This window comes from Seriola dumerili, unplaced genomic scaffold (assembly GCF_002260705.1).
Source record: "Seriola dumerili isolate Sdu_G_001 unplaced genomic scaffold, Sdu_1.0 BDQW01000874.1, whole genome shotgun sequence".
NCBI lineage: Eukaryota > Metazoa > Chordata > Actinopteri > Carangiformes > Carangidae > Seriola > Seriola dumerili.
The window spans coordinates 478,074-605,282 of record NW_019175129.1 but is presented as its reverse complement, the minus strand read 5'-3'; the positions used below and the strand labels follow the sequence as shown (position 1 = coordinate 605,282).

Sequence of the window (127,209 nt, the reverse complement as noted above, 5' to 3'; positions counted from 1 at the left end):
TCACTACTTCTCTCCACATCAGTTCAGATACCCAGCAGCTGAGTGCAGGTGCAGCAAACTGCAATCACACTTTTAAAAGTTTCTCTTTTATTCAAGTGAGACTTGGGATTGAGTCGTGGATTCAGCTGTTTGAGTATTTGACCTCATAGCATTCTCATTTTGTCACGGCAGCGCCCACGCAAGGAAGGATGCATTTCTTGGCCACATTTGAAGGAGCCTTCGAAATGGGACGGCCTTGTCTCACCACTGTGACGCGATCTGTCTTCAAATGCGTCTTTCCGAAGATGCAGCAGTGCTGGTGACGGTGATAGCCAGCGGACGACTGCAGGCAAAACTGGGTTTACTAGAAACTTTTTGAATCTTTTTGGATCAACTAACTCCAGCAGTAGGTACAAGGTAAAAACTTGCTTGCTACAAACAACCCATAATGCAAGTCTCTCTTAAAGCAATAGAAGCAGTCTGTAACACCTGATCTGATACTTGCTCCAAGGAGGAATCTGGTGTTAAGAGGATGTAGAAAGAACTCACAAGTGTTAACTTAAGGCCAGAATGGTATTAAATGTCATTACAATATACCTCTTTGGGAAGCACTGCTGACAGATTTATTCTAAATATAAGGGTATTTTTCTTATTTTCCTGTATTTTTATATATAAGTATATATATATATATATATATATATATTGTTTTTTTTTCCTTCTTCTTTTGTACCTTTTGAATTTATAATAATCTTTGCCTGGAACTGCAGCTGAAGGGTCAGATTGATTTGAAAAATCTGCTGATATGGTGCATTTCTATTTCTTGTGGGAAGCAACATCAAAGACTTGACAGTTGGTATCTCATCAGCAAAATTTTTTTCAACCAGCTTCGAAAGTGACTCCTTTCTTAACACATTTCCATTGATTTTACTGATACTTGTCTTACTGTAAATACTGTAAAAATATAAAGTCTTTTTAAGGCTTTCACCAAGTCAGCTTTAATTTCATTATCTCTCTCTCTCTCTCTCACACACACACTCACATATATATATATAAACAGACACACAGACACAAATCATACACAGGAGGAAGGGGTCTGCAGCATGGCGGACTGTGCTAACACACAGAGCCTGGATCAAGCCTGCAGCCTTCACACTGACTATGCAAAAACATGCCACATTACACTCGCATATGCACAACACACAGGCACACGTACACACACACGTGCACGCACATGCACATTCAGACATAGTGTATGTACCATGGTTCAGGACAGGACTGATTTTTATAAAAAAAAAAAAAAAAAAAGACCAGAAGAAGACACAGAGAAAGACAGTCATAGAAAGAGGAAAATAGAGCGGGAGAGTAAAGCCATGACGGGATGATATGCGGTGAGGGGAGAGCTTTGCAGAGGGAGCGTGAGGGTGAGTAAAGAGAAGAGAGACAGAGAAGAGGAGAGGAGAAGAGAGGAGAGGGAGGAGTGTACATGGTGTACCGCGTGTCTCCTCTCCAGTCATGACTGAGCAGCAGCCTCACCATGACGGAGCTCCGGTTCCCATGGCAACCCAGCCTGTCAGATGGAGAGGAGAAAGCTGGAGGGATGCAGGCAAGGAGAGGAGCGATGGAGGGAAAGATAGATAGAAATGAAGATAAAGAAACATCTACTTACGGCGCTGTTGCTGTGCCGTTCCTCTGCAAAGGTGTGTCTGACATGACTGCAACACCCGTCTCCACTGCTCTCCTTCCCCTTGTCCTCGCCCTCCTCTTCTTCTCCTGTCCTCTGGTGTCCTTTTGACAGAGTTGTGTCCTCCGCTTCCTCCTCTCCTCCCTCCCCTCCTCCTTTTCTCCTCCTCCTTCTCCTGCTTTCCTCCTGCCTTTTTGGTGTGAGTTCGTCACGCCAGGATGTGTCAGAGCAGCTGCTGCCACCGCTCCTGCATCGCCCTGCTCTGCCAGCAGGAGGGGCTGGGTGTAAGCATGTTTGTGTGTGAGTGTGTGTGTGTGTGAGAGAGAGGGAGAGAGAGAGAGAGAGAGTGGTCACTTGTGAATTTGTATGTTCGATGTGCAGGTTTCTTGTCTATGAGAAAGAGAAAAAGGAAGGATTTTTATTAGGAAAAAGCTAGTGAGAGGAATGAGGTAAAAAAAAAAAACAGCAATGAGAGAGGGAAGGATGATTAGATAGGAGAGATGAGAGAGCGGGATAGAGAGCAGAGGATGGCAAAGAGACAGCAGAGGGATAGAGAGAAAGACAGCCTTAGGGGAGTTACAGTATAATGAAAGGAGTGGCCAACCTGCCTCACTCAGGCTGCAACCTTTCTCCTCTGAGACTAAGAAGGGATTAATTTAAAGAGGCAGGTAGGATAGAAAAACCCCTCCACTGTTTAAAATATACCCTCCAGAAGTAAGCTCCATTATGAAAAAATGGGCCCATGGGCACAGACAAATAAAGGCCCCCCACCCCTCTTATACAGGACCCACAGACTGAAAGTTTGTGTGTGTTTATGTTCTTTTTACATACCTTTTTTGCCGTTTTGTCTCTTTGTTGTCAGTCTGTCATCTCTTTGTAGTCCGTTTTATGGTCATGTTGCACATTTTGTGGTCATTTTGCATCTCGCTGTTGTCATAAATACAGAGGCTCTGACCCAGGGACCCCCTGACCTCTCGAGCCCCTCAGCCCGAGCCCAGCAGGCCAGTAATCCATCCATGCTTGCAACATTTAAAGGAAATGGATTGATGGACAAAACTGAGGGATTCTAAGCAGCACTCATCTGGTACAGAACAGACGCCTGACAGTTGTGACACCATGATGACTGATGTCCTGATAGTGGAAAGTCTGGGCTTGTCTGCCATAATTGAAGGTTCAGCACAGGCGAGATTAAACAACAATATAGCAGCAAACAACTATTTTCTATGTATATATATATAAGAGAGTTGAAAGAGTACAGCTAGTTAAGTCTAGACGACAAAGGGAAATGGAGAAATTAGTTAAGGAAAGAAGACAATTAAGAAAGCAGTGGAAAAGGGCAACAGAGGAAGAGAGGGGGGGAATCGACGTGTTGCAAGAAGATTTGAGAGGCAGGCTAGCAGTACTTAGAAGGGCTGAATATCTTAGGAAAAAGAGAAAGAAGAAAGAATATGTAAGGACAGCGTTTTACAGGGACCCCTTCAAGTTTGTTAAAGGATTGTTTAACCAGGAAAAGGGAGGGCAGCTTAAAGCAACAAAGTTAGAAGTGCAAAAGTATTTATGAAACACGTATTCAGACTTGGAGCAGAATAAAGTAGTAGGCCTCCCACCTGACATGCCACCATTAGGACAGATAGTTCATGAGATGGATGTTAGACCACCCAGGTGGAAGGAGGTTGAGGAGGTAGTCAGGCGTGCAAAGGCTTCTTCGGCCCCAGGGCCAAATGGAGTCCCCTACCGGGTTTATAAAAGCGCACCTGATATCCTAAAGTTTTTGTGGAGGCAATTAAGAATAGTTTGGGAGAAACAGGTTATTCCTAGAGCATGGCGTAGGGCAGGAGGTGTTTTTATTCCTAAGGAGAAGGAATCCTCAGACCTGAGTCAGTTTCGCATGATCTCGCTACTTAATGTGGAGGGGAAGATCTTCTTTAGCATAGTCGCACGGAGATTAGCTAGTTATTTAGAAAGGAATAGCCTAATAGATACTGCAGTACAGAAGGCAGGAATACCAGGTTTCGCAGGGTGTATAGAGCACACTAGCATGATTTGGCATCAGATTCAGGCAGCCAAGACAGAGAAAAGAGACTTGCATGTCATATTTTTGGATCTAGCAAATGCGTTTGGTTCAGTGCCACATAGCCTTATTTGGGAGGCGTTTGATTATTTTAGAGTGCCTGGAGTAGTGGTTAATTTAGTAAGGTCGTATTTCCAAGACATTAAACTATGCGTAAGTACAGCAGGCTTTACGACAGGGTGGCAGAGGCTAGAAATAGGCATTATGGCAGGGTGCACGATTTCTCCATTGGCATTCACAATGGCGATGGAGGTAATCATTAGGGCTTCTAAGTGGGTTGTAGGTGGAGAGAGGCGGCAGGATGGGATGCGCCTTACACCAATTAGGGCCTACATGGATGACATGACGTTGATAACTACAACGGTGCCATGTATGAAAAGAGTACTTGAGAGACTTAATAAAAACTTAAAGTGGGCTAGTATGAAAATTAAGCCTAGTAAGTCTAGAAGTATCTCATTAAGTAGAGGGAAGCTAAGTGATAGGAAGTTTGTAATAGACGAAGAGGAAATTCCAATAATTAGGGAAAAATCAGTAAAGAGTCTAGGTAGGTGGTACAAGGCAGACTTGAAGGACAGAGAACAGGTAGTGCAGTTTCGGAAAGATGTTGCAGAGGGACTGGATAGAATAGATATCTCAGGGCTTCCAGGAAAATTGAAGTTGTGGTGTTTGCAGTTCGGATTATTTCCCGGATTGATGTGGCCAATGTCTGTTTATGAGATTCCATTATCTGCTGCAGAAAAAATGGAAAGATTAGTTAGCTTTTACATTAGGAAGTGGCTAGGTGTTCCTAGATGCTTAAGTACGGTGGCACTGTATGGGAAAGGCATACTTCAGCTCCCAGTCACTAGTCTGGTGGAGGAGTTTAAATGTACTAAGGTTAGGACAGAGCTCCTGTTATCTGGGAGTAAAGATGTGGTAGTCAGTAAGGTGGTTCCAAACCCAATCAAGGGGAGAAAGTGGAATCCAAGAATGGCAGTGCAGGAGGCAGAAGCAACGCTCAGGCATACAGAGATTGTGGGTAATGTCCAAATAGGCCGGGGAGGCTTGGGGCTTGGCCCAGGCAAACCGGTGTGGAGTAGAGCAGGTCCCAAGGAAAAGAGAAAGCTAGTGGTGGAACAGGTTCGTAGACAGGAGGAGATATTAAGGGGTGCAAAGGCAGTGGCTCAGGCTAAGCAGGGACAGTGGTTAAATTGGGAAGGTGTAGATAAGAAAAAGCTTAGCTGGAAAGAGCTGTGGAGTATGGAGGAAAGTAGCATTAGATTCTTGATAGGGGCAACATATGATGTATTGCCAACTCCCCAGAACCTAAAACTCTGGGTAAATGGAGACCCGCTATGTGCATTGTGTTCAGGTACGGCAACTCTAAAGCACATTTTGTCAGGCTGTAAGGTTAGTCTGTCGCAAGGCCGGTACACGTGGCGACATAACCAGGTTTTAAAAAGCTTAGCTGCAGGAATAGAAGACCTACGGAGGCAGGCAAATTTAGGAGGGTCTAAAACAAAGAGAGTTGCAATAAAGTTTGTTCAAGAGGGAGAGAAAGTTGGTAAGACAGCAAGGAGGCAAGGCAGCTTAGAGGATGCTTGTGATTGGGAAATGCAGGTAGATTTAGGAGGAAAGCTTGTTGTTCCCCAGGAAATAGCCAGTACAAAGTTAAGGCCTGACATAGTCTTGTGGTCTAGGAGTAGAATGAAAGTATATTTCATAGAGCTGACTGTTCCATGGGAGGCTTCAGTTGAAGAAGCATATGAAAGGAAAAAGCTCAGGTATGCAGAGTTAGGGGCAGAAGCAGAGCAGCGAGGATGGAAAGTTAGGATTTGTCCAGTAGAAGTAGGATGTAGAGGATTTGTAGCAAGGTCTGTTGTCTCTTTGGTAAGGGAGCTAGGAGCAAGTGGACAGAGTGTGAGGAAAATAGTAAAAGACATGTCAGATGAGGCAGCAAGATCCAGTCAGTGGATTTGGATTAGAAGAAGTAATGGTAGCTGGGGGCCCAGCAGGGGGAGCACTTAGGATAGACAGACTCTTAGGAGAAGCAAGGAAGAAAATCCAGGAAGAGGAAGTGTTTTTAAGTGGAGGGTGTGGCCTGTGTGAGCCTCTTTGAGACCATGCGGTTAGTTCAGGTGAGTTGGTTTGTTTGTATTGCTCTGAATTGGTCTGTAGTGTGTCTCTGACTGTCTAGGCGAGTTTGTTTGTTTTAGGTGAGTTGTTGGAGAGTGGGGGAGTAGGGGGAGGTAGAGCACAGCCTAACCCGGCGGGGGAGAGCTAGCCCAAACAGGCACCTCTCCCTGACTCTACCTCCCTCATTCAAAATGGCCGCCATTTTCTCCAACTGGTTAGGGGAGTTTGTTTGCTGAATCTGCTGGTGTGTTTTGTCCTAGTTGATAATGTTGTGTGTGGTAGCATAGGCAAGGTAAAGGAGAAAATAGTTGTGGTGTGAGGAGCAGTGATGGCTGGCATTAGGGGAGTGACTCTGGGACGCCAGTGATCACTGTCTAGCCTCCTGGAGGTGTCGTGGGACCAACTAGACGAAACACTGGTGAAAGGAGGTTCCCACCTGATGACCCCAAAGACATGTTAGTTATCACTGCTCATTAGTCTGTGTAGCTGAATTAATAGTTATCATAGGGCTTAGGGAGTTATTCACTGAGTCTGGTCCAGTTTTTACAGCACAAGCTTCTTGTGTTTATCCTAAATATATATACAGTGGAGTAATGGTGTCCTGAGAATAAAGTCACACCCCCTCTGTGTGTGTTGTAATGCAGATTCTCTGTTCTTTGACTTGGTGTCTGGTCTGGCAGCACTTGCTCAGTGAAAGTATGCGTGCATGTCAGTGCATGTACGTGTGCATGTGTATCTCCTGTTGGTCCTCCCCCACATTTATATAAACACACAGGCACCGCCCACACGCGACATGGTACAGGTGCAGTACATATCCTTCAGGTGAGAGCAACCTTCCACAATTTCCTCCACAGAAGAAAACACTTTTGTTTTATGTCTAAAAAGGCGTCTGACAAACCAAGAGAAGAAAGTCAGAGAGACGAGCGCACCGACGGACACGGCCATGGGGACTTGTGGCTTAAATTACGGCCAACCGGTGCATGTCAGAACTTCCATAAAGTTTTCACAGCTTTCTCTTTGCCCGGTCCCAGCGAGAAATGTCCTTACCATATCGACCATGGAGCCTTTACTGGTCCGGCTTTACCAAGATGTAGACCAAATCCTCCACATCCAGAACAGTTGGAGCTCTCATGTTGATATCGAAGTTGCCCTGAGTTTTACAGTTGGGATACAGATAAATCTGATCAGGTGTTTCATTTCAGCTTTCTATCATCTATACAGGCTCACTGAATATCATCTGATAGTCCATGATGATCTATTTTTTTTTCCAGATCAGTACAAACCATCCGGAATCTTGAAAATCAGTGACCATGACCAAATGTACTGTAATGTATTTGACAACCTGTCTCTTAATCATTTACATTAATATATTCCTGGCTGCAGTTTGCACAGATATCTGAACATATCACATTCATTTAGCTATTCATTCATTCTCTGCCTGCCTTTGCCATTTTCACTCTTTTGTCTTCTCAGACCCTGCCACTCCCACCTTCCCTGCACTAACCCTAGCCCTTCCAGCCTTTCCAGTCACCTGATTTCCCTTTGTCTCATTAACTCCCAGGTACATACTGGTCCGTTTCTATCTGTACCCTGGCAGACTGTCTGTTGTGCCATCCTATCTGTAGCTCTCCAGCATTTCTTTCTTCTTCTTTTTTTTTCCTTTTTTCTTTTTTTACACCTGCCTGTTTTTGACCTCTTCTTCTCTTCTTGTTTTGGGACTTTGGGGCCTTTTCCTCCTGCCTGCCAGCTTCTTCACCCTTGACCAAGTTCTTACCTGCCCTTGCTTGCAATACTGAACTGTTTAAACTTTGTATTGCTGTCTCTTAGTAGTGTTTTTGAGTCTTGTATGTTCTAAACTGTGACTAAATGCTTATCGTCAGTGGTGTGATGACAAATTTTTTTTGGTTGGATTGGATTCTAGACTGCTATTAGGTCATTGCATAGTTGAGCTACAGAGGATAACTATCAATGGACCACCAGTCAAACTGCAAAAGCCTACAAAGCAAACACAAACTGCACAGACAACAGCAGTTGTAAAGCATCACAGATCTCACAAACATTTACAGTAGAGAGCTGGAAGTAGTTGGCATGCGACCTAAAGTTTTAAACAACTTTTTTGTTCTTCCATGCTATGAGATGAAGATCCAGTTGCTACTGTAAGCGCGGTGAGAACTGTTTAGTCTATGGGGACTTGCCTCAGATATTTATCAAAACAAGAAGCTCAGCAGTCTTTTTATTGGGTCTATAACCTGCTGACTGAGTACTTAACAGCAGTGAGTATCTTTTTGCCCCTTTAATTCCACCCTCCTCTCTTATCTTTATTTCTGTCTTCCTTTAATGTCCTTCTAGGTGGCCTCTTCAATCCCTTTCTCTTTTCCTCATTGTTCACCTTCCTCTTTCCTTCCTCCCATTTCTTCTCTTCCTCTTTACAGACTATAGTAGATTAACCCTGCTGTGAACACCCTGGGAGTGAATCAGTGTGCAACATTAAATGTACTTTAAATATTTACACATTCATCGTTTATAGAGTAATCAGACATTCTTGATGCAATTAGATTGGAAATGTGCAGAGTGGGTAAAAAGATGAAAAAAAGGTAAAAAATGAAATCATAGAGGAAGGACTTTTCCATAATTTAAGAAATAAAGGGAGTCACATGATTTGGAAAGGAAGAAAAAAAAAAAGGATTAAATTTAACATGATGGCCCAATATGGCCAGAAAACATAGCTGCATTTGTCAGTTTTTATTGTTTTGTTCCAGCAGACGAATAGAAAACATGTCATTCCTAAGCTCAAAGAAACAAAGTGAAGGTTGCATTTCTGAAAGAGACAAGACGTTTCACGTTCCTGGCTGTCATGTAGAGACGTTTCTTCTCAACTTATCTGCCTCCTCTCTCTTCCCTCCTTCTCTCTCTCTCTCTTGCTCTCTCTCGCTTTCTTTCCCTCTCTTTCCTTTCCTGACTGTTCATGTTGAGCCCACGGTTATCATATTGCGGGGTATGCCAGTTATTCCGAGGCTGCTCTTCAGGTTTAGGTAGTGACCTTAAATGGGCATCACACATGCAGCTGGTAGCCTCCGCTCGCTCTTGCTCACCCTTCACTCCCACCCTGCAGGCCGTGTGTTCGAAGAGTTGAAAGTGTGACTTCGCTCAATCATCTCGCTGAGTGTAAGTAGCCCACATGCTCCGTGTAAAATGAACCCTTGCTCTGATGTAGAGGAACAGAGCCATCGTTATTGCAGACTGATTGATCAGGATTAACTCTTTGCCCCCCAAAGGTATCAGTTATAAAAGTCTATCTAATTTTTGAAAAACTGAAAAGTTTTAATGTTATGTATTTCAGTATATTTTTTCTAAAATATAAAGATGTGAATACAATTGAATTATGTTTGATCAGACATCAAAATGATCAGGTCATGCACTATGTCTTTGTGAACTACATTCACCATATGTCATGTGTAATCCATAATGATGATAGAGACAGAGGTTAATGTCCTTTATTAAAGTGCTGGCTATACTGCCATCTTGTGGATTCATGAAGCCAGTTGAAAATGTCTGACTCCCAGTGGTCATGTCAAAATAGACACAGGTGCTGACAACAATGACCCTGCTCAGACACGGCATGCCCATTCAAGATGCAGGGACACACATTTTTATTTAATTTAATTTGATTGCTTTTATTTTTCATAGTATTTAGTCAACAGCGTTTTATATCAAGAATCAAACGTATTCTTCTAATTATGTCATAGATCATAGTTCAAAAAGTCACACACCCCCTTTCCTTGTAGCATTGGTTTCTTCCAAAAGTTGCAGAATGAAATCGGTTCACAGCAGCATCAATGTTGGAGAAAATGCACAGGGGCTAATTAATGTTGTGGCACTGAGGTGGTTAGCAGAGTATCAGTCCCTTTTTCAAACATGTGAAAATGAAATGCAATTAGTTATACACATTTAATTGCATTTGAGAAATATAGGCATAGTTTGCTTTGTAAGATAGTTGGCCTGTACCAGCTAAAGCCAGTCTGCATTCATAAATCTGGTGGTTTTGCCTTGCTAGTTAGTTGTGACTTGTGATAGCACAGAATCCTATTTGATATTGGTAAAGGAGAGCTGTGTGAATGAATGTATGACAGTGAGCTGATCATTGCAAAACACTTTTCCAAATAATACTTAACTCCATTTGATATCTTCAGGTTATTCTTTTTTTTTATTCTTTAAAACAATGACAAAGTCACAGTCTTGTCCATAGTGCAAGAGGAAGGTTGTCTTAGGCCATTTATTTATGGAGATGTATGCAGATTTAATTGAATATATATGTTGAGATTATATTAAGATTGAATGAATGGATGAAAACTCTGTCATATCACCAATGTATAAATTGCCCGCGGTACCAGACATGTGCCTAATAAATAGGAAATAATACAGTGACAGACCCTGCACTGCCAGGGGACATCCAGTAGAGGACACTGCTAGTCCGATTTTAAAGTGGAGGAAATATGTTAATGGTACATTTCTACTTTCTTTCAGGCTTTTAGCAGATCACTGCAACTTTTAGCCATTATCTCTCTTGACATTTGATTTTTACTTTTCTATTCTATTCTGTTTTGACGAAGACCCGCGCTGATTCCATGACTACGTTCGGGCTAAATTTTAACAGAAAGGGGATGCTAGTGGAGGAAGCCTTGAACTAAGAGAGGAGAGGGAAAGGAGAAGGACATTATGTCTTTGTGACGTAAAGAAATTCCAAATTTAAGAATATTTAACAGTGACTGAAAACTCTTAACTCATGTTTGTAAAATAAGACATGAAAGAACCTAATCTTCCCATAATGATCCTCACATATTCTTCAGTTAACCAAGTATATTCTAAATATATTCATTGATTATGTGGCTGAATGCACAGTGATTACTATCTGTTACATATCTAAGGTATGGTCTCATCACATTAGCATCAACACGCATACAGTTTTGCAAGCCGTATATGTCTTTACGTCTGCCAGGTCAGATTCCTGTACGTTCGCAGACAGACATGCACACGAACTTTAAAAAAAATAGACAGAGAGCGAGTGGGAGACGCTTTACGCTCCAGTGGGTTTTGGTTGTTGATCCAGAAAGTCTGTCAGCTTAGATAAGCCAGCGATACCACAGGAACTACATCTGGGATTTACTCTGACCCACTTCAGAAGTGCTCCAAACTGTTTTACTACGGCACATATCTGACATCTTCTTTTAGGCGGGGACAAAAAAGGCTTTAAATAAGTCAGAAAGTTTTGATATACAACTGTTAACACAAAATGCAAATTTTCACAATATTACACAGTTTTTGTTATGACATTAGTTATTCAGGCCACTTAGTTCAAAAAGTCTATACGATACTAACCATAATACACTAACCATGAATAAAGAAAAATCAATTACTGTAAGCCGAGTGGAGTTACAGTTCATGTAAAGATTTTAAATAAAAAGCAAGTAATAATTTTCACAGCCCTTAGAGTAATAAAAAACAATTCAAATCAATGTGCTATCTGACCTCCTCAGTGAAAACTAAGAGTTTAGCTCGGCTTTTAACCTGTAAATTTTCATTTATGAATATGACATTTATCCAATAAAATGAAATGATCAGGGATATACAGTAATATAAAATGTCCATCAATATGCTTGTTAATAAAAACACAAAAGTAATTCAATATAGTCTCATAAAAATGACAATACCAAGCTATCTGAGCAACAGTCTCAGGGGCCAAAGCCAGAAATCTGAGCGACTTGCACGTTAATATTTGCATCACTGGTATTGACACTCATCATCATGGCCCTTAGGCAACACATTCAGTGTGGTGCAGTATTATGCTTTGCTCCTTTTTAAAGGTTAAAATTAAGTAGACATGTGTATATGGTCTGAAACAAATGTAAAGTAAAAAATAATCATTAGTAGTTAATGTATGAATTTATGTTTTTCATATTCAGCATATCCTTCTGCACGAGCCAGATTGATTTGACTTTCACCATGGAAGTCAATTATAGAGGAAATATAAGGCTACTTCTAATTGTACTACTGTAATAACAATTAATCTGTACGTTTATGAGGAGCACGCATACATTTACAGTTAAAGTAAATAAAAAATGCACATTTAAACTACTGAATGCCGAGCTGGGATTTGTCATGAACAAAGTCAGTTAGCACAGCAGATAGCAAACTTTGATACAGCCAACAAGGAGTGTGACCCACTTCACTTTCGCAAATATGCGTGTTTGCCACAGCAGAGGTGATAAACAATTCATTAACATCCTGGGGAGGATTTGTGTGATGATGAAGGATGATCATATCCTTCTTGTCAGGGCAAAGTTATTAAAACAAATGAAAAATTAAACAAGAGAGCCCCCATTCTCTCATCTGCAGTGCAGCTGCGGCTAAAGCAGCAGGTAAATCTCACTGCAGCTCTAAGCAGTGGGCAGTGTCACAAGTCTGTCATCAAAATAGAAAACTAAAGGGTAAGTTAGCAACAGTCAGGGGCAGATTAAATGACAGCATGTGACATAGAGGTGACAGAGGTTTGTCAAAGTTTATAGTACTTCATAGCTGTCATGTGCACAGGTTTAACCTTCATTTCTATATGTAATGTTAGATTTTCATAAGCGAAATACTCTCTGAAAGTACATTTTCTCACACTATTCATGTTCCTCTATAAACCATAATACCAACGACCACAGCATGAATTCTTTGTTGGCAGCTGTCTCTCCCATCACATCCCTACAATACTTTGAAGTGAGGACGTTCACCCTTATTGATATTGTTGTAACAATTGTCTTGGGTTGAGGTTTTAATACTCAGTAAACAGTGATAAAACAAATTAAAGGTTCACTTGCCAGCTTTTTCCAGAGCTTTTGACCACATCCCACAGCCACAGATTCCAACTCCTGTCCTTGTTCAAGGCTCATCTTTGGTGTTGGATGTGGATGAACTCCTTGATCTTTCTTTCTCCACCTGTCCACTGATTCCTGGTCAGTTTTTTTTTTTTTTTTTTTTTTTTTTCACCAATGTTTACCAAAGGTCAAGAATGAACCTCCGAAGTCAAACTTAGTAAACAAATGTGGTGGAGGATAGAATTATATAGCAGACTATGAGCAAAGATTGTGGTATATTATGCACTTTTAACATATAGCCTAACCTGCAGTAAGGGGGGTGTTAGTAAGTGATGATAGTAATACATGCAATTTAATGTGTTTGTTTTGTATATAAAAACACAAAGTCATTAAAGTCTTACAGTGGTGATCATTTCCACTCAGTTAAAAAAGTAAAGGTGAAAATTCTGTGAATCACTCCTTCCTCTGAAACATATCAGATATGAATACATTGTGGCTGCAGATTTTCACCTTGCCACAAGACGACTGACAAGTAACCAACATCAACATGATCCTGTTTGGGTTAATGCATAAAAGGGCTGTCAACATAATAACTTCTGTTCAAAAAAACATAAAATTTCTCCTGAATTGGTCTTTTAGACCAGGAATAGGTCATGGAGTTCCAGAATCAGGCTGACAGACACGGTCTATCTACAATAGTTTGTCTAGTTTAAATAACTGCTCTTATGCATCAAGAGTTTCAAGTGGTGCCGAGTTAAAACATCATTTAAACCACCCGTCACAGGTCATTGATTCTGCTTCCAGCTGTTGGGTTCAGTCGATTCTTGCTGGTGCTTTTCAGGTAAAAGGCTTGCAGCGAACCGAGCTAGTGTGTTTGGCGTATGTAAAGCTGAGGTGGAGTGAGGTGAAATGTGAGGTTATATTAGTCGTCGACAGTGTCCAGCTGCGTTTACATTTTGCCATCAATAAGCAGTGTGAATAAAACATCAGAGAGGAGAGTGTTAATTTTTCATTCCAGTTCACTGACTGGTCAGCCAGCTTCAGTACTCATGCACAAAGACCATGCTAATAGCTTAGTTTAGACCACAGGGTTGGTCGGTGTATGTGTGTGAGAGAGTATGTGTGAGACAGTCTGTGAGAGATATTATAGAGCTTTTTGTTAAGGGAGGAACGGTTGGGAAAGCCCTTTCAGCATTTAACTGGGAAATCCCAGCCACTGGTTTGGAGGAGGGGGAGGTGTGTGGGAATAATTTTGGGGAGAACCCTGTGCTGAGAGGGTGGAGGGGTGGTGCTGTAAGTGCATACAGTATGTAGTATGTGTGTGCATTGAGGAGCAAATGTTTGTTTTAGGGGTCTAATGTATTCATAATTGTGATTTCTGCAGGTCTGTTTGTGTGTATGTGTGTGTACGTGCATGTGTGTGCGCAGCTGTGGCACGCAAAAGAAGGCCAGGGCCCCCGAGACAAACGTGGCCGCTTACCCGCTCGGTTGCCATGGCGACAGGGAGATGGGAAAGGCTCTGTCGGAATTGCCATTAAAATGGAGAGCAGCACACCACTGCATGCCTACACACACACACACACACACACACACGCACACACACACGCACACAATGTATTCACATGAAGACAAAGCAAGCACACACACACACACACACACACACACAAATGCGAGCATGCACACACACGGTTTTAGGGTTCCACTGTATCAGAAGTGTTGTTGTGGTTCTAATGAAATGAGAGGTGTGATTGGTTCATTGAAACATGCGACCCAGCCACAACTACAACATCAATATCCCAATTAATGGCTGGTAATTCCCCACGGCGTGTGTGTGTGTGCGTGCATGCGTGCGTGCGTGTATGTGTGTGTTATTTGCAATAATGGGACGATATTAAAATAGTGCTGTGAAAGAGAAAAGAGAAAGTAGCTGGACCCAGCAGGATACTTAAAGAGAGAGAAAGATTGTGAATGCTTTTATCGATGCAGTCTGTGTGTGTGTTCTGTTGTACTTATACCTTCGTGAGTTTCTTGAGCATGAGGACATTTTTGGAAACTGTTCATATTTTGGTCAGACCTCACTTGAGGCTTAAGACTTGGTTTTAGGGAAGGGTGAGGAATTAAGTATAAGTGCAATCATGTGTGCTGCGGAGGGCAAACTGATGCAAAGCATTGTCTCACCTGAAAGCCTCGTCGTGCTCTGCCAGACCCATAAAACTCTTCCCCTGCCTGCCTCTTTCACATACACATCTGAATATTTGCCAGTTAGACAGCTGGCTATAGTAGATGTGACACCGGACATGCATACTCTGTCAATTTTGTCAATTTTGCCACCTGAAATTACAACTGTTACTAGCATATTTTATCAGTTGTAGCAAGCTCGCTTATTAAGCTAAATTAGCTTCATTAATTGGTTTCCAGGTGACACTTAATGTTTCTAGCTGGCTCCTTTTTAATACTGCACTCCTATAAAGGGGTTTGTAAATGTGCACTTGAGACCAAAGCTACATGTTCCAGATGAAAAGTTCAGCATCGTCTCCAGCTGTTGGTCCATGTGGCTGGTAGATATGGAAATACAGAAAATGCTTTTTCTTGTATTGCAACGTGGTGCTTTTCGGTCAGTGGTATTATTATTTTCATTATTATGATGTTATTATCAGTACGATCAGGAAAAAATGTAAGATGAGACTCTGATTTCATTCTAACATATCACTGTTTGGTTGCTTAGCTTACATACATTTGGATAAGCAAGACAAAGGTTAGACTTACTCTATATTGCTCGCATTTTCAAATAGTATTTCACTTTAAATCTTTAGGATGAGGACCAATAGTGTGTTTGACGAACGTAACACTATCTCAGAGCACAAGTTGGGCTGAAGTTGCAACTTCCACAGATATGACAGAGCCGCCAACAATAGCCTGAAAAAGCTGGTCCTGGTAGCATCCAGGACCAGCTTCAATAGATGTGCTGTTTTTTGCTTTTTATATACAATGTAGTATATAACGCTCCTTGCCCACACAAGTAACACAAGAAATGCCAGCTGAGGGGTGTATAACCCAGAGAAGGGATAATTTTGCACACAACTCTGATGCTTCAAACAGTGTTTAATACATTCATGCGGCACATGGAATTGGAAGCTGATAACGGTGAGCTGACATGCACTATGCCGTTGTCTTACATTGGTGGTTTTCTGTGTCTGACAGTAGGGGAACGGCTCCTCCAAGGCATGAATACATTTGTTTGTGTGTTTATGGTGCTAGCAAGGGTAATCAGTCCACACACCCGCTGTAAAGAAAGGTTAAACTAAATGTTGTAGGAAACCTCAGGGGTAAACGACTCGTTCCCCATCTGACTTTCATGTTTGTTCTATTTTTAAAAAGATCAGTTCAAGAGAAAAGTTTTGGTGGAAGGTGGATGGCTGCAGTCTTGATGATGTATTTTACACAGTATGAGTTCATGTCGGAGTTTGCTGTAATCTGTCTGTATATGCACATTATTAAGTTTCTCTCTGAGTTTGTGTGGGTTCGTCAGACGGCTGACCAGACTTGAGTGTTAGTCCTAACAGATTCACATTGTTGCCTAAGGCCACAGCTGCAAAAATATGGTTTCATAATATTGCTGCTTTGCTGTCTGCATAATCCGGTTTTTCAGGCTCTGGATCCCCCTGCCTTCATATCTACTTATTATGCCTCTGTGCCTTTTGACAGCCGTGGATGGACAGCCATGTTTTCAGGTTGTCCGTCTGTCCATCCATCCGTACATGCCTATGTCCCATTCTTCTAAATCATATCTCAGTAACAGCTTGAGGGAATTTCTTTAAATTCGGTACAAATGTTCATTAGGATTCAAGGATGAACTGACTAGATTTTGGTAGTCAGAGGTGAAAGGTCAAGGTCGCTGTGACCTCACATCCGTCCCATTTCTTGTGAATGCAATATATCAGGAACACTTCATTACATTTCATTACAAGTGGCACAAACGCCGACTTAGACTCAAGGTCAAAGGTCACTGTGACCTCACAAAACACATTTTTGACCATAAGTCCAGAATTCATATACTAATCACAACCCCATTTCACACAAATGTCTAATAGGATAAAATGATGAAGTGATGATATTTTAAATCCGAACAGTCAAAGGTGAACTTCACTGTGACATCATAATGTTCTGCAAAAAACACATGTGGCTATTATTCAGTGCTGTAACTCAGGAATAGGCAGGGAGATTATGACCGTATCTCCTGCAACTTGACTGGTTGGCAGAGGCATACGACCGTGAGGCGGTAATTCCAGGCGATCCTCTTTGTTCTTAGATTCTCTCTTAATTTAGGCCGCACCTCCCACTCATTCTCTCTTGTCGTCATAAATTCTTACAGAGAATTTATGCCTGCCTTTCTTCCAGTGTCCTTTCAATAAGACAACTTATTTCAAGCCAAAATTTTAGTATCAATTGTTAGTCATTTTGACAACTTTTCACCAGAATGTACCTTTGATTTATTTGACATCAATAGGCTTTGATATTTCGTGTCTAAAGTGTCTGTTGACTTGTAATCGAGGGCAATAGAGACAAAGGCATGTCTCACCATAAACTCATCTAATGGGATTCCTGCTCCTCTGCATCATTAGTGTGACATAATCATGATGTCTCTTTACTTTCTGTTGGACAAAAAAGTACAAATCAAAGGATGTTTTTTCCTGTAAAGTAGGGTTTATAATCATTTCTTAAACAACTTACAGGTATAGTAAGTTGTCTTAGAGAAAAATGATGGCACACAACAAGGCCTGGGAGGACGCTGTAATGAACAGAGTACACCGTTCTTCTTTTGTAAGGCTCATATTCTAAGGATTATAAAAACAAAGAGGTTTCAGAGCAAGCTTGGTAGACCATTAACTTGAAGTTTATTTTTAATTGAATTTATGCTGTGTTTCTTTGGCAGATCATTATCTAGCCATAAATTAAAGGATTTTTGATGTTTTAAAACAGTGTGTGTATAAGTCTCTAAAATGAAGACGGAAAAACCATGATGCTGTCACAGTAAGCCACAGTGATGTCACACTGCCAGTAGTTTGGTTGGAAGAGTCATCCTGATTTATGAATAAGCGTGTTGAAAGCACAGAGACAAAGCAGAGTTGGCAAGTGTGATATCCTTATCTTGAAGCATGATGACGTCACAGTCACAGTAAAGGTTTGTTTCAGACAGTGTGCTGCTACAGCTGAGTCTGCTGCTCACTGACATTTTGAATGTGTGGCAGCAGGATGCATCTCTGCCACCAGCACTCCTGGCTACATCCAAACCTACAGAAGCCCTGCAGTATACAGGATACAGCTTCTGTACACCTTCACCACTATTCTCATCATGTCACTTCATTTGGTGGGTTGAAACGTAAAGTAGAGTGACTGCAATATGACACGATCAAGGATTCAAGCTAGAAAGTTAAGCTAAGAAAATGTATTAACATTGTTTATTGGTCCAAACCATACTTCGCAGATGATGTTCCTTCTCGGAACTTCGGGATCTTTATGAATTTATCATCTGCAATGGTTTTCTTTGTTGCCTTGGTCACACGACAAGCTACAGTGGCAAGTTGAAAAGCTCAACCATTGTGAACTTGGTGGCATCAGCTGTCTCTCTTCCTGCTACTGTCACTGTCATACTGTTGTACTCTTACTGTTACTGTCTCCTGCTTTGGCTGCACCGCTCATGGCATAGGGGGCGATAACTCACGGTATGAAAGCATGAAAAGTTGTCATTTCATTGCAAAGGTGCAGTGAGTGTTAGACATAATGATACTACAATCAAATGCCAGAAATACCAACTATCTACTGGAATAAGTTTCAGAATAAGTTTGAATACTGTTGGCCATGCAAATGCTGAGTCATGTTTCATTTTTACATCTGAAACACTTTGTTTAAATAGTTGCTCAAGCTGTTCACTGGGTTTTGAAAGACTCTGAGTCACAACACCGTCTATAGTTTGCTGATTGCTCTTGTTTAACTTTTTATTATTCTTTTGGTCAATTCTGGGGGGAGGGATTTGAGAGTTTATTAAATTTAGAGAAAAATGAGCTTACAAGATGTAATCTTTCTTATCAAGGCTAAAACGTCTCCCAGTAAATATGTTTTTCAGAGTCACTGCAGAGGACGGAGTCATTTCAGTGGCATCAACAGAGCAGTGATGTCAAGCCATGCATATTATGTTACACCCCTCTCGTGTTCTGGTAATGTAATTACTTCAGCGTTGACATTTATGTCAGCAGCATCCTCTCAATGAGTGTCTGATCTTAAACAAATCATTTAGTATTGCAATCAAACATTATGTTCATATCAGTCCACGGCGTTTACGACGACAAAGTCATTTTGATGAGACAACACTGACCTTTTGCGGGGTGGATCAGCATCCCAGCTAATAAAAGTCTAAGCTCAAGAGACATTGTATTATGTTATATTATATTGCATTGCAATGTATTGTATTTTATTCTGCTCTATTCTGTGGCACATGGATCTTGCAACATGGAGGAATATATTTATGCACAGACGGGTGGCTGTGAGATTTGCATCACATTTGTACTTGTGCTGTGTTCACTGACCTGTGAGACTCTGTGAGGGGAGGAGAGGTGACAAAACACAAGAGGAGAGGAGGGGAAGTAAAGGTTGTAGATGCTTGAAGACGGAAGAGAGGAGGAAACAAAAGCTTGTATATTGTATTATTTATCTCCTGCAGATGTAAGTCTACATTATTTATCCTATTGGGCAGCACATTTCTGCTCTGGCCGGCAATAAATTACATCTTTGGTGTGGAGGATAGTTTGTATCACACTTCAGGTCCTCTGTGTGGGATGCCAAATGTGCAAATTTACGAAGCAGAATTGACTCAAACAAACATATAAACATATAAAGTATTTGGATAGTTTCACATTTTCATATTTCTGTGTTGGACACTTCAGTGCCCTGAGCAAACTCCATTACTAATGTGTTTGTTTCTTTGTGTCCCCAGTGTGTGAGTGTGTGTGTGTTGAGTCACAGTGCGTCCATGAGCTCTCAGCCCTCTGAGTCTCTTAATGGAGATGAATGCCGCCTCCTCCACCTTACAACACTGATTTAATCACACAAATAGGCAGCACGACTCACCTTTGTGTGTTTGTACCATGTATATGTGTGTGTGCAGCTTGTGTACATGTGTGTGTGTGTGTTTAATCCTCTGACATTGTTTAGGTCAGACCACACGGTACAGAGTTTGTGAGAGAGCACCCTGAGGCGTATGTGTGAAAATGCACCAAAGTGTGTGATAGTGTGTGTATTTTTGCATGTTTGTGTATGCCAGAATGTGCGAGTACATTTCGATACTTATTAGGACAATGTCCTCACAAGACCAGAAAACCTGAGAGGAATCTGTGTTTTGAGGACATCCTGCTGCTGCTGTTGCTGCCGCTGCTCCTCGCATTTTTAGAGAGTTATTTTTGGGCCAGACTGGGTTTACGGATTACAGATTAGAATAATGATTAATTTGCCTGAGGTTTGGTTAATCATAGGATGAGCGTTTTATTAAGAGGAGAAGGTAACTGCAGATTTAGGATTTGGCTTTTAAATTAAGACATAAATAATGGAGGCTAAGATGAAATTTCAGCCTCGAGTGAAGTACAGAATTAATTCAGTCAGAGAAAGTCCTCAAACAGTTTTCGTTTGTGCGTGTCAATTAGTGTCTTAAAGTGTATAGCTTAATCGACATTGCCATAGCAACCATTTAAATCCATCCTCTGGTGACATCACAGCCCCCCATTCATGCTTCTCTGAGAAAACATCTGTTCCCATTCAGTTGAAAGTGTTCACCTCAAGAGGTGTCATCTGATCATCATCATCCCCGCTCACAGACCCAGCACACAGCTGAGTGGAACATTTCTAGTGCGATCAGCTTTTACCTTTACTTTCGAACTGTAGTAACTTTCTCGTGAAAAAAAGTGTATTATTGGCTTTTAATTTGCAGCAATCTTCATTTTGATAAACATGAAAACTGGGCCGCTGTATTTTGTCAAGCTTCACACTCCATTGTACTGAAATTGTGTAATACCCGAGGATGAATAGGACTGGGCTCATGTTTCTGTTTCTTTTCAGTGTGAATTATTTATTTTTTCTAAATCTGTAATTGAATGTGTTTAGTAAATGTGGCATCAGCACTAAAAAGCTGGCATTCTCGGGCTGTTTTCTTTCGTTCAGATGGAGTATGGAAAGCACCGAACACCACAAGAGCTGTAATAAAGGAAGCTATAATCTAGACTGCTTGTTCTCCTGCAGCAAATCCTCCCATATTTTGTACATAGTTCAAGCACTGCAGCCAGAGGACAGTTTAAGGGAGACATTTGAAATGTCAGATTTAATAGCAGTCTGCCCCCATACTCCCATGCTTTGTTTGAAAAGTTGGATGTACTGTATACCAACATGGCTCTGAAGCAAAACTTTTAGTTTGATTTTTTTCTTCTTTTTTTTTTTTGTGTCTTGTGTTGCAAGAAATGAAGAACACTCTGGAGGCCCTCAGTCTTGTGGGATTTCTCTGGGGAAATCCTCCGTCACTGCCTTCAAATGGATGTACACAGACGGGGAGAGATGAAGATGTAGAGCGCGAGAGATACGCGGGCGAAGCTGAGAAATGGGAAGACACGGAAGGAGTCTGAGAAATGGAAAGAAACTGACAAATGAGGAGATGTGTAGGAACGGACGCAAACAACAACAGAGAGGATTTTCCACCGGCTGTGTTTGTGATCAAACAGATAAACACGGAATGAAGCAGGACAGAAAAAAAAAGATGCCACAGAATGGGTGTGATGATTTATGGTGGATGTAGATGAAAAGCTTCAGCTCCCTTTGCAGCACTGGGCTTTTGTCTTGCCTCACTAATCCTCCCTGCACCCCCTTCTCTCGCTTCCTTAAGCCCACATTTTCCCTGATCGTCCCCAGTCTGTGCTTTCCCGTCAACCCTCTCACTCTCCTCGCACGTCTCCCGGCATCTTTTTTTTTTTTTCCTTCAAATACACTTCAGCTGCCCCACACTTCTGCCCTTCAACCCCCCTTTGACCCCTTCCTCTCTGATTTTTACCACTCATTTAAACATCTCCTTCTTCTCTATCGCCCCCTCTCGCACATTAATCCTGCCCTTGGCACCCTTTCCTTTCCCAGCTGTGACCCCCACCCCACCCCCCACCCCGCCACCCCCCACCCCCCACCCCCACTCCCCCCCACTCCCCACTCCCCACTCCCTGTGATCCTGTTAAAGCTTCATGTCAGCATTAGTGTCTGTTCACACAGCCGTACACCACATATTAAGCCAGACAGCCGTTGTATGAGTCTGGGAGTTGCAGGCAGTCGGAGTCTAGGTCAGCACCAGCATCTGTCCGGCATGGCCAATAAAGGGGAGGAGGTTGGGGGGCAATAATGTGGGATAGAGCCTGGCATTGCTATGCTGCTGTAACTGCCTCCACTCTTCTGGAAAAAGCCACAAAGGCATTAGTAAGGTCGACACTGATGTTGGCTTAGGGTTACGTCAGGTCAGGTTAGTCAAGTTCTTCCACACCAAGCTCAGAGAAACATTTCTTTTATAGTCCTCACTTTCCCGGACAGGGGGCATTGTCATGCTGGAACAAAAAAAGAGCCTTCCCCAAACCTGCCATACATTTACAATACTATCCCAGTATTGTATGTGATTTAAAATTTCCCATGACAACCAGCATAGTCACTTTATTTTATTAATCAAACTAATTGGACATTATCATGTTAATAAGTGTGCTTTAGAGATGCTGGTAAGTGGGCTTTGTTACCTTTGGACACATTTTTAACGGCTATAGGTACAAGAGCGGTGTTGATCCTCTCAGCTAACTCTTGGCAGTTTAATTTTCCAAAAATGCCAAACTATTCCTTTAACTGGAACAGAGGCCTTGCCCAAACCAACACCAGCATGAGACCATACAGTGTGTGTATGGTGAGGAGATGCACAATATGACGATTGTATCCAGCTTTTAGCTCTGAAGCTCCTGACTAAATTGGAGGCTGTCTATGAATTAATGTCTCCAACAACTTAACAGACTAACGTTTCCTTTCTTCCCCACCCTCAATTCCCCTCTATTCTATCCCCTTCTCCCTTCTTATTTCTTCTACTTATTCATGGCCCATCCTCTCCTCTTTGGTCATCTCCTCATCCCATGGTCTTCTTCTCATTCCTCCTTGATCTTCTTCCAGTCCTTCTTCCTCACCCTCTTCCCCTCTTGTCTTTTGTCTTTTTGCTGTCTTCATTCCCTGTACTTTCATTTCATCACCACTTTTTATGTTCTCTACGTTTTCCTTCTTCTCAGCCTTCTCTCCCCACTCTATCTTATCATTTACATCTTTCCCTCTCCTCTCATCCCTCTCCTCCTCTTCTGCATCACCTCTCTCCTCTCTCTCTACTGTATATTGCTCTTTTATATCTTCAGGAATCTTTCCTGACCTCCCTCTCTGTTCCCATCGCTCTCCTCTTCTTTACATCTTTCCTTTTTCTCTGCTTGTCCCTCCAGTGAATGTGCTTTCTCTTCAAGGGGCTGAGCGTTCCCGCCCTGGCATCAGTTTGTTGGTTGCCACGACAACCTCCTGAGCCAAGTTATTTATAGCAGCAGATCAGCATGACTCCCGCACAATACAGACTGTGTGTGGATGCATGCTTTTTTTTTTTTTGTTTTGTTTTTTTTTTTACATATTTGTGTGTGAACTTTGATTCTGAACAAACATAATGACTAATACCTCAGCTGAACTATATGCATGAAAATGCATATCAATATGAATGAATGTGCATGCAACATGTTCGATTGCATTTCCATTGAGACAAAGAAACATAACTGCCGTGCTGTTGGTGTTTTGGTTCAAATGTTCAGTGTTAGAAGTGCAGTAAAAATGCTACAGTCAATATTTGTACATTAACAGTGAATCATGTGACTGCATGTCACTCCGCGTCCCCCCCCCCAACCAGCCCTTATGGGGAAATTTACTGTCTTTCAGCTCGTGTTGGATTTATGGCCCACAACTTTTTGGTTCAGTCAGAGGAAAAACAGCTCTGATGTCCAGCACCAGACAGAAGACAGATAAAGCATTTAGTAGCTAGAGAGACAGATATTTCCTTCGGGAGAACAAACCCAAACAGTGGCTTAAAGGAGAGTGAATATTGGCCAAGTTTGACACGAGCGCGACCTCAAATAAATGCTAATGCTGCTGCTGCTCTGAGTCTTCTGGATGTGTATATAAGCTGTTTGCGAACATGTGTCAACTTTTAAAGGTTTCCGCTGATCCTAAGTGGCCAAAACATTCAGTAAATATGTGTTTCTGAATGTTTTGGTGAAGTTTAACCTGTGCCATTTTAGTCTGAGTTTTATTTAAGTTGTCAGATTCCACTGGTCAGGAGTAGATTCTGTTTCCCCATCTTAACCTTAACCTGAACCTAACCAACCCCAACCTGTGCTGCCTAATGATACTTACCCTGACCTCCACCTTACCCCAACTATAACCAGTTATCTGTGCCTACTCCTGAGACCTGGAATCAAAGGTTTGAACTCTTTTGTTTACTTCTATGTAAAGATGTGTCATGTTTGAGGCGGCTTACTCCCCAATTATAACTATGTCAAACACTGCACTAAAATAATAATGAATAATACATCATGTCATCATGTTGTATTCATCAAGAAAATGTTCTCTAACAAGGTTAATATCACAGTTGAATTTGCAGAGTAGATTTGCTCATTATAAACATGTATAGTAGTGAAAAGGGTTTGGACACGTCCTCTGTGGAATTATTGTTCCTGTTCCAGTCATTTAAGTCACATCTACTATCACAACATCAGCAAGTCTAGGCTGCAGCTGATGCTGTGACAAAGGAAATGACATAGTGAAACCATTGTGCTCATTTCAGCTGTGTGGTAGCCTTCAGTTTACAAATCTGTATGGAAACTTTCACTTGTTTGGACAACAAATGGTCTCACAAGTGTGATCAAAATCAATCCAGTTGGTTTGTACTGGCTGCAAACTGGCAATCCTGCATGTGTGCACATGCCAGTATCAATTTCATGTATTTCCTGTTTCAACGCAGAATGCTAACACACTTTTGTTGTAAACACTGCAAGCTCTGCCAGAGTTTTCTCATCTTCCCAGAGAGTTAAAAGATGGCAGCGATGCAGATGGAGGTGAAAATGACAGAGGACTGGTGTCTTGGCAGACAAATAAAAAAAACATTAGCAGAAAGTTGTAGCATCCCTTTGAAACCCGTGACTGCTGGTAATTAACATAAAGTAACACTTCATCACGAGCAGCCTTCAGGGGATAAATTTCCTCCAATGCAAGCTACAGTTTTTAATGTACAGTACTTTCTGTCAACTTACTGTAAAGTGATAATGCTTTTTCTATGTTATATATACATATTATTTCCAACTGTGAAAATAAAAGAGAGAAACTCTGGGTAGCACTGGAAATACATAGTGGTACATTTAAAACCTCTCCATTGTCTGCTCTTTAGTGTGTGTGTGTGTGTGTGTGTGTTTTTATGTGTTTGTTTTTATGTGTGTGAGAGAGAGAGTGACTGGCTGTTTGCAAGTCTCTCCAGCAACACTAATCACAGCCAAGGCCGGTGCTTCGCGGCCAGCCTGTCACGTTACCATGGAAACGAGCCCACCGCTTTAGGAGCCGCCGAGAAACCAAACACCCTCCGATCAATAAGCTTCTTGAATAAAGGGTCTCACACACACACACACACAAACACACACACACTGAAAACACAGACACATACAGGCTCAAACAGCAGTCTCAGTGCAGCTCTGAAGCTCCATCAATAAGTAGATAGTTGCACAAATTCAGCCACTCATTCAAATAGAGTAGAGTGAGAGGAGAAAGAGTGAGAAAGAGTCTTTTGAAACCCACTGAGACACTTAACTGAGTGCCAGAGAGAGGAGTCATGGCAGCTGGCAAACTGCTGAAGAGGGAGATCTGGAGTGTGACTATTATTCATCTCCCAAAATGTAGAGCAATGAGCAGAGGCTCTGAAAGACCGAATACACACTGTGGGCAATTATGATACAAAGATTAATTTCTTCCTCCATGGCTATAGATTATGTGGCAATAACATGAAAATGACATAACCCTTTCACCTCTTTTTGGGACAATTACAACCAGAAAACTGAGCACAGTGTCATTGAATTTGAAGGTACTACTGTAGGTGGTACATTTAAGGCTGGGTATACTGTAACCCCATCATAATAAATATTTCAGTTTAGCTTTAATTGATTTTGGTATATCATTATGCATCAGTAGTTGCGGTTATTAATAAAACACCGTCTTGTTATTGTGTGCCCCTCCAACATGCTTTTCTCCGTTATCATATCGGTGAAACCCGACACGATGATGTCCAGTCAGTGTGGAGCTTCTCTGGGAGATGGAGAGAATAATGCCGGGCATACTGTATATGAGACGACAAGTGTATACCCTCGGTGATGTAGTGAAAGCTGATATTGCTTTCCTCTTTGTGTGTGGGTGCATGTGTGTAGTCCCTGGAGCAAGCATATGGATGTAGAACACAGGCCTGATAATGAAATGACTCCTTTTGTTTGTACATGTATCAGATATAAAAATGCTGATACAGGTGTTGAAGATTCTGCGAAATTTTAAATGGTTCCAACGGCAATGATAGATCCACAGATTCATCTTATCATGGATCATGGATGGATTAAGGAACGGGCCCACTGGGCACAGAGAATCTGTTTGAAGTGACTGTTTACATTTCATGTTGCAAAGTCAATCAAATCACCATAAAGAGACTCAAAGCAGCTACAGAGAGATTCAAAATGACCACAAGAAGATGCTGAGTGACCACAAAGAGGCCGAAAACTACCACAGACACATAAAATGACCACAAGAGACTCAAAACAACTACAAATATGATACAAAACGACCACAAACGGACCAAAAAGAGACAAAAAATATACGCACCAAAACCAAAAAGACATGCACAATCGCTACAAAGAGACGAAATGAGCAAAACACTTCTCTCTGGATCTACGGCTCTTGAGTTGGGTGGACTTTTTAATCAACTTTAACACCTGCATGGGCCAATTGTCTCATAATCTGTCCATGTCTGCTGCCATCATGTAACAACAGGGAGGAACAAAAATGTGTTGGTGCAGGAAACAGTTTTTACCTGTCCATCCGTTTGTACTCCAAGGTCTGACGAGTCAAGATGCGCAGGAATGGCCTTCTGCGTGCCGCCATTATACTGAGAAGTCTGTGTACTTATGGCTGAACTGTTTGTTTGAGTAACTCTCATCCGACCTCTTTTTTGTCAACAAGACTTTTTCAACCCTCCCAGGAACGCAGCTGACTGGATGAGTTCTTGCCTTGTCCTTTTATATTCAAAGCTCTTTTAGTGCAGAAAAACTGGAGACGCTGGAACACCTGGCACAAGAAATTATACTTGGTCCCAGGATTTCTTACTTCACATTTTTCTATCGCTTTGCATTTTCTGGCGGAAGAACCGACTGCATATCACATTTATAAACAGGAAGCATTCCATAAATCAACCTACAGGAGCAACACATTCATTTCAGGGTGTAAACAGTTTCCTCCGAGAGTGCCATCAAAATATTAGTAAACACAAACAACTCTGTGAATCTTTCCCACAGCAGACATTCCAGTGGGAGAACCTTGGGAACCGGAGTTTCCCAAAATCCTTTTTTTTCCCCCTAATGAGACAGAGACATTAATAGACTGAATTTGGCTTCTTGCACTATAGTTGTTCCGACCCTGCTCCTTCTCTCGGAGCAGCTAAACAGTGCTGAGAAGATGAAAAAGATTACATAAAGAGTTACCTTACATTATGAAATTCAGATGAAAAGAAGTAGAAGAAGCAAAAGGCAGATTTGGAGCAAGGTTGTCATGACTAAGGAAATGTAACATCTCCATTTCCTCCCTGATTACTTCCATCAGATCAAATTCTACAAATGTTGCTGTGCCATATATTTCTTCACAGGTCCACCAGCCTCGCCCCAAAATTACGATCATTCTCTGCATCAGTATGTCCAACCTCGAAGTTACATATAAATATTTGGAAGAAACCAAGTTACAAAATGTTATATATGTTATATGTTATAATATACATTCCTACAAGATCAACTTGCAGTAACTAAAGCACACACTGCTCTTTGTTAAAGTTAGGGAATAGTAATGTTTTGTTTTGTTTTGTTTTTTTTTTAGTCAAAGGGATGAGGGCACGGTGTTTTAATAGAAGCGTGATCCAAAGTGCTTCTATTGGATGTGACACCTGGTCTCTGGTGTTCAAGTCCTGCATTTTGTACACCAACAATTCACCACCTCCCTACAACTTGTGTACAGTACATAAATGATAGACTACAGTAGAAAACAATGTTGCCAAAGATTATACTCCATGATTAGGGTTTCCCGACAACAAGTTCAGAATATGTGAATGTAATTTATAGAACACCTGGTTGATGCATCTAATACCTGAGTGGACTGGAGCAGACTCTGCTGTGTATCAGCTCTGATTACATAATCATCACATGCGAAAAAATGAGGCAGATGGAGAGTGTGAACTGTGAGCTTCAGAGAAAAATTACACAGTGCTACTCATTAATTGTTGGAGCATCAGGCTGCTGTCAGTGTCTGTTGGGTCTGTTTGGGCCGACCACAGTTTGGATAGGGTCTAATTATCCTTGGGTTTGTATGGATCAGATCCAGCTGTGCTTTAAAAACAATGCATGCACATGGGTCGGTTTTTCACAGGTCAGGTCAGGATCAAGTTCAAAATCCTTTACCTGTGGATCCACTTCACATTATCCACATCCCTACGTGCATCAAACGCACCTCAGCACCGACCAACGCCTCCACAGTCTTTCACCTGAAGCATATTTTTACACGTCAAGTTTATTTTTCTGTGTTTTCGTGTGCGTGATTGTGTGTGAGGCTCTGAATGCTTCCGAAACACAGATGACCTACAACTCATTACTATGCCTGAATGCATCTTGTGCAGACACGCATGCAGTGCAACTAAGATGTAAAGAGCCTTTCTCAAAAACACTTTGGCAGCTATTTATAAGAGTTTTGCTACTCCTTCACTTATCCTCATAATATTAATTTATACCCAGCAACCCCCCCCCCCCGTCCTGAGCCTGATTACCAATTTTAACCATCACATCTTCAGACCACTTCAACTCTATTGTTAATTATAACTTGTGCTGACAGCACATTTTATGATTTTACAGTAATATCCGTTTTTCTGCTCAGTTTGGTTAATGTGACTGAAGGCCACAGATGAGGAATGAGGGGAGGAGTGAAAGAAGTGGGCTGAAAAAGCAGAGGATTGGAAGAGGGGGGAGCCTGAGCGCAGGGTGTAATGTACCGTGCTCTCTGAATCTAGATCACTGAACACACCAGTGTTTCTCCAGTAATTTCTTGTTGCAGAGATGGGCACCCTGGTTTCACTCGTCTGTCCCAGTTTTGGCAGCCGTGCGCTCGCAGTGCTAATGCTACAACTAACTAGAGTCACAGAGTTTGGACTGTAGATTTAGACACTCCTTTGAGACGGGATATATTATGCGATAAGGTAGTAGCAACAACTGGAGGAAGAAAAGAGGGGAGACTGAGATGACAGTTGGCTTGTTCCAATGGGAATATGCCTTAAAGCCTTGTGTGGGTGTATTTAAACCATTTGTATTGTGGCTTGATATGACAGCTGAAGAACACTCCTGTGATAATGGTATTGTACACGTCTTGTTTAGTCTCATTCATTCTCTCTGGCTTTGGATCACAACAGTCCAATTTTACCAGCAGATGAGACCAAAGTAAGAAATTTTGCAAATCCTACACAGACAGTGGTGGCTTTAAAAAATAAAAACAGACTGGTGAGGTAAACACTCATTTCGCATGGGTGATACTGGCGACGGTCTTTTGAGCCTAGATTTTTCCAGATTTTTCCAATTCAGTTTCGGTTACTGGGACAAGTGATAACCAGTAAAAACCTAATTAAAAACATTTCCAGTGAATACACAAGCGAAGGTGACACTAGCAATTTTTGGAAAATTGCTGAGTTGAAAAGGAGATTTCTTTTGTGGTCTTTGTTTCTTGTTGACTAATTTCTATGCAGTCTTGAGTTGTCTTGTAGCTACAATCTAGTGGCTGTGAGAGGAACTGCATTTTGAGGCTCTTCCACATTAAATTTAGAATTGGCTGGCACTGGCCCGTTAGATGGACAAATATCTTCAAAGGACCAGTGTGTAGGATTTAGTGGCATCTAGTGGTATTCAGTTACTCACCAACTGAAAAGCCCTCCCCTCACCATCTCTTTCCAAGCATGTAGGAGAACCTATGGTGTCCTTCAGGCTAATGTAAATGTGGGAAAGGCGCTCTAGAGTCTAGATCAACTCATCATAAAACTCTTACTCGTACAACCTTTATAATCAGAATGCTGCTTTTTTGGCACATGCCATTCATGCACCTCACTGTAGTTGTTTTGTATGTTTGTGAGATGTTGTTTGTGATTATAAAGCAGGTGTAGGTTTTATATTAATACTGTGAAAGTATCAAAGCGCTCAGTCAGAGAGAGAAATGCACACAGTCTGTATTCTAAAACTGTGCTTAAAACGAGCCGTCAGGACTTCCTGAACTTTGTGATGTCACAACAAAACCATCACTGCCCTCAGCCATGCCCCAAGCTGACCTCACTGATTTGACACTGACAATTTGTTATATTACTTTGCTCCATTGGGTTCTTGTATGTCCCTTTTATTACTGCCATCTATTTATTTATTCTTTTATGGGTCCATAATTGTCTAACTGATGGAAGTTATCATGGAAAACATGAGGAAATAAATTTCTTGCAGATAAATTTTAAAACACCTTTAATTTTTATACATCTCATATAATTTATTCTTAATCAATGGTAGCCTACTATTAAGAATCCTATGCCAAATAAACATTAGCATATACCACAACAACTACAGCTCAGCAAACCATTCACCCTGTCTTCTCCTTGCACGTGACTAGCTCCATGAATATGAAGCAGCACTGAAAACACCTCACGCTGCCTCCCTGGTATAAGGAAAGGTAAAATAAAGGGCTGTTCAAGCAGGACCTGGAGGTCTATAGGGCAGGCTGGCTGGGAATATGCGGACTAGACAGCCGACTTGCTTGTAACACAAGGTCCCTACACAGAATTAAGTACGCTCCACTGGACCCGAGTACGCGTCTTGTCCCCGCCCCCCGACAAGGCACAGCATCCATCCTCATGCGCTCACACGCTGCGTGATCCCCATCACAAACCGAGAGCGGTGGCTTCACTGAACCGATGGAGTAGTAGTACAAGTAGTAGTGGGAGTGCTCACGGCTTCCTTTCGCCCTTATCTCCTCATTTTTCTTCAATGGATTCGCCTTTCCTCCGGAATACTGCTTCATCCCATCGCGGTAAGTGTGCGTGATGCTCGCAGATGCCGTTGGGGGAGAAATAGAAGAAACGGGAGTGTGTAGCTATTGTCTGTTGCAGAAGCAAGTTCGGATCTTAATCAAGTCACAACGCTGGTTTCTCATTTGATAAAACGTAGCCTATCCAAGGAGCGTAAAACGTGATTTGTGAATGGGACAGATTTCATGGCGGATTGAGTGAGAATGTGTGGAGAATAGTGTCTTAATGATTGTAAAGAATCGATATCGGTATTTAGACAGACACCTGTCTCTAGCAGCAACAGTGACCGCCCTCCAGCGCTTATTTGCGCTCTAGCAAATGTGATTTTTGGGGAGAATATCCGCCACAGGGCTGCGCACCCCTCACTAGGAACAGAAAACGAACATTTGTGTAAATGTGCCGCCTCCGTTGCCGAGCAAAATGTGCCGTCAGTCCAGCAAAAAAAAAAAAAAAAAATCTGGCCCATCTCCCCGCCCCCCAACCTCAGAGGCTGGCTATTCCTCCCCAACCAGCCCCCCAGACATGCACCGCGCAGTTGATGCCTTTCAGGTCACTCAGAGACTGAAATCCCATGCTGATTATGATGCCTTGATGAGCGCAATAGGGTAACCTTGAAATATATTCAGTGCAGCGTCTCTCATCATCCTCCTCTGATTGCTTCTCCTATCATCATGTTCAGAAAACGCTGCTGTGCATGTGCAGCCTTGGCCTTGAATTGAATACAATACAGAGAGGAACCTCATCCAGTGCTCCCGAAGGAAGCACGATGAGAATGAATTGAGACAGGTAGGGTTTCTTTGGCATAAGTGTCTGTTTTGAACCTCTTAAACTTCATCATACAGCAGCTTCCTGGCATCACGTGAGGTTAAAATGCAGGGGAAATATATTTTACTGTAGAGCTTCAGCTTGTGTATAAGGCTGTGAAAGGGACCGGATGATGATGATGATAATAATAATAATAAGTTAAAAAACAGTGGTGAATAACGAAATACATCAAATCATTTGCAGATCTGCAGATGAGCAGAATTGCTCTTCAGACTAGTAACCAGTTGGTCCCGGGATCCTGAATGTAGCAAAAGTCAGTGTTGTCTGTTGGCAAAAAAAAAAAAAAAAAAAAGTGCTGCTCATGCTGAATTACCTACTCTCTAATTAGTGAACAGTATTTCCTGTCTGTTTGCACATAGAGAGGCAAATATTGTGTCTACTTCAATTCTTCCTACCTGCTTCCGTGCATGTTGCCAGTTGTATTGAATCCTCTGTGTAGCCTTTGGCCCGAGCAGTGGAAATAAGATAGTATCGCCCACCCAGAGGCACATATTTCTACCAGCTGTGTGTAGCTGGAACCTGTGAATTTATGCATTTTGCTGTGTGTGTTTTATATTTGACAGGTGTATTCATGTTTGTCCCCGTAGTATAGCAGGCAAATGGTATTATTCAGCAGACAGATGGCAGGTGGCTGGGCATCAGGTGAGCCTTTCCCTGGCTGTCAGCAGCAAGACACCTCCTGGCATACACCCACCATGCTGTTCTACATAATGGCACAAGTGTGCATTTATACAGTGTGTGTGTGCGTTTGTGCAGATTTGAATATGCACATGCAAACAACTTGCAGTGGACACAGTGCCTTTTATACTGAGAAGCTTATTTTGCCATAGAGTGTGTGTGTGTGTTTATTTATTTGCCTTTTCTTGAACATTGATGTCACTTTTGACTAATCATATAACAAAACAGGCTGAGGTCACAATGACATCATCATGTTTGGCAATGATATACCACCGTGACGTTCACTTGTGACATCATCGGCAGCATTAAGTGATGTTATTTAACTAGTCATGATTGTTATTGTTGTCACCATGATTTATTTTCAATCACAGTTATACCCAAAATCACATTTTCCTCAGATTCATCAATCATTATTGTTGTTGTGACACCTCATTTTGATTCATTTTCTTTTCCTTCGTTCTTTGGCAGAAACTTGTGAGTTTTAATCCCATTGCAGTCATTTGATTATTGTTAGTTTTGATTTTGTTTAACAATGATAAAATATGGTTTGTTTCAGTCATAATTGAATCAGTAGTTACATTGGATCATTGGATCCGTGGGATCTTTAGTTGTTTAAAATTGCAGTAAAACCCTTTGTAGAGCTACCACAGTCACCACCACAGTTTGGTGTGAACCAGCTCCACTTATCTGTTCTGTTTGATGAAGATATTGTTTCATTTTGATCCTGGAAAAGCATAAATTAGTATGTTTTGTCTCAGGTTTTGTTTTTGTAATTGACTATTTACAATATTTGTGCCTTCAGTGAGATTTAGTCCCTGCTAGATCTGGGTCATTATGAGCTGCAGGGATCTACAAGCACAGAGTTTGGAATAAAATTGCACTAAGGGAGATTTAATAGCCAAAATATGCTTGTCTTATCATCCTAAATCTCCAAGCGAAGGACCATGAGAGGGTTGTTTGCAAGAGAGCAGAGCGTGAGATTTGTCAAAATGAATTTCAGCTCTAGTACGTGATTACTTCTTCACATAGCAACTGATAAATCAAAACATCCATGTGAAATTCAACATGGCCATTTAGAATAAACTGCTGCCTTTTGAAGCCACAAACGCACAAAGCTGTTATAGTGCATTCAACATGTGGGAAAAACAATCATATTGGTGGCAAGGTGCTGCTCTGAAATGTGTTACAAATGACAATAATTAAAGGGGAAACACCAGCCGATGTGTTCAAAAAAAAAAAAAAACGCCAGATGGATATATAGCAGTGAAGACACAGGAAGCAATGACCCCTGAACTCTCGTCTGATATCGAATGCCTTTTCCACTCCCACACCAGAGACTGGCTATTGATCACATACACACACACACACACACACACACTCACACACACACACACATCCATATCTGCTCAGACTGCCACATACACACACAAATCATTTCCATGGTCCATTGGTAGCAGGTATTTGATTACCACTAGATGTGGCGGCGGTGTTATTAGTGCAGTGGGGGTGTCCTGATTGGGCAATAGATCTGTCACTGTGATGTCTCAGGGGGATGATTGGCCCTAAGGTGAGATAAGGCCTGCCTCTGGAGATGGAGTGGCCCTCCCTTTTATCTATAAGAAGGCTGATACACACAGGTGATAAGGTTTGAGAGGAACAGGAAGAATGATAACACTGGCAGCACTCCATGAATATTTTTGCCTGGTGTGCCAGAAGCCAGACAATAGAGTGGCATCTAATGTGGCTAAACATCCATATTTACAAGGACGCTTGATTAATTCGAGGCAGAAGTGGTATTTTGTTGGCTCAAATGGGTGTTTTTTATAGCGTGCCAGAATGCGCCGTGAGATTCTCAGCCCAGACTTATGTATATAATTAGTCAGAATGTGAATGGGAGCTAATGGAGAAATACTTCAAGTGGCAGCCAAATATCCCTGCTGGCTGTACGCCCCAGTTTTTTTTTTTTTTTATGTAAGTGACCATATTTGAGACTGCTGAACTTATTTGGGTGTACTCTGAAGACAGATGAGGTGTGGAATTTAAAAATGTCAGCCACTACACCACCACACTTGTGTACAGAATTATTTTGATGCCGAATGAATGTGTTTCCTGTGTGTTTGAGTTGTCGGTTGAGGCATGATTTTTCCATGCGGTCACATCCTTTCGCAAGCTATCTGTTCGGGGAAAGCTGCACTAACAAGAGGATTTTTTTGATTTCTTGGTGGCATAAAGTTATATGAGCAGCTCTACCTTTCTACATATGATGCATGACCAGAAAAATCACAGACAGAGATTTTACTGCCATTCCACCTCCCATAAATCCTTTTGGAAGGTAATAAATGATTGCAAGGACAATGAGATGCAGCAGTAGCATGATATGGTAGCGCTCTTGAGAAATCTCATAAGGGAAAGATTTCTTTATCTCCGGCTGGGTAAAGAGGACGGTGCTGTGTTGGTTCTGATGGTTTGTTATCGGACTGAAAAATAGCTGAACACTCAGATCAAGAGTGTGTTTGATCTAAATATAGATGGAGATGTTACAAGGCAGCATAAGAAAAAAAAAAAAACTTGCACAGCATCACTCAGCATTCAGCACACAAAGTGAAAACATACACACACACACTGACACACACACACACACACACACACATACATACAGACAGACAGACATACAGAAGCCTCGGAGCACTCATGGAAATGCATTTTTCCTAACTTAAAAATTTACATTCATACATATGCAAATTTACCTGAGGCATTTGCAGTTGTATACTAATGACTAATAATTAACTAAAATAACTAATAATTTGTTGGGATGAAAAGCAACAACTGCCACTCCTTGTTGGATTAGTTCCCTGCATATACTTAACCAGATCTGTTGATTTTGATTTTAGAGGAAATTCAATATTAGAAAATCTTATTTAGCCTTAAGCCTCCCTAGGCACAACCAATAAGTCAATGAAAGTAGATTGTATTTAGAAGGAATCTCAAACCAAACGTAAACAGAAAAGCAATGACTTCATGTAGATGTAGGTATTTATTCAGTCTGAATTCAACAGGAAAATGTATAGTAGAAATAACGCAGCTGGTAAAAATATGTGTTTTTGTACGGTTGAGAAATGAGCAGACAGAGAAATGACATTGAGGATGAAACGATCAAGGCTCTGGCAACGAGCTAAAATGAGGCTCAGACGCATATACCACTCTGCTTCATCAGGAAAAAAAGACATGAGGGTGAAAGTCAGGCCAGCAGCTGAGGCAAACCCTTGATATGTGGAAATACAGGAATGTGTTTGAAGACTTTCGAGACTGTACTTGTTACTGGTTAGCAGCATCTGAAGAAGCAAACTTAATATTTCTTCAACTCTTTCCTGCTGCTTTTTCATGTCTGGCTTTTCTTTTTCTCGTACTCTTAAGTCTTTCTCATGGGGAATGTTTTTTCTTTTTCTTTTTTTGTGAAGTTCAGATTCTTTTCTGAAAGGATATTCCTAATCTTCTTTTACTTTCAACTTTGTTCTATTTCTGATCTCATCTTACTTGTCTCTGTGTTTGACATTCATACGTCCTCCGCTGTATTCCGTTGCCAGGCGTTGTGCAGATTTTCCAGCTAAGCTGTCTGTCAGAGAGACAAAAACGTGACTCCCATTGTGATTCCTCACAATCAAGTGTTGATGCTAAGTTGTTTTTTGTTTTTTTTTTAAAATCAAAGCTGATACAGAGAATAATTTAGAAATGTACAGGGGTAGGGACTGAATTTGATACTAACCTTCATCATTCATCTATTACAGTAAGTTTTCATCATATATATTTTCAAAAGGAAGGGTTTCTGGAGAGTTTAAAAGAGTATACCACAGATTTAGCAGTACACTCCCATAACATTGTCAGACTCATGGTGGACATAATCAAAGAAGTATCAAAATCAATTCAGCCAAACCACAGATATCCTTTTATTCCATATTCTTTTTCTTCCTCGTCCAAACTTGTCACCGATGGTGCAACTCAATCGCTGATTACGCTAGTAGCGGCTACTGTAGCCTCAAGCCACTCGCCTCATGAGGAGCAGGCAGCAGAGGTCTGGTAAGCTCACATTTTTCTGACACACCCTCCAGATTTTATTCATTTTTTACAGTCGTTTTCAGACCCAACGGACGCTGACTCAACTGACATCTCTGGGGGCACTTTATCAGACTTAACACCGCGTCCCCTGGAGCCACAAAAGGCCTCAACGGGTCCTCCGACCAAACCGCCATGTAGGTCGCTTGTTCCTAACCTTGGCTGTGAGCCATGGGAGTTTACCGGCATCAGGCATACTGGACCTTTGTTGTCATGGTAACAATAATATGACCTACAGGACTGTACAGGCAGCAGGTGTGGTTCACCTCAGTTGTCATGGTAACAATAATAAATACATGCTTGAGGTTGTGGAATGGTCACAGTTTCCTAGGTTTTGGCACAAAAAGTACTTGGTTGTGTTTATGGAAAACCTGTGGTTTAAGTAAGGTTAGATGACTTTGTTGTGGTTACAATAAATGGCTATGGTTTCTTTTATCCATTACTGTTCCTCAACAATGTTGACTATTGGTTTCAAACAGGAAATGAACAGTGTAGTTCTCTGTGAAAGACCTATGATATGTTGACTCCTTCATCCAACCCAGCCTCCTCCTAATGCAGACTTTATCTCTCTTCATACCACGTCACCTGAATACCTCCTTTCCTCCTGTCGTAAGTTCTACGGCCACTAAAGTTGCCTAACAATAAAATGTTACTATGGTTGGCCTATGGGTTTGTTTTTTTTTACAGGAGGACAGTCTCAAAGGCTTTATACACCTTTTGTCACAGAAAACCCTTACCCTTGTAAAACTGGTAGAGACAATGAAAGCTTGGACGTTTGTGACTATGCTTATCGCGTTGCTATAGAAACTTGATGTGACGATTTTATCAGTACCCATCATTTCAGGTCAAAAGACTTCAAGTCAGAAGAACTCATGTTCAATGTTCTGAAATGAACTCAAAATGAAGAAACAAGTGAAAAGTAGTGCTTAAGGGGAGGTTTTGAGATGATCTTTGGGCAACTCCTGGTGAGATTTTGTTTCACTTTCACTAGTTACAATGGAGTAATCCCTCACAGGCTTCCCACACCCAAACACAGGCAATTAATTGTGTTTGTTGGAATGCGTGACCAATCCAAGGGCCTGAACCTGATGGGGCTTCATGGTGATGAAAGAATGTTTTTCTCCTGCATCATCTGTGTATCAATACAGTGAGTTTATGAGATTTGATTAAAAGCTCAGTATCACTCCTTAGAGGTGAGTTACAATGAGACTTTCGTGCATATAGCATTTTCTCTACCGTAATGAATGTTTTTTGTCAACAATATGTCTCAGAACACTTTAATTATGCATCACTTCTATTTTCTTTGCTCGCTGTTTATTCAAACTATTTTATGGCGAAGGGGAATTGCACTCGTTATTGATTCTTGTTTATTGTTTGCATTGTAGGTTTTGAAATTAAAAGGCTGTGAGCATCTCCAGTTTGAAAATATAAGAAACAGCCTGGGTCTTAAAAATCCAAATGTTGTATGTTGAGCCCTAAATATAACTTTCCATATGTGCAGATGGTAGCTGTGATATGCAGAGGCACCAAGAACTGCGGCTGCCAGTAAAACTGAAACCATTTATAAAGACTTTGCTTGTAACATCTGCTTAAAATGACAGTAAAGCAGTGTCTCCCAGAGGACGTAGCAAAAGTTATTCTCCCGCAAATGAACCATCTTCTGAAACATGACTTTTCCTCCTCTGCGTTCGTCCTTCACAAGTTGTTTCTGTCTCTTTCTGCTTCTCACTCTCCCGTCCCTTTCTGTCCGCTGTGAGTCCTTGTCCTGTCTGATGTTTACCTCTGCAGGGGAATAGGAGAGGAAAGATGACAATGTTATTTTATGTTAACACACAGTTGCATCTGTACAGAACTGTCAGCATATACTTTGTGAGAAAACGTATAATTTCTACAGTCGAGAAAAATAGATTGATTTCCCAAGATTCATTTTTAAGGAAGCCACAAGGGAAGTATGGAAACAGACTATTTATAGCAACAAAGATGCTCTGTTGGCAAGAGTAAAAGCCATGGGACGCTGTGTGTCTGTGTGAGAGAGTGTGTGCAGTGAGCAGATGAGGAATTCAAAATGAGATTTATACACTTTGTTGGCCATGAACCTTTTTCCTAACTGGTATGATTTCCGGAAGAGAACAGATTTATATAAGAGTTGTATAATAAATGTGAAAACTTTGATGACAGTGGGGGCATTTTTAGCATCCAAAAATGCAGAGGATTTCTCTGTAGTCAAATAAAAAAGGCACAACAGCGTACTGTAGGATAGATCTGGACACAAAGTGCTGAGTTGGCCAGTTTCCCAGCAAACATGTTCCTCAGATTTGGTGCAAAAAAAAAAAAAAAAAAAACTCAACATAGCTTAATTTAGGGCTGTAAAAGAAACAAAAGCAATTATTATTAGCAGTTCTACATCTGTCTATGTAAAGTTGCTCAGATAATATTAGTATTAAATAGACCTGTAAGTATTATTGTAAAAGTAAAAGATGAAAGATTCGGGATGTTAAAGTTGAATCTGCCAAGATTTTCGATTTCTTCTTTCTTGCTCGTCTCTCTGGTTTCCACTCATTCTGCCGCTAAAGTGGCCGTAATCATGATGATAATAACAATGTATCAAATGATAATGTGATAACAATGTGACAATCTGAGAGGTCGCAGAAAATGATCACCCAAATTGGCTGCTATGCTCGGCTTCATGGAGCTTTAAGCAGCTCGGTGTTTACCTGTCCTGCTCTGCAGCTTTAATGTTTTGGTTCACTCTCCCCGCTCTCATGCTGTTTTTAGTGAAAAGCTCTAAAAAAAAACCACAAACGCACTCTAATGTGAAGTCGTCTAGGTTGGTAAACTAAACTATGTTTTAACCCAGTCTGGAAGTTCAAACTGTTCAAAAGTGTAGCTTTAAAATTCTGTCATTTGTAAGAGTTTAGTAACTGATGCTCTAACATTCAAGTACAGAAGAAGAGCAGAGCACAGGGCTACACCAGCAACATGCTGGCAGTGATAACAGGAGGTAATATTTCATTTTTCCATGCTCAGCTTTTGACTCTCAGCTCTATCAGCAGCTCTGTCATTGTGACAGCTCAGTCACATTCAGGCAGTCATCACAGTCAGGCAGAACAGCTCAGCTGGAGACCAGGAGATGGTCAATCAGATGATATTTCTGGGCTCAATATTTCACAGTCAGCTCTCACCGGTTCTCTGAGAGACAAAGTCATCACAGCCTGGCTGAGTGGAGACGAGATCCTGATGAATCCTGACAAGGCCTGTAGGCTGCTCGTTTGATGAGCTCGCCGCTGGGGAGGCAATCTGATCACCTTTCATGCGGCCGTAATTAACTGGCTCCTGGAATTGGGAGAAAAATGCTCCATGGTTATGATCTTTGAAACATCTTTTGAAACAGTGATGTCCCGAGGCTAGAGAAAAAAGAGAAATCACGTTAAGACTTTCCTGTGACTAGATTCAATTGTTCAGCACTGTGACTCCTTCAGAGCTGTGAGGCTGTTCTGGTGAGAAATAAATGAATGTAGTGTAAACTCTTTGACACTGAGTGCGGCCCCCTTAAATTTTCTGATTTGAATCATCTGTCACAGAGCCCCGAGTCAAATCATCAAGCTCACAGTCCAACTGTTAAATTGCCAGTTTCTTTTTTGTCTATTCCTTCTGCATGATTGCACACAGAGCAGGACAAAAATAAAAGCTTAGACTGCACAGTTTTTCAGTCTCTCACAAAGATGGGCTACACGTGTCAAAAGGTTCAAGGTTTGGACCCACCTTCAGCATCGCAAAGACGATACTTGCCAATCGTTTTGAGGAAATTACAAGTTCTGAGGTGCTTGTGTAGGAATGTCATCAATGGCAATAAGAAAAAGTGAAAAAATACTTTTTGTGATTAGTTTTAGATTATCTACTCACCTGTAGTTTGGGTCAGTTGGTCCCTTTTAAAAAGATATGTTATTGCCTTTTCTTCTGGTCCTTTTCCTGTTCACTTGTATTTACAGAATTACAAACAAACCCAAGGGGAGTAAAAATGACGTTACATGAACTGACAGGTCATTCATTTATTCAAAAGTCATGGACCAACATGGACAAATGAAATTACAGTGACTGACATCAAGTCAAGCCGCACTTTAACTGCACCTTCCATTTTTATTTGTGTCCCAAAGAGCTTATGGAGAATTAACTGATTATGAGCATTAATGGCCAAGACTTGCCAACATACATGAAGCAGGATACAATCACAACACACCTCCGTTTTACCTCCACAAGCCCTTGTCATTGATCAGGGAAAATTCCAGTGCTCACTTATTGACATGCATACACGTTGCTATGGTTACCAAATGATCTTGCATAATCGTATTGTTTGCTGGGACATCTGGTGGCCAGGTGGTTTTGTAAGGCATGTCAGCTTGTCTTATTGTTTTTTGTGTGGGGATTTTTTTCTTCCCCTTTCAAATTTTCCCCTCTCAGATATTTGACTTGTGGTAGATTATGCATCATAGCCTCGCCTTCACAGCAATATTTTCATTTGTTGTGGGAGAAATATTGTGGTTGCTCACTTGATAGAAGGCCATCGACAAGGGACCTTGAGAGTTCTCTGTCATTAGCTGTCTTTTCTATCTGATACCAGGTGTATCCCAGTCTCTTGATGTTTGCCTAGAGATTCAGTCGCCAGGTGTTCTTTGGCCGGCCTCTTTCCCTCTTCCCCTGAGGATTCCACGTCAAAGCTTGTCGGGTGGTGTTTGACACTGGTTTCTGTAGCGTGTGCCCGATCCTCTTCTTCTGAATCCGTCTGCTGCTGGTGGTTGTTTATTGCTGATCTTGTCCGGCTAGTGGATTTTAAGAATTCTTCTTCTTCGAGAGTTGTTGATAAAAAGTTTGCACTTCATTGATTGTGGTCTTTGTCATTCTCCAGGTGTCTGTGCCATGAAGCAGCACTGATTTTACATTGGAGATGAAGATTCTTATTTTTGTTAGCTGCTGTATCACTGCAGAGCGCCAGATGTTCTTTGGCTGTAAAAAGACTGCCCTTCACTTTCCTATTCTTGCTTTGACATCTGCATCTGTAACTCCCTGTTTGTCAGTGCCAGTAGGTAAAGTAGGACTCTACTGTGTGATTGATTCAGTCTCAAAGCAAGTGTACTTTCCTGCATCTGATGGTTGGCTGTGTGACAGTAGAGCCAAGTCATCTGCAAAATGTAGATCATCCAGCTGTGTCCACAAAGCCCGCTGGAGTCTGTATTTTCTTTGGTCAGTTGTTGTTCCCATAACCCAGTCAATGACTAATAGAAACAAGAAAATAGGAGGTAATAGGAGACCCTGTCTGACCTCGGTCTTGACCCTGAACTGGTTGGTAACCTGTCCTTCATGTTCTACAGGTTATTCCAGCATAGCTATTCTTCATAAAATCTAAGAATGGCTCAATGCTGTCTTGCACCGTTTTGCGAAGTTTCAACTTTTAGGCTATCCATTAATTATGCACCAGTTATAATATTATTAGTACCAGTTATAATCTGTTGAATATGGAGCAAAACTATATATTAAAAAAAAAAAAAAAAAAAAATCACAGTTGGCTACAAGAGCTGTTTCCATTTGACTTGCTTGATAAAATCATGGCTCAGTGAAGCAAAATGAAGAAATTATGAATAATTGATTTCCTGTTGGTGATTGTAGAGAAATTTGGAAAAAAAATGCAGCATATTGTGGAGTATCAGAATATAACAGTGTAAATGTGATTAGTATGGTCATTTAATTTTGGGGGCTTTTTACCACATTACAGGCATGACAACTCAATTTCCTCTCTGTAGCTGATGCTACCCCACCTGCCATAATCTGTAAAGTCACTGAGTCACTGGAGACCGATTACACTGTTAATGTGCACCGTGACGGATAGCAGGGATGTCTAGCAGTAGCTTTTTTTTATGGATTTACTGAAAGCAATTAAATCTACATGGCATATAAGACTTTTCAGGCAGGTGCTTGCAGTATTAGTGAACTGGGAGACCATCCATCAATCTCACCTGACAGCTATCCACCCTACTGAAGTGTACTCCAACAGGAGAGTGAGCTCTGTAGTTGACACCGAGTTTGCACTGATCTTACTGTAAGAGGGGAGAAAGGTAAATTACAATGTTGTCTGCTTAAATTCTGCTGCTCCTGTCACCTGCAGTCACGCATGCCAGTGTTAAGATGTTCAAGTGTCACACGGCAGGGTGGCAGGTCTCCGTGCTGATTTGGAACTGTTGGTGTTTTATATACAGACACCAACAGACATTTGTTTTGCTGAAGCGCGAGTGAAGCGCCGTGCGAGAGCTGTGAGAGCGGCGGTCAGGCTGTTGCCATCTAATGTCGCTTTGATTAGCCCGGATTGAGTGTTAAATGAGATGGGACAGGCACTCGGGGACTGATTAGGCCTGCCAGCCTCACTGTCTGCCTGCGTCTGATGACTCAGTGAAACTGAAGCGTTTGGATTCAAATTGAGATGAGAGTTGGGATCAGTAGATCTTCATGTAAGGTGTGCAGAGGAAACTTTGCAATCTGTACTTGCAACTACAAGCAACTGTGGTGACCGTGTTGCTTGTGCTGCTGTCACTATATATTGTGCCTAAACAATCACCAACGACTAGTGTCATATACAGAGTTAACTAGAATGGTATTCAGTAGAGCGGATATATCCGCCAAGGCCAAGCAATCCCACACGTCTCAGCTGCACCAAATTGTATGAAACAACAGCATTATTATGGCAGGTTTTTTACATCATGATCAATACATTATTTCCTTTTGAAATTGACGAAAATATCGAAAATTACAGAGACTGTCTCCAGGTTCAGGTTGCAGGACTTGTTGCGAAAGCCCTATATCGCAGTGTTTAGGAAAGTGATAAAAAATTCCTACCAAAATTTCTTAACCCGATCGACACCAAAATTAAATGGGTTCTTCCATGGCCCATCCCTCCACCAAGTTTGGTGCAAATTGGTTCAGAACTGTTTGTGTGATTCTGCTGACAAACAGACAGACATGGGTGAAAACATAACCTCCTTGGTTGAGGCACTAAATGCTACAGTAAGTAGAGACATGTATGCAGTGAAAATGACACACCCACATGTTTCTAAAAGGGCAAGTGTGGGCATTAGAGTACTAAATAGATTTTCCATGTGTACACAGGTATTGCCCCTCAGCCCTGTGAGATCCTGCTGTGATCCTTGTTATCACCCTGACTGTTCAGCCCTGGATTCCTGTTGAATTTTTGTGCTGCTTTGTTCAGATAAGAGCCTTTTATCACAAAAACTCCTCATGCACAAACCAATCTTTAGGTTGTTTCGCTGCTATTTCGTGCCATGTAGTTATGTAAGATACAACAATATACAGCAATATTCAATTATAACATCTCTCCAGTGGTGATCAGTGAAAGATAGAAAGACAGAAAGAAAGAAAAAGACATTTTTATAAATAGAGAATTTGAAACACTCCACTGGTCCTTTTTTTCTCCAACTTGGCTCTATAACAAACCACCTCCTCTCCACACTCGCTGCCTTTACTCAGAATTGCAGAGTGGGAAGAAAGAGAGAGCTCAAATTGGGAACAATGTTCCTCTTAAATGGGGAATTAAGTACAATTACAGCCCCATAACACATTTATGAACATTAAGTATCTGCAGGGGGTCCTAGCTTTGTTGATTAATACCAATATATCAACAATTACTACAACAGATACTGACATTTCTGGCTCTCCAGGACATTTTTAAAACCCACCTAATCTACACCCACGGAAACAAGACACCTCTTGTACTATCCTGTGCTCAGTAATTAAAAACAATGTAACGAGTGACTGACAAGCTGTTTCAGCCTTGGCTGGAGCCAGAAAAGCAAATAAGGTTTTATTTTTCCAGTATTCATCTTTTCACTACACAAATCGACTTGACCCACACTCTTACTAATCAGCTCGCTATTCTCCATGGGGAAATGCTATTGTTTTATACTGATGTTATTTGTGACAATTCGACACCATTATAAAACGCAATAAAACAAGATAACAGGAGGAGAATGGAAGCTGTGCCAGTTTGAGTGCAGGAGATCATTTCTACCAATGTGGTTGTCGTCGCTGACCTGAACTCCGGAGCCTTCCCTTACAACCAGAGGGAGCATAAGTCACGTTAATAAAGCCGATATGAGTAGAAAAATATTATCTCTTTAGGGAAAATTTAGTCTTGGAGTCAGTGCCAATAAAAGTGCAACAAAAAAGGCTTTAACTGACAGAGAAATGTGATCGAATACAAACAGGACCAGAATATAACACCAACGTCAGAGTAACGCTAACAGAAATCACAGTATGGTGCTCTTTAGATTTAGATGAAGTGTGAAGGGTGTGAAGGGTGTTTCAAAGTCTTGATAGATACTTGTATGATTTATATTTTGTAGAAAGCAGAGGTTTAGAAAACTTTTCAGTTTTCACCACTCTGGCTCAACCCTGCCTTTATCCACCCAGTCCCTGCTCTTTGCCTTGCAGGTGGTGAACCCACCAGGCCTTTAGTTGATAAAGGTGCCACCCCCAGACTCTGTAGCAACTGCTAAGGAATCCTTCGGTCCGCCTTCCTTTGGAGGTTTTATGGGCACAGCTGACTGGGAGGAGACCCAAGGGTAGACCGAGGACATGGCAGGGGGCCTGAGTCTTATAGCTGCTCTGGGTGCTCTTGGGATCCACCAGAGGGAATTAGTGAAGGGAAAAGGTCATTTGAGCTGTTTCCACTGGGACTCAGGATAAACAGCTCAAATACAGAGATGGTGCAGAGGTTAGAGCTGTTTTCCACAATGTACTGTTTTTGTTGTTTTCCCTTTATTTTGTTGCAGATGTAAAGGCAGATGTTATAAAGTTCAATCAACTGTCATCAAGTCTTTGAAATGTAATAACGAAATTATACTCTCTAGCTGCAGGTGATCAGTTCCCAATCAAGAGTCCATATCAGCGAGGACCATTGATAACATACTGTACATCTACTGTAACAGTTAGAAATGGTATTGGTGCATTTGTGTCAGTATCAGATCATGAGCGCTGACACTTGATGTTCCCGTCTTTGCAGACTGAGCTGCCCTGAATCCTGAAGGAGAAGTCTCCCGACAGGAGGCAAGATGGCGTCCAACAACACCCTGCGCAGCTACTCCATCATCCCATGTTTCATCTTTGTAGAGGTGAGAGACTCTGCGTGTGTGTATGTGTGTGTGTGATAATCTGCCTTCTTCTGTACAAAGTGTAAAATTCATGCATATGTGCATTTTAATCCTGGTTTAGGGATTGTACGTATGTGTGAGTGTGTCTGTGTCTGTCTGTCTCTCTCTCTCTCTCTCTCTCTCTCTCTCTCTCTCTCTCTCTCTCTCTCTCTCTCTCTCTCTCTCTGTGTCTCTCTTTCTCTCTCTCTATCTCTCTGTGTGTGTGTTTGAGTTACAATTTAACCATTAGCAAATGACCTCTTCTGCTAAATTATACAGAGTTAACCAGAGCGTAAAGTGTTGGAATGAGTAGAAAGCCAAGTGTGTGTGTGTGTGTGTGTGTGTGTGTGTGTGTGTGTGTGTGTGTGTGTGTGTGTGTGTGTGTGTGTAAAAGAGTTGTACTGCTCCTCCATACTCCTCCATATTTAATTACCATGTCAGCTGAAAGTCCTTAATCAGAGAGATGTCTCAGGACGCCTTGCATTACTCTCCTCCGTCTCTCTATCTCTTTTACACTCTCCCACTCTCTCTCTCTTTGTCTCTCTCTCTTCCTCTTCCTCTCTCCCTCACATATGCACTTCTCTAAGGAAACATCCTGCATAGGGGTCTCAGATGAGTTTACTGTCACATTCCTCTCTTCCTGCCTCTGCCTTTATCTCATGCCACCCGTGATGAGTATTACATGTTACCATGATGGTGTGTCCTCCAGGATAAGTGAATTGGTAAATGAGATAAGTGAAATGTGACGTATGTGATCACTTCCCCTTTGATTGATGACGTTCCTCCTCGCTGCTTTTGGTGCAAGGCCCCATTGGATATTATCTTATTTATTTGCCTCAGTTCTTCTGCGGTAACAATAACATTATTGTTCTGCACTTATTGATTAGTCAGATATCAGTCATTTCAATGGAGCTTTGTGTCGTTGAACAAGGAGAGACGGCAAAAATAATCTGCCACCCAGTTGATGTGATTATTTCTGTTTTAATTTTTCTGAAAAGTTTCTGTTTGCCATTGCTAGTCTTCACAGAGTTTAATACTAGATATTAGCTATACTCTGTGACTATACCTTGATTCAGTTAAAAAATACTCTAGTTAAGAATGGTACATGAGAAAGGTGCAGAACAGACTAATCAAAGGTATATGGTTTATATATGACTGTGCACTGCCACCACATTAGATCACCTATAGTCAAATAAAACTCCAATTTAACTCCCACACAGCCAGACTTTAAGTTAGACCTTGCCCTGCACAGCAGTTATTACCATAAAAAAACACATTGGATACACACACACACACACACACACACACACACACACACACACACTGCAAGCACTGTCCTCTCAGTAAAATGCTCTTCTGAATTGTGACACATAATTAATCATCACAAAGTCTGTAGAAAGTCCTTCTGTTAGACAGCCTGTCATCATTGTATAGCAATTTGCTCATTTACAGCTTTCAAGTCTTTTGGCTGGTACTCGGTGTGAAATGCTCAGCTGGACATTGCTGATCAGTAATGAGAGCTTCATGCTCAAACAACATGGTGTCAGGGGAAATTGAGGTTGGTTTGAATGTGACCTTGGACCTAAAACTTTAGCTTTCGTAACCATTCTTCTCATTTGGGATTTATATTTTCTATAATTAGAAATGTGTGTGACAGTCACAAACACTCCGACCGAAGAAATGTGAAATGTCTTTATCCGTCTATTTTAATGATCAGAAGTTTTACTCAAGAGATAGAGTTGGAAGCTACATCATGTAGTTTAGCTTATTCCCATTAGTTAGAGATGCCACTGTTACCATAGAAACATTAATCTCTTCAATGTTCCTCATTGCTGGTAGCCCAACCAGAATCAAGCAGACTAGCAAGCAACTGTTATTGGTTATTGATGAAGCTCCACCAGGATTTGTCTGTCTGATGTTTCGGGCATGAGGAAATTAAAACCATTACAGTTCCCAGTAATGGCTGTTATATTGCTTTATTACATCAGTTAGTATCACTGCTCAAGATAAAGAAAGAGAGGAAGTTGTTGACAGAGTTTTTCACAATGCTTTATTAGATTTGAAAATGGTTCCCTCTTAAAAACCATTATGTTCTCTGCCCTTGTCGCCCCTCTCATCTACTTGAATCTGTTGTCAGCTACAACACTTTTATACATCAAATTCACTTAGCTTGTGAGAGTAATACTCAGCCTGTGAAGACAGTTGTGTGATATGATGTCTCAGAGTCTCTATAGGGAATGGATGATGTCATCAGGGTTATCACAGCTCAGGCTTGAAGACTACACATTTTTGTTTTGCAGAGAGTATGTGTTACAACCTGGCGGCATATTGTTTGAAAGACGTGAGCATTTACCTGGCAGGGAGGGACTAACTAAAGATGGGTTGCATTATGGGAAATGTAGGACCCAGTGTTTTTGAGGGCCTGATTTACACTTGAGATTAAAAGTCAGGATATACTGGCCTCTGTTGCTTCGGTTGTCCCAATTATTTTTTAAATCTGTCTCTCACCAACATTATGGAAGCACAATCCTAAATTGCTGGAGTGCAGCGTAAATGAGGTTAAAATAAAGACTGTCATGATGGTATTTTTATGAAATGACACTTTATATCCCAATATGTAGACCTCACCCATGATTTTTTTGTCACATTTAGCTTGGGATCACTCATTTGCACACCAAGTTTGTAAAATGATAACATATCATCATATCATCACAATATGATACCAATGAAAGTTGATGAATTAGAATATTGAATTGTCGCCCATCCCTATTATTTGGTGTAATCTTGCTGACAACCGTATGTATAGTACATTTTCTCCATATTGCAGCAGAGCATAGGAGGAAAGCTCCTAAGAGACACTGTAATAGCCCATTGAGTGTCAAGCTTTCTTTGATTTTCATTAGTCTTTTTTCACGTGCTCCCCTTCTTCCTCACTCAGTTCTCAGAGGCATCCTGTCCATCTCCTTGTCTCACTCTGCCTGTCCCTATTTTCCCCTTTTCTCCCTCTTTGATGTCTCTGTCACATCCTCACAGCCTCATTCCTCTCTCGCCCCTCCTCTCTCTGTGGAACCTGCTTCCTCCCTCTGTCTCTCCCCTCATCTCCTCCTATGTCTCCCCTCCCACCTATTTTATCCTCCTCTGTATCACTCCATCTCAGTGCCCCTCGCTCTTTTCCTGCTCCTTTTGTTTCTTCTTCTTCTCTCTCTCTCTCTTTTTTTTTTTTTTTCTTTCTCTTACTCACCCCGCCTGTCACGAACAGAACACGGCAGAGGGACAGTGCCGTCACATGACTGAAACCCAGCGTCCTGATTGGAGCAGCTCGGCTCTGTAGTTCAGTGCCAGAGGCAGTGTGACAGGGAGGATGTTTATTTATGGTGATTTGTTTATTTAGTCATGTAACTTGTTGCGTTTCTTTCATCCGTTACTTAACCTCAAGAGCATCATTTGTTGTGGCTGTTTGCCATTACTGTGGGAGTAACTAAGAGATGGAAAACAGGGCTGTGAGATGAAAGGGGATAAAAATAAGAATAGGATGAGAGGGCTGGGAGAGAGTGCAACAGGAAGGTGGGACACATGGGAGGAGAGAAACAAAAAAGAGGAGAGAAGAAGAAGATGAGGAAGGTACAATGAAGCAGGAGGGGGAAAGGAGTGAAAGGTTTGCGAAAAGGGTGAGAGATTAATTAAAGGCAAAGTCTTTTCAGGTGTTTTGTACGAAAATGAAAACTTCCCTGTGTTCACACCAGGCTGTAAAAGAAGCAATCTCCTGACTAACCTCTGTCAGCCTCAGAGATAATTTCTTTCTTTCATCTCGCTCAATCTCCTCCACCAGTATGGTGTAATAATGTTCCAGGCTGTCATTATTTCCCCTCAGGGACCGTTTGTTTTTGATGTGGCTCCGTCTCTCTCATGGCTGCACTGACGCAATACCATCTTTTACATGGGGGATTCTAAAAGAAAAGGGGGAGGGGGGGCTTTTATCTGGGGAATCGCATGTTAAATTTAGTTTTGCAGCAGCACACGGCCCAATTAAACCTGCTAGTTTAGTTTATACAGATTAGACAGGAAACATGTCATTTAAATCATCTGAACCGTTTCATCATCATTTCATTTTTTTTTTTTTTTTGCATTGCTCGTAGTGGAAAAAATATCCAGCTGGTATGAAAATGTGAGTGGTGTTATGTCCCAAGGGATGAGGAATATTAGCTAACTAATGATAAACAGCTGTCTGCCTGAAAATACCATTAGACCCACCCATTAGTTATTGTTGCTTTCTTTTTTAAGATGCTGATTCAAATTATACCAAAAGAAGAATAAATGCTATGTAGGCTAACTTCCGCTGACCCAGGAGGTCGGGCACATTAAATCCTGTTGGTCTCCGAGTCCCAGCAGTGAAGAGTCCTCGAACAGGCAGGAAAGGAAATGGAAAATACAGTCTGGTGGCAGCTAGTATGTAGATTAGCTCTGTTGAATAAGTGCTAAGTTGCAAATTTTGGCTGCTGTCTGGTAGTAATGTATGTAGCTTAGCTCTGTTAATGACCATCTAAGTTACAGCCAGGGCTGGTATAGTCTGGAACTTGATTACAAGCCAGGTTACATATTAGGAGACGAGATAAAGAGCGACTACGGCTGATTAATGAAAAAAAGCAATTAGGATACATCTGGCAATAAATGCAGTTACTGTTAGTGGGAACAATATGACAAAAATAAACCCAGTCATGCAGGACTATGAGGTAGTTTATGTTACTTAGTGTTGCGTATGCTTCCGCATACCGAGGACATGGCAGGGGGCCTGAGTCTTATAGCTGCTCTGGGTGCTCTTGGGATCCACCAGAGGGAATTAGTGAAGGGAAAAGGTCATTTGAGCTGTTTCCACTGGGACTCAGGATAAACAGCTCAAATACAGAGATGGTGCAGAGGTTAGAGCTGTTTTCCAAAATGTACTGTTTTTGACAAATACAATGCTTTCCTCATCATCTTTGTCTAGAGTAAATGACAGCAGATTGTGTTTTTGCACATACTTCTCTAATGTTAGTTTACTTTGTAGCACTCACCCTCCTGACATTCGGATTTTGAGTCATGGCCGATGCCAGAAAAATGTAATTCCCACATCAAAGTGCCATTTCAATGCTGTTTCCAGCGTGGAGTAGAAGCCAGTGTTAGAAGTTGTGTTACCGATCACTTTAAGGGCCAAAAATATTTCATCTGCTCTGTGGTTTTTATTGAATCTGTCGCACAATCTGTGTGTGTTTTAGTTCCTGATTTACTAAGGCAGCAGAAGGAGAGCTCTGACTGTAGGCACAGTTCAGCAGTGGGATTTCTATGAGTTTGCCAAGTTCAGAAAAAAGATAACGTGGTGGTCTCCACTCCACCACTCTGACTCCCATCGCAGCTGAATCCTACATGAGATAGACAGTTATTGCTCTTTATCGTAACATTACAGCTGGGACTAGTTATATTATTTGTCTAATAGGAGAGAGGATTTATTTTTTGAGAAGTGAAAAAGACATTGAAAATACACAAAGGGTGGTGGTGGTGGTGGAGCAACTCCTTTGAGCAGCTGACATTGCAGCAGGTGGAGGTGTTGATACAGCTGATGCTTCACTAGAATACTGAGGAAAATGCAGCTACATCCATAAGGAAAGAAAGACACCAGGCTATTACTACTGCAGCCTGGTGTGCCTGCTTGATTAATACACCTCATGTATTTGGGGCAGAATGCGTCACACATCCTTAGAAAATCTGGCCCTCAATTCTTAGACAGACCCCACAGAGATTGGATGACCCTTCATGAAACCATGAATGGCACAAGATGCTGTACTTAACATATTAATGAGCCCGGATGAAGAGAGGAGCCGTCTATGCAGTGGTTTCTAATTTCTCTTTCAGGAAAGACTGTAAAAGACAAATTCTCTCTCTTGTTTTGGGGTCCATACTCACATCTAACAGCTGACTACTCATCATTGTCACATGTATTATCACAGTATTTTTGAATACATGCTAGAAAAAACAGAAATCAGCTGTCTCTGAGGTCACTTCAGGACAAGTTTGATAGTGTAATATATGGCGTAAAACCAGGGGTGAGTCAGGCTAAGATGCCCATCTCTGTCGGTCTGTTTTTCTACTAACACAACATGACGGTGAAATGAAAATCTAGGACCCGGTGTTGGATTTATATAACATTTTCCTGGTTGTTTCCGTGGTGAGAGGGAGGAGATGTGCGGTGGGACTGACAGTAAAAAGATTTGGGAGTGAAGGAGACAAAGAGGAGAAGAGATTGGAAAGGTTGCAGAAGGGGAGTGATTGGATAAAAAAAAAAAAAGTTAATTAGGTTTGGATTTTTATTATGATGAAATTGGCTGTGTAGAAGTCAATTACAAATACACAACAAAGTCATATTTCATCTGCCATAACAGCAAATATATTCTGTATCTACCAGAGCTATCAGTCTTATGACTTATACTATAGACGTTGTTTATAATGTGTAATGTTTATAACAGCACATACAGTGCAGTGTCAGGTGAAAATGTTCAGTGGGTTCATCACTACAAGCAGCCTCAGTCACATTATAATTACATATGTGATTCAATGTTCATTTGAAAATATTGATTAGAATGGAGTTTTGAGGTTGACGAAGAGGATTAGAAGAATATTACTTTGTTGGGGACCTATAAGTCATTGAATTCTAAACGGTAGCGGTCGGAAATTCTTGTCCTCCCCCTCTGAAATGATATTCTCCAGTGAAATGTAGCCTGTTAAAAACCTAACAGAGGTAGGTGGCTGCACCAAAATGCCCCGCCACACTCTTGGGTAAAAGAGGTGAATTGTACCCTCCAAGGGAGAAGGATAATGGCATGCTGCAGTAACTTTGTATTGCCCATTTTACGACAGCCACTCTTGTCAGTCTGCCCTTCACACAGCTAATGCAGCATGACGCTTGGCTGTGGAGTGAATATAATGGAGCCACAAGTTATGCCACACAGAGAAAGGGGACACTTGTCCAGGTGTGGAACTGTCACAGAAAAGCCAGCTCATGAAGAATTCACGGAAATGGCGAACGGCCTCCAGGGGTGTGACTGCACCGCTATTTTCTTTTCAACGGAGTAGGCACACTTCAACATCTTTATCAGAAAGTAATTATAGGGCTGACTCACGACCAAGTCAGTGTCTGCTACGGACTATACAGAACAGACCGGAGAGAGGAGTCAGATCAGGCCCGACAAGCTGAAATTGCTTGTCTCTCACGGGCTGTTTTGGTCATTTGCCACAGCCCGATGACTCTCATGATGTCCCGACGGCTCGCTGGTTGTTTATGGCTCTCTATGATTTATGGTGTGGAGAAGGAGAAGGAGGTGGGGTGAGTGATAGAAGGGATGTTTGAGCTTTATAGATTTCTAGAAGAGAGGATGTGATTGCGAGGAATAAAGTCAGGAAGCAATGGTCCAGAACTCGCTCAAGGGCATCTTGATCCTCCAAACTATCGCTCAGTGCTTTCTACTGGCAGCCTAGACTTTTTAGGGCTACTGCTGAACCCGGGCTGGTGAATTACCAGAAACTGTGGCTGCTGCTGTAAATGAGCTTGAGGCAAACTTTGGTCTTTTTTTTTTCCTCTCTTTTTTTTTCCTCTTTTTTTTTCCAAATGCAAATAAAGTGCAAGTCAAAGTAAATGAACCCACAGTAGTAATAGTAAAGTTCAACACGTGTACTCTGGTGTACACCCCCCTAGATAATATGCCCAATCCCTTTCCAGGTGTTTCCTTGTAAACCTGACATCCTTAGGTATGCGATCACACAAGGTATTACATGGCATTTCTACAAGCGAAGGAATTTACATATTTTCAGAGGAGACCTATGAATAATTTTGTAGCCGATTACACTGCTGAAACTTGTCTGTGGAACAACATAAAAACATGAAATTAACCCGTCTCCGTCTGTCTCCGTCATTTGGATGCTGTGTGTGGACAAGCTGCTTAAAGATAGAGGAGCAAGAAGATTTCTCTTTATTCGAGTGGCTTTACTTTGCTAGTTGCTGTTCGGTATGAATACAACCGTAATGTGGTGTGCAGACAAGTGTGATGGTTCCTCATAGCAGTAGCTGTTAATGCATGTGAACTGTGTAAAAAAAAAAAAAAAAAAATGCCAGGCCACCTTTGTAAAAACAGGAGAAAGGAAAAGATATTGCTAACTAGTGTTATTCAGAGAGTTGGCCCAGAAACAAATATAGCACACACACTCAAACACAAACACGGGCACGCACACCTGGACATCTCAGCGTCGCCATCTGTCACTGCAATACATTCTGCCAGCATTTCTCTCCCGTTCTCTGTTGCTTTCGTGCCTTCGCTGTCTGAATCCCGCCGGCCATATTGTCCAGTCTGCTTCACACACACCCTCCATATTTATTTATTTATTTATTTTTTTTATTTTTTTTTGTTGTTGCACAAAAGAACACATAGTTCAGGTCAGCTGACTTGATTGGACAGGATACATTGTTGATAATCAGTAATAGCACTCGCATGTTTTACTTTTGTTCTAGTGACTGATTCAGAAAATCCACAAGGAATCATAAACAGCTCACTGTGAGCGGTAGCCCATGGCAACATAAAAAGCGCTATGCTGGTAGAACGAGGCCAACAACTGTGAGCTGTTGCTTTGAAAAGTGTGTCTTCTCTGACTGACAGCTGACTGACAGTTCTGTTTTGACAGTACAGTACATGTAGACTGATATCTCTAAACCCACATAATGGCATCAGCTGAACTGAGGTACCTGACATTTCTGAGCCCAATAATACTCACTGCAGGCACACATGATATTTGTGGTGTTCCTCACCTAAGATCACACCACTGTATGATGGATGCTGATTTAACCATTGACTACACAACATTTATATCTTCATTTGACATGTAAATAAGGTGTTTCTCAACATTTCCCCCCAAATTAATTTGATTTACTTGATAAACAGACGACTGAAGAATGCCTGAGAGAAAAAAAAAACTAGTCTGAGAGTTTGATAAGGATGATTTCTTGCAAATTTGCAATTTTTCTTTTTTGTTTGATGGGGGAGATCACTTGTCGATTCATCATCTGTCTCTCTTTCCCTTTAATTCTTCCTGGTGTTAACCAGCTATCCATTTTGATACTCCAGTTTTTGCCATGAATGAAATCTTTTAGCACGCAATCAGACTGAGATGGCAAACAAGTATACCGTGTGGTCTGGTGGCAAAGTGGTCTGGCTGGTGACAACATAAAAGTTCCTGTCATTGGTTTACATTGGCCACAGTGATATGCCTTAAAATGAAAAAAAAAAACAATGAAAAGTGTTTCTAAACATTTGAATGTTTTTGAAGATCATTTTGTTTTAAAACATTTGAAAACATTTTTTTTTTGTCTATAATTACATTCTTTCACTAAAATTGTACTGTTTTGCAAATGATTTGTTGACCCACCTACAATACGTTTGCGGCCCACAGGTTGAGAACCGCTGCCCTTCAGTGTAGGCCTATACCGAAACAGCCTGAGATGTAGCTTGTGAAGTGTTAGTCAGTTAGTAGTCAGAGCGCTCATGAGTGATGTATGTGATGCTAATGTTAGCATGTAGCTTCTCATGTTGCTTCTTTTTTTTCCCTGAAGCTTAATACGACAAAGTATCAACAGAGGTTTCTGAAGTTTAGTGAATGAGTCAGATAAGAAAAGAGGTGACGGTTTTGTGGATCTAGAGTTTGAGAAGCCACACAACAAATCAGGTGAGAGTATTTTATTGAAAATGCAGTCCAAAAGCTCTGTTCTGTTATGGGAAACCTGAATTTTTAGTCACTAGAAAACACATGAGGCTGTAATGCTTTACTTTGAAGTTGTTCTTACTTCTTAGACACTTAGTCAAACTGAAAACTTGGTTTGGTGGTCAGACTTGCAAACTGGAGATGTGGGCGTAACCACGGGTATGGGATTTGCTCAGATTAATGATAGCCACCTAGCGTGACGCTCAGTTTTTTGTATGTGATCTTGTGGCTAATGTATTATCAGTGAAATGTGTACATTTATATAAACCATCTTACCTTATACGATACCCCTCAAACATAGTTTAGTGTGCTTTCTTGTTGATATTTTTTAAGTTTGCAGAAAGTGTTTAAATTGACATTGTTTATATCTTTTATTTTGTCAGAAAATACAGTCATGTCGATATTAAAGAAAGTTTTTCTTAATAAAAGATGCACAGTCTTAACAGTCTGTGGAGCACAGTTCTTGTATGAACATCCATGTGTAGATTTGTGTTGTTTTCCTTTATATACTGATCCTTCTGCAGTGGCGTAGTGACACCTGGTGTTGGAAGGAAGTATTACACAGGGCTGGGTTAACCATGTTTCAGAAATCACAGGAACCAATTATAATATTAAACATTAAGCAGGTTGCAGTTTTTCAGCAAACAAAGGTGAAAGACGATCACACATGACTGCTTGTGTCCTGTTTTTTCTAGTTAAAAAAATCTGATACTTTATTTATTCCTTTTGGATAAATAGAGCTTCTTATTACTCCGTTCTCTATTCCTTTTCCTAAAGGGAAATTGTGACTAATATTTAAATTAATTGGCAACACGTTTGCCTGACTAAGATATCCTACGTCTTCCAGTCCCGGTGACGTCGTGGGGCTTTTCTTTTCTTTGGCAGTGTCTCCCAAACATTAAAATATGAAAACATCTCATTACTTTTCTTTGATATAAAACCCCAGGATAGTGCCAGCAGGTTGGCTAGATTGGCAGCATTACAGGCACATCAGTGGCTGAGTGGCACAAATGCAGATGATTTTCAGAGAAACCACATTAAAAGCTCTTGCTATTTTTTACATTTTCTATTCCAGTGTTGCTTCGTTATCAGTGACTAAAGATACCATATATATAAAAAAAAAAAAAACAGTAAAGAAAAAAAAAAGAGAGAAGAATTGCCTGCAGCTGATTCTAGAAAGAGAGTGAAAGGAGGCCAGAGACAAAGGATGATGTTGGAGGGATAAAAGGATGAGGGGCTGAGGGTGGAGAGGAGGTGGTAAGTGATGGTGGTGCTGCTGCTGGTGGTGCCGGTGGTGGTGGGGGATGCTTGTACACGACAAGAGTTAGCATGATAGAGAGAGAGAGAGAGAGAGAGAGAGAGAGAGAGAGTGGGGGGGAGGAAAAAAAGAGATGTGGTTTTAGAGGATTTATGCAGTTGTTCTGTATTAAAACCTGTCACAGCACGTCACAGCTGATAGGGGAGCGGAGTGATGTTCAGAGACCGGCCACGAAACAGCTCGTTTAAGGAAATCGACTTTTTAAAACTACTGAAACTGAATCGGCGAAGACAGCCTGCAGTGCACTGGATATACAACTAACAACTCTCCCTTTTTTCCCCTCCTTCCTCTTCTCCTCTTCTTCAACTTTCTCCTCGCTCTCTCTCTCTCTCTCTCTCTCTCTCTCTCTCGCGCTCCAACATGTTTTTCTTCCAGCTCGTCATCATGTCCGGCACGGTGTTGTTGGCCTACTACATGGAGTGCACGGACCTGTTCAGCGTTCATGTGCAGGGTTTCTTCTGTAATGACGCTGAGCTCATGAAGCCATACCCTGGCACGGAGGAGTCCAGCTTCATCCCCCCCCTCATCCTGTATTGCGTGGTGGCTGCTGCTCCCACCGCCATAGTGAGTAAAACCCATTATGTGTGGATTTCACAAGTGTGTAAAAACCGGCGACTCCTCGGATTGTTGCGCCCCATTCTGGAGTATGGATGGAAATAATCGTGTGTTTATTCAGGCTCTTTTCCATCTCAGCCTCGCTGCTTCTCTCTGGAACAGCAACCATTTGTTACAGCTTTTCACATCTGGAAACTATTCTTCTTCCTCTTTGATTCCTTTATAAACTAATATCACCAAAAATGTAGCTATGAAATAATCATCACTCCACTTAGTGTCCTAACAGTCTTCATTTACAACTAACATATGCTCCTAACCAGAGTGAACATGACCTGCCTTTGTAACAGTAGAATAATAATAATGGTTGTCCCTCTATCCTTTTCAGTTTCTCTGCCAAAATATGGAAGAAAAAAGTCATAACAAACTGTCTGATTCAAGACTGTTTCCATGTCCATTTATGGGTTAACTGATACGTTTGGCACTGATTTCACAGACTCAACTTTTGGTTCTGTATTTTGAACTTTATACAGTGTCTCTTTGACCTGTTATTTGCTGTCTGGCACCACAAAATGCAGCGCTGACTCTTCAACATAAGTTGAAAGTCAAATTGTCTTTGATTCAGTTCCTGTAGATGAAAATGGAGCTAGAGCCTCTGTCCTTTCACAGCTGACAGAAGCTGCGTCCCTAATCCACACTACATACTAATTCTGAGCAGGTTTTGTTTATGTTGTATTCACCCTGGAAAAGGCACCAAACGCTCAAAACCAGACAGTGTGCTTTACTATGGTTGATTTTTGATTTCTAGAAAATAAAGATAAAAAAGTACAAAAAGTTCCTGTTAGTACAAAATAGTTAGGTATGCTTATTTTTTTTCTCTTTTTGTTTTTGTTACTAAATGCTAAAACAGTATACTGTGACTATTACTATGTAATAGCTACATACTAAATAGAATTGGTGTGTAGTACGGATTTGGGAAATGCTGAGAAACTTGGCGCTTTTTCATGGCAGACATGACATGACTTTCATTGATGACTTGTCATAGCAGGAAAAGCACAGGTCTAATTAATACTGTTAACAATGGCTCTGTTCCATTTAAGTGTCAGCCAGCATACAGCACACACACAGTGGCAGGGCCTCGACACCAGTAAAGCTAGTGTGCAGCCCCCATTAATTGCACTTATGTTACCTGCAAAGACAAGTCAATATGTCCACTGTGAAAAGGCTCTATTAGATATCATTTTCTTGTCCAAGCTGTTCATTTGTAAAGCTGCGTGATGGTTTGAGAAGAATACAAGCCAGTGGATACATACTGTGTGCCTCATACAGAAGGAGCATCGTAGAGCCACTAGGTGTCAGTTTTGCTCCATGCGTCTTGACTCCAGCTGAGCACACCAGACCAGGCGCCATATGTCTCTGGGCCCCTGTGCCAGTTCATTTATTATTTTATTAAACCCACGTCAAATATTCTCTGAACACCTCCTGAAGAGTGTTGGCATGTGTCTGTTTAATATAATAATGCATTGATTCACATTTGAATTCTATAGATCCACTGTAGTTCACCAAAATGGAAAGACTCTATAGTTGCCTTCTAATTGTTGCCAAAGAGTGGAGTGTGAGTCCATGAGTCTATTATGTATTTTAACTAAAACATAAAGAATTGGGGATTTGGCTGGTGGTGTAGTGTTACAGTACCAGTATGCAGTGTAGCCTCCTCTTTTCTTTCTGTGGGGAAGTAAGCACTGTATGCATGAATCAATTTCACTGACGTATATACCTGCTGCAACACCGAGTCACAAAGAGAGAAACCGTGCACAAAGGAGAGTCTTATTTTATGTGATCTGTGTCTTCTGAAGAAAGAGCCAACCAGAACCAATCAGCTGAATCTGTCCGATCCAATCAGCAGCAACCCCTTCCCAGTCTCTCCTCAGTGTGAATGCAGTGTATTGTTGCATTCAGCATGTGAAATTTAGTTTCACAACAATCTGTTTTTTTTTTTTGTTCTTTATAACTAATCTGTTTTCATATACTGAGTCCCACTGCAAATAAAGAAAACACATGTAAATGGACAAAACATAATCAAATGAAAAAACATCTTCACCGGTTGCTCTACAAATGTAAAAAACACAAGCAAATACAGAAACACATTGAGTTATTAAATGATATAGGCTATGCTATCCTGTACACTATACTTATAGGTGTAAACACTAGCAGACGTCTGCAATAATATCTCAGCAATATCTCACGCTTAAGTCGTCAGCTCATTTTTCAGAATTTCATTTTTCATTTGTCAGCTGCAGTGCCTTTGTATTGCCTGTATTTGTGTGCGTTGTCTGAATGTGTTTGTGCGATGTGTGTGTGTGTGTGTGTGTGTGTGTGTGTGTTTGCAGTAGGTTTAGTTGTTCTGCGTGTTGCCCAATTGGTGAATGTGTTTATGGATTTTCCCATCTTCTGTTTTCAGAGTGCTGCACATGCATCTTTGAATTGGTGAAGATATTCTTCATTTGCTTGTGTCTTGTATTCACACGTGTTTTTCTTACTGCAGTGTGTAGAGCTCTGTAACTCGCTCAATACCCCCAGCATTTATTCATGACTTATCAGCATGTCACAGTTACATGATGATGATCCTGACTTACTCATCTAAAACAAACAGTTGAGAATGTTCGAGAAAAAAAGAGTCAAAAAACACGTCTTTATGTTTTATGGAAAACTGGTATTCCCATTATTTTCACAGTTGCTATACTCTATACTTTTAGTAGTAGAGGGCACTATAGTTTTCCTCACATCTTCAGTGACCACTACACCAGTGGAGTTACTTATACTGTAATGTATGTCTCTATCTGGACATGGTGATGTTTCAAACTTACTTCAGGGGGCTACTCGTCATCTTCTATTGAATGCTCTGCAGCAAATCCAAAATTTAGTCAGAATTTATAGACTGCAAAGTGCTGTGAGAAGGCTTTTAGCAGTGTACTGTATGTGTTCCATTTCCATATCGCAGCTTTCACTTCCTTTCCAAACAGACAGCTTCCTTTTCTATTACGATTTCAAGAGGCACTTAATCACGGAGGTGATTGCTAAAGATGTGTCATTCCTGGACACGCGCCACCCATTTATTTGTAATGAGATATCACTGTTCTGCTGCCTCCTGTTTCACTTGTTTATTATCTGGGACATTTTGTTCCTTTGCTCCCAGGCTCTAAACACTGAGTGCTGTTGCCGGCCTGTTATGGAGAAGTAAGACCTGAATTATTGCCACTTTTATTGAACAAATAAAACACATCCTGTTGCTCGCATTTCCTCCCCGTTACTAATTGGTGTGGAGATGCATCAGCGGTCCACCTGTACACGCACACACGCACGCACACTCACTCTGACACACATTCAGTGAAATAAAATAAATTGGTTTAAAATCTGGAAGAGCGCTCTGATTGGCTGGGAAATGTGACAGGCGATATTATTTACAGCTGATTTGGCGAGAGTGCATCTGTGTGCGGTTGTGACAGACTCTTCTGCACTGATTACTCCACAAAATACATGAAGAGAGAAATACAAAACAAAAGTAAAGATAAACTTAATAAACTATCTTAAGAGTAAGTCCTGATTCACAAAACTATGTAAATAAAACAAGTTTACTGTCAGAAAATATTGGCTTTTTTCAAATTAAAGTTTAAATCTTGTTCCTGCCATTCTGCTTCCTCTTTTTCATCGATGTAGTCACGTTCTTTTGTTTCTTATAGTTAAACTTTTTATGTGTAGTTTTACATAAAGTGCATTAAATCCTGATAAGATTAATATTTTCTTCCTTTATCTTGCTTTCCCCTGATCACACGCTCCTCCGTGGAGTGTGCTGTGTCAGCTGTTAGAGTTTGGTTCAACACTGCTGGTCATTTCCCATATCTCTCTGTCATTGGTATACAGTATATGTGGCCTTTGTATTTCATAGTCGCTTTATCCATCTGTGTGCCATCCCTAACTTTTTAATTGTGCCCTTTGATAGTGCTGTGTCAGGTGCTTAGGTTGTGCTCGACACTGTATATCGCTCCATCTCCGCATGCGTCATAAACCAGAGAGGTGGCCAGTCAGAATTAATGACGACAAGGCTGGGATGTTGGCCAATTAGCGGGGAGGCAGTAATTTATGCAGATTGTTCCACATGGCCGGACCATTGGGAGGCTGTGGAGGTTAGATGGGTCGTACTCACGCGTCGGTCCATAAACCTGTTCAGCCACGGACAAGGCATCAGTCATCCTTCACCCTCAGAGCCAAGAGAATGAAAGCATGATGCTGTTCCCGTCAAGTGTGTGTCCAACAGAAACAACTGGCTGCCTAATGTTGGCGACTAAAGTTGCTGAAAAGATAAACTTCCTTTAAAAGCTGAGCAGGATTGTAGCCTAAATAGGAAATCTGCAACTCCAATGCTTTTTTTCTTTACCAATTTGGCTCCTTGATAGATAATTCTACTGCTTTTTATGGGTCTTGGTAGCGATACTGAAAATTATCGGCTCATTAAGAAGAAATTAAAGCAGCATTAATAGTTTTTTTATTTGCCACACTTAGAGGCAGCACAATGAGCTGTAAACACAACAACTTTACATATTATGCCATTAGAAAGTTGATGAGTTAGCAAACAGCCAGTTTACACATCCAGCCGACACAAAGCAGAATTTGCGTCATTTGGTGTCATGTTTCTGGCCATTCTATGAATGTAGGTCCAGTATTCACTGTTACACCTCTGTTTTTGGTCTCTGCACACACTTTTGGGAAGTACGTGTCTCATTACCTAATTGCTCCACCATGTTCTTGCTGGTCACTAAGTTTTTTCTTTTAGCTGTTTTTATGCTATCAGAGCTTTGCCTCCTGCAGCTGGAGACCTTAATGATTAAAGCAGAGAGAGTCGACCAGTAGAGAAACCAAAACAATGAGCTGAAAGATGCTAAAATGCTTCATAGGGGCCTGCAGAGTGTGAGGACATCTTTCACATTACACATGTTCATATCATCTATTGTTTATATAAAAATATTTTAGTAGTGCAGCTTTAACACTGTTTAATTTATTGAATTATTAATCAAAAAATTTTGATGATTAATTAATTGATGTTAATCAAGGAAAAAAAGTTGCATTTCCTTTATCTCATCATAATTTGAATATGTTTGGGTTTTGGACGAAGCAAGTGGTTTGAAGATGTCACATCAAGCTCTGGGAACATGTGATGAGCATTTATTACCACCACTGAAAGATAAATCAATAATGAAAATAATCATTAGTTGTGGTTCCTGTTGCCCAGCTTTGGATTTCCTGCTTCTACAGAGATGTGTGGCAGCAGTTCACCTAAATATAAGCAACAAAATGACCATTGGGAAACCTTTGGTGGACAGTTGTTATTCTTAACAATCTATGGGTGTGATTTGTATTACAACAGCTCCAATTGTGAATGGATTAATTATTAATTGATAATAATAATGAAATATTGGGAGCAGGGAAAGAAATAAATTATTGCTTACCAAGGGAAATGTTCTGATCTGAGTTATTTGGGATATTTGGGTCCTTCTGAGGGCTGCTTTAGCTGGTTAATACACTTCTAGTTCATATTTCCCAATAAATACTCAACTCAAACCACAAAGATTTTTTTTATTAGAATTTGAGAAGCTCATCAAACAATATAAACAGTTTCTAAAGTACAAGAATCAACACAAGTTTCTTGCTGCCTCAGGCTGGGCACTTGATTGTTTTCTGATTGAAAATTCTCTACTTTTGGCCGTCAGTATGATGGAACGAACCGCACCATGAATCATTTATGGTCCTCCACAGTGTTCAACAGTCACATTTAATGTGCGAGTGTAAAAAAAAAAAAGGGTGAAATGCATAAAGAATGCTTCTCCTAAATACTGTGGGCAGTTATGGTCAGAGGTAAAGTATTTTATGGACTTTCAAGGGTAATGCGGACCTGAGCTCCCGTAAATGTGTTACACTGGTGGATAGGTCAATGTTATTGAGATAGTACATGAACCATAAGTCTGTTCTTTTTGCTACATGTCCAAAGTACTCCTACGAATTAGGCGCCCTGTGAAAGATATGCATGTTCTTTTTCGTGTCTGTTGTTTAACCTTTTCAATTTCTGCCCGGACATCTCTGTGTAAGTTGAATGCCAAGTTGTTTCTCACTTTTCTAGCATGGTACATTTGTTTCAAGTCACTTCTCATGACATTTGTAGGATAAGGAGGGTGGGTGTTAACATGAGTTGAAATAAGGCGATCAGTCAGCGGTAACTAACCTTTTCACCGTTGAAGCAGACTCTAGTGAGACAAATACCTCAAGGCGATCATTATAGATGCTTGAAAATGTTCATAGAAAAAAAAAGTGTCAGGAAATGACTCACTGATTAGCAGCATTTCAAGGAGCTGGATTGAAATGAACTGATTGCTAACAGCTTTGGATGTTGTTTATTCAAGTTTATTTACCAGAGATGAAGTTAAACTTGAGCAAAACTGACCCACATTTCAGATGTATTACAGCATATGTGACTTGCATATGTGTGCAATAAGAAAAAAATCTACCTAAATAATTTGTTGACTGTGATTCAAATGAGACCTGAAGGAGACTAATGAATAATTTTGTTTACATTTAGGCCATGGATTTTCCTTTAAACAACCCAGGATTCACAGCCTGTAGTGTTGTTACATTTACACCGGCCCTTCTTTTTGGCCTTTATGACATGCATTTTGATTTGCCACCACCGCTGCTCAGCCATAACAAACTACATGCTACAAGTTGCCTGCTTTTTAAAGTTAGTCTATCTGAAGATAAAGGCCTTTGCATTGGAAGACAGATGTTTCTGGGTCATTATACATCAAAAGGATGGATTTTCTGTCATAGTGCATTTGATGATAGTTTGATTCAGTATTTGCATGCTTTATGTCACTCATCATCCAGAGGAAGAAAAAAAAAAAAAAGTGTTTGAAAATATTAATTCAACTTCCTTCATGCTGACAAATCCAGACAGGACTGAATCCAGAGCAAAGCTTTTAAACATTCATACCCATTTTATGTGAGTGCTGTCAGTCCCCCTCGCTTCTTAATTTTTTTTTTGAGTCTCCTAACATCACAACATCGGTTGCTCTCGCTGCTTGTATCCACAAAGTAATAAATAGGGTAGAATTACATTCATGAGAACCACAAAAACAAACAAAAAAAACACATTCAGAAGGGATGGAGGAAACACAGGAGTTTTGTTATCTGTCCTGGGGCTCAAAACAAATTCTTTTGTGACCACAAACACACACACACATACCAAAGGCCAGAACCAGATGTGTGCACACATATGCACACACTCACTCTGTCATAAACACACACATGTTTTTGTGGCAGCCTGCATCACCCAAGGCGGCTTGCAACGAGTTTCATTTTGTGTGTCCAGCAGCAGTTTTTCCATTAGACCTGATGTAATGTCCACACTATAATGGAGCTGAAGAAAAGGCTGCATTAAGACACAGTGGTTTATGTACACAGGCCAGACGGGGGCAAAATGTTTCCTCTGCCCTATAATGGGGTGCCAGACTTTTTTTTCCTTCGTTGTCTGTATGTGTTTCTTTTGCTTTTTCTGTTTGGGTTTTCATTTTATTTTATTTTTTTTTTCTGGCTGTTTCTGAATCTCTTCCTGTTTCTGTCTCTCTCTCGTGTGCAGATTTTCATCGGAGAGGTGTCCATGTACGTGATGAAATCGACGAGGGAAGCTCTCCTGGCCCAGGAGAAAACCATTGTGACAGGAGACTGTTGTTACCTCAACCCCCTTATACGCCGCATCATACGCTTCATAGGTAAGAAAGTTGTCATGTCAAATACTATAAACTGCCCCAAGACACACATCAAAGATGGAGTCTGTCATCCCCGTAGGTCGTTAGTGCAGCAGGTTATTATGACCCATAGTTACGCTTTTTTGTTAGTAAGTGTGACAGTAGCAAAGGGAAAAGTGCGGGGACGTAGTATAAAAAGCGACAAAGTCCATGTCAGGAGGAGGTTGAGGTGGATGTATGGGTCGACACAACACAGGGATATGACACAGGAGGGCGGTGTTCGATTCCCATGTGAGAGTAGCAGTTTATGTTCTATTGTCCATGACTGTTTGACAAAGTTTACCATGTTGTTATTATTGTAACCATGACAACAAAGACCGTCTAATGTTGAGGAAGTACTTATTTTAAACCAAATCACGATCATTTCGTAAACCTAACCAAGCCATTACCGTTATTATAGTAACCGTGGCGACGGAGGAGGAGACGCTCCTACAGGTTGTATCAGAGGGTTAGAAAAAATTTGTTCAGGTTGGAGGACTTGTAATGATGTGTGTGTGTCCTATCACATATAACATGGGCGCAAAATTAGGACCTTTGTTTTCATTTTTGTGAAACGGGCAAGAAGAGAAAACACAAAAATCATTTCTATCTCTTTCCAAAAACAACTGGAGTAAACAATTTAATAACCCTTCTAAAACTGTGAATGTTCAGTTTTACAGTCTGAATCTCATGGGATACACTGGCCATTTAAAGTGAAATATAACAATGACTGAATAAAGTTTGGAAGTGCTGCATGGGACAACAGTTTTTAGGAGTTTTGTTGTAAACTTTCATAGACATAGTATTAAAACCTGCTCATAGAATATAGAAACAGTGAAACTAAACGGGCAAGAGTTTGATCTCCTCATACCTCACGTCATCCACAGGCTTTGCTCGATGACCCTCCCTGTTAGTGTGTCCCATACATGAAGATTGTGACGACAATCTCACAGGAAGGGGTGAATCAATCCGATGCGATGAGTGCCTCGTTCTGCATTCCTGTAAAGTCTCACCAGCGTTTGCCTGGTGCGTCACCTCAGTGCAGCTGCACTGGACCAAAACACAGTAAATTGATGGATCATTTCACTCATTCAGATCATTTCACTCAGCTCAGTACAAAGACTCATACTCACCAACTGTGTAGTTTGTTTTGTTTTGTAGCTAAGAGATCACATCATTATTCAAATACACATCAGTATGCACCTCAGCGGTCACATCACCGCCACGTCAAGGTGCTGCTTTTGACTTTTCTCAGTTCAGCTTTGGATAATATTGAGTTTAGGTTCAATCTTCTGCTGTTTCTTTTAGTAGAAAGCTCTTTAAGCAGTAGGTTAAGAGCTCAGGAACCTATGCATCTGTAGCATCAGAATTGTTTGTGTGACTTTCACAGTCTTTCAGTAAGCTCTTAATCAGGAAGCGGCATGCTGTATATCATGGCTGAGCTGACAGTTGAATGTGGGTGCTGTCAGTCACCTGTGAGGGGAGCTCCAATGCAAAAAGCTACCGATTCCAGCACTAACCCTGATGATTCAGAGCTTCAGGATTTGGTGTTTAAGATTAGTTTGTTCACATTCTCAACACTTCTAGCATAATGCGAAAAAGGAGAAGAGAGTGTGCGAGCGACATGGTCATCAAGCGAGCAAGGTTCCGGTGACCTCTGAGTGACATGCTATACAATGGGATCAGCCGTGTTTCTGTTGTGTCAGAGACAGGTGGATGCAGGCCAGTGAAGGATGAGATGACAGGGATGAAAGTGGGTCAGTGTGAGGTTTTTAAAGACCATCACAGACATGTTTGCATTTTTATTCTTTTCTGTGTCAGAACAGCTGCTGCCTACCTACCCCCAACAAATACCCATGCATGTAAACCAGTGTCCAATATTTAAAACTTTGACTACTTACTACTACTACTACTACAACTTACTACTTACTTACTACTACTATTACTTGAGAACAAGGTTCAGCACATACTGACTGTGTCACATCATTTGATGCATGTAGCACACACCTCACCTGACGAGCAGACAGAAAAAGTGAATGTATGGGATCTGGGATCTGATCTGTTGAGCAAATGGGATGAATTTGCTGCTTTTCTGAGGCACTGATGCTCATTGACACTGGGAAATGGGACGGTGGTGTATCCTGACGCGATGATGGGCTGCAGATCCTGCTGCTGTGTGAAAATCTATTTTCTCAGTCAGGTTCTTAGGATGATAGATTTGGTTTTAGAGAACAAGAACACAAAATGTTCTGCCAAAGGCAGTAAGAACTAAGCATCATTTGAATCGCTATGTCATGACAGTTGTGCAGTTGTTTGCTTGTTCTTATATGGCAGGCTACGTTCAATCAAACCTGATGAAACCACACAGCCCTGACGAAGCAAATTTTCTGCAGTTTCTGACTGTTAAACCCCCAAACTTTAACTTTGATCATTCTTAATCATGAATAAAAAATTGAATCAAATAAATTTGAATCAAGCTTACCAGGGGCTTAATGTGTATTCACTAGGCATTATGATCCTAGGGCTGCTTTTAGTGACGTTTACTATATTGTGTATATGGTTGGGTAACAGGTGCAAACACCTTGTGTGAATAAAATAACTTTATGGTATCAATCACACACATGAGTATTTATAAGTTGTTCTGTTTTCCTCTTGGGTTCACACATTGCCATATGTGGCTTAATTGGCATCGGTTATATAGACTGTAAATAAAGATGGATGTAGCCTCCATGACATCACTCATAGGTTTTCTGAAGGCCGGTTTTGAAGCTCTGAGTGAGCTGCTCTGCCAACCCCATCTTGGCACTCCACCTAACTCCTGGCTAATCCAAAAATGGGCAAAGAGGTTTGTGGCAAGCATACGCTCACCCACCTGTCACTCAAAGCAACACACCCTCAATTATGCAGAACTTTAAACCTTAATAAAATTCAAGCAGGTGAGTTATATTAAAATTCACCCCCTGTATATTTGCCACAAAAGGGGAAAATTAGCTATACAGACCAAAACCTTTTTTTGTACCAGGCTGTTAATGGGTTGATTTCTGCTGTAAAGTTGGCCATTGGGGATTGGGGACTGGTCTAGGGGATTGAGTCGCTTTTGGAGCGAGGCTCAAGTGGACATTTCGAGAACTGCAGTTTTTGACACTTCCATGTTGTCTTCATTTTTTTTCACAGCTCCAGAGGTTGCCACTTGGTTATATCATTTAACTTAAATGAGGTAAACTTGCTGGTTTTGGCTTGTCAGTTTAAACACTGAAACAAAATAGAATGTAAAGATTTTCCTAAAACTTGTTGGATCATACACTGTATAGGTTATGTATATTCTCATAATAAGGCTGGTTTACAGCACAATTACAGGTTTTAACCGCACACACCTGTATCTCTTTTCTTGACGCTCTAACCAGACCTCCAGGTACACTCTTTGAAGGGCAATTATTTTATAGCCACTTTTCCACAAAGCCTGAGTAGAACTGGGCAAACTGACAGACTCTTTAATGTTCCAGTAAAGGAGGTCGCCTTCTGGCATAATCAGAACTGTATTGTTCATTTTTAAATAATACCCCTGCAGTTTATAGAACACTCATCAGAAATTCATTAGGCAATTCAGATGATTTATATTTCCGTCTGTTCCCGAACAATCTCTCAAATTTGTAGGATCACTGAGGCTTTTCGTTTCCCGCTCTCTTGCTCCCCTCCCAGCTCCTCTCCTCTCACCCTAATTCCCCCTCTTCTCTATTTCCCTCAATGCCCTTCACACAATCATGTCCCTGTGCCCCTCACAGGCACCCGAACCCTCCCGCTCCCCACGCCCCCAGCCCTCTGCAGCCCCCCCAACCCCCACCCCACGCAGCCCCCCCCACCCCCCTTTTGGATGAGAATACAAAGCAGAGTAATTTCATGGCTAAGCAGGCCAGATAATCAACAGTCATATTTCATAGCAAAAGGAATGCAGAAGCAGACACTGGTCAGGGTTGGTGCACTCAAAGTGTCGGTGCAATCATTCATATTAGATGCTGTTTTTTCTGTGTTTATGTTTCTTTCTCTGCCTGTTGTCCACTCCTCTGTCCTTCCAGATTAACTTCATTTGATTCCAACATTACCAGTGGTAGATTCGTACATACTGCAAATTGGACAAAAACCAAACAAGAAAAACCTATTTTGTGATGGAAAACATGCAGGTGCCGCTGTAACATTATTTGTGATTACAGAATCAATACAGTTTGCATCTAAAGTTCAGTTCCTTTGTTTGAACATACAAGAAATGTCTGCAGTGACTTTAAATAATACCCATTTCCTCAAAAGAAATTTTTAAGGGAAGGAAATATTAACATTAGATCCTGGGTTTGATTCAGGCTAATGACAGTTGGGAGCTTATGTGCCAGCGTTGGGAGCCAGATAGTAACAGGCTAATTTAACCCCAGATAGAAGGCGATTGCATCAAAATGTAAGGTGGAAATGTGAATTAAGCCTTTAAGTTCAATGTGTTTATGTGTCAGTTATGGGTGTTGCAATTTACCGGTATTGATGATACAGATCAACTGTGATATTTTAAAAATGAAATGTTGATATTGTGTTTATAATACACATATGGTAATATGGTGATGGTAAATGTGAGCCCTTGTGGATCTTTTGTTATCAGTCTATCTGGTTGCCTTTTCACTATCCATCAAGTGATATTGTTCTTTTTGTATATTTTTGTACAGTCAGAGTTACAGACTCTCTCCACCTCCCTGCACTCGTATTTGTGTCTAATTCATTTGCCAAAAAAAGAGACAAAACACACATTAAATAAAGTTAAAGATGAATTTGACCGATCGCATCATATTTCTTTTCAAATTTTGTAGATATCAAGATAACATCGTCATCATGAGTTCTTGTGGCCACGATAATCGTGTAGTGAAAATCTGATATTGTGACAGTGTCAGTGTGTCTTTACTGTCTTTCTTTCTTTCTTTCTTTCTTTCTACTTTACTCGTTTCATGGTATAAGTTCTCACTGTGCTGTGTCTGTGTTTTCTGTGTGCCACAGGTGTGTTTGCTTTCGGTCTGTTTGCCACAGACATCTTCGTCAATGCGGGCCAGGTGGTGACGGGAGGTCTCTCGCCCTACTTCCTGTCTGTCTGCAAGCCCAACTACACTGGCACAGAGTGTCGCTTTAATCATCAGTTTATCGTCAATGGCAACATCTGCACCGGGAACCCTGTTGTGGTGGAGAACGCCCGCCGGTCGTTCCCATCCAAGGACGCTTCGCTGAGTGTTTATTCAGCTGTTTACCTGACGGTGAGAACAATGAACCTGCACTATATGGGAGTTCAATATGTTTTTTTTTTGTTTGTTTTTTTTTTTGCTACATAGCCAATGTTAGCATCAACAGCTGTTTACTCACCAGTCTTGTCAAGAGCTTTAGTCAGTTATAATACACCCTCTGAACAGCGCTACTTCTTCAGGGCTGACTGGATGCTACAGTGACTCGGTATCGGAAAGTGACAAGACGAGCTGGGGCTAGCTGGTTAGTATGCTAACTTCAGTAGAAGAAAGTACATGATAGAAATAGATGCAAAACAAGAGTTAACATTGCCATTGCTTCTGGAGACAGCATTTCATCTAGGTTGGCAAGTAAACAGCCGTCCATGTTCAGTACAGGCACTCCACCTGATTTTACACTTCAAAGTCAGTTTACAGGTGTTGGGGAGCACTACTGCATATGTGAATAAAGTTTTAGGGAAGCCTTTTGTGGCTTCAGAGAGAGCTGCACGACATCTGACAAACTGTGTGAAAAAAATTTGCCACTTGAGTTAGCGTTGGCTGGATGTGAAGACTATAAATTTGACAACAAACAAAATCTGGGGGCTGTGGAGTCAGCAAGAAGTGAGCTTACCGGACCTCTGTAGCCTCCTCCTCGTCTCTGTTTGAGGCTAGTAGCTCGGGGCTACATTAGCTGCTACTTGCATAACACAGCCAAACCTAAATGTCAATGATCAAGTTGCATTGTGAGTAATGTTGGTACCAGGTTTTGACAAGGAAGAAAAAAGACGATATCTCTGGCTCTGCTGCATCCATTTTAACATCCTTATTTTTGTCCTCTGTGAGTCCAACAGTGTTGAAGAATGCAATGCTGAATTGGTGGAGTACTCTTTTAAATTTAAGGATCTGCATGTTGTCCCTAAAGCAATGTAACACATGACTTTGTGATGGTTTGATATCGGCTGCACAGGAATCTTGGTGAGGATCTTTTCTCCGTGCTGCTGTCCACATGTATTATTTGAAGAATATCATTTAATGTAACAGTGTAAGGGAAGATATCGAAGATATTAAACATAACCTTGATTCACTCATCAGTTAAACTGTTGAGAATTAAGAGCTTTTTAGCTGCTGAACTAAAATATACAACTTAAATCATGTTGTTTGTAGTCCACACTCTGCTTTGCTGCAAATCTCAGTTTGTGTGATTGGTGAATAACTTTAATTTAAGAATTGCTGCAGTACAATTTGAAAAAAATAATCTCCTGATATATCCACTGCTGTGTTTTATTTATTTTTATTCAATTTCCATTCAGCTTCCCTTCGTAACGTAGCTACTTACTGAACTTACTGAACCAAAAATATCTTTCCCTGTGTTTGCATTTGTTGTTGTTTAAATTTACTGTTTGCTTAAATCACTGCCTCATAAAAGAGAATGGACAAAAACAAATGTTGCCGTTCTGCACCAGATTTTTCAGATAGAATTTCTTCAATACAACCGAAACACAGTTAATTAAAAATCAATGTCAAATGTACTTGTAGCACTAGAGTTACTCATTTGGGACTGAATGTAATTAGTTTACATTTTGGTGGAAACAAATAATGGAATGTTTAAAAAAACAAAACATGCCCAAACAATCAGATGAATAGATCCTTTTAGCCTGGGCTGATTAAAATTATACACTAGATCTGCAGTTTAACAAAGAGACTGGATAAAAAGGATTATTTGCTGTAAAGAGGTGCAACGTAGCACCTTTCATTCTTTGATGGAAGGAATTAATATTTCCTGAAATTCTGTCAAGGAATATTTCACACAAGTATGCAGTGCATTCAGAAGGTGTTTCTTCACATTTTGTTATGCTGCAGCTTTATGCTAAAATAAAATAAAATAAAATAAAAACTCTTTATTTCCCTCATCAATCTACATTCAATACAACAAAATGACAAAGTAAAAACTGAATTTTAGAAATGTTTGTATATTTATGAAAAAGAAAAAACTGAAATATCACATTGAAGTATTTAGGCCCTTTGCTATGACACTTCAAATGGGGCTCAGGCAGTTTTAGAAAATTGTCTGGAGGAACAAAGAATGGCTTTTTGAAGAACTATTTGAAGAGCTGCTATTTGACGTCGGCGTGTCGGAGGGGCTCAGCTTCAGAAAAGAGAAAGAGAGCAGAAGTGCGGATTTTATTAGCATGAGCAAGAGGGACACAAGGACAGATTGCGGATGAAAAGAGTACTTGATATGTACAGCTCCTCAGTTGGCATGAGAGGAGGTAAAAGTTCAAGAAGTGAGAACATATACTATGTAGGATGACTGATTTTAAATGCTGAATTCTTCTTCTTCTCCAAACTTTCACTCACAGTAAGAGATTCCCTTATTAGGTTCATCTTTTATTCTCTATGAAAAAACTCTTTGTTTTGGAAAGTTATTTCACTGTTATGATGTAAGTTTTTGACATCTTTCCTGAACTGTTTTGCTATGCAATGGAGGCTTTGTGCTGTCATGAAATTGCAAAATATTTGACTTGTGTGGGAACGCCTCCAGTTGCTCTGCATGAGACTTGCCTCTGTTCTTGTCTACCTAAAGAGAGGAACAGGGGCTATTGTTCATCCTTTGGGACACAGAAAAGAAAGAAAACAAAACATGATATTTTTGTATTTTCACATCTTTGGTTTGATCTTATCTCCCTACGCTCTTCCCTCACAGATGTACATCACCAGCACCATCAAGACCAAGTCCAGCCGCCTGGCCAAGCCTGTGCTCTGTCTGGGCACGCTCTGCTCGGCCTTCCTCACCGGCCTCAACCGAGTCTCGGAGTACCGAAACCACTGTTCGGATGTAGTGGCTGGATTTATATTGGGATCAGCTGTCGCTCTGTTTCTGGTGAGGACGATGGGCAAATGAAAATTTTGGGGAGGTCCAGAAAAAGGGATTAAAGGAGAGGAGAGAAAAGAGAAGATGATTGTTCTGAGGTGGATTCCGGTCATGAGTTATTTTCAAATTATAATAATAATTCAGCTTCATTTTGGAACTGACCCAAACTAGTAATTAAATGATTAATTCAGGCTGCAGCCTGTAATGTGGGTTTGGTGCCATTTTGAAGCCAGACTTGATGCTTATTTATGCCCTAAAGTTCCTATGCACAGCAGATTTTTTGTAATTACTATATACAGACGGATGACAAATTAAAGGAACAACATAAAGTGTCTTAGTAAGGTGTTGGAACGCCGCATGCCGCCAGAACAGCTCCAGTGCTCCTTGGCAACTCTTCTGTTCATCCAAAAGATATTCCCTCATTTCCCTCATTTGATGTTTTGATGATGGTGGGTAGAGTGCTGTCGCACATTGGTCCAAAATCTCCCACAGGTGTTCAGTTGGATTGAGATCTGGTGACTGTGAAGGCCATAGCGTATGAGTCACATCATTTTCATACTCAGTGACCCCTCATGCCCTACGGATGGGGGTGTTGTCATCCTGTTTCTCCACTCATTTTTCAGGGGTTTCCTTTAATCTGTCACCCGTCTGTAGATTTTTAATGATAACTGGAGAGGCCATACGGTGTATTTAAAAGGGTACAGTCAGGATTTCAGGCAGGAATAATGAGTTCCTAAACACTGTTTTGATAAAGACGCTTTAAGGAGTAGTTCATGAAGAGGTGATGGGCGATTGGATGTGAAACAGAGTTTATAATGGGCTCGGAGGAGGTTCAGATACAGGTGAATTTGGATGGAGGGATGAAGTTGAGGACACACTAGCTGATTGGGGGACAGAGGAGAAGAAAAGAAAGGAGAGAAAAATACTGAGGTGGCACCTGGATTTCCACTGAGATCAGCAGACGCTCTAGTTTCGTTAGAGCACGGTGAGGAGGAGGCGGAAGGACCAAAATAAGACTGCGAGACACATTAGTTTTAATTAGTGGTTGTGTGTAATTCAGAGATGATGGAGGGAGCCAGTGATCTGATCCATTCTGGTTCTGTACACCAGAAGTAAGGATTGTAGTTATTCATCTTATTGAAACAAAATGTCATAATAATGAATAAATTGTACAGACTGGACTAGTTTTTCCACATGTCCAAGTTCAAAATCAAGATCAGCCTCCTGTGATGTGTTATCAGACGGCCCGACTTCCACTGAAAATCAAAAAGGCTTCGTCAACATCACATTTTATGCTGAGTGTTTAAATGCAGGGTAGTGATTACAGCTGAACCCCTCAAGTTGTTTTGAGGTTGAGACGGAAAGCCCACTGACGAGGAAGGAAGGTGAAGGGGGGGACCCCCCCCCCCCCAAAAAAAAAAAAAAAAAAATCAAAAAAAGATTTATTTAACAGTCTCAGAGGCTTCATTGCTTGTTATTGCCAATAGGTCCCGAGCGTCAAAGCAGGAAGGAGTGTGACAGAGAGGAGAGGGGGGTGGAGACATGGAGGGAAGACTGAGGAAAGAGGAAATCAGGGGTTGGTATTTGTGCTAGTTGCTGGTGGCTGATTTACAAAAAGTGGTTTGTGACGTATTCACAGGAAAGCTCTTCAGGTTTTGTCTTTCAGCTGTCATCAAACATAGTAAAGTTTGTGAATGTCGTATGGGAATGTACATCGTAGCGGTGATGTTTACAACTTGCGATCCCACAAGTTACATGGTAAAACTAGTGTAAGTAAGTCATTTTAATGTTTTCAGGCCTTTAAAGCAGCTGGAAGTACTACAGCTAGTCATTGGTACAAAGAGTAAAAAGTTTGAAATTATAATAATTATAATAAACACTATCACACACTTTACCATGTACTCAGATTTGTATCTGATATTTAAAAAAAGGAATGAACAGGCCCTAGAGGACCACAGAGGAAAGGGAATCACTTAAATCATTTGACTATATCCTCTGGGGACAGTGAATGTCACAAAAATTTGTGCTAATCTATTGACTGAGATGTTTCACTGGATAAGTGAAAAGTGTGACTTGCTGGCGGTGGCAGGAAAAGTCGACGAATTGCCCAAGTCAATAGGTTTCATCATCTGGGGACCATGAATGTCTTTACCAAATTCCATGGCGATTCATCCAATAGTTTCTGAAAAAATGTATATTTCCTAGATGCTGAAGATAATTTTGTATTGAAAAAATCTCCCTGTTCATGGTATCCAGGTACTACATGTATGTGCGGATATAGTGGTTGTGCAGGATGCTTGGTTTCAACCCTGTTCGATGTTAAGAGAGTGAAGGGCGATAAATAAGTGGCAACAGTAAGATTTACAGACAGCTCTTCAGGATGGTGAGGTGGGCTTCACATAATGTGTGGGGTTTGCTAAGGGTGAGCATTAGGAGGGCAAATTCCTGTAGCTCCATAGCAGATGCTCAGATGATGGTAGATTTTGGTGATTCGATGCTTCTAGTTTACCTTGCATGGTGGTCATTCCTGCTCTTGTCTTTGCTGTTGAGTTGTGTTGAAGGAAGCTAAAAGCCAGTGATCATCAGTGAGGTCAACATGGAGCAGCTTTGTCCTTGGTACACGAGGAGGAGGAGCCACTGCACCCCGCTCTTTAATGAAGGATCTAAGCTTTCAATGATTGACCTATAAAAATTGACATACATTGAGTCAGTGATCTCCAGGGAAAGATGAACACAAGAAAGTCAATCATCACCTCAGCAGTTTTGAACCTGCTCATTTCCACCTTTTTATAATCAGCAAACCATGAACCGAGGAGGGCTGCCTCTCCCCTACACGTGGGCCTAATGGTCCTGAAGAAGCTTATCAAGGTCTTGTCATCTGAGAACTCAGGCTGTTTGATGGACTGCCATCTTGAGGGAAATTAATTGGCACAAAGAGAAGTAGAAAGCAGGTATATATCTTAAAATCCCTGCGCTACCTGCGCTGCTTACAGAGAGGAGATCTGAACGGGCTCATCAAACAGCAACTGCTGTTAGTCCTACAAGAGGTTTGTCCTCTGGCAGCAGACTGAGGGATCAGTGTTAATCACTTGGTCGTAGAACTCCAGAATGATATTGGTAAAATCCTAAGATAGTAGACAGGTTTTTCTGCTTGATCCAAGACAAACTACAGGTCCAAGCTTGACACTTGCTGAGTCCGAAAGAGTCCAAATCCTGTCTCGTGTTATGCAGGTCAGGTGTTTTCTAATCAGTCTGAAAATCAAAAAGCATGACATAAATGTGGTCAGTTTGATCTGGACCTGATATTGTGGTGCAAAATTGGATCCTGTGGCCAGACAATATGTACAGGACCTTTTTGTATTTGAAAGCCTCAAAATATAATTTTTTCAAGTATTTTCATGGAAATAAGCAAATGTCACTTTCCTCACCTGAGACAACAGATTGCAGCTTGGCTGAGACTTTCTTAGCATGGATGACAAGACACAAAAATGGACAGAAAGCACTCATCCATGACCTTAGGGGATGCAATTGAGTGAAAAAAAGGGAAAAAAAACGAAAAGAAAAGCGGATGCCATACTGAAACGTGTTTGAAACAAGCTTAAAAAAAGGTTCCAAGAGTAGATAAGAAGTCATGTTAAAACCATGGAAATCAAGTGTCCGTGTAGAGCTGAGCACAAACGCCTGCACTTTCTCACTTGCCCATGAGTCAACCTAATCAACTTGGAGTTTAGATTCACTGTGACAGACATTGTTGTAAAGAATTTATCTGTTTTTGTGAAACGGTGATGCCAAGCCACTGTGATTCATTCATTTCCTCGGTGTGGGAATAGTACTAGAGAAGCACCGTCCAAGAAGTACCACAAACAGGGAAACTTTGAGCATCCTCCAGCAGTGAATCGCCCTGCTTCATTTTCTCCTTTGCCACCGCCTGAGGGCATGGTTGGCCTGGGGGGTTGGGATCTCCCCCTAGGCTGCCTTCTTTGATTAACTAGTCTATGAAGTAGTTCAGAGATGCTGCAGTGTCGGTTGTGTCTCTAATGTTAAAAAGAACTTGACTGATGGACAAAAAAAAGAATTTACAAGCAGACTAAATGTAATTTACAAGAATTTTAACAGACATATAAATGAAGAAACAAGATATCAGTGCCTGCTGGGCACGGTGCCATGCCACAAAGATAAACATCCCGGAGCATCTCCTGACTGCATTAAATGATGACTGACTTTTGTGGACTCATGCAATGTTTCATTGAGTATTTACACCCATATAAACTTTATATTACAGCACTAGCAACTGCAAAAGTTATGAAGCAGAAAATATGGCTGCATCTCTCCAAAGAAAATTCATGGGTGCTCTTAACTCCCTCTAATTGGAGCTTAAGATCTCATTGGCGCAGGGGTTAGGTGGCAGTTTGATTTAAGTTTTGAGAAATCACATTTTGATTTGATTGGCATTCTTTTTTTAACTATAGTTTGAGTCTTTTTGACCAAATGTCTGCAGAATAAGTGACATACCAATCAGCTAAGTATAGCAAATATAAGCATGGTAATATGTAAAACTAAGATTGCATTGTGATGTTAGCAGTGTCATTGGGAGCATGTTAGCATGCTAACATTGGCATTTAACTCAAAGCACCACTTTCCTAAATATATCCTCACAAAATTGCTGGCATGGCTGTAGACTCTTAGTCTTATTATAACATTTGGATGATTTGGCCTATTAATTGGGGGACTTAGGTTACAAGATATTCTTATAATTATTATTATTTCCTAATGTTAAATGAAAAAATGTTGTCATGGATTCACTAAATCTAATCTGTAAAAACCTAAATGTGGATGTAACCTGGGAGGGTGCATGACACCGGTCGCGGTGTTTCAATTCCACGTCAACCTCTGTCATTGTCAACCTGTCTTGCTATTAATGCTGAACTGTCCTCATTCTTCACAGGGTATATGTGTTGTGAACAACTTCAAAGGCGTCCACAGCGCAGCAGCTAAACAGAAGACTGAAGACTACCGTGGTCTGCCTCTAATGACTTTCCCCCGTGTAGAGAGTCCTCTGGAGACCCTCAGCGCACAGGTAGCTAAAAACACTTAACCTGGAGTAATCCCAAAAACTTTAATCTCTAGGATGTGCATTATCTTTCCCCATTAATTGGTAGAGCTCCCTCAAGGCCTTCAGATTAAAACAAAAATCCCCACTCCACATACTTTTAATTTAGTCTCCTGGAATTTGGTTTACACAGTAAATGTTACTGTAATTTGTTGGAATTTCCCTTTTCATGTCCTGCTCAGAATTCCTTAACTAAAGAGAGAGTTTTAATATCACTCACATATTTGGTTCACAATGTGTTCTTTCTTTCTTTCTTTCTTTCTTTCTTTCTTTCTTTCTTTCTTTCTTTCTTTCTTCGTTCCTTTCTGTCTTTCTTTCTTTCTTTCTTTCTTTCTTTCTTTCACACAAAGCAATGACACATGTTCAGAGGAACATACCGGCATGACATTTTGCACTACGCCCCTGTCCTCACAGACGAACATACAGAACCTCACACCGAGCACTCCTGACACTGCCTGACAATGATTTCCTCTACCTTTCCTCTCCACACCTTTTCCCTCTCCTGTCTCCTTCCATTTGCTTTTGTTTTTCCTCATCTGTCTCAACCCTTACACCTCTTTCTCCATCCCCTCCTCCCACATCCATTTGCAGAACCACTCGGCATCGATGACGGAGGTCACATGACTAAGGGGGCAGCACCGGGTCACGTTTGCGTCTCCACAGCACTTCCAGACACAATGACGAGGACGCATGCCACGTGGCTCCGAATGCTTAACAAAAAAAAAAAAACACTCCTGATATATCTGTTTCATTCACCTGGGGGACAAAAGACGCCATGTTTGCAATGGTTCTCATCTAGTTGGGCTATGCTCAATTCATCCTGCCGAGGGGCACACAGATCACATCAGCTGCAAAAATATCACGAAGCAAACGTAAGCACAGATTGTTTTTCCGGATATTTGAAACCATTTGAAACATGGGACATTTTTTTTCCTCCAAGGTGTGCTGTTTGTAGTTAGAGGACGGTGTTTTGTACATTTTTGTATGAGCGAGTGCTGTAGCCTATCCTGATGGTGTTAAACCTGCACACTTCCTGTCAGCTGACTCACTCTGTCTTACATCGCATCCTGCCAGGTGAAAAGCCTCATCGATCACCACATCTAACCCCCCCCTCCCCTTTCAGTCTGAAAAATCTGCTATGGAAAAAAACATATTGATGTTGTTGTTCTGTGATGTTTGTCATTTGTACAGAAAAAAAGACAGAATCCTTCTTTTTATTATCTCTTTCTGTACATTAATTGACCATGTCAGGTCATATTTTGTAAAGATTTTTGTTAATCTGTATGACAGTTATGATCCATTTGGACCTGTTTGCCTGCTGTAAACCTGGATATGTTTTGGTATCAGTTTAAGTGTTTTGGGGAACGACCCCTCTTCCCTTTGGAGGAAATGACAAGGAAGAGTCAGTGACATCCTCCGAGTCAGAAAATGGGGTTTGGCACCTGCTGTGCCAACTTATCAGCCACAATGTATTCTCACTATGAGTGTGTTTCACCCCAATTTCCTGATTCACTGTGATGTTAATAGATATTTCTCAACAGAGAGGTCCAGTGGGGCTAGCCTGTGCCAGATCTACCTGAAGATTTCACTGGTGCGGCTTTACAATTAAATTTAAACTGAAATCCCGATGGAAGAAGACCTTATAAAATATGCCGGAAAAAAGAAAAAAAAAGAGAGACAGAAATGCTCTTTGGAGTGAAACTGACTGACTGACTTAAGGCCCGGCTAGCCCTTCTAATGGAAACCAGGCTAATGACTCCTGCTTCACTTTTCCTCCTTGAGGTACCCTTCCCCTTCCCCGAGCCACCAGTGGATTGTGATGCAATGTTGTGATTCCATTTCCTATTGGAAGATACGCCCAGCATGAAGAGAGAAGTCAAGATGTTTTATAAATATTCATGATTTGAATTATACTCATTATCATTGTGATCATAATCGTCTTTTACTTTGGGAACAAAAGAAAAGCATTTCATTCAAAATGCTGCATATATATATATTTTTTTTCTTGGTTTGTCCACGAATTAAATAGTCAGTAGCAACAATGAGTTCTCTGGTGTTTTTCATTGTGTCAGAATGCTCCAATTAAAAGTGGGAAACTTTTTTTAATCTCTTATTGTAAACAAACGTGGCTAAAAACAAGCAGAATAATATGTTAGGATCATACAAAACAAGTGTAGCCTCATTCCTCTCCTGTTTCACTTTCAAACTCACATAACCAAGAGGAGGAAATGGAGGCAGAAAGCAGTCAGTCTTTGCACCGTACTTTGCTGGAGGAAGTGGGAAATGCGTCTGTCCTTGTGTTTGTTTGAATATTAAGAAACTTCCAACATGAGCCTTTGAGCCTTGCAGTCAGACATACAGTACAGTCTTCTCTGCTGCATACAAATCCCTCCTTCTTGGCAGTGATTGGCCCCTAACCTCAACCATGGCTCATCTTCAGCTTGAAGGTATGGTAGGTGGTTACATTGGGCTTTTGTTCAGAAAAAAATAAATAAATAAAATTTCCCTGCACTCAGCCCTGTGGGTAATAAATAAATATTGAGCAGAGTGACCAGAAACTTCAGAACATCTTTTAGGACTGAAGCTGTGGTTTGAAGCCTGCTGGAACACACGGTGCGTCAGTGTTTGTATTGTGCACATTCGCATAGTCAAAACTTGAAGAAAAGGTGAACTCTGAACTGCGAATCCACCAGAGTCAAAGCCGGGGGCGAAACAAGGAACACGTGCTGAATCTGTCACTGGTACAGGCTTCAGTCGAAGTGAACGGGAGATGGAGCGAATACTTGCAGGATGGAGGTGTAATGAGATCCCGTCTTTGAACATTTGCTTGATAGAGGGTGCAGTGGGCAGCACGCAGCCTGGGGGGACGTGCTTCTATGAAAGCTCAGTTCAGTGGAAGAAGAAGGAAAAAAAAAAAACCTTCTTAGTATAAGTTCTTCAGATATGTATTCAAGCAGTTAAAAGTAAATCTTTGGAGAGGATCATCGCAGAACAGTTTCACTAAATAGATTTTGAGTTTGAAATTACAGAATGTTCGGGGGGGGGGGGGGGGTCTTTACAAAAAAAAAACTAGAAATGTATTTACTTCTAACAAATTCTGTATGAGCAAGTTCAAAGGAGAAGCCTGATTGTTGCCTCGGAGAACAAGTCAGGAGAAAAAAAAACATGATGTTTCCGGGAGCTTATGTTTAGACGGGTTTTCAAAAACTATTCTGTGTCACATCCTGTGAGGCGGCCTTCTCCTCCTTCACACCACACCCCTGTCCGCCCGGCACGAGCCACCCGGGCGAGCGATTAGAATGAGCATAGATATGCTAAAACGGGGCTCTTATTTAGTTTTTCTGTTGATTCATCCTGTTACGACCGCTTCGACTTTGGTGATGTTTATGCCACCGCTAAGCAAGGCATACACACACACACATACACATACACACACACACACACACACACACACACACACACACAGACACAAAGAAAGCTGACGGCTCAGCCAGTGCACTTGCTCTTTTGCTCTGTCAGGTATTCATTTCAGCTGTGACAGCCTGCGCTTACCCTGCAGACACACTGGCTAAATAGATAGGGGCTGTTTTTTTTGTGTCTCTCTCTCTCTCTCTCTCTCTCTCTCTCTCTCTCTGTCTCTTTCTTTGTGTGTCTTGGGCAGTATTTGACCATGCCATGTGTTTATAAAATGTCATCCTTGGCTGTTCTGCGTTCGACTCCCCGTCCAAATCGCTGTCCTCTAGCAATATGACTGACTGAAGAATAGAGCAACAACCGAATATCGTTTGAAGGTAGGCAGCAAAGCTCTGAGTGGGTTGGTTATGAATCGCTGCAGGCTGTTTTTTTTTTTTTTTTTTTTTTTTTTTAAACCATAATGGAATCTTTTTAGATGGGAGGAAATGAGCAACTGCAGGTGAATCTCAATGGCCAACTTGGACAAAAAAAAAAAAAAAAAATTCAAGCAAATACATTTTCAACGCAAGGTGTGATTGGTTTGCCCTGGATGTCAGCCATTGTTCCTCTGGTTTCACTGACTCATCTTTGTCTTACAAGAGCTCATTACCTATCAGTGAAGGCAAATCCCTTAAATCCTGGGGGAAAAAAAAAATGCATGATAGTCTGTTGAAATCATCAAGCCTCTGGTCCTCACTTGAGTCACTCGGCTGGAAATGCATTTTGTTGCCGGAAACGAACGACATGAAGGTCTTTAGAAAACACAGAGAGGAGAGTCACTTCATACCTGACAGTTTCGAGGTTGTGCAGATGCAATAATTAAAACTGAACACAACTATGCCCCGTTCTGCTTTGTAATATGCACTGAAAATCGTGAATAGAAGTGTCGTAAGAAGAGAGGTAATTAAATTGAGTGCAAAGAAGAGAGGTAATTTTTAATAACAGAACACATCCAAACCCAAACAGAAAAGATGCAAGAAAACAGGTCTCATCACAGAGGGACTGTTTCAGTGTGTCCAGTTGTGAATTTTTCATCATAATTAAATAACATGTCAGAGTTCAGCGAGTGGTCTACAGTATGTTCATGTTGATGTTTTTATACATTTGCCTCTTTTAGGGTTTGTACCAAAAAAAAAAAAAAAAAACTGCTCTGGTAATCTTGTGTTTGTTGTGTCACAATATTACAAGAGCACTGACCGCTATGATCTAAAGAGGCTGGGCAAAAAAAGGGTTTTGTTTTGAGTCCCTGACTAGAAAATGTTTATCTTATTACCTCTTATAACCATGAAGCCATTATGAAAAAGAAAAAAAAAAAAAGCTTCTAGACCGTAACTCAAACTCTGACAAGTTAAATGATGACTTGTATGTGCAGCTTTCCTTAAGAAACTAGAAGTGCATCAGTGAAGTGCAGGACAACATTATACAGTGATCCATAAATAAGATTTTGTATAGTCCTAGAATCCATTCTTGATGAATGTAGAGGTGTCTTGCCATAACTTCATATCTTTATTTAACAACAGCCCCAACAACCCTGAAAAGACTAACCAGAGAAAAATGCCCCATAGGTCAAGTGAACGCGCTGTGAAAGGCCAGAAACATTTGGCATCAATGGCAAAATCAACCAGTCACAGTTGTGTTTCTCCTCTTACCCCATCAAAGATACAAGGTTTCAGCAAGACACGGGGACATAAAGAATTAACTGGCTGGGTTCAACCTCAGGTCATTTTACACTCTCAATGAATCTCAACGCAAGACTCAGGTGAATTAGCCCATTAAGCTTAAATACCAAAGAGTCGTCATATCTATGATCAAGCTTATCGTCATGGCAAGCAAATCTGTACCCTTGAAGAGACAAGGCTTAGGGGGAAGGGAGGAGAGGGACAAAAGTAGAGAGGAGACGGAATGGAAATAATAGGAAAAAAAATGGAGGGATCAGAAAAAGGTTGAAAAGGAGGTGAAGAAAAATGTGTGTGGGGGGGGCGTTAAGAAGAGGAGGGGACTGCACAGCTCTTCAGTGACAGCAACAAGCTAGTGAGAACAGATTTGGTTCAGGATCCCTGGTTCGCCTTTGTCCATTGTCTCTCGTCTAATCAAATCACACGTTCCAGAAGTCAGGAAATGTCCCTCTGAAGTTACAGAACAGGATCTGACCCGTGGAGAAAGTTTCAGTCTGGTGTTTAGGGGAACTCCTGAGCCTAAGGGAGGATTCAGCTTCCAGAAATGTGAAGGTTCCTGCTCCAGAACTCAGGAGAGGACCCTTTTCCAGAACCTGCAGGAGGTTTTGGAAACTCGTCCCTCCCGGGTCTCACCAGGTTTTCCTCTGGGCAAAACAGAGACGAAAAGCTTCAGAACTCTGGGAGTGTGTTTGTGTGTTGGTTAGTCTGCTGGTGGGACTGGGTATACTGAGCAAACTGGTTAGACTGGAGAGTAGAGGGCTGACTGGGTGCAGTCTGGTTTGCTTGCTGGTTTTCTGATTGGTACTGTTCTAGCTCTCTCTTCCTCCTCATGGCTGACTGCAGCTGCTGCTTGATTACGAGGATTTGGCCCTCCAGTTCTGACAGCTCCTGGACCAGGGGGTTCCGGCCCACGCCAAGGCCGGGGCCGCAGTCGCCCACACCCAAACCCCGGGACTGTGTTAGGCCCTGTAGGGAGCCGCCCTGCCCTGGGCCCAGTCCGTGGCTCAATGCTCGCCCTAACAGGTCGGAGCGACCATTGGAGGTGGTCACTATTGGCAGGTGTTTCTCCAGGAGGGGAAGAGAGTGGGGATGGGGCAGGGGAGAAGGGGGCGGTGGAGGAGGAAGATCCTGGGAGGATGGGCGCTCCAGGTCATTCTGCATGTCTTGTGGAAGGACCCTACGCCTGTTGCAGTGGGAGGACTCTGCTGGATTCCAAGATGCTGACTGGTTGTTTCCCTCATTGCACCTGGAGATAAGACAGATACAGAGAGACATGAGAGTGAGGAAACCGTTTTTCTACCCTAAGAATACCAATGAGGGGGAGTTGTTGTTCATCTGACTGGATCTTTACAGGCTGAATCCTATGTAAGACCAGTTCCTCAGAGGAATCTCTCTCCCTGACTGTTATAGAGACATACAGATGATGTCAACCCTGCGCTTACACTGTGAATATACAGTGCATATGGTACCGTGGTCTGGTCCTGTAATTAGGCAGGACCTGACCGTGAACAAGAAAGTAAAGTGGAGGAAAATGTCCCTAAACTCCTGTATTGGAAAGTTCCAGACGTTATTGTTAAGAGGCTCACGTCGAGATTCTTGAAGGAATACAACAACCAGCATGAATGCTTGCCAAGAAATAGTACAAGTCTTCTCCCTAAATGTCCCATTAAATGAAAAATGCCTTTTTTGTGTGTGTCCCTGGGTGTATTGTTCTGCTATTAATGTTTACTATTTATATATATATTTTTTTATTTAGCAATGCAAGGTCCACCAGTCTGTTCCAAAATGACATATCACAACAGTTTCATGGATTTGGACATTAAATTTTGTACAGACATTAACGTTCCCCCTCAGGATGAATTGTAATAACTTTGGTGATTCCTTAGCATTTCATTTAACACCATCATCAGTCACAGTTTGAAATTGTCCACTACTTGGATTTATGGCAAAATACCTGCTAAACTAATGACATTACCATCAGCCTTAGCTGTGCTATACTAAACATGATGATATGCTCAAAATTGCACAACGGCAACTGTGAGATTGTCAGCATGATGACGTTAGCATTTAACTCAAAGTGTTGCTTAAGTACAGCTTCACATACCTGCTAGCCTGGCTGCGGACTTTTGTTTTAAAGAGAATCCAACCCCCATTCTTGTGAAAATAGTGTAAATAGTTTTGATGATTTCTTCTCCACTTGGAATGTATACGATCATTTTGTAAAGTTTGTACAAAAAAAAATCCTCTCAAAGAAGCTGTGTTGTGGCTAGTCTTGCAGATTGGATGGCGCACAGTGTAAAGTGTCCTCTTAGTTGGCAGGGTAGTTGGGGTTGGAAGTCTGCATCATACTTCTCATGTCCTGACTAGCTGGCCTCACGGTCACACAACCTATTTTGTTAGAACATGGCGATTAAAAGGTACATCCAGTAAACATTGTGAAACTGCTGTCTGTGATGCCACAGATACAACAGCCATTCACAATAAATGAATGGGCTGATGCCTAGATTCCTTCTTAAATTATTTCTTGTTGAAATATATTTAACTTTCATTTAGCTTTTTTTTTTTTTTTTTTTGTAATGAATAGGCATTCAAGACAAAAAAGGAAGAAGAAAAAACTTAACTGTCAACTGGTAGAAATCAAATCTGTGCCTAATTTATTTTCCCCAGCGCCTGAACTGATCCCACCAACCTGGAGGTCTACCTTCATCTTCAAGCTAATGAGCACTTGCAGCAGTAACGTGGGTTGAAGGGGTAATGTGTCAGTTTGACACAACATCACGAATGTCATGTTCTATCCAGGCTGAGACACACATCGGCTGACACCTGGGATCAAAACATACCCTTTCTCTTCATGCTACTCCGGGGAGTGATGGAGGAGCTGAGTCATCCACAATGAGCATTCATTTTGCAGCATTTGTCCTGCCTCCTCTTCATCTCAGTTATCCCGCATAAGCATGTTTCGTGTATTGTGGAAGCGTTCCAAAGCATGGAAGAGAAATATAATCGCAAAGCTACTTCATTGGAGTTTTACAGCCACACAAACTTAATAAAAATAGCCAGCTATGGTTCTCCATGGTGATATAACAGTGCCTTTGATGGCGCTGACCATGAAAAAAATGCAACATGAATTCACCCTGGACCTTTGCCCAAAGCTTCTCCCCTTTTTTTTTTCCCATACAGCATCAGCACATGGTGGGAAGAAGGCAGAAAGAAAGTGGCAGCTGCAATATTATTACATGAGGCTGGTGTCATCTTAGGTTTAGACAAAATAACCAGTGAGTGTCCTTGCTTCACCGAGCCATGGAAATGTTTTGCTTTGATTCTGAATATTTAGAAGATATGTTTATCCTCCGGTTAATACATTTAGCAACCCAATAGTTTTTCATAGCTTTCTTAAATATCAACATTATGACTTGTTTTGGTGCATTAGTGGATTAAAAGGTGATGTGAGGGCAAGATTTATAGTTTATATCCTGAGAAACATACAAACAAACAAATAAATAAATAAAAACTGCATTTTATGAATTTATATTTATAAGAATGGCAAGAGTGGCAAACAGATTACTATTAGATTTTAATGATTGAGTAATGGCATGATAGCGAAAAAAAATAAATTTGCCTATCACAGAGAATGAGAACATAACCCAGTATATAAAATGCCAATACGATATAATGCGTACTGTTCTCCCTGTCAACTCTAGTGGTTCCTGCAGTCATTTATAGGATAGCTCTGACTTGCCGGAGACTTGGAAAAGAACAAAATTTGGTTTGCTCTCTCAAACAGAAACTTTTTCATATCAATTGGACCAGATTTGCAAGCTGAAAAATAACCATGGTTTAATTAAAGGGGCAGAGAAGAGAAGAGAAGAGAAGAGAAGAGAAGAGAAGAGAAGAGAAGAGAAGAGAAGAGAAGAGAAGAGAAGAGAGAGAGATCCCCGAACATTTGAATTGCAGCCTAACTTAAGAACTCTCTGAATCAAAGGTATTTCTGCTGATGATAAAAAAAAAGTGACAAGACGAATCTAATGAGATACTCCTGACATCAAAAGAGACCTTAAACTGAAAGATGAGACATCAGACTATATAAGAACATAAAAAGAATTTCATCTTAAAAAATGATATATGCACCTTTTGACAAGAAGGCAGCTGTGCTGACATCATGGCTGCAGTGAAAGGGAGCTTATTTTGCCATGTGGTTAGCGTTATCAGTTCTCTTAAGCCTTAAATCTTAGGATAATCACCCACAATTTTAGCATCTTTAGAAGAAGTGCTTATTAGTGGTAAGACTGCCTTTGTAGCAGAGATGTTCTGTCACTAACTAAGCCATATCCCAGCAGCCAGAGGCTCTCAGGTAGACCCCTGGTTTAACAATTAGTTTGAAAACAAACGCTGGCTTGAATGTGGAAAAGTCAGGCTTTTAAATTAAAACTCACCTTTATAGACTTGCTTTATTATGCTTTTATCATCCTTTGCATGCACTGCTGTGGGTTTTATTGATGAATTGAACTTTTGGTTTTCATGTACTCATTTTGAAAGCACTTTGAGATGATTCTTATCATTGGTAATAATACTAGTCCTATGCTTTGCTACTCTATTGCTTTTTCATCCAGTCTCTAACTTCATTTCCTCAGGCTTTAGGAGTCCAGGTGTCGCCTCCACATGAAAGAGCTTTTTTTCAACTTCATGATATGAATGGGGGAAAATGATGGAGACAATGTCTACATGATTCCACTGGAAAAAATGTAATCACTAACTTTTCTGCCTGGTAGATATGAGCGCAGTGCAGTGTCCCACAAGAAATAATTATATCAAGGTCAGACAGGGAAACGTGCACCATGCAGTGCGGACAATTTTGTTTAGCAGATAAACCCCCCCCCAATATTTGGATGTTATTCATGTCTTCATTGTTTTATAACATGGTGCTGTGTTCAGAAGAGTCACTCCAGTCATTCACTCTATACAAAAGTTTTTGTGTGAAGGATTATGTGCATCCGAAAGAGAAATGAAACATTTAAGGTTTTGACTGTGAGAGCTGTTAAGCTCATTGTGTTCCTCTCATTAACATCAGAGGGCCTTTTCTTTTCTCACTCAAAAACAAATGTAGCTCAGTGTTTTGCATTCTGTATATGAAGAGGCCAGAGGCTTAAACACACGACTGCAAGTCAGCCTTGAGAGACAATCCATTTAGTTTTTACAACTGCTGAGGGTTAGATACCCCTACTCCCCCCTACATCCCTCCACAATTTGCAGCTCTCACATTCCTCCACATACATCTGGTCTCTCATACTCCCAATGTGCTGGGTTGCCAGATTCCTCTTATTAGGATATGCCCAATCCTTCATTTACATTTTCATAAATATTGATTTCCTCCATATGCAGTGACTTTATGCATGTCCTTGCAACCTACTGTGGATCCAAAGTTGTTAGATGCATGAACCAAATACAGAATCCAAGGTTATTAACTACTCGGAACTTCCAATAATCGTAGATACTTTGAAATCACACGCCAACCACCGCAGCTTATGAAAAGAGGACAGCTCAGTGTTGATTCACATTTACCTGCTGCAGATCTCTATGCTACAATATTTCACCACAGACACACTATTTCCTAACACATATGTCAGCACAGATGTTGCCACTACCAGTGACAACAAGAAATATAAGCACAGCTTGTAGCATTGTGAATAGGGGGGGGGGCTGTCCTTCAACAAGCAGGACGCAGGTGCAGCACACAGATATGAACCCAGCTGAAGTGTCCTTGAGCAGGATACTGAATCCCTACCAGCTCCAGGCTGCGGTTCTGTACAGCTTTGAATGACCTCTTGATCACACTGTGGAGGGGGAAAACATTACTGTCAAATTTGGTCTTCTTGTGTTTGACTGTTACACACAGTAACTCTCATCTGTTGTGATTACACTTATTTGAAATTGAAGTGCACGACAAAAGAATCACTCATCAGGACTGAGACAGGGAAGCGCAGTCTCTGCCCAGCCATTTGGACTCTGTAGAGCTGCTGTGGTTGCTCCAGAGGTGAGGAATAGAAAAGCAAAATGCAAATTGTGTCCTAAACTACATGGAGGTAGCAGAGTTTGCAATAAAAACAAAACAGAGACCAGAGTTAAAGGTCCCATATCTTATGCTTTTCTGGTGTTTTATTTGAAGTGTTGATCCTTAAGAAGATATATTTGTGGCTTCAAGTACCAAAATGGCATGAGGCATGGGTGAGGGATGTAACTGTAAAATTGTGATATCACAAAGTTATGGAAGTGCTGATGGCTTGTTTTAAGGCACAGCTTCTGTGAATACAGGCTGTGTGTATTTCTTTGTGGACTGAGTGCTTTAATACTTTCACAGTATTAATAGAGAACCTAGATCTGCTTTATAATAAAAAAAAGACATGGAAATTACTCTTTATATAATATGGACCTTTAAAGTATTTGAAAATAGCTGGTAAATTAAATAGGACATGAAACAGAAGTGAAACAAGATAAGTGACTATAGCAAAAATCAAAACTGCATAAGAAATTAAATGTAATACAGTGAAAAAAATTGACTTTGAATGTGTCACTACAATAAATGCCAGCGTAACAGGTTTTAGTTATTATAGCTGTAGTATAATACGCATAAACAGAAGAAGCAATGGTCCAATCCCCATCTAATTTCTCTATTAAAAAGAGCATAGCAGTCAACTCGTAACTGATATTATTGATCTAGTAGAAGTGAAAGGCCTTTTCTCCAGCTACATGACCTTAACACTGCGTTTGATACTAAATCACAGGATGTTAATTGGCCATCAGAGAGTGTTTCAGGCTATTACAGACACTGCTCCTAATTCGCTCAGTCGGACAGTTCTCTCATGCCTTCGGGTTTTTCTACATCCTTGTTAGCACAGTTAGGAAATGAAATATATTATGGTTCCATCTTAAATAGTTGTTTTAAACTCTTTAATTTTAACTCATATGCTCCATTTTGTTATATAATACTGTGTTTTATTACACTGATAAAAAAAAGAGGTGGACACACAGTAGAATACTTCTTTAAAATGTACTGCAGTAACAACATTGATACTCAGAGGGGTTTATTCATGTATTTTCGTGTAACTGGCCCCAAGCTGGAACCATTTCAGTACAGTGCTTGCAAAATTGACACGCAAGGTTTTCTGCAGGACACGGACAATATGACAGTAATAAGTTCTGACTCTTCGGCAACGTGCAGCCACGATGCAGAAGAGCTTGATTGAATGAGCGTAATTATGCAGGAGTAGGTAATCTATCCTCATTACCACAGGCATCCGTCACATGGCCTTAGCTCCACAATTATTACGTGTACTTAATCCCCACTTTGAGCGCTCCACCTGAGTGTCCCCTCAGAGTGCGTCGCTAAGTAGGGATAGATGTGAAATAGAGAGCAGCAGGGTGTAATAAAATCTTTTGCTCAGCAATAGGTTGAGGATTGTTTTGATCTCTCCTTAGAGGATTAAAAGAGAGTCAATTTCCCTCTACATCAAGATATGCTTGTGCGATCGCAAAGAATGAGCTCCAAAGTGATGTTAAAATGACAACATGAGCAGAAATCGAAAATGAATAAAACAACACAATGGTACAGCGGTGTCAAAATGACTGTGGAAGGGTTTTTTGCAACTCATCTGAACAAAGCGCACACATGCAACATTTGAAGAGACACCGAAGCTGCCCAAAAAGAAGCTTTCATGATTTAGGCTACTAAATCTCCCTCTCTGACCCGCTGTACCAAACAATACTCTGTGACGTCAGCGTGAGATTATTTCCTCAATATCCCTTACCGATAATTAACTTCCAACAGACTGACCGTTCTATTTAGCTTCTGATTAAAAACGAGTCCCCTAACTGCCACTTGGATGTTAATTGATGTCACTTATTCTCAGCCTGATAATGTGGCCAGTGGCTCGCTGAAAACGCTTCTGTGCATGTGTAGTGTGAATTAAGGTTACATCATATGGACTCATGCAATGACACCCTATAACTCAGCATAACATTTTCCTTTAATCGAATACATTTTACGGCATTTTGAAACGTATAAAATGTATTACAAAATAAAAGTTTCTGTCGAAGGAAGTCACCTATGTTGGCCGATTGACGGAACCAGAAGTTTGCAGTATGCTTTACACTGACTGGCTCATTCGCTGCTGTGTGATTAGCAGCATCCAATCATATTCCTTCAGGTGTACACCGCGGACAATCTGACCTGTCACCTAGCGGTGCCGCACCTCACCTGTCCGCGTCTGTGCCTCTCATTTCGGATGACCTGGATTAAAAAGCAAACGTTCGCACCCTCCTCCGCCAAGCTGTTGTCAGTCAGCCTTCATCCAGTTCACGACACCGACCGGATAGAGGCCGAGTTTTCCCTCTGTTTGCTGTCAGTCCGCGTCCACTCTGCCAGTGGCCTTCACCGGACTTCAACCCGCCGTCATACCCGGGGGGTAAGCTAAATATCTGCCGCTGTGCTGCTCGCGCTTTCATTCAGTGCCAGTGACATGTCATGTGTTGGCTCCGTGCAGCCTGTTTCCTGGGCCGTGCCAGCAAGATAACCATGGCTGTATTGTTGTTGGCTATTTCCCCGCTGAGCTTCACTGCTGATCTGATTCAGCGTCATGATAAAGCGTGATGTTGTGCTTGCTGGCTGCTTTGCTTGCTGTTGTGCTGCTAAATCTCTGTGTGTTTGTTTTGCATTGTTTGTGTATTCATATGCAACCTGTGTGTGTTTATTTGCATTTGGTTTTGTCCAAACGAGGTTCCTGTAGCTGCTATTTGTTGCAGACTACGATTGGGATACTAGAGTATGAGTTGAGTCGGTCTTGGGCACATTTTCACCTTGTGGTTTGAAGCTGTTTTGGTGGTTTTCTTTTGGCTCGTGCATTCAGTTTAGCAGATCATTCAAATAATTCTTTACTCCAGACTTGTTTATGGTTATTCATTTTAGTTGCACTTCCTTTTGAGAGTGATCAATAATATTGACTTATAACTCGATACGAGAAGTGCTTGGTAGCATTTAGGGGAAATTGCAACATGGTTGTTGCTTCTCATGGGTTAGTTACATTTAGTTGAATATTTCCCTTGGATGAGGATCCTGTTAGTATCCTGCCACATACAGTATTTATCTGAGGGCAGCCAGGATGTTGTCTGAGCTACTTCTCACATATAAAGGGCTTTGTTGGCATTCAAGGGAAATTTAAATGTGCTTGTTGCGTAGTCAGGATGGCAGATCACAGTGGCTCAGTTTTTTTTTTAATTTTTTTATGTGCCCCTGCTTATACTTATTAAGCAGGGAGCAATAATTTTGTTTTGGGGGGGATTAGCTCTCTCAGCAGAATCCATATTACTGCTTGGATTCATTGAGAGCTCCCTCAAACAGCAGAGCCTTTCCCACCAAATCTAACTATAATCACCATTTGCTTTAAACAGTCGCTTCCTTGACATGCCTCTAAATGAAGTAAAGCACTTTGTACGAGAAGACACACTGGAGTTTAAAGACTTGAAGTGGTGGGAAAATAGAGGGTGCAGTGGTTTGACACCACTCTGAGGAGTAAAATACACCCTGATAGAAAATAAACATGAAAATATTGTCGTAACGCTGACAATATTGCAGTTATTGTCAGCGTTACATCTCTTCTCTACAACATTTGGTTAAAATGAGTGGCAGTCCTATTTTTGACAAATCTTTGCATGTCAAGAGTCAAAACTAAATGTACTAATGGGTCTTAAATGATTACAACACAACTGGGCTCAGATGACATTCAGTTCAATCACTTAAAGGTTCCATGTTGTAGAAAGTGAGATTTCCATATCTTTTTTTTTTGTTTATTAAGCATGTCAAGGTGTTACATGAATACTGTCAAAGTATTCAGAAACTGCCTTGAAACAAGCCGTCAATTCTGTCATTTTGTGATGTCACTGAAGTCGGCCATACCCTCAGCGCCGGCCCACTCAGACCCACTGTCTGAACTTTTTTAATTAACAACACAACACCAAGCTTTCATTCTGAGCTAAGAAGCTACAAGACTGAAAAATGTCAGGGAAACATTGAATCGTTGGATGTCAGGAAGCCATTATCTCATTGCACAGCTTTGCCAAGGATATTAAAGACCAGTGGCTAAAATTTATTTTTTCTGAATCACCAGAGCATTTTAAGTCATTGCCAACTGCATTTACTGACGAGTTTTTTACCAAGCTACAATAGTACACTACGATCTGTTACCTGTGGTTGGCCTGGCTGTGCGTCACTCAGAAAACAGTCACAACAACACACACAAAACACCCTGTTCTTGTTAGAGCTCCAGAGAGAGACGTGAGAGATTAGATGTAAAACCACAACTATCTCCTCTGAGATGGTTTTTGATACTTAAAACCACAAAGATATCTTCATAACTTCAACTAAAACACCAGAAAAGTGTAAAATATGGGACCTTTTAAATCAAATTCATGAAAAAAACATTACATTTAGCGTCAGTGTATTGCAGTACTTGTCTACTGGATTCATTGGATTGAGCTGAAACTGAACTGAGACCAGCCTTCAGTGACAGGGACAGTACCTCTTCTCTGGCTTGGTAACAGTTGGTAGTTTGTCATCGGTGAAGACCGAGTTGAGGGCCCGGTGTAATCTCTGGAAAACAAGCAACACATTGGCTGTCAAATGCGTAGTGGAAATGATTTGCCTGTTTTTCTGTGATTATTCTGGTGGTTACTGGCAATGCTAAAGTGTGTGTGTGTGTGTATGTGTGAGAGAGAGAGAGACAGGAAAGTGAAAGAGAGCAGTAATCAAAACTGTGTCACTGTCTAAATGCATATGGACCATACATATTGATGCTATCCTTGTGTACTTTGAAATTGTCTATGTTTATTTTGTGTAGCTGTGTTCCAACTTGTTTTGAAAGTGTTTGTTTGTGTGTGTGTTTGTGTGTGTGTGTGTGTGTTCACACCTGGCTCGTGTGCAGCCAGTATTTGAAGCGTGGCTCCTTGACCCTCGGGATCACCAGCTTGTACACAATGTGTTCCGCTATGGTGGTCAGTAGAGATAAGGCCACGCCCACACACAGCATCACAAACAGACCGGAGAAGTGCTTTATGCCCATCTGCAGCGTCTGGAGAGAGAGACACGAGTTTTAATGAGCGGCGGTGGGAGGCAGGGAAAGAAAGTGGAGAGATGGTAAGATTCATATCTACTGTCTCTAATGGAGGAGTAGTTGTCTGAAAAATTCTTTCCAGGAAGTACAACAATAAAACGTCCCTCAGGTTGTGCTGCATGGTGATAAAACAGTCACATAACAAGATAACACAAGATTCCACTTTTACAAATTTAACATTTATATTTAATTATTAATCAAACCCTTTATCTTGAAATCCCTGTGGTCCGTGTATATTGCTTTATGCAAGCCACGTCATACAATATATATACATGTCACTTTTTGCACAAAGTACAGCAGTTTAAGGTCAATGGATCCACTATGTCAAAGACTCCTCTTTTTTTAGTGTGCACTGCGTTTTGTGTTATGCACTGTAATAAAAATAAGTAAATAATTGAGAACAATATGGAAACTGCATGCACGAGCAGCCTTATCTTATTGAAACAGATTTTTTCAGTAGGAAGTGTGGCCGTAGGTTTTTGTTGGTGTATACAGCCAACACTTTAATGATAACACGAGTGTAATTTTCTTATTATTTTGCCATTATAACCCATGAAAGGTGGGAACCCGCTGATGTATTCACTGCAGTCGTAAGTTCCCACCGTCTCAATTACAGCAAGTTTTCGCCGACCTCCTGAGAGTCATCGGCTCCCTTTTTGTTTTCCAAATTCCATTTAAAAACAGCTTGCATAGACAGTACGCTGCAATGACAAATGTAATGCATGGTATATTTTTTATCCCCATAACTTAACACTGCCATCACTACAGCTGTAAAAGCTATTTATGGTTATTTCAGAGAAATGAGAAATGTGAAATAAAGTATCAGTTACTTCTCCTGGACATTTACATTGTTTCGTTTAAATCACTGAGATTTAAGCCCCTAAGAAAAACCCTCAGACTGTCTCGCTCTGGGATATCACACCTATTACTGAGATTATGATTTTTTTTTTTTTTTTTTTTTTCCCCTTCAGATCTTAATTTGCTCTTATTCTCTCCTGGATGTATCAGTGTGGAGAAACCTCTCAGAAATGCTTTAGCAGTCTGCACGTGCAGCCATCTCCAAATGTAATATCACACTTTTCTTAATTGAGCACTTGTTGCTGTTACTGCAGATGCACATTCTTATAAGGATGTTTTTTTACCGCAGAGTATGGAGCGATACAGCAGCAGCTGCGATGATTGCATTATAAAGTCATGTTGGAAAGGAATACATGATGGATTAAATTCGTCATTGCAGTATTGTGACTTGGCGAGCCGGCTGTAATGAAATTTTGGAGGGTGGGAGCCGATGATTCCTGGGAAGTCGGGCAGTAGAGACAGTAAGTGGCATCTGGCTGCAGGGGAACACATTTCAAACTGTACTGACATGGGGAAATAAAATTACAGTGGTTTTATCCTTTTAACAGTAAGACACGCTTACTGAACATACATGACACTAATCTGATATACTCAACTGAATAAAAAGCAGTGCAAGTTGGTGTGTATTAACCCTCTCCCAACATTCCTCGCAGATATAGATTTTGCACATGCTCTTGGCTACACACGCACTTCCTGTCAGTTGTAACCATATAAAACAATCATTTATCACAGTGATCTTATAATTCACAACACCGTTATGTTTTCCCCAGTCATTGGTTCACTACTCTCGTTGATTAATTGCAAAAAATTTGCTGCAAAAGTCGACGAACAACTTCAATAAAGCACCATAACGCTCATAATCTGCATCCCTTTGGTCACAATTTATTCATGGTAATGTTAAGCTTGGCCCTCTTAATGTTAGCTAATTGAATAATATGTCATTTATTAGTATTGATTTTATTACTTCAAATGGGATCAACTTCCTTGGGGTGACAGGGAGCTGGCGGGATGCCAGAGAGTTTGGCTTGACTCACTGAAGCCAATCCATCAGATTTTTCATCTTTTCAGGATCCCCGGTTCGCTGCTGCTGCTGCTGCTGCTGCTGCTGCTGCTGGTGTAGCACTCATTCATTGGAATAAAAGATTGCTAAAAAAAAAAAATGCTGAGCCATGACTTAAGTAAGCCAGCCTTGTCAGTAATTCATTCGCTGCTCATATCACGTGAATTTCCCGATGATGTTGTCCAGTGTTCGTTGTGACAGCACATTGTAACCGTGCCAAAACATTCTACTTTTGTTACACTTGACGACGCTGTATTTGCAAGTGAGTTTAAAACATCGGTTAGGGTGGATATATGTTGTGATGCATATTTTACGTATCATAGTCTACAGCATTCAGTATACATAACATGAGAAAATGGAGCGTGCACATGATCATCACACCGCGATTTCTGATAGTCAACTGTCTGCTGTAGTTGTGTGTAAAATTAAATGACACACAGATGAAACAGAATACTGGGTGAGCAGCTTCCTCTGCCGTCACTATAGGCAGGCGGAGGAAGGCATGATGCTGAGAAATGAAATGTACCTGGAGCAATTTAAATGTCTGCAACTGTAGATAGCATCTATAACAAGTCTAGCTGTTGCACAGTGGAAAATGGTTCATTCAGCGACACTGAATCTGTGCCACTGCAGTGTAGCACTTCTGCTGCTCGTACGAGCCTCATTAGACGGTTAATCTACATTCGTGTGTTTGGTATTTTGGTGATGCTGTCATTCAAAGGCACGCACCAATGAATGCTGCTTAATTATGAACAACCAGCTGATTATTATATCGCCTGTCACACACTATGCAGGACAAAATAAATAATGAGAGAGCATAGTACAAATACAGGGAGAAGATGAGGCAGAGGAGGTGTACAGGGGAGTTGGTTTTTAATTCAGGCTTGGAAAATGAGGTGTGTGCGGTCCGGACTGAGCTGGGAGAAGCTTTTAGGGGATTCCAGAGTCGCAGCTGGGAGGAGAGATGGCCAGGCTGCTAAGAGAGCTAAGTGCTTTGTAACAGCAGAACAACAACATGGACCGTGGGGGCCCGGACTGCTTAGGACTGAAGTTATGGGGACGACACAGCTTGGTTAGCAGCTGGAGGGTCAGGGGCCAGGGTCTGAATTAGAGGGGAGCAATTACTGTTCATGAAGGTTGTGGAGGGAGTGCAGGGAAAGTGTTCTGATAGCAGAGTCAGAGTCCTTGGTCAGGATTTGTTTGAGGGGCTTTGTAAAATAATCCTCCATGATAGAAGTAGACAGCAGATAGACAAAAGACTACTTCTATATAATTATGAAATATTTGAAATGACCAGAGGTGTAATTTATTAGCTTTTATATTTGGACCATATCCACTGGTTGTGATGAGGAGATGCTGCAAGTCACAACTCAGCATGTCTTCATCAACAGGAACAATAGTGTGCTGCTGTTGTATGTAGCAGGTGGTTTTTACCTCAGTCACAGCGAAGCTGCGCTTCCCGCAGGGCACAACCTTGTACCATTTGTCATGCAGCATGTCCATGAAGCCGTCTGACTTGTACTGACTAACAAGCTCAGAGAAGTTGGAGGTGAGAGGAGAGTTCTGAGGGAGGCCGATGCCATAGCCTGCCAGTGGACACATAACAAACACACAGACACACACACACACACACAAACAAAAACACTCAGTACCAACTCTTGACTTCTCCGTCACAAGAAAATAATTGTCTCTTCAAAACCATGTGCTGCCATTATATTATTTCACTGGTTTATAGCCGTTCGCAAGAATAGCAGCTGAGCAGAAAGAAGGCAGTGTTGGCAATTTTGCAGGTACTTGAAAATGTCAGTATATCTCTGAATTTCTCAGCATGCCAGGAAAGTGTGACAAATTCAGTGATAGCCAATTACAGAAGTAGCTCGTTTTGGTAGGAAGCACGCTGATTGATCTGTATTATATCCTGAAGGCTTAAGGGTGCATTAAGTAATTAACAACAGCACTGGAATGTGGGACCGTGGTGTCCTGTAATGGAAGCAACCACCATGGGAACATTTTCACAGTGGGAGGAAGAGGCTTGCTAAATGGACCACAGATTAACAGTAGACAGTGAAGAATGTAAAGCTTTTGAAAGCCAGAAGATTAGCTGCTGTTCAAGCGTTGAGTGGCTGATATTGTTAAATTCAGGAGTGTCCTAAAAACGCTCATGGTCAGTTGGTCTGCAGTCACGCAGAAAGACCTCTTAAAATCCAGTGACAATTAAAAAAATAAAAAAAAAAAACCAACGCATGTTTGAGTGATTCTTAATCAACCAATAACCTTACTGCTTCAACAACAAACCCACTAAGGTGGAAAACATAATTTTATGAGCAAATGAATCGTCACATAAGAAGCTTCCATGTGTTACCTTCTATAGCGAAGGGTTTTCCAACTGTTAGTGTTTTACAGTCTGCATCTATGGAGACCTCGTAGTCCAGCAGAGCTTTGTCCATGATGAACGCGTCCAGTTTCTGAGGGTCAGCCCTGTAAACACACAACAAGAAGAAATCCTCCGAGTGCAACGCAAATGCAGATGTAGCAAAAAGAGGTGGCACTCTGTCTGCATCTGGAACTCTAGATAACAACAAACTGTTGCTCCAGACACAGAAACTGGCGGGATTTTCTGTTGTGCTATTTGCAAACTAACAAATACAGCCTGTAGAATGAGTCAGTCATAATCAAATACATGGTATTTTGTATGTGTGTGTGTGTGTGTGTGTGTGTGTTGCTATGATCAGACAGTTACACACTGTAATGCTGGAACAGAAGCATTAGCCCGAATGACTGAGTTTTATGAGAATCTGATCATTTGAGATGTTATTGATGGGTGACGGATGTTTCATTGTGGTAACAAATATGACAGTAGCACTAACTAAAATCTTGTGGCTCTCTCTGGCAATGAACCACAGAAGCTTCCAGACAACCCTCTGAAATTCACATGAAAAATTAAACTCCCCCCCGCCCCCGAGACGTGAACTGGAATGAACCTTTACTTAGTGTCATCTTCCCCCTCGTCTGCTTCTCCAAGACTAGACTAATTTTCTCTGCTTTTGTACCCACGTCACTCTTCTGTCTGTTTTTATAGTTTTTTTTTTTTAATGCTTTCACTTCATAAACACGTAACGCTACTTGACAGAAAGATAAGAAGTGAAGCAATGAATAATGATAGACAGATTTCTCTCAACCTTTTTGCCTTGTCCGGGATTTCCCAATACTTCCTCTGATCATATGGCATTACAATTACTGCCTTTATTTGTCTTCCTCACTCCAAGCCTGTTATACAGGTGAAATATTGTGACAACACAGCAACGAGGCTTTTACAAATCAACTGTAAAACATCTTCACGGGCAGCTAAAGCCTGCTGGGATACAAGTGATAAAGCTTTTTTTTTCAAGACTTACTCTGTTTTTTGTTTGTTATCAAGGACAGTGTTTGAAATCCTCCGCTATCTTCCACCCACGAGCTGGCTGTTCATTATGACAGGCTGAGTTAGCTTGAAGCTTATGTCCTTGGTATTTCCACCAAAGTATGAAACTGATGTTGCGTATTTTATGACCTTAGCACGACCCTGGCATCAACCAATTAACTAACCAATATGATGCTTCTGCTTCTTCTGCGTCATCTTCTTCGGTTAATGCCTCTAAAAGGAGTTGAATCGTGCAAAAGCATCCCAGTGGCATAAATGGAAAACAGCACTGGTGACAGGAAGCCATTTCTGTAATGTGGCTTTATTTTACGAGGCGACGTAAGACACAGCTGTTCTATTAGTGTTGAATCTCAGAGGTTGATCAGGGAAAAGTCTTCATCATGAAGTAAGAGTTTAATAAGAAAGTAGTTTAACAGAGTTTTAATAGCTGTTCAAACTAGATACAACTATAACACGATTCACATAATACTCACAGTATGATAATGTCACTGATAAGTAATGCCTGGCTCCTCGCGGGGTAAACCCTGAGCAGCGAGTATGCTTGTATGGCTGTCTTGTTCCCCTGGTTGTAATTTTCTACAGATGACATTTTTCCTTGAACCCTCTAATCAGCATATTACAAGCTCAAAAAAAAAAATTGTGTTTCATCCATTCAAATTCTGTCCTAACCAGCCTAGGCCTGCATTCCAGCTGCCTTCTCTCACTATATTCTTGCTTGGCTCCACGGGGATGCCAGTTGAATGTCGAAGCAGCTTAGGATGACAGCAATGGCAGGGTAAGGAGGAGGGTGAGACTTGAATGCGGGCAGGCAGGCTTGCAGTGGGAACAGCAGCAGCAGGGATGCAATTTTTTTTCACCCCCACAGTCTGGCTTTCCTTGGACATGCAACTAAGAGATTTCTTTTCTTTTTTTTTTTTTTTTTTTTCAGAGATGATACAGTTTCTTTGTTTCCATTTGTGCAACCAGAGAGGAATTAGGTTTGAAAGGAATGATGACAGTAGATGACAGAGATATGGGAATAACCTGGTTCACTGGAGAGCACCATCTGTACACCTGAATATTTATGTGTATATGCGTGTGTGCGTGCGTGCGTGCTGTACTGTATGTGGGCTGTATGTATAACCTCGCCTTACTTGAGATTGTGTATTCCATCTGGTGTTGCCGGGACGTTGTATCTTCTCATGTACTCGTGCATCTCAGGGAAACTCTTCTTGACGTAGTCCTCTGCGCTGCTTTCTCTCACTGTGGCGAAGCGGAATCCCTGAGAGGGATGGTGCAACTGCAGGAAAACAGGAAGAAACTGAGGTGTTTCTTCTAAAAATGACGTCAAAAAGTATTAATATTAACATTGGTATTTTCTATTTCGGTTTGTTGTTTCTCTCTCTCTCTTTTTTTTTTTTTTGGTTGGAATTTTTCAATTCCCAGATGTAAAAGAAATACTCTTACAAGAACTTTTCTTTTCTTTTGTTCTGCACTCTTGTGATTCAAGGAGTTGGTGAGTCGGCTAAAAAGAATGATTGAATGAATTATCTTACCTCAATAGCCTTTTTTTTTCTAAAAGTGGTTTCATTTAAAGAATATATTTGCCAACTAAGGACCGTCGAGTGGCTCTTCTAAATGTAGAATAGATAATTGATCTTCTGGTCTGCACTTTTATCGAGTGCACATCAAGGACATTTTCAAAGAGAAATTCCACAACAGCTTGTTAATTATCATAGTCAGCCATGTTTGCAATGACAGACGGTGTACCAGAAAGACATGAAGAAACAAACAAATTAAACCCAGTCAGTTTCATAACCACATTTTCTTTTTTAAATGGAAATGTTTTGGTCCATTTTAATCTGAACGGAAGAAAAGAAAAATAGAAAATAAAGAAATAAAATAAATATTCTGATTAAATGAATGCCCTGAAACTGTATGTCTCTATGACATCAAAAATTCTTCATCTCTATCAGGTGTTTGACCCAGATTTAACCCAGTGCCCTAACCAGCCACCGACTGTCATCAGATTGTGATTCAAATGAGGATAAATCGGGATTTGTGCATTTCATACTTGCATCCCACCCACTTCAAACCAGTCAGAAGAGCACAGAGAAATAATTAGTGCAGAAATCTCTGATGTAAAATAACTAAAACTGTTGGGCAGATATTGGATAATCAACTTTTTTTTTTTAGGGACTTTAAACTTCAGCTAGAAATTGCAGTTATTAGTAGTGCTGCACCTTTCTGACTTTGGTACCTTTGGGTCATGTATCCCTGACAGCTGTTCGTAGGTCTTCTCCCCGACCATGACAGCAGCCAGGTTCGCTGTGTAGGTGGACAGACAGAACAGACAGAAGATGGCCCAGAGATTCATCAGCAGGCGCCCCGTCCAGCACTTTGGCGGCTTGATGGCCACCGTCCTCCCAAAGAGAATAGCGTAGCACACGTTGAGCGCAGAGGAGAAGGAGAACACCCGGTCTCGGTTGCGTCCACGCGGCGTCATACCAAACGGGCTGTGCCACTCGTACAGGGTGAGGAAGACGGCGGTGACATGGAGGGAGACGAAGATGCCGAGCCACATGGACCAGTGGAGAGGCCACATGAAGGCCCCGATGGGTGCAGCTGTGTCGCGAGTACGAACCTGCGCGGGAGGGGGGGGGGGGTAGAAAAACTAATAACTAAAATTTTTAAAGACAAGATGTCGTCATCATTATTGTATGTTATTGCTGCTCTTAATTTTCACAGGTTGTTTATAATCATTTTTGTCCGCTATTAACAGTGCTATCTTTTTTTATTTTTTTATGACACAGTGTTGGGTTAAAGTGTGTGGTTATTTTTTCATCATAAATCCATTAAATAATTATACATGGTCCTTTTTCACCAACTGAAACAGGAACAGGAGACTCAACAAGAGCAGGATGGGATGGGAACCAGACAATATGGGAGGAAGGTTTCAAGCCCCACCCCCCAACTTACTATATATAAACACTATGTTTAATGAAATCAAATCACACATGTAATCTACGCATTTCCTTAGCCATGTCTTCATCGGACATAAATTATCTTCACAATCCAACAGTGCACTGTTGTCAGGTGCAAAACTGATGGGGTATAAAGGTGCTGTGTGTGACATTGTTGTTCATTGAGAGGATACCTGAGGTGAAATGGGGGGAAGAAAATAGAAATATTATGGACAATGGAAGAGACATCCACTGTAAATAAAGCAGAACGTCTCCCTCTGTAGTGGCGTGTTAAGAGGAGGAGAAGATAGAGTGATTACCACTGTCGCTATGCCTGTCAACTGGTGAGACTAGCTGTAGTAATTGCAGTAATAGGGTCACCTCACAAAGCTATTCGCTCCTCACCGGTCTAGGCCCATATGGGGAATTGCATTAGATTCCAATAATGTAGGTCTTGCAGTAATAAAACTCTACCATATTGATACTGACCACCAGCATACCAAGCGGAAAGAGTTGAGGTGAGTTCAATGACAGAGAGCAGAGAAGGATGGGCCAAAGAGTAGCAGAAGTGAGTAATAGGAGGTGGAGCGAGGAAAAAAAAAAAGAAAAATCTATATATAATGAGGAGAAAAAGAAGTGAGGCAGCAAGAGAAAGAGCAGCACTGACCAGAATTCCAAGGCTGGTGGAGAAGAAGGGTGAGGTGAAGTCAATGACTTGGCTTCTGGCTGAATTAATGCTAAATGAAGTCACTGCCAGGTGGGCAGCGCCACTGAGCAGATCACCCACCAATCCCGTCCAGCGACCGTTCTTAAACCCGCCATACTTCCCATCGCCGACAATGTAGAGGTCGTAAGTGAAGCCCATGTCCTCGCCCAGCTTCTCCAGCAGGTCAATGCAGTATCCATAACAGCACTTCTTCAGGTCAGTGGAAACAGATCCGTTGGGTCCCGCGAGGTTTTGGAAAAGTCCTTCCAAAACCGAAGATTCGTTGGTGAGCGGGTCGAGGCACAGTTGGCCTGCGGGACACAGCCCGTCCCCGTCCACCTCTCGGGTAAACACAAACGGGTGCTCCACCAGCGTCACCACCCGCATGTGCAGCCTCGTGGGTCGGCGCCAATCACCTCCACCTCCCGAACCCGCATGGCTTGGCCAGGCCCTCTGGTCCATCAGAACTCTCCCCCTGCGCCAGCGTCCCAGGCGGGTCCAGGTTGGCTGGCCGAGGGGGTCCAGCTGGAGGGACCAGATGTAGTGATGGGCCTCTGAGATGACATTCTGGCTGTGACTGTCTCTGGATATAAAGCCGCTCTGGCCCTCGAATGAGGTGTTGGATAGAAATCTGAGGGGAATGAAAGGAAAGAAATAACAGGAGAAAGGAGAGGAAGGGGGGAGAAGAGTGGTGGAAGGAGAATGGGAGTGAAAGGATAGCAGAGGAGTTAGAGGAGGAAAGATCATTTTCAGGCTGTCCGTAATTTCAGTTATCTCTGGTGTTTCATTCCTTGCAGGTATGTCGCTATAAATTACTGAAAAAAACTGTGGACAATTTACAGATTAGTGGGTAAATAAATCTCCTTTGCTTTCTATATGTTAAGTTTCCAAAGTTGAAACTGGGGTCAAGATCTGAAAGCACCCTTGCAGACTTGACGTGTGACAGTACGTATGACGGTAGTCTGCAAATCTGGACGGTGGGAATTTAGATTCGGACGGACTTGGTTTGAATGCTTCAGTAACATGGAGCAAGGTGTTTGTCTCCATTTCCCACTAGCAGCCAAATATAGTAATTTATCGGGTTTATGATTATAAACCAATAATTAGTGTCATCCTGCTTGCCAAAAACATTCACTGTTAAGTGGTCAATTAACAGAGACTACGGTCAAAATTTTTACAAATGCTTCCATTTCCAATTGGACGCTTTTATTTTCTAAGTGTAAAAGACATCAGAAACTGAGTCAAATGTTTAAACTTTCAAATAAATATGTGGTGTGGTCTGTACTGCAGTAGTTGAGTTTCAAACTTGTGTGAGAAATTACTCTGCCTCTGCTTATAGTATAAAAAAAGTTTGTGACCTGGAACATTGTTTCAAACCCTCTGGCCACAATCATCTATGGAAAGGAACTACGTTTGTACCAGTGCCATTAATATGAGCCACACATTTTGCTGTGCTGCAGGTGTACGATAGTAGCAAACACTGGTACGAAGGTGGGTCATATTAGGCTGAATGCCACTTGAGCTGCTGACGCCATCAAAACAGAGGCAACACCAGATGCTGTACTCAAAGTGATGGTTGAGATTATTTGATGTTTGTAAGGGTTGTGTGAAGTACTTATCTATAATCAGTGGATTACCTGCAGTAGATTCGGATTGGCGCGCTGCCACTTTCGAGAAGCAGTTGGGAGAACCGGCGCAGAAGCTGAGTGGTGTACCGTGGTGTGGACAGGGCCAGCCGCAAAAAACGTGTTAGCCACCAAAAAAAAGCCAGTATTGGTTGAAATATATGCTTTATTTTTTTGATACTTTCACCACTTTATTTTGTTGTCAAACAGCCTTTTCCCTGGAACTACATTTTCTCAACCACTGAACTACCATATTGCACTTGAACTGAAATGAACTTTTTCAATGAACATTTTGCAAGTGGCAAAACACTATTTGCAACTGTCCCCATCCACAGCGGCACATCGCTCAGGTTCTGTGCTGGTACTTCTGCCTACTTCTCCAAACTGAGAAAACTGCAGTTAATACGCTGACTATGTACGAGTACCTCACACAACCCCATGTCAAGTAACTCAAAGTATCACTTCAAGGAACTGTAGATGTTCACATATTCCGCTATTCTGACTGAGCATCTTGGTTTTTGGTGAGGGAACAATCATGGTCATGGTGATTAAAACGAGAAGTTACAGAAAGATTGTGTTCATGATTTAAATAAAGGAGAAAAAAAAAAGATTGATCCGCCCCAGACTGCTTCTTAAAAAGTTTGTGGAGCTGTAACAGAATCGTGCTACACATCTGATTTTTGTTGAGGTTAACATTTGAGATTAACATTGTTTTCCGCATTTCAACAACAAATGACCAATGACTCTGTTTTTCTGGTGAAGACAGAAACAGAAACTGATCACAATTCAAAACCACCCAACACATATCTGCCTGAATTCAAGGTATTTTAAACAGACGCTGCAACCCAGTGATCCACCTACTGTACTTACTTCAGATTCCTTTTTTTAATAAAGTTTCTTATTCAGTCTTCTTTCCACTCATCCATCTTGTTTATGCTCAGAGAAAGCTGAAACTCACTCAAATCACTTTGTCTCTCTAATGAGACACGCAGAGTGAGAGTGCACGAAGCACAGTTCAACTCAAACAATCAAATTAACTGCAAGATGCACAGCAGCGGAAGAAGTTTTCTGCTTGCTTGGGGTTTTTTTTTGTTTGTTCATTTGCCAGTGAGGATATCACCTTTTCCAGACACCTTGTTGGTTTTTCTTTTTTCTTTTTTTTTTTGTTGCTGGGATTTACAGGCTTAAAAGTACGATTTATGCTTTACCCTTGGTTAGTTTATACAAAAATTCCAATTTATTGGTGTAACACCAGCACCGGAGAGGTGTATTATCTTGGTGGCCCCAGTGGCTGTCTGGAGCCGGTTTGTGTGTGTGTGTGTGTGTGTGTGTGTGTGTGTATGTGTATGTGTGTGACAGGATAAGACAGACTACGGTCCAGTGATCACGCCATCTCTCTCACTGAGCCATGCTACTGGCTGTCTGAGAGTGTCAGATACCAGAGCAAACGCACAAGAATCACATCCACACCCACACACACACACACACACACACACACTTGTCTATTGGAATGGATATGTTTGGATGTAAGAATGAACGGAGGCATCCATTCTGTGCAGGGAGATGAACACTTCTTCAATACGCCTTCAGGAGGTAATGATGTAAATGATGTGACCTTTTCCAAAATGTTCCGTTTGTGTCACCTTGCTCACTGGAAAATGTCCCTTTCCACCACCTTGTCTACTTTCCTCCATCTTTTAACAGGCGTTAAACCAAGCTGACAGCTCAACTAGTCTGTCTGAAGGTCACTGTCTTCACTGCTGCTTGTAAATATGAAGCTACCTGGGGAGTGCGTCTCTCTCCTCGGTGTGCGCACTGGAAGTGACACGCTCGTGCACACTTCTGACAGCGCAGAGGGTGTTGCGTGGTAAAAGCCAAATGTCACATTTTAAGGAAAGGGCCGCATATTACAGCAGTTTCTACTCTATGTTTTAGTCAAGACCTTGATAACGTCTTTGGAGTGTTTTCATCTCTGGAATCTGAAGTTGCAGCCAGTTTCAGACGAACGCTGGCAGGGGATGTCAGGAGAGCGGAGTTGTATAAGTGGAGCTGAGTGTTTCACAGTTTTGCCTGCAGCGGGAAGTCGCTCCTTAGAAAGTCAGAGATGCTCTCTTTCACTCAAAGGCTGCGCCATCACTGCTCTTTCCCACTAGCATAACAAACATTACACGCTGCGGCGAACATGGATACGAATGTCCAAGTGGACCACATAAGTGCTTAGGAGTGCACATGTGGATTTTTTGGCATGTAAGGGACCATTTCGACCGTTTTCCTCTCACGCGTGAGCAAGGAGCAGCCGGGGAGCAATAAGCTGAAAACCCAGAGTGAAGTTAAAGTGCTGCTACTCCACTCACATATAATCAGATTTCAAGGTTTCTCATTACATTTGGGCTTGATCCTGATTGGATCCCCTCATTAATGAACTATTGAATTCCTCTAATCAGACCAGTTTGCAGTAGTTTAAGTAGTTGAACTGATGCACTTATAGGACTCCTCTTTTTGTGATGACCCAGGATGTTGGTCAGCTCAGTTATGGTCTAAAGTGGGTTTGCGTTACATTTAGTCTGGAAGAAGCAGCAATAGGCGGGTGATGGGTGATTGGTGGGTCATTTCTTGTTCTGTGTTTATTTATTTCTGTGGATAGAATTTGAGGTACTTGTACTTGACACGAGTACTTCCAGTTTACGCTTCACTACAGTTCTGAGGGAACTGTTGTACTTCTTTCTCCACTACATCAATTTGATTGTTATAGTTACTAATTGTTTAACAAATTAAGATTATCATACAGATCGACATACAGTATGATGAGCTTAGTAACTGTTGTGCATTTACAGATTCAACGCAAAGGTTTGTAAAATAGTTCAAATAAGCTCGGTCTCCACCAACTAAAAAGTACAATGTTACTTGCACATCAATGCATCAGAAATAATCATCTAATAATATAATTGCATAACACTCAGGAAGATTTCCTGCATTGATTACTTTTACTTTACATACTGTGTTATGAGTATTTTTGCAGTGCGGTGATGCTACTTGTACCAAAGTAAAAAACCTGTTGTGCCTGTTGTGTCTGTTCCTCTGGCTCTCTGTATTATGGCAGTTCAGCTTTCACATATAATGAATCAATACTTTTGCTTGAGCTCATTTTCATTTGTTATAAATAGTTTCCACGCGTGTGAAAGCAAAACTTCAAGCATGAAAATATTCCCCCAAATAATTTCAGGTGTGGAGCAGTTAAAAGCTTAAAGGTTTGTTTTTTTTTCCAGTTGAATTGGTTAAATTTTTTAATTTTAATGTCCGATACTACCAGATGTGTCTTCTTTAGAATAAGCTTTTAACCAATTAAGACTCTTTTTGAGTAACTAATCACATAAAGCGTAACTCTCACAGAAGTTTGCTTTGCTTTCAGTGAATAATCAAAGGTTTGTTTGGAGATGCTTGAATGACAAAAACCCACTGACGCGCGCTAATGACTAGAGCCAGGACACGCTTGGTGCTTGGGGGATACACAAAGTCTTTTTATGGTCTCTCAGTGTCAAACAAAGGCCAAGACATCCTCTTCGTCTGGAGTTGCTCCACTCCAAATACAAACTATGGTTCAACTTTTTATACAATGTGACATGATTCAGTTTCTCCTTGTGAAACGGAGACATGGCATTTAAAGCAGAGGGGGTCTTGGTGGTATTTTAGGCTGAGGAGTGACGTTGTGTGTGAATCACATCTAATACACAGCAGCACTCAGTCAATGTCTGCCTCATGTTCTTGCCTCGTACATCACCTAACAGAGACTTTGAGGATAATGTGGCGCATAACCGCAGTCTGCGTTTGTGTGCGCGTCAGTGGCCATAAATGCAAAATACTCGTCAACATCATCGCATGCTGGTTTTTAAGTACGTGTCAAAACATCTTGTTCTTCTCACCGAAAGAGAGAGGAAAAATGTGCAAATGCAGCTGCCTTTTTAGCAACGCAAGTGTCTGCCAAGGGCATTCCTCCTTGTTACACCAATCCCTCCCTGAAGCAAACAGAAAGTGTTTTACTTACAGCGGTTCAGGGGATGCGAGCCTCAGAGGGGACATTTATTATAGAGCGTTTTCTATCTTCATAGCTCAGCTGGCTGGCACATTCAGGGTACTACACTTGGCATTGGTGGGCATGCATCACTTTAAAATGATTTTTATCAAGAAGGACTGGGGGAAAATGAAAAAGAGAACCTGCTGAAATTTGTCCTGGCTCTATCTTATCTGTTAATACAGGACTTTTGCCCCCTGTAGTTTATCTGTGTGTATGCATCTCCAGGGGTTATATACAGAATTTATGGGTGTATCTCTTTCTCTCTTTATTTCCCACACTTCCTTTCTCTGCTCCCTACTCTTTCTCTTCCCCTGTTTTTGTTATCACATCTTTTGCCCCTGACTCGGGGCCTCCTCCCTCAGCTTCTCAGTCTGGTGGCCAAACCTTATCAGTCCCTCTCACTGGCTTATTATGCACTTATAAATAAAGATACTTTGGTAAATCATATCCTATGTTGTTCTTTACACTTTTGATGAAAGAACAATAATCATATAAGGTACACGCATGACATGTAGGTGCAATGTACTTAAATGAGCAACGTTTTGATCCCAGTCTGATCTTCATCGCATTTAATGTTTAAAAATGTGGTACATTCTCATGTACACCAAATGGCTATGACAAAAGGTGTGCCTAACAAGGGGTTCAGTTGTTAACCACCAGATGATTGCAAATTTGAATTTGTTTGAGATTTAATATGTGGAAATGTTTATTGTCAGCAGCTCATTTACTTAGTTAGAATAAATCCAATTAAACACTATTTTAAAAAAAAAAAAAAAAAAAGCCAGTTTAGCAACTGAAAAGAAGAATACTATTCATTGTTTACAGTAGTATTTCCCAGCTGTGTCGGAGCCAGTCCTGGACGCTGTATAGGAGTGTATGGTTAGGCCTCATCTTAAACCTGTTCTATTGCAACAGTAGGATTGAAACATGCTGGTTAAAAATACGAAGAATAAACAGTGTTTCCTGCAGGATTTAGTTTTTTTCCGGCAGCGGGGGCAGGGCAAGGCATTTTTCTAATCATACTTATACTTACATAATACTATGACTAATTAGATGTATGCTGAAAAGTAAACATTTTTCCATGTCTTCCACTGATCAACTGGTGAGGATGCTGACCTGGGACAATATTTATTAGCACAATATTGTACATACAACCATCAAGTGCATATGAAGATGCCTTTACATCTTTGTTTTGGAATGAACCAGCTGGAAACATAAAACGTTAGCCAGAGGTGGCGTTTTCACCCAACTCATGAAGCAAACGTTAGCTTGATTAGCTTTCTAGTCAACGCGGATAAACTCTGTTAGCGACAATCTGCTTTCGTCTCCCACTCTCTGAAATCAAGGACCAGTTCAGGGAACTGTTTCGCAAGATACTGACACACATCCACAGTCGTGCATGTGTTGTGCATGTGTCAGTAATACGGCTGAAATGTTGGCTGATGAGATGTGATGAATTTAAAAGTTTAGAGTCTAGCAGCCTGTTAAAAATATGTATCTTGTGTGCAAGTGGAAACTCTGGTGACCTAATGATGCTACAGGATAGAGCACTTGAGCAGTAATTGGGTTCATCCTATTAAGTCCATGGATATCCACTCACCCATTCAAATTTTATATTCCTTGTATGAACCGATTTTGACATTTCGTCTGAAAAGCAGGGGGATTTCGGCCTGATGATTGCAAAAATAGTAATATGTAATCATAAGAAAAGAGTCTTAGGAGACAGATTCCTGTGCAAATGTGTCTTCGCTGCCCTGCACTGTGCTCCGGAGTCCCTTTTGGGCTATTTCCGCTACATAATGCTAAGTGATGTGCATTGAAAGATTTTTTCCCACAGGACTAAATGAATGGATGAATAACAAAAAAAAAAGAAAAAAAAACTCTGAGAGTGCTTAGCAAATGGGAGTCGGTGGCAAATGAAAAGAAAAGATCTGGGATCCGGATGCAGGGTGTATCCATGGTACAGCCTGACCCTTCCTGATGTGTCTTGGGTCAAAGCTCTGAGAAGGCAAATGCAGAGAGAGAGACTGACAGTAATATTGAAAGTATAAAGCCAAGTATAGAATAGCCAGCAGTAACTGATTAACTCTATTTGAAATAAAGAATAATGAATCATGAGTTTTTTTTTTCATAATGGAATCTTTCTACATTATTGGATTTATTTTTTTTGTTTCATTTTTCAGCCATGCATTATTTATGTCATTATGTTTCATCTATGAATTTTCTGAACGCGCAGAACAAACGTGATCTCGAGACGCTGGAAAGCTTCCTCAGTAGTAAGAATTGGCAGGATTTCTTAAGAGCCATTTTCAATGGACAGTTGAAACTTCCATACACTCAGGCTACTTTTACACAGCAGCAAAACATTACGCCATGACTGCCTGATTAGCTCTGCTTCCTTGGAGCAATATCAATTGAGAGATATGCGTGCTTGCATTAATACATACATACACACACACACACACACACACATATAGTACATACATCTCATTACCAAATGGCCTGGAGCATCTCAGTTTAATGAGGATCACACACTCAGGTGTTCGGTAACATCATTTTGTGTTTGTATTTAAAATTCCTCTCTATCACCATCAGCGTGAAAGTCCTGTACCTGGCACTTACCCTCCAGTTTGATTACATATCCTGCAGGAAAACATCTGGAAAACATCTGAGCAAATGTGAGTGTATTCATGTTTCTGTACTTTGTCTCATCACTCATCTTTGACAAGATATGTCCCTTGTTTGCATGAATCTGGACTTTTCAATCTTCCTGTTCATGTAAGATTTTACTCTGCTAACGTGTCTCACTTATGTGATTCATTGCCATTCAAATAAATCTTCTATTTTGAAGCAGCACTTAATAGCTACAGAAGTCTGGGTTTTGGCTCCTCTTCTGCTCAGTAACACCGGAACTGGTTTAGCATCTAACGCTGGTGGTTTCTACAATGACTCGTGTGCCACAATCCCCGACAACGCTACGGTTGTCTGATGACAAACACCTGTATATGTCATCAGCTATCGCTCTTCGTGACTGCTTGACTGCTCGACCCGCGACACCGCTGAAACCATAACTCCATGACAATCGCGCAATAGATTCCCCCGGAGGGTTTCAATGACCAGCCTGAGACCCGCTACCGCCTCTCTGCTGCTCATCTGTCACATGGTTTCAACACTGGTGGTGGTGACGACCGTTCCCTCCAGGTCAGCTCATCCACCAAGCACCTGATGCCGTGACTCTCGGTTCTAATGCTAAACCAGAGGCAGTGCTCTCTCAAAGGAAATCTGAAATGACTGGAAATGACACCATGTTTAGCTCTAAGGTTTAAGTGGTGTAGCACAGATGTTCAACCCCAGGTTTTCTAAAAAGTATTTAAAGAAATCATTTTGAGGAGGAAAGGGTAGCTGGTTACAAAGGGAGGCTGTTTATGGACATTGCTTCATTTAATTTCATATTTCAACCAGTCTAGAAAAAGTAAGGAGGGGAGCTTTTCTTTAAAGGCAGTGGGCTATATTTCATTTCTAAATTTAAAAGTAAGCCCATAATGGTACCGTCAAGCAGTGCTAGCTTTGTTTGTCAGTCTTTTAATCTTGTCATTTGATGAAAAGTCTACTAATAATGGGGAGACTGGTTTCGTTTCATTTCTTGCACAAAAGACTTTTATCACTTCACCACAGGTTGATTACCACTGAGGAGGGTGGAGGTATAAACATGATACCTTTCATCATCAGTGTTTAAGAAACATTTACGCTGTGTGACAGTATGTGATTGTCTTCAATCACTGAGCTTGAGGTTGGTTGATTGATGATTTTTTAATTGCAGTGTCTAATTAGTTCACTGATTTTCTTTGTTGCTGCAGCACCATGCTGCCACGGTAATTTGCTGCCAACAGGTGGGGAATTTGGAGTCAATGTAGCTTAGAAAGCACATCAGGACGTGAACGTGGCGGTGACATAAACTGCACTGAACAACTGCCGCCTGCTCTGTTTTATGTAGCTTCACTGCTTTGTAGGCAGACAAATCTCTTTATGTGTTAGCTCCTCCTTTCAACACCTGCTTCTCTTTTCACACAACCAAAATGTGTGAAAAGACAACTTGTTGTCATGTTTACTTTTGGTTTTCAGAGTAAAATCCCTGGCTTCAACATAAACTCTAACTCATATGTTCCTTAACCGCTATATGTGTTTGTTAACATACTTTTTTTTCCCGGTATTACATTGGATGTCGGACAAAACTATGTCGTGCCAAATGAGTTGTAGTTTTGCACATGGGAGGATTCCTAAACGGGGCAACCGGGCACAGGCCCAGAGCCCTCTGTTTGAAGTGGCTGTAAATTTTTTTTTAGTGGAAAGTCAAACGAGTACAAGGAGATGATGAACTACAAAATGGCTGCAGACACAGAATGACCACGAAGAGATGCAAAAGAAGAAACAACGATAAAGAAGTTCAAACGCATGACAACGAGACGGCAAACAACCACAAAAAGATACAAAGCGACTACAAATGCCTTTTGTCATTTGCAGTGTTAAAAAAAAAAAAAAAAAAAAAAAAAAAAAAAATCTTCTCATCTCATTACTGTCCAGGCCTGCATCCACCTCACCCTCAGATCCTCAGCTCAACTCAGGCTTAATAAAAATAACATCATTATCAAATAAAATCAAACTTTTATATACGTCTAAACACTCCTCCTGAGTCTTAACTGTCCAACAGCCCTGAAGCAAAATAAAGTCAAAATTGCTTGAAGAATATATAGAGTCTGACTTCCAGGAACTTTCATGTGCAAATATCAGCTTCTTCCTCTGCAGAACTTCAAGACATTCAACTCATTTTGTTCATATATCTCACTCTCCCTCAGGCCCTTCACAGCCCTCTGTCATCGTGTGGAGTATTATGACAGAATAAAACGATGTGAATGTTTAGCACTCGCTCTACACTGCTTGTTGACGTGTGCTGGCATGTGCTAAGTGGAAAACAGCGTATAGAGTAATGAGGAACACAAAGGTGCAAGGGAAATACAGTCATTGAAGAATTGGCTTCAAAATTCAACAAAAATATAGTTTAGTCCTTGTTTAGCACAAGAAACGCATTGAAAATCCTCAGGAATCAAAACATGGCGATCAAGACGAGAAATGATCCGGGTGACTCGGTGTATCTGACCACTAAAGACCCCGTCTCCACTATCAGATTCAAGATTATCTCAAAAAGAAAAGGAAAAGGAACCCAATACAATTGTTAGCCAGCACACACAAATATATTTCATACGATATGGAAGACAATTTAATGGTAATAGATGATGATCATGACTCTGATTCAATTGATCGCCAATCTTTATAATCTAAAAAGATGTTCTGAAATTGGAAAAAGAAAAGTCAGTCAACATCTATTAATCCCTAGAGCATGAATATGATCAGAAAGTCCAAACATCCCACAGCTTGACAAAAACTGAATTACCGAAAAAAAAGAAAAAAAAAAGGGAATGACATTTTTTGGAGAAAACAGCCTTTCTTTCTATTTGCAGGTTATGTACAAACATACTTTCTTTTCCTTATCCACAACCTCCACAGCTGGTTACAGTCTATCAGATATTGCAATCTAATACCTGCAGATTTTCCTGAGCCAGGTATATGGCAGACTTTTCCAAATCCCCAACTGGGATTAGAGCCAGCATGGAAAACTAAACCTCTTCAGGTAAATCCCCTGCCCTCACAGGGTCAACAACATGTCTCTTATAAAACTGGTAAAAGGTCCTGTGACAACAGTTATTTCTTGTCGTTCTGTTATATGTAAAACACTGGAAGACTAATCACCATTTAATAAGCAGCTTAAAACGAAGCAAAGAAATGTAAGCACAATCAGAAATCTCCTCTAGTTCCTCCGAGCTCACCTTGTTCAAATAATTCTCTTCCTGGGACGATCGTTCTGCTGATTCAGGTGTTTTGAGGAGAATCTCAGTAGGAAAGGTCAAACTCTAATTATAATGCAGTGGTGTGTGATCACACACTCTTCACTGCCCATATCTCAGCAATATAAAGTACAGTGGCCCAGCTGCAGACGCAGCTGCACGTCGCTGCTGCTAAATGCAATTCATCATGTGTTATCATCTCACCACGCCGCTGCAGTGATTGAGTGTATATAGAGTGCATTCTTATGTGCTGCGTGGTTGTGTGTGCAGGCGCCTATGCAGATGTGTTTCAGTGGCATATTCCAGACTGATATTGTAGCTGGACTGTGACCAAACATCTGCCAGATGTGAGAGAAGCAGGTTCTCCCCCAACTATAAGGATTACAGAGGAGACAAAGTAGACATATGACGCATAGTGAGGGCTGTTGGATGGAAATGACTTACGTTCACTGCCCAGCTTATTACAATGACAGTTTTTTTTAATTTAATAATGGCCACTGTCAAAGTAAAATAGTAAAAGAGTCATTTGTTTATCATTATTCTTTGTTCACTTTGTTATAATTGTGTCCTTTCAGAACAAACTCTGCAGTTGTATTTGAATGTGGGGAAATGAAGAAGGTGAAAACATCAGTCTGATGCACTCCAGATGTTCAGTGTTGAGACGTCTTTTCCCTGGCATCTGTAACCAGACCTGATGGGTTATGCGAGTGACCGTCAGTTTATGGCTTCTCTCCAGGTTGTTTATGGGGAAGAAGCCAATCTTGATCTTCAATCTTTGTTTTAAAGAAAAGTATAAATTACACCTCTGCCTTTTGTTCGAGGACGTTCTCCCCTTGGTTTCAAGGCTGTCAGGTACCTGTGAACAATGCGCTTGTATTTCCTTAACCACCAGTGTTTTTTGGGTTTATTTCTGTCCAGAGTGTTTGTCTCTAAATGGAGCAATTTTTTCTGCAACAGTGCAAAGCAAAAACAAATGTGTTGGCGTTAAAAGGACTATGACGACGTGGCTATACATTTTTGCTACGTGCAGTTTTAGATCTTTACGTTTTGTTTATGTTAAACTGGCTATAATCAATATTTACATTCGTTCACATTCATTCAGCTGCAAAAGAGCCACATATTTTCCACAGTAGTTGTGAGGAGGGTGAGGAACATTGAACTTGCTATTCACCAGGCGGCCAGAAACACAACTCCAAATGAATGCTAATGTTCCCGCGTATCTACTGGGTGTGTAAATAGAAAAATGTTTGCAAACAAGTTTGTCACATCAACTTAAAAGAGGATGTCAGTGTTGTGCTCAGAGCTTATTTTGGCTGCCTCCAAGATGCCAAAAAACATTGCAGGTTTAGACTAATGTGTGGTAATGGAGTACAGTTTTTTATTTTTTTCGTTTTTGATCATTCTGTGTTTAAGCTGAGCCAATAGATTTTAGATGTCTGGAACTTTAATGTTTGTTGTCTTAGTAGACATGTGCAAGTGGATGTCATGTCACAGAAAGAATCTTTTAATAGCTTGGATACATAATTATCACAGTATCCATGGCCACAGCATGCATTATCCACACGATTCCCTACCTTGCCAAGTATTGCCCTGAGCTGCTGTTGCTCTGTTGTACATCCATACAGTTAGTAGTCCCAGGTATGAGCGCCAGGGCGGGATTCTCCTGGGCTGCACTGCCCACCGCCCTCGCCACCAGCGCCAGTGAGTCGTGGACGTAGTGATCCAGGGAAGGGGACCCCATGACCCCGTGGGCCAGAAGCCCCAGCGGCAGCCCCTCTGTTCTCAGCTCTGCCACATTCTGGCTGTCCCCCAAGATCCAGTGAAAGTCTGGGAGCGTCATCCGAGTGGCGAGCGTCCACAGACGCCGCACCTCCCGGATATCGCACCCAAATGTCACCACCCCCGTTGTGGATGAAGGTTCTCTCAGGGCCTCCAGCTGCCGCATGAGAGCTTGCTGCTGGTCCGATTTTGAGGAGGAAGCGGATGAGGAAGCGGGGGCCGAGGCAGCGGAGGAAAAATAGGGTAAAGACGGCAATGACGATGAAGCGTCCGCTCCCGTTGCGACGCCCGTTGCCAGTCCTGAGGATGACGGCGAAGATGAAGACGGTGATAAGGTTGAGGCGTTAGTTGTCAGGTTGACAAGAGTGCCCAGGTGGAAGCGGGTGTTGTTTTTGATGAGTGAAAGGAAGTCGCTAATGTCCCATTCCTGGCAGAGGAGAACGCTGATGTCCCACCAGCCGTTCATCATCAGCAGGGAGTAGAGCAGACGGGATGGTGGGGCCTCCACGGTCCGCATCGCCACTTGGAAATGGAGAGGATTCTATGAGGAGATAGAAAGAGGGGAAGGGGTGAAATGGGAGATGAATAGGCAGATAGGTGAGAAAGGTTTACACACAGGAAGAGGAAAACAAATGGGGAGGGTGAAAGGACAGAGAAAGAGGAATGTGAGATAATTTGGGAAAGGTGAATTAAAATGTAAATTTAACAAGAAAAGAAGGGAAAAGGTGTACAAGGGGATAGGGTGGGGAAGATTTAAGAGATTAAAAAAATGGATGGATGAGATATGAGGAGAGAGCACAGGGAACGGGAATGGAGAAGATGGGATAGAGATGAGGGACAGTTAAACAAATAAACAAGAGGAGATGGAGAATATGAAAAGGTGAGGTTGATGGGAGCGATAAACAAATGGAGGACAAAGGGTTGGTCAGGGTCAGTTGGATTTCATTGAGGGCAGAGAGATAGGAGAAATAAAGCATTAGTGGATGGGTTCGGAATGAAGGGGTAGATTGTGAGAAAAGAGAAAGATGTGATGGGGAAAAAAGGGTGAATGATAAAATAAGGGTAACAGAGGAAGATGGTGGAGGAGGGAGCGGGGTGCAATGTTAAAGGAGAGGAGAGAAGGTTAGATGGGAATAAGATTAGGAGGATGGGCCACCAGGGAGGAGGAACAGATAGAGTAGAGAGGAAGAGGAAAGAAGGAAAGACAGAAAGGAAGAAGTGGAATTACTTTCTCTCTTAGAATTCAACTTGTTCGTTGTTCCAAACACAGCCTGCTGGATATAATGGATTTCAGCCTCCACTCACCTGCTCCCATGAATATCATTATTCACATCATAAGGAATACTGTATATCTATTTTTGCGTGTACAGTCTTTGTACTTTTAGCTATACCTAAAACCTAAAGAAACACAACTGGGCACCGTTTAGAAAGGGTCTTTCACCTACTGAACTCCACGTAATTGACACATTTTCGGAAATTCATCAGCTGATTCATGAGGGCTGGACAGATCAATGAGTACCAGCACGGCACTGGCCTGTGATTTCCACCTGGACCTTGGATGATGAGTGTGTGGTCTCATGGTGCTGCTGTCAATGAAAACCATTCATGAACTGGCCAAATGTCCGAGACAAACTAGCGTGAGACGTCTGATTAATATGCTTTGTTTGGAAATATCCAAAATGCATTTTGGCAACAGCCTCACCAAAGGCGTAGACATTTCAGATATGATTTACATTGTTATTCATTATGTTCTAAGGAGCATACAGCTCATATTAGCGTACATGTGTTAGCCCATGAGGGGAGAGTGGTGCATTCTTTATTTTGCCATTGACCATTTTCCAAACTATGTAGTGAATTTTTATATTGATTTCCTGCCATCCAGACAGTGGTTGGTTTATTTTCAGTATTAAATCCCCTCCTGGAGCCTGGACATTTGCTTGAGCTAGCTAATCCAAAGTGAAGGTCCATCATCTTTTATCTATTTCTTTTAGTCACAGTTAAGGTAATCTTCAAGCTGCAAGCAGGGATCAGGTTCAGAGGTCTCCTTGGTTGGTGCATAGATGACTTTGTTATCAGAAAATCAACCTGGGAGACAGTTGATGAGTGAAGTTATTGTTCATCAAGCGACTTTCAAACCTGAAATGTTGGGGTGTTTTCAAACACACCATCAGTGAGAGTTTTCCAACTCAAAATGCAGAAATACAGAGGGTTCTCTTATTCTTGCTCGACTGTTTTGCATGTACAGGCCTGAAAAATACATATGTATCATGTTTTATTTATTGCATTGGTCAGGGTAAATAAATCCTAGATCCACAGTTGTCTTATAATGTGCACTGTACACAGTTTTATATACAAGGAAACAACAGTGTTGCTCACTTGTAGAATGTAGAAGAAATTTAAGTTCCAGGATAAATTCTGAGAAGTGCTTTACACAACATTTGTATTTATCTGATGCAGCCGAGTCATTAAGAATCAAATAAATTGCATCGTATCTGGAAATCAGAACTGATATCCAGCCCTAGTGTCAAGCACTGATTTTCAAACTGTACTGAAATAAAGCTGGACACAAACTTATTGAGTGCTTTAGAAAACAGAAATGTAAATTACAGCTAATTTGTTGGTATTTGGTAAACGGACAAAACCACCAAATTGGGTCCACTGCCTCCCTCAGTGCCATTATGATCAGACCAGTGCAAACCCTCTGTATCCTACGCATACAGTGCACTACACCACCAGAATTAAAGTAAGCCAGAAGATCAGAGCGGATACGCTTCAAAGCTGACACAGTCATCCCTGTAATGCTTCAGATAAAATTAATTCAGGCTGCATGAGCTGCCAGTTCTGCTTCAGTGTTCCTTGGCATACTGTACCCAGCCCACAACATGCCAGTCACCCAGGTAATCAATCAGTCATGCACTCGCACACACACACACACAAACACACGGAAGTGCACATACTTACAAGTCGACTGACAACTCTGTTTAATTGACTTACAACTTTTACACAAGCTTTGCATTAACGGTCCATCAGATTTATCTATTGGTTGATTTCATTTATCCCATTAATCACTCTAGCCAATAGACGTGCAAATAAGACGATCATTATTCACCTTCTTGTTGCATGTACACAGATGGATTTTTTGTTGCAAACAAAATCAATATAATACATGTTGTTTTATTTCAAATGCAGAAGTCCTGTTTCAGAGAAAGAAACAGTAACACAGTCCGCGGGGCATCAGACTCCCACCTCCTCTCAGGAGAATTGGAGGATTTATTCTCAGCTGCAGCACTTCTGCACTGTGATCACCATAAATCTGTAACCCTCTCTTTGTTCCTCATGTAAATAAACAGAAAAAAAAAAAAATAGCTGGGAAGTGCGGATGACTGCTCCCTTACATAAATACAGAGATCTGTTGCTTTCGATGCACCAGGAAATCCCAGGTCTGCTGTCACTGCTCTCTTTCATCCTTCGTCTGTCTTCAAAACTCTTTTTTTTTTTTTTTTTTTCTTTCTGTGATTTCCACACAAAATACATTTACTGGGAGTTTTTGAGGCGAAGAAACTTGCAACCCTTGCTGTATGGTAAAACTGCAGCGCCTGGCAGAATCATGAGCCAGTGGACAAATCAAATAAACTAGTAATGACTTGAATATCGATCGTTTCTTGATTAGATGATTCGTTGTGGGCAAAAGGTGAAAACAGAATAAAATGGTTCATATAGAATTTTACTTAAGTAAACATATAAAAATCTGTTCCGTACTCGCAGTAATTTACTGAAAAAAAAAAAAAAAATCTTGCAGATGTTGCAAAACTAACGTCTCGAGGGGTCTCACTATTGTTCTTTCTCACAGCAAAATATCCCTACAGCCCCCATCCCTTAACTCCATGAAGACCTTCCCATGGTTCTTAGCCTTTCATCCAACTGGCCTCTTTATGTCACTGCTAACATTATTTATGAAGGGACAAAGAGAAACTCCGCTAACTCCCCCTACAGTCAGCAAAACCCTATCATTCATCTATTATCACTGGATAGAAGCTCTGGACATAATTACTCCAATCTCTTAATCTACAAATTAATTCACCAGGATGTAATGGAAAAGTAAATTCCAGCCTTATTATATGTACCTGTGGGTTTTTTTTGTTGTTTTTTTTTTTAATCTTCACAGTACAAATATTCCAGACAAAAACAATCTGCGTTATCACTATCATCCTTCATTCCCAGAGCCCCCTGCCATGAACCTCAACTTATTGTGAGATGTGCTGTACTTGTAAGACAAATGCCTTCCTTCTGTCCTGCTGAAAAACATATTCCGACTGCCACGTTGTATACACCCTGAGTTACACTACTGCAGCTATTACTTCCACCTGTAAAACTGATGCAGTCCAGTACACCACTACTACACCATTACAAATTAGCATCAAATTAAATCTACACCTGTGTGACACCGTTTTATAATCTTTGCAGCGGTAGAGGATTTACTGTCTGTCAGATTCGATTGCACAAATGGACCGAATGAACTGGTAACACGGTGTCTCTGTCTATGATTAACATTGCACATCTACACATTCCACATATAGTTCTGCACATATGACACATATGACCTTTGACATAATGGGAATATCTGCCACACATTTTTAATGCAAATAGCATACATTTGTAAATAACTGGATTAAGTGGCAACAGATATTTGCATATACGCTTCAAGCTGTCAGTGAAGATGCCATATCTTAATGTTCCACTTGCTACAGCTACAGTGTTGCAGGCCAGCATGGGATATATTTCCACTTTAAAACTAGGTCCTTTATATCAGAGACTACTGGTCTTTCCCCAGGAGTTTCTCAGGCCCTCTCAACCATGTGCTGCTTCCAAGAAGGCCTCGCCACCTATTCTCAGCCTCCCTAGTCCCTTCACTCTGAGTTTACTTTATCTTTTGGTCCGTAAGCTTCATATTCTCATGCAGCCTCATCATTGTGAGACTTACATAACAAACTGTGGGCAGATTACATTATCACAAGTCACTTGCTGAATTATTATATTGTGTAATTTTCAACAGTGAACTTTGTTTTACCTCAACTGGAAACTTTGCTGGAATAAAAATAAGGCCAAGGTTACCAAATGACACCGAAATAAACACTAATGAGATCCGCTCAAGACATTCAGTTTTCATATTTTGGAAACTGTGTTTTGGAGAGGTTGCTGTCAGCCTTCAGTTGGGATTTGCTAGTGAAACTAGATTGAGTCAGAGGGGAGTTAAGCCATTTCTCCAAAAAGTCACACACGAACACTGCACAATCTGTTTGTATGACTTGTCTATTCCCTAGTCATTTTCATCTTGTTCATCCTTCCGTCCATCCAACCCTCTATCCATCCACCCATCCACCCATTCATGCACCCATCAGTTAATCTGTTATTTAGTCTTTGTTGGCAGGTTTCTCTGCTGTATTTATACCTGTTATTCCACTTCTCAGAACCAGTTTGGACAGTGGACACCTGCTGACTCCTCGCAGCAAAATGCTTCCTTGTGCACAAAGCAGGAAATTGGATATTACATACACACACCCACACACACACACACACACACACACGTTAGCTCACTAGGTGGCAAGTGTCCCAGAACCCTTCAGTCTAACTAATGGTTCGGATGTGTATGTGCGCGGGTGTGTGTGTTGGTCCGAGTGTTGAAAAAAAAAACAAAACAATGATGCTCTATGCCCCTCCCAGGACGGTTGTGCGTGGAAAGCCAAAAACCACACACACTCTAACTGTTGGTCTGCACTCATTGATATGCAATAAGCGCCCTGTTAGTGCCACCTAATTAAAGAGGTTTACAGTGTTACACTACATTATTTTGTGTCTATGTGTGTGTGTCTACTTGTACGTGAGAGAGATTTTTACCTGTTTACACAAATAAGTGTACACACACACACACACACACACACACACACACACACAGTGGGTGTCTTCTCCACAGAATGATTATTGATGAACCATCCCAGTGATGCATTTAGGTTGTTTACACTTTTAACTCATTTTCCCTCTCTCTCTCTCTCTCTCTCTCTCTCTCTCTCTCTCTCTCTTTCTCTTTCTCTCTCTCCGTCTCTCTCTCCATCTCTCTCTCTCTGTCTCTCTCCAGCTGCAAATACTGATAATCTTCAGTGGGTGTATTTGGCGGGGGGGGGGAGTAGCTTCTCAGCTCATGAAACTGACCAGGCTCATCCCGTCTCTTACTGACAGTCGCGGCTGATTTTCATTAAACATGAAGGGAATCTCTCCTGAATTTTAACCAAACGGTTGCAGTTGCCCAGATTTAACTGTTAATCTGTGAAGGAGATGGGTCAGAAAATGTTCCATCATTTTTGTTACAGTTAGAAAGGCTGTTTATGGAAGGTGCCAACAACTTATTTCGATGTGTTGTGCTGTGGATAGATTCTTGATGCATAAACACGCCTCATACCTCAGAGCCTTCACATACTCGAACCATTCTGAAGATCAATTTTCGGGTTTTGAGGCCGTCAGTCGAGCGCTTGTGTTTTTCAGTTTGACTTGGATATTTTGGAAAGATGAGTTTTCTGCTCTAGTTTAAAGAAATCGCGACAGTAGCTAGATATTGGCATTGGTTTAAAAATGATAATGCCGCTCCTGACTTTAATGTATTTAGTGATGAAGTTCTTATAATTACGTTCTCCTGCCAAGTGGGTATATTGTTTGGAGGAAGAACTGCACACATAGTCTGGCCAAAGCTGTACTGAAGTAATTAAGAGAACAGGTGGTGAAGAACAATTTTGACCTTGTTGTATAAGCAGGGAAATGTCTTCAAAATGTTCTGTGTGGTTGAATTCCTGTGTTATAGCCAGTGTGCAGTCACCTCTGGAACAAGCTGAATGACTAACGTGGTGCCCAGGTTGCTCTATAACACAGGTGGCTCTGTATACATGGGGTTTTTCTTGCACAGACATGAGAGCAGGCCAGAGGCTGTAGTCAAAGATGGTGGTGCTCATTGAAGGTTGGAGTCTCCTGTTTTACATCTCAATAAGCAGTGTGATTATCAGACGTGTCTGATCATTATTAGTAGATGGATAGATAAAAGAGCAGCTCGTCATTTCTTTGTTGAAGATTAATACTCTACATGTCGACACAGCCAGAGGTTACCTTAAGTGTGTGTGTGTGTGTGTGTGTGAGAGAGAGAGAGAGAGCGAAAGAGTTCATCTCAGTTGTTCAAGTAGTAATGTGTAGTGACAAATTGTATTAAATACATATTTAGACTACACTAGCCTACATTGTTGTGCTCTCCACCCATGATGCTGAACTTTATACTTTAGCTCTATGTGTACACAGTGGGGTACTGAATAGCAATGAGGCATGTGTTTGTGCATATATACTATATCCCTCGGGGCATATGCTGCTAGGTGCACACAGCCTTCAATCAAACTTTCACTTGAAACCTTAAAAGAAGATAAAAATCCACTGTCCTCTTCCTCCCCTGCATAGAAACAGTGTGTAGATTTCAGCACCATGGACAGAGCCTGCTCGTGCTCTCTCCATGCGCACTAATTTGATGCTTTATGTGAACATCAGCTTGTGTCAAATTGTGTCGCCATTTTAGCAGATTTTTGGGCCATTTAACCGAGATCAATAATGAGGAAGGAAGGAGAAGAAAAAAAAGAAAATATCCTGCCCTTCCTCTGACAAGATGCCTAACGCACAGAGGGAGGGAGACAAGAGGAAAAAGACCAATAATAGGAGGAAGTGTCTCCCCCTCCAGCTGCTGTTTGAAATGTGGGCCACTGATGGCACTTGGTGAATAAGGCCCCATAAATCCACTTGAACTCATTTCACTCAGGTCTTTGAACTGAGATAAATCTATTAAGTGTAAATTGATCTGGCTTGTGGTCCTATATGTTGTTTGATGTTCACTTGTCACAGGTAATCCGTGTTTTTCTTTATCACAACAACTGTTTCACTTGTACACACACGGCCCACTGCAGCTGTGTGCAGGAGTGCAGTGATCAACAGTTCAGATGTAACTGAGAAATAACTTTTTTTTATTTTATTTTGTTTTTACCTCACTTTGGCGCGTGAACTCCCTCTGCACAACGCTGACGACTGGCACCTGAAGCGCCAGCGAGACGAACTCTAACTTGACGAACTCGTCCCGGTTCCGTGGGAAGGCGATCATGGCGGATACCCCCTGCACAACCACAGTGTGACACACGCTCTCCACGAAGGACAGCGGGTCCTCATTCTCGGGGCTACCCGCCGAGGAGAAGGAGAACGCGGGCAGCTCTCCGAGTCCGGACCCCACGGCCATGACCAGCTCCAGGGACAAATTATAGGGCAGTAATCCGGCCCGGTTCAGAGCCTCGACGGCGAGCAGGACCGAGTCTCGGGGTGCGAACACCCGGTTCTCCCTGGAGATGTTCTCCTCCCGCTGCCGTGCCTGGCTCTTACTCCTGTTCGCTCCCCTTTGGCTGTTAACGGTGCCTCTAGTCCTGAGGCTGCCGTATCCAGGCGCACTGGCACTTGTTTTAACCTGCTTTTCCAACTTCAGCCGCCGCTCTGCGCTCCCCGTCAAGCCTCCCTCGGCTTCCCAGTCCTCAGAACCGCTGCCAGCAGTGGCGGAAAACAAGCGAGGCTGAACGTGCAGAGCCCCGACCCGAACCGTGTGGCCGATCCGTTTCAGCACCTGGCACGGCTGCGGGTGCGAGTGAGCGCACGGCGGGAGAAAGACGAGAGCGCACAGTAGTAAACATAATGGTGGCGAAACCCCGGTGCCCGCTCGAGACGCAGGGCCATTCATCATCATCATCACCACCGTCTTCATCATCCCCGCTCCACAGCTGCACCGAATGCCCCGTCCAACCACAGACCGGCCGAACACCGGGGCCGCTCCGTCGGTCCCCCTCCTGGCACCCCACGTGTGGCCCTGGTGCGCCGCTCAGACCAGCTGTAGCTCCAGCTCCAGCTCCAGCCCCAGCTCCAGCTCCAGCTCCAGCTCCAGCCCCAGCTCGCGGTAAAGTTGTGCGTTTCTCCACGGACACAGACAACAGGCTGCTGAGGCGCGAGATCAGGCACGAGCCGCGCACAAGCAAAAAATGATCCCCAAAAGTGCTGTTTTTCATCTCAAAAGATTTCCATCATTCAAGCCTTTTGATTACTAAACAGGTCGCGGAATCAAACGGTCAAATGTGCACATATTCCAGTGGCAGAAAAAAAAAGCATGAAGCAGAGTGTGTAGGCAAGCCCAGAGGAGGAAATGTCGAAAAAAAGGTTAATGCGCATCAAACACATTCCAAAACAGGGGGAATCCACCACTGGAAACATCTGATGGCTTCGAAGGAAAATGATCCCATTATCATCCAGAGCTCAGGAGCCAAGACCACATCACTTCGACCCGATACTGGAGATAAAAAAGAAAATAATCTTTTTCTTTTTTATTTCTTTTTCTTTTTTTTTTAACCCCCCCCCCTCTCTTGTTAAACACCCAAGTAGAAGCTTTCCAGAGCTCAAGTCACCCTCTGTACTGACACTTGTACAGGCGAGACCTCCGGCACGAGAGCGCGGTCTTCTGCGCACGTTCCAATATGACTTAACCCCGTCCTCACTTTGCCCCCACCCACCCCCTTCAACCATGCCAGGGGGAGAGGTCGTGAATGAGGAGGCTAAGTTGCATAACGCAAAATACACAAAGACAAAAGCAAGCAACCATAGATGGATGGATGGATGGATGGATAGATAGATAGATAGATAGATAGATAGATAGATAGATAGATAGATAGATTGATTCTCACTGCTCCAATCAGAATTGAGGATGAGTCTGGATGCAGACCTTATGCATCTGATCAGCTGATTTCCACTGGAGCTTTAGCTTCATGCACAGAGCC

General features: G+C 41.4%; 2 protein-coding genes across 3 annotated transcripts; one reads left to right on the top strand and one right to left on the bottom strand.

The window, feature by feature from the left end:
- The first annotated feature begins 30,865 nt into the window (after positions 1-30,865).
- plppr1 (phospholipid phosphatase related 1) lies at positions 30,866-80,719 on the top strand. Of its 2 annotated transcripts, none has more exons than XM_022766587.1 (8): positions 30,866-31,168; positions 45,844-45,952; positions 57,441-57,629; positions 65,302-65,434; positions 70,478-70,728; positions 73,400-73,576; positions 78,513-78,644; positions 79,269-80,719. In XM_022766587.1, exons 2-8 carry the CDS (start codon positions 45,893-45,895, stop codon positions 79,299-79,301), a joined length of 975 nt encoding a protein of 324 aa, XP_022622308.1. In that variant the 5' UTR covers positions 30,866-31,168; positions 45,844-45,892; the 3' UTR covers positions 79,302-80,719. The 2 variants fall into 2 exon arrangements, with proteins under 2 accessions (XP_022622308.1, XP_022622309.1); XM_022766588.1 differs by lacking the exon at positions 79,269-80,719 and adding an exon at positions 79,028-79,259.
- A 3,756-nt stretch (positions 80,720-84,475) lies between these two features.
- LOC111237488 (glutamate receptor ionotropic, NMDA 3A-like) lies at positions 84,476-126,152 on the bottom strand. Its single transcript, XM_022766605.1, has 11 exons — positions 125,391-126,152; positions 117,671-117,869; positions 117,124-117,526; positions 103,914-104,583; positions 102,544-102,927; positions 101,438-101,583; positions 99,246-99,361; positions 98,318-98,469; positions 94,762-94,923; positions 94,375-94,445; positions 84,476-85,052 (listed from the first exon to the last, which is right to left on the bottom strand). The coding sequence occupies exons 1-11, from the start codon at positions 126,150-126,152 to the stop codon at positions 84,476-84,478; spliced, it is 3,642 nt and encodes a 1,213-aa protein (XP_022622326.1).
- Between the last annotated feature and the right edge of the window lie 1,057 nt (positions 126,153-127,209).

Coding starts and splice junctions, on each gene's coding strand:
- plppr1 (XM_022766587.1), top strand. CDS start 45,893: ATGGCGTCCAACAACACCCTGCGCAGCTACTCCATCATCCCATGTTTC. Junction 57,630..65,301: donor CTGCTGCTCCCACCGCCATA/GTGAGTAAAACC, acceptor TCTCGTGTGCAG/ATTTTCATCGGAGAGGTGTC. Junction 78,645..79,268: donor TGGAGACCCTCAGCGCACAG/GTAGCTAAAAAC, acceptor ATCCATTTGCAG/AACCACTCGGCATCGATGAC.
- LOC111237488 (XM_022766605.1), bottom strand. CDS start 126,152: ATGATGAAGACGGTGGTGATGATGATGATGAATGGCCCTGCGTCTCGA. Junction 104,584..117,123: donor TCAGGGCAATACTTGGCAAG/GTAGGGAATCGT, acceptor CATTCCCCTCAG/ATTTCTATCCAACACCTCAT. Junction 101,584..102,543: donor CAGGGATACATGACCCAAAG/GTACCAAAGTCA, acceptor GTTTTCCTGCAG/TTGCACCATCCCTCTCAGGG.